The 144179-nt window shown below is 42.6% G+C and overlaps 3 protein-coding genes across 5 annotated transcripts; 1 reads left to right on the top strand and 2 right to left on the bottom strand.

Annotated features, from left to right (window-relative positions):
• The first annotated feature begins 48089 nt into the window (after window positions 1–48089).
• LOC112232897 (solute carrier family 66 member 3-like) lies at window positions 48090–54782 on the top strand. Of its 2 annotated transcripts, none has more exons than XM_042325351.1 (7): window positions 48090–48289; window positions 52901–52983; window positions 53312–53381; window positions 53489–53546; window positions 53797–53917; window positions 54103–54144; window positions 54267–54782. In XM_042325351.1, exons 1-7 carry the CDS (start codon window positions 48105–48107, stop codon window positions 54368–54370), a joined length of 663 nt encoding a protein of 220 aa, XP_042181285.1. In that variant the 5' UTR covers window positions 48090–48104; the 3' UTR covers window positions 54371–54782. The 2 variants fall into 2 exon arrangements, with proteins under 2 accessions (XP_042181285.1, XP_024255943.1); XM_024400175.2 differs by lacking the exon at window positions 48090–48289 and adding an exon at window positions 51573–51872.
• Window positions 54783–54925: 143 nt separating this feature from the next.
• Window positions 54926–107311, bottom strand: LOC112232894 (rho-associated protein kinase 2-like). Of its 2 annotated transcripts, none has more exons than XM_024415405.2 (32): window positions 106463–107310; window positions 81340–81421; window positions 81167–81267; window positions 80898–81035; window positions 69123–69383; window positions 68780–68924; window positions 68426–68564; window positions 68161–68252; window positions 67834–67993; window positions 67589–67652; window positions 67311–67322; window positions 67064–67152; window positions 66928–66976; window positions 66664–66799; window positions 66490–66581; window positions 66064–66310; window positions 65859–65965; window positions 65603–65759; window positions 65143–65488; window positions 64942–65011; window positions 64708–64811; window positions 64258–64444; window positions 62173–62266; window positions 61985–62079; window positions 61658–61849; window positions 61287–61455; window positions 59805–59875; window positions 59629–59717; window positions 59436–59514; window positions 59047–59311; window positions 57295–57508; window positions 54926–56375 (listed from the first exon to the last, which is right to left on the bottom strand). In XM_024415405.2, exons 1-32 carry the CDS (start codon window positions 106559–106561, stop codon window positions 56372–56374), a joined length of 4149 nt encoding a protein of 1382 aa, XP_024271173.1. In that variant the 5' UTR covers window positions 106562–107310; the 3' UTR covers window positions 54926–56371. The 2 variants fall into 2 exon arrangements, with proteins under 2 accessions (XP_024271173.1, XP_024271172.1); XM_024415404.2 differs by lacking the exon at window positions 54926–56375 and adding an exon at window positions 56515–56711 and having other exon boundaries at window positions 106463–107311.
• A 4691-nt stretch (window positions 107312–112002) lies between these two features.
• LOC112232892 (sine oculis-binding protein homolog A-like) lies at window positions 112003–137365 on the bottom strand. Its single transcript, XM_024400166.2, is given in 10 exon segments — window positions 112003–113715; window positions 114286–115878; window positions 115881–116331; window positions 120418–120513; window positions 125561–125584; window positions 126086–126237; window positions 128885–129097; window positions 130322–130454; window positions 131441–131512; window positions 137057–137365. Coding segments are annotated over 9 exon segments (2820 nt in total). The 5' UTR covers window positions 137153–137365; the 3' UTR covers window positions 112003–113715; window positions 114286–114295.
• Between the last annotated feature and the right edge of the window lie 6814 nt (window positions 137366–144179).

The raw sequence follows: 144179 nt of genomic DNA, 5'->3' as shown, positions 1-144179 counted from the left end.
CATGTCATCTGCTGCATTACATTGTGTTTTCACAAATAATTTGTTTATCCAACTGTTGTTTATTGTAACAGCAAGGATATGGAAGAAATGCAGCCTGTACAATTTAGTTAGCTTGCCAAAATGAAATTGCAAACACCAACACAGTTAACCAATCTAGCAACGAACTAAACTTGCCAGCAGAGTTCAGGGCGGACAATTTCAGTTAAAACTGGTCAGGGAGAGATTTGGGTTCTCCTCAAAATTAAATGTATTGACAGCTAAATCATAACTTGTACGATAATTTGTATAGATCTGCTGTTGTGCTAGTCTCTGTTCTGTCAACCCTGATTGCAGGTTGTGCAGCGCAGCACTGAAAGCTGTGTTGACATGACAACTGGGTCAGAATTCCGAACCTTCCTATAGATAATGTGGCAAAAGTGTTTGTTTTGATTGGCTCTTGCTTGCAACTATTTTCACACAGTTGAAAAGTTTCAACTGGATGCAACCAGGTTGCAGATGAGTTGCTTAATAGTTGCAGGTGTTTCACAAAGCAATCAAGAAGCAACTCTGTTCCAAGCAACTAAAATGGTGTGCAAGTTGCATCTTGTAACGGCAGCCTAACATGTATTGACTCAGGGGATTGATTACTTATCTAATCAAGATATGAGTGTTTATTTTTAATTATTTTTTAAACAAATTTTGACATTAAATTGTATTTTGTGTAGATTCTTGACAAAAAAATGACAATTCAATCTATTCGAATCCCACTTTGTAACACAACAAAATGTGGAAAAATTAAAAAGGTGTGAATACTTTCTAATGGCGCTGTACATCCCACTGACAAGACATTACTACATCTGTCAACCACATTGATTAGATGTTTTGATTAACAGAAAGGTTAACTACTCATATGCCAATTCTAAACTACCGCAAAGGTTACATTCCCTGCTTTTGGTTCCATGTTTGAAGTTGTCCAACAATTGTCCCGTGTCAAACAATATTAGAATAATTTAAAACAGGCCTCCCGCGTGGCGCAGTGTTCTAAGGCAGCGCTCCCCAAACTTTTTTGCCCCACAGACTGGTCATTACATGACCGGAATATCGATTAGTCCTATAAATTCCAGTTTGGCTTTGAATGCAGCCAATTTATCTGCCAATTTAAAGACAGTTGTCATTCTCCTCTAAAGTCTGTTTCTGAAGACAGATTGAGTTCGTTGAGCGGGTTGAATATGTCGCGCAGGTAAACGAGTTTTGCAACCCATTCCTCGTCATTGAAATGTGCTGCCAGTGGTGACTTTTTTTCTGAAAGAAATCGCTGCAGCTTCTCTCGTAACTCAAACACTGGCAAGCAATCTCCCCCTGGATAGCCATCTTACTTCTGTGTATAAGAGAAGGTGTTTGTGCTCTGCGTCCATTTCCTCACAAAGCTGCCCAAACAGACGCGAGTTAAGGGCGTGTGCTTTGATGTGATTGATAACTTTAATAACATCATTCAATGACGTTAAATTCAGGTGAATTGTTTAAAAATCTCCTAAGAGTTCACGCAAATGTCCTTAGCAGCAGGTAGAATCAACTTGCCAATAGTGAAAGGCTTCTATACCAATACAGCTAGCCACTAAGTATGATGCTCTCAGTGCAGCCACATTTGTTGATGCGTTGGCTTTCATGACTTGCTTCTGTCCTTCTTGTTCACGTTTTCTTCGCTCAAAGAATTCAACAGGTTTGTCTTTAAGTGCAGGGTGCTTGGATTTGATGTGCTGAAGCAGTTTTGAGGGCTTCATTGCCTCGTTAGATAGCCTATCTCCACATACCATGCAAGTCACCTGTCGCGATAAAGCCATATTTTAGGTAGGACTCATCATATATTTTAGGTAGACTCATTAGGTAGAACTCATCATATTTTCAATTTTTTGCCGTCCGGGCTGTCTCTGCATTATCGACATTGTCATTGGGCTTTTATCTCCCTTTCCCCTTCCGAAGAAGCTCTCCTGTGACGTTTGTTTTTATTCATGTCAGCTAACGTAGCTAGCTAGTACAAAGTTGGCAGGCAATACAGCTCACGCAGACCGCGATGAACTCGTGGCGTTACTCAAGTTCAAAATCTGTAAACTGTTGTGGGCATGACAGAGATATTGAGAAAAGGACCAACAGACTGCACCAAGTTCAATGTAATTATTGCACAAATAGCCTATAATTGTATATAATTATCATTTTATTTTACAGATAAGCCCGGTAGCGAATGTGCCGGTCCGCAGCCCGGAAGTTGGAGACCGCTGGTCTAAGGCACTGCATCACAGTGATAGCAGAGATCCTGGTTTGAGTCCAGGCTCTGCCGCGACCGGGAGACCCATGGGGCGGCGCAAAATTGTCCCAGCGTCATCCGGGTTAGGGAGGGTTTGGCTGGCAGGGATGTTCTTATCCCATTGCACTCTAGCGACTTCTGTGGCGGGCTGGGCGCAATGCACGCTTACACGGTAGCCAGGTGTACGGTGTTTCCTCAGTCACATTGATGCGGCTGGCTTCCGGGTTAAGTGGGCATTGTGTCAAGAAGCAGTGCGGCTCGGCTGGGTTGTGTTTCGGGGGACGAACGGCTCTCGACCTTCGCCTCTCCCGAGTCCGTATGGGAGTTCCTGCGGTGGGACAAGACTGTTACTACCAATTGGATACCACAAAATTGGGGAGAAAAAGGGGTAAAAAAACAACAAAAAACATGTACAAATATCAACGTGCTATTACCATCAGATAGCACCAGTTTTCTCGTGGTTTGCTAGAGGGTTGTGAATTTCCGTAGCGCAACGTCTAAGCAGTATGCTCCAACTCCGACGAGCATCATGAGTTTGCGCCCAGTGTTGGGCAATTGTTTTTATTTTTTTCATGAGCACTGAGGAAGGTATATAGCGACGTACTCAGGACCTTTTCAAATGTCCAAAATCACTGCCTATTTCTAGTAACCCCTCTCTCTCTCTCTCTCTCTCTCTCTCTCTCTCTCTCTTCTATGTTGACTGAATGACAGATAATGAGGGCCCCAGGGTCATGGAATATCTGGGTAACAGTGGAATTATCTGGGAAATCAAACAATTGTACTAAATGCTGAGACAGTATGCTAAAGGCCAGAGTGAAGGGCAACATGATAGATAATCACCCCAAATAATGAAATATATATCGTTTTTGCCAACAGGCTTGGGAGGCAAAGGTCGAGTCATGTGTCCTCTGAAACATTACCTGCCTAATTGTGCTTCTTAACGCAGGTGCCAGCCGCAGCAATGTGTCGGAGGGAACTCTGACACATTGGAGACCGAGGTCCGCCTGTAAATTAAATACAAATTAATCACATATTTAGCAGATGTTATTGCGGGTGTAACTAAATGCTGTTGTTCCTAGCTCCAACAGTACACATTGATTTGCCGAAGGGAGGGTGGGGGAGGGCCTTGTAGGCATTTCAAAAAGTTGAGTAGCAGTGGTTCAGTGTTTTCCCAGTGTGAGTACTACAGTCAATGTGTTGGTATAACTTTGGTAGCGTTTTCCTCAGATTTGCTTTGTTGAAATTCCCAGCTACAATAAATGCGGTCTCAGGATATGTGGTTTCCAGTTTGAATAAAGTCAAAGTTCTTTAAGGGTTGTCTTGGTATCGGCTTGAGGGGGAATATACATGGCTGTGACTACAACCAAAGAAAATTCTCTTGGGAGGTAATACGGTTGGCATTTGATTGTAAGGTATTCTAGGTCTGGTGAACAAAAGGACTTGAGTTTCTGTATGTTATCACAATCACACCATGAGTAGTTAATCACGAAACATACACTCCACCTTTCTTCCTGGAGAGTTCTTTATTCCTGTCTGCGTGATGTACTGAGAACCCAGCTGGCTATATGGACGGGGACAGTATATCCTAAGAGAGCCATGTTTCCGTGAAACAGAGCATGTTACAATCCCTGATGTCTCTCTGGAAGGAGATCCTCACCCTGAGCTCGTCTACTTTATTATCCAGAGACTGAACATTACCAAGTAATATACTCGGAAGCGGTGGATGGTGTGCACGCCTCCTGAGTCAGACTAGAAGTCAACTGCAAATACCTCTTCTCCGCCGGCGGTGTTTTGGAGCAGCCTTTGGAATAAGTTAAATTGTCGGATGTATTTAATAACACAACCAATTTTCTGGGCAAATAATGTAAGAACTAACACATAAAAAACTAAATACTGTAAAGTTTCTTAAGAGCTAGAAGCAGAGCTGCCATATATGTCGGCGCCATCTCCTTGTGGCACCCATCCCACCACAAGGAGTCTCTAGAGTGTGATGACCCAAGTAAAGCACCCCCAGCCAAACCCTTCCCTAACCTGGACGATGCTGGGCCAATTGTGTGCCGCCCTATGGGAGTCCCGAGCATGACCCGCGTGAAGCAGCCTGGGATTGAACCCGGGTCTGTAGTGATGCCTCTAGCACTACGATACAGTGCCTTATACCGCTGCACAACTCGGGAGCCCCCCCAACTAATTAGTTCTAAAGGGAAATAAATACATAAATACAAGTTGTCAAGGGGATGAGCGGTGCCCTGTTTTCTCCAGACGTGACGCTTGGCATTCAGGCCAAAGAGTTCAATCTTGGTTTCATGAGACCAGAGAATCTTGTTTCACATGGTCTGAGAGTTTTACGGTACCTTTTGGTAAACTCCAAGTGGGCTGTCAGGTGCCTTTTACTGAGGAGTGGCTTCCGTCTGGCCACTCTTCCATAATGTCCTGATTGGTGGAGTGCTGCAGAAATGGTTGTCCTTCTGGAAGGTTCCCCCATCTCCACAGAGGAACTCTAGAGCTCTGTCAGAGTGACCAAAAGGTTCTTGGTCACCTCCCTGACCAAGGCCCCTCTCCCCCGATTGCTCAGTTTGGCCGGGTGGCAAGCTCTACGACGAGAGGTTCCAAACCTCTTCCATAGAAGGATGATGGAAGCCACTGTGTTCTTGGGGACCTCCAATACTGCAGAAATGTTTTGGTACACTTCCCCAGATCTGTGCCTCGACACAATCCTGTCTTGGAGCTCTACGGACAATTTCTTCAACCTCGTGGCTTGCTTTTTCCTCTGACATGCACTGTCAACTGTGTGACTTTCCAAATAATGTCCAATCAATTGAATTTAGCACAGGTTGACTCCAATCAAGTTGTAGAAACATCTCAAGGATGATCAATGGAAACAGGATGCACCTGAGCTCAATTTATAATCTCTCAGCAAAGGGTCTGAATACTTATGTAAATAAGGTATTTCTGTTTTTATTTTTAATACATTAGCAAAAATGTCTAAAAACCTGTTTTTGCTTTGTCATTATGGGGTATTGTGTGTAGATTGATGAGGAAAAGGCTGTAACAAAATGTGAAAAGAGTGAAGGGGTCTGAATACTTTCTGAATGCACTATACAGTGGGGCAAAAAAGTATTTAGTCAGCCACCAATTGTGCAAGTTGTCCCACTTAAAAGGTGAGAGAGGCCTGTAATTTTCATCATAGGTACACTTCAACTATGACAGACAAAATGAGAAGAAAACAAATCCAGAAAATCACATTGTAGGATTTTTAATGAATTTATTTGCAAATTATGGTGGAAAATAAGTATTTGGTCACCTACAAACAAGCAAGATTTCTGGCTCTCACAGACCTGTAACTTCTTCTTTAAGAGGCTCCTCTGTCCTCCACTCGTTAGATGACGTTATTACGCAAACCTTGTAACGTGAAGAGTTTTCCTAGTAGATGTTTGATGTTTATACATTGTACGTTGTATGGAAAATATCCAGATCAAAGAGAATGTTTTGGGAAAGATGAAATGTTAAGTTAGACAACTAACTTAATAAAATCTAGACCTTGCCTCATTAACTTGGTACGCCCAGAGAATTGCCCTTAAGGCGGTTACGCCCACTTCTGACCCAAGGGTATAAAACCTGTGAGTATAGAATTTACAGAGAAGACTACGTGACCCAAGCTGCAGCCATGGTCTAAAAAGTCAACAAACCCAGAACGCAACGCAAGTTTGAAGACAAAATAAATCCTTTTCTACCCAAGCTACGTATGAGTAGCTGTGTCTAAGCGGGTGAATTCAAGTCGAACCACCTAGCCTCCATCTCCCATCGAATCGTGGTATCTAAAGGGTTTCATTCCTATGCTGTGAGCTCTGAGCTACAGAGCTGTCAGTCCTCAGAAGACCCCTTCCAGAGCAAAGGGTGAGGGAACAGACTCCTAAGCCAAAAGGACACTGACATTGGGAGGACGGTCAGAGAGGTGCGCCGGAGTAGTGCGTCATCGAGCAGCCTGAACGGTCCACGCAGAGAATCCTCGGAGATCATCCCCACGTAATTACATCTTTATATTCTGACCCATAAGAGCGGCAGTTAGGGGCAAGGCTAGGGTTAGAATAAGCATAGCTGACAAATTCACCCAAATGTATATTTCTCTCGTGTACTTTCTTTTTCTCTCTCTCTTTGAAATCCCCATTTTGGGTAACACGCGCCATAGTGTGTTGACCCGTTATGCTAAGTTATAATCAATAGCCTATAATGTGTTTTGTCTATGTTTATCTTTTATCATCATTTTAGCTTTTTAGTAAATAAATATTCAACTAAGATTGGTGTGGTACGAACTCATTGGTGAGACCCGGGTCCGTGCAGATTCACGGGCTATACGACGTTCAGAACGAGATTGGTAGAGGTAACTGGTTAATTGGCAGCTGTTGTAAAATCGATATTCTGAAATTCTTTGAGTTAATTTGGGAAATAGAAACTCAATAAAAACTAGTTTTCCCATGGTGCCCCAGGTTAATGAGTTAATAATTGCTTGATTCAGTTAATCACGCAATTAGAAACATGTAATCATTTGATGAGCAGCAGTCGTCACATTAACTAATACAACGTCACAACACCAGTAACACGTCAAAGTGATACAAAGGCTTTGTTTACACAGGCAGCCCAATTCTAATCCTTTGCCTAATTATTAGTTGCTTGTGTAAATGCACCCTAAGAACTTTTACAGATACATTTTCTCTGATCCATTAATTTTGGTCTGAAGTTTTTGAATGTCAATTTCTGTCAATTACACAGCTACAGCCAAGTCTCTGGGATGTCAGATGAGCTTCCTTTATCTGGACAGAAAAAGAGAAAGGAGTTGTGGAGCAGACAGTCCAAACTGAAGAAAGACAGGTGGCTGCAGTCCAAGGTTTTAATTGGCTAATTACTTGGACCAGAGATGGCTACCATATTTCTCCCCATTGATGTGTTTATGTATGCCTGTTGTTGCCTAGATTGGTTGTCAATTAGAGGCAGCTGTTCATCGTTGTCTCTGATTGGGAACCATATTTAGACAGCCATCTTCTTTGGGTATTTTGTGGGTTATTGTCTGTCTAGTTGCCTGTGTCTGCACTGTTTATATATTGCGTCACGTTCGTTTGTTGTTTTGTAAGTTTGTTTTAGTGTTCTTTCTTCATTAAATATAGAACAAGAGAGGCAGCCCGAGAGGCAGCCCCAAACATTTCTTGGGGGGGACACTTGGAGCAGTCGGCGAAGTTGAGGGTTGAGTCTGAGATTGTCGAGGAGTTATTGAACAGATTAGAGGACAGTGAACGGAGGGGAGATTATGAGACAATCGAGTAGTTGTTGACGAAATTGGAGGAGAGTGAAGAGAGAGAGAGCTGTTGGTTTGGCGTAGGATGCACGGCATTCGCCCTGAGGAGCGTGTTAGCTGTCCAATGCCACCTGTGTCAGTTCCTCGTACTCAGCCTGAAACTTGTGTTAAAGTTCCGGAAGATTTGATGCCGGCTATACACACCAGGTCTCCAGTACACCTTCACAACCCAGTGTGTCCTGTTCCTTCTCCCCGCACTCGCCCTGAGGTGCGTGTCCTCGGCCCAGTACCACCAGTGCCAACACCACGCACCAGGCTTCCTGTGTGTCTCCAGAGCCCTGTATGTCCTGTTCCTCCTCCCCGCACTCACCCTGAGGTGCGTGTCTCCAGCCTGGTATCACCAGTGCTGGCACCACGCACCAAGGCAGCAGTGAGCCTCCAGTGTCCAGTACTCCCTGTTCCTGCTCCTCGCACTCGCCCTGAGGTGCGTCCCACCAGCCCGGTACCACCAGTTCCGGCACCATGCACCAGGCCTATAGTGCGCCTCGGCAGTCCAGAGCGTCCGGCGACAGTACCCAGTCTAGAGCGTCCGGCTACAGTACCCACTCCAGAGCGTCCGGCTACAGTACCCAGTCCAGAGCGTCCGGCTACAGTACCCAGTCCAGAGCGTCCGGCTACAGTACCTAGTCCAGAGCGTCCGGCAACAGTACCCAGTCCAGAGCGTCCGGCAACAGTACCCAGTCCAGAGCGTCCAGCAACAGTACCCAGTCCGGAACCTCCTACGACGGGTCGCAGTCCGGGAACCTACAACGACGGGTCGCAGTCCGGAACCTACCACGACGGGTCGCAGTCCGGGACCTACCAGTCCGGATCCGCCAGAGTCTCCTTCCAGTCCGGATCCGCCAGAGTCTCCCTCCAGTCCGGATCCGCCAGAGTCTCCCGTCTGTCCTGAGCCGCCAGCCAGCCAGGAGCCGCCAGAGCCGCCAGCCATCCAGGAGCCGCCAGAGCCGTCAACCAGCCAGGAGCCGTGAGAGTCGTCAGCCAACCAGGAGCTGCCAGAGCCGTCTGTCATGCCGGCGATACTAGAATCTCCCTCCTGTTCGGAGCTGCCAGAGCTGCTCCTCAGTCCAGAGGCTCCTTTCCATCCAGTGGCGCTCTCTACGATGATCTTCAGTCTGGGGCCCGCTGCGAGGGTCCCCGCTCCAGAGGCGTCACCTAAGTGGGCCAAGACTGAGGTAGAGCGGGGTCCACGTCTCGCACCCGAGCCGCCGCCGGCGGCCCACCCGGACCCTCCCCTTCTGAGTCCGCACCTTTGTGGGGGGGTACTGTCACGCCCTGACCTGAGTATTTGTTTTCTTTATATATTTTGGTTAGGTCAGGGTGTGACATGGGAGATGTATGTGTTTTTGTACTGTCTAGAGGTTTTTGTAGGTTTATGGGGTTGGTTACCATCTAGGTGTTTATGTATGTCTGTGGTTGCCTAGATTGGTTCTCAATTAGAGGTAGCTGTTCATCTTTGTCTCTGATAGGGAACCATATTTAGGCAGCCATCTTCTTTGGGTATTTCGTGGGTTATTGTCTATGTCTAGTTGCCTGTGTCTGCACTGTTTATATATAGCGGTTTGTAAGTTTGTTTTAGTGTTCTTTCTTCATTAAATATAGACCATGTATTCATATCACGCTGCGCCTTGGTCTCCTCCATTCGACGAACGTGACACCCTGAGAACCTACATTTTTGTTTTTTTACTGTCCATCCTGTTTTATATGTGACACATATCAGATTTGCACATTCACTCTGACAGTGTTTACGTAGGCAGTCCAATTATGATATTTTGCCCAATTATTGGCAAAAGAGCTGATTCGATTGATGAAAAGATCAATTCATATCTGGAAAAAACAGAATTGGGCTGCAAGTCTAAATGCAGCCACTGATCTAGCCACTGAAGTAGCACACACATACAATGCTCATTTTCTGGCACTGATCCTTTACTTTTTGGGTTAGTTGTCGTGGTAATGACAGATCATCTAATAATATAATAATAATAGATTTAATTTATATTGCGCATTTCATTATACAGATCATCTCAAAGACACAAAATAATGTGTTTTTTGGGCTGGAAAATGGTCTACTACTTCAGAGCAAAAAAAAACCTAATCTGAGCGTTCAGACTGAGAACATGATATGGAGCATCTGAATATTATCAGGAGGGAGATCCACATATGAATGTGGTATAAATCTGAACTCAAAAGATTTGATTCCATGTGATTTGTCTTTACTGTTTACACATTAGGAAAAAGATCAGATAGGTATCAGATATGCCAAACAATTGGCAAAATATATGTAGTAGTCTTTTACTGTGAATTTCAGCTGTGCTTGAATTGAGCCTTGTGTCACCGAGTCACATACTACTTGCATTCTTACAATACCACTATATTTGCGCACACACTCAAATAATTGCCATATGTGTACACACTCTCCACCACACAATTGCTTGACTGATCAGGCTAACAAAAAAGCTGGATCTGTTAAGAAGGTTTGACTCTGAGCATCTCTTTTCTGGCCTTGTTCAACTAAAAGCACACATCAACATTATGGATTGCTCCCAAGAATTACCTTTGGTGACAAGCACATAAATATTCTGCTTCCCACAGTGTTCATTTGTTGGTCACCAATGGCACAATTCAGAGAGCAGATCTTTATCCAATAGTTTTATTTGAGGGACAGAGATAAATCATGTTATGTCCAAATGAATGTAATTGAGCTAGAAATAACTCATAAGGAGGAAAGACACGAGTAGAGAACTACCTCTTTACACAGACATTTTGTTACGGATTTACAGTACCAGTCAAAAGTTTGGACACACCTACTCATTCAAAGGGTTTTCTTTTTTTTAAACTATTTTCTAAATTGTAGAATAATAGTGAAGACATCAAAACTATAAAATAACACATATGGAATCATGTAGCAACCAAAAAAGTGTTAAACAAAACAAAATATATTAGATATTTGAGATTCTTCAAAGTAGCCACCCTTTGCCTTGATGGCAGCTTTGCACACTCTTGGAATTCTCTCAACCAGCTTCATGAGGTAGTCACCCTGAATACATTTCAATTAACAGGTGTGCATTGTTAAAAGTTAATTCATGGAATTTCTTTCCTTCTTAATGCGTTTGAGCCAATCAGTTGTGTTGTGAAAAGGTAGGCGTGATATACAGAAGATACCCCTTTTTGGTAAAAGACCAAGTCCATATTATGGCAAGAACAGCTCAAATAAGCAAAGAGAAATGACATCATTACCTTAAGAGATGAAAGTCAGTCAATATTAAAAATGTCAAGAACTTCATTCAAGTAACAGACACATCTCAACATCAGCTGTTCAGAGGAGACTGCGTGAATCATGCCTTCATGGTCAAATTGCTGAAAAGAAACAACTACTAAAGGACACCAATAAGAAGAAGAGACTTGCTTGGGCCAAGAAACATGAGCATTGGACATTAGTCTGGTGGAAATCTGTCCTTTGGTCTGATGAGTCTAAATGTGAGAATTTTGCTTCCAACCTCTGTGTCTTTGTGAGACACAGAGTAGGTGAACGGATAATCTCCGCTTGTGTGGTTCCCACCGTGAACTTTGGAGGAGGAGGTGTGATGGTGTGGGTGTGCTTTGCTGATGGCACTGTCTGTGATTTATTTAGAATTCAAACCACACTTAACCAGCATGGCTACCACAGCATTCTGCAGGGATACGCCATTCCATCTGGTTGCACTTAGTGGTTGTATTGTTTGTTTTTCAACAGGACAATGACCCAACACACCTCCAGGCTGGCCAGGTCGCAGTTGTAAATGAGAACTTGTTCTCAACTAGCCTACCTGGTTAAATAAAGGTGAAATAAAAAAATAAATAAAAAAAGGGCTATTTGACCAAGCCAAGAAGGAGTGCTGCATCAGATGACCTGGCATCCACAATCACCCAACCTCAACCCAATTGAGATGGTTTGGGATGAGTTGGACTGTAGAGCGAAAGAAAAGCAGCCAACAAGTGCTCAGCATATGAGGGAACTCTTTCAAGCCTGTTGGAAAAGCATTCCAGGTGAAGCTGGTTGAGAGAATGCCAAGAGTGTGCAAAACTGTCATGCATCATATGTTTAACACTTTTTTGGTTACTACATGATTCCATATGTGTTATTTCGTTGTTTTGATGTCTTCACTATTACTCTACAATGTAGAAAATAGTAAAAATAAAGAAAAACCCTTGAATGAGTAGGTGTGTCCAAACGTTTGACTGTATGTCTCTTTAAGCTGCAACCTTTACTGCTCTATTCACCTACCTTACCTCTATGTCAAGGACTAGGGCATATTTTAATACAAAGACTATTTTCACGGATGTCCTTCAAAAAGCAAAGCACAGGTTATTTGTCCATTTCCTAGTGTTCCTAATCCATAATGTATTGAATTAGTGGACATTGTCTGCCACATAGCTAAGAGAGAATGGCCAAGACAGTCAATATGGAGTGAGGTTGGTGTATGCTGGGTGTAGACAGAAACAATGGCTTGAATATGCAAGTGCACATCTTTCTCCACAGCATATGGAATGAGGTTATTTCTGTTTCAATGGAGAATGTACTATAACTTCTGGTTATACTGAAAATCAATCAAATATAATCATGATGACCTTATTAAAGGATGTAAGCCCAGGGGCTTAATTTATTAAATATTCCTAAACACAGATCAGATTGTAAGTACTTTGAAACGACGCCAATATAAACATTGAACTTGGTTATCCTGCAGCAACGATAAATGTTATTATGTGGATTATAATGAATGGACATTTTTGCAGGGGTTGATTTATTTTTCATAAGGGGAAATCAAGTCATAAATCTCAAAGTGGAAATTGAAAACTTCTGAAGCCTACTAGCTCACTGACTCATTTGAAGAAATCAACACACTATGGGGTCTGTTTCTAGCTACAGCTTCAAATACAGTACAAAGTTTGAAGTACAGAGTCGTCTAGAATGTCATTGTTTGCTGTAGCGTTAAGATTTCCATTCACTGGAACTAAGGGGCTGTCACGACCGTGTGTAGAGAAGAACCAAGGCGCAGCGGAGGTTGAGTTCCACATCTTTATTTCTAAGTGAAACTTAAGCAAAACAAGAAAGAAAGACCAAAACGTGACTAAGTGGTGCACATGCACCAACACAAAACAATATCCCACAAACACAGCTTGGAAAAACAGTTACTTAAATATGATCCCCAGCTGCCTCTAATTGGAAATTATACAAATCACCAACATAGAAAATTAACCTAGAACCCCACATAGAAATAAATAAACTAGATCACCCCCAGTCACGCCCTGACCTACTTCACCATAGAGAAACAATGGCTCTCTATGGTCAAGGCGTGACAGGGGCCTAGCCCGAACAATGACAAACAGCCCCAGACTATTACTCCTCCTCCACCAAACTTTACAGTTGGCACTATTCATTGGGGCAGGTAGCGTTCTCCTGGTATCCGCCAAACCCAGAATCGTCTGTCAGACTGCCATATGGTGAAGCGTGATTTATCACACCAGAGAACATGTTTCCAGTGCAACGGGTGTGGCTGACATATCCGAATCCACTAATTTGAAGGGGTGTCCACATACTTTTGTAATTGTAGTGTATTTGTTTACTGCGGCAGTTCGTTTGGAGAGAAAAAAATGCCGTCTTAAAAACAAAAAGGCGCTAGTCAGTTATCCTTATAGTTATTGTATTGGTGTTAAGATATTTACTGCACATAAATGGATTGGAATAACATTCTATGCGGTGCACAGCAACTCTTCAACTGTTGAACTTTAAAGAAATATCAAATCATTGCCAAAAATTATATACAGTGACACACTGGCATACAAACTCACACACCAACACACATTCTCTCACTCTCTCTGCCAGGTGCCACATCTCTCCCGTGAAGCATTAAGTGAGGGACCAAGAAAGAGAAAGGTAATATAGAGGGAGGGAGCAAGAGAGTGTAAGAGGGAGTGAGAGAGAGTGTAAGAGGGAATGAGAGAGAGTGTAAGAGGGAGCGAGAGAGAGGCAGAAAAGGGAAATGAATAGAGATGAGAGGGAGAGCGACCATCAGCTAACATACCGAAACTCTATGTAGCTGCGACATTAAACATGGTTTTAATTAGAGCAAACAAGCCTGTGGCTGCGTTTACACTGCGTTTATTTTTGACCAATCACATCATATTTTTTCACATCAGATCTTTTTCAAAGCTGATCTGATTGGTCAAAATATAAATGAGTGAAAAAGAGATCAGAATTCGGCTGCATGTCTGGGTCCAGAACATGTATTAATAGCCCAGAGGCCTGAGCTGTGCAGGAAAGGGGATGATGTGTGTAATTATCAGGGATGAGTATAGGATCTAAGCGAACTTCCTGCATATTAGACCGTGGCAGTGAATGTTTCATGCCCTTTTTCCATCTTTTAAATAAAATACCCTTCTGAAATATTTAAGGGGAGGATTTACTGTAGGAGGAATCTCTTCATAGTACGGAGGTTAGTGATGTCTTAACATCGTCAAGGACAGGAACAAGTGGAAGGTAGCCTTATGTCCCAAAGTGGATGAGGAGGATTAAATAAAGGAGTAACAGAGGTGATGTGTCATTTAATGTGAGGTGATATGTGATCCATATAATGTAATGTTCCTTCTACCTATTTGCTACTGTACGTTTTGTAGAATGTCAGTTCTTGACCGAATTGCCATAACATTATTTGTAACTTGTGGTGTATTGAATACGTTAATATACTGCTGGAATCCCTTGCATTGCACAGAGATTTCAGTCAAGCTTAAGGAAATATTGCAACTCTGGCACAACACTGCCATTGGGTCATAAAGTTACAGTAGCAACTTTAGTATGGTTCCACCGAATTGTAAATATTTATTGTAAAATCTTGAAAGTGAACACACAGTACGATTGCTTCACTTTGTCGCTCACATGCCTGCATGCACAATGATGCACCCTACACATCAATATGAAAGCACACAGGTAAAATGCATGTGTTGCAATTGTATAAGCCTACGTAATGCCTCTGCAGTTTGTGAACCCTAATGCCAAAGTGTGTAATCATGTCAGATTCTTTGCTATTTGATCCATGGTTTCAGCTGAGGAAGCTGTGGACCTTTGCTCTGTGCAATAAGCATTGTCTAACATGTCTTAAAGATGTTTTATTTTGTAAATGCCACATAAGAGAATTAACAATAGTATGGCCAGGTCAGTCAGCCTTTTAATAATTTAGATGATAATGGGAGCTAAAACCTCTGGAAGGCAGATGGGAGAATCTCCATGAAGTCAATAGACAGGCCCCAACAGGCTCAGGCAGTAAATGTTCAAGGCTTTGATCTCTTCAGGCACACTTTGAACTCCATGGTAACATTACTTCATTCAAAAGTATGTGTTGTGTTTGGGTATGTCAGTCTAAATCTGTCAGTGTTAGTAGTTGAAAGAACCCAGAAATGGTCTAAAATGTGACAGGGGGTAATGCTAGTCTTGTCTCACAACTTTTCCAGCTGTGATCTTCTCTTTTCCGGTAGGATGTGGAAGCAGATGCACAATATGTATTGGTGTGTTAAAAATGACCCTAACATCACACTTACAGAACATGTGTTGAATAACGTGGCTGTCATAGAGCGCTATAGTACTCCCATCAAAAGGACAAAATCAAAGGGACTCAGTGCAGAGGGAGGCAGACTGATCAAGATATGATGGCCATCTGAGTCTCATGAGATACTGTTCTGTGCTGAACTTGAACACACACAGAAATCTGGCCAAAAACGGAAAGCTAATGTAGCTTGTTTAACATTGTTAATATTGTAAACAGTTTAGCCCACAAATCCAAGCTTGTATTATTGTGGTGTGAAGAGAATAATATTGTTTTATTCATCCCCAAAAATGGGTCACAGTGATTGAACAGGCCTCTGATATAAAGCTAGCTCTGTTTCAGAAAAAAAGAGGTGCAGTATGTGTTTCGTACAGAGGAATGGCTAATGTTGCATTGCAGCCAAGGTGTGTGTGAAACAGATGCTCCTTTCTCTGTTGTCATGGTTATTAAAACACAGACTGACAGGCACACATTTGGATCCACAATTAAGTATACACTTATGTAACGGTACTGTTCTCTCTAGAAGCAAATCATCATGCTTTCCTTTATTCTGGGATTTTAAACATGTTCTAAAAAGAAAAGTATCCTTGCCTACAGTTTCTTTTGCACACTCCCAGACATAATCATTCTAATTCTCCCTCTTCCTCTCGCTCTCTCTCCTTATAGACTCTACTCCCCTCTTCTAGCAACCAGAAGCAGTGGTCTGTTGTCATGACTTCAGTCTTTAAATAAGATTCTCCCCCTCATTATTCCACCTCATTAGAGCCTTTCTTTTGGAGATTGGTTCTTTTGGTTCCTATGATGATGAAAGCACTTCCTGTACTGTTCATGGTCAGAAAACAAAGAGCAGTTGCTTTTCCCTAACATACTCTGTGAGATTTTTTGATCACACTTTTGTTGCTGAGAATTGCAAACTTCTAGTCTATTTGAGTAAAAAGACATCTGAAGTTTGTAATTCCCACTTTGAAATGTGATTTGCCCTAATGAAAAATGTCTCAACCCCTACAGAAATGGTCATGAATTATAATCCACATTTCCGGTTTCTGCAGGATTGTTTAAAAAAGCTTTCATAGATAGGAAAAACCTTTTGAGATTGGGAATGGAGAGTGATAAAATAAACCTATTTATGCGTACAGAAATTACATTTCAAACATCTGTTGCGCACAATGAACCTTTTTCTACTCTCCCTCTTATGCCGTTTTCATGTACATCTCCATGAAAAAGTATCTACCTCACTGTAGAATTGTCAAGTTCGGTGACCACTATCAAGTTCAAGTTATCAAGTTCATGTAAGCTCTCATCTTGGCAGTGGATTGACAAGAGCAGATGCTGCATGGAAATTCAGTTGGTGCTTGGCTTTTGAGAATTTATTTAGAAGCCCAATATATGAGAGAGGAGGGAAGAGAGCCAGAGAGGAGAGCTGTGGGCATCATTTCATGACCATCTGACTCCCCTCATACGATCCTCTAATTTATTAATGCAGCGTCTGTGAAGCAATGACTCAAGGGGAGCAGAGAAGATATGGTGAGTCTGCCTGGGGAAGATATAAAGATGCCATGGTGATGGTGTCTTCTGACATGTTGATTGTCTATGTGCATGTGTCACATAAGAAGCAATTGCTTCACATCACAGGATAATAAGTGGAACTGTTTACGTAAGGCCAGCTCTACATTGTGTTTGTCTGTGGGTGGAGGTAACCAGGAAATAGATACTGGATGAGATCAAAGTTGATTCTTTGTTGGTTTATTGACCTCAGGCTTACCCCAAAGGGACAGGTAGTAGGAGGAGGCCAAGTGTATGAACATAGACACACTATTCTATACAGTCCAGGGGAGAGTATACTATACATACACAAAGACTAATTCTAACCAGTGGTGGAAAAAGTACTCAATTGTCATACTTCAGGAAAAGTAAAGATTCCTTAATAGAAAATGACTCAAGTAAGTCACCCAGTAAAATACTACTTGAGTAAAAGTCTTAAAGTTATTGATTTTAAATATACTTAAGTATCAAAAGTAAATGGAATTACTATGTACTTAAGTATCAAAAGTAAAAGTATAAACCCTTTCTAATTCCTTAAATTAAGCAAAGGAGACGGCACCATTTTCTTGTTTTTTATTATTAACAGATAGCCAGGGGCACACTCCAACACTCAGACATAATTTGCAAACAAAGCATTTGTGTTTAGTGAGTCCGCCAGATCAGAGGCAGTAGAGATGACCAGGGAAGTTCTCTTGATAAGGGTGTGAATTGGACCATTTTCCTGTCAAAATGTAACAAGTACTTTTGGATGTCAGGGAAAATGTATGAAGTAATAAGTACATTATTTTCTTTAGGAATATGGTGACGTAAAAAAAAGTTGGGATGGCAGGTAGCCTAGTGGTTAGAGTAGCCTAGTGTTTAGAGTGTTGGGCCAGTAACCAAAAGGTTGCTGGATGAAATCCCCAAGCTGACAAGGCAGTTAACCCACTGTTCCCCAGTAGGCTGTCATTGTAAATATGAATTTGTTCTTGTTCCTAGTTAAATAAAAGGTTTTAAAAAATTATAAAATAAACAATTAAAAATGAAAAAAATAATATATACTATGAATAGTAAAGTACAGATGCCCCAAAAAATGACCTAAGTAAATATACTTTAAAGTAAATCTGTTGCACATTTTAAAATGTGCAGCATGTTAATGCATTTAAAATGAACTAATTCACTTGTGAGACTTCATTCCCTTAAAACTAGTGACAAAAAACACAGAAATCACTTTGCAGTAGTCACTGGGGAGTTCTGAGTTAGAAGCGTTTCCAAAGCCTCACAGGAGATATCAGATATCAGATGGATCCCCACTGAGGAGACTCAACCATCCTCAAGGATATTTTTGGCATTGTGTCCAAATCTGGAAGGAGTGATAGTTATGCATGTAGGCTACTGAAAGCAAATGTTTTTTGTATACCAGTATACATTTCTTTCTACCTAGCCAGGTTTCCATTCATTTAGTGACAGAGTGTCATTTCAATATGCTAAAATCTGCATAAAGAAAATATTTGCATTTTCCCACCAGTTATGTTTCCACCAAACTGACTTTTGCCTGCAAAAAATCAGTGTGGTGACAGTGCACACAAAATGTACTTTTTATCTAAATCTAAAGTTTAATGTGTTTCCATTGCATTTTCAAACCTACCGATTTGTTGTTGCATTAAAGTTGAAATATGTAACTTTTAAAATTCACATAGAAATGTGAGATCTGTAATTCTTATTAAAATCAAGTCTAAGAAGCTGTAGATCTGTTGTATGTGCAGTGCATCTGTTGTTCTGTACAGTGCATCTTTAAATAGCAAATGTGCCAATTTTGGTCTTGGCACATGCGCTCTAGCCAACAGCTCGCAGATACTGAATGGGTAGGCTGTGCAGGTAGGCTAGTGTACATGATGAGATTATGGATAAGAGCAAGAATATTTGTATTTGTCAAAAGGCAGTCAAGTATTGATCATCATGTCACCAGAATAACACTCTCAATATCTATTGGAAAGGAGCATCAAGCTGATCACCGTGCACGTTAAGCACCCTGGGAAATGTATTTAATTTGTAGCCTAACAAACTGCATGGTTTCATAGTGGAAGGACCACACACACACACACACACACACACACACAATATCATCAGGGTGATTCCTAGTTTACTTCGATATGATGGTTAATAGTGTATGTCAACATTTGTGCATAAAGGTGTTTCCACCACCATTTATGCATGATGCATTTTAACAACACAAAAATATCCCACCATGTTGAATGAACAAATGACCTGTTGGCATTTATAAAATTGCACTGAAATGTCCTGTTTCCATCACAGCTGTCATGATATTTTTTGATTTGCCTATGGTATGACTTTACTTGCATAAAAACTGGATGGAAACGTGGTTAAAGCTGTAGAATGAAAAAAGCACCAGACAAAACACATTTGAGTAATTTGGTAATGAAACTGTTGTTCAATATATCAAATTATAAAAATAAAAAAAGCCATATTTTGTTAAACATTGAGAGATATAGTCGGACCAGAAAGCTTATCACTCAGGTATTTCTGAATATATCAGCAGGTGGAAATGTGTGGGGTCAAATAACAGAGCCAGTAGCGGTGCGTGGGTAAAATCACTGTGGAAGCCAAGCTAGCAACCCCTGTCCAGCGAAGTCCACTAAGCATATTGCATGTACAGTTACAGACAGTTACATGACCTACAGCATGGTCAAGCAAGTTAATGTTTCAGACATTTTTGGACCACTAAACAACTATTGATTTAGAACCATAGAGATGTACCGCAAACACAATACACCATAATGAAAAAGCAAAAACAGTAAAAAATAAAAAATGTTAGCAAATGTATTAAATATAAAAAATGGAAATATCACATTTACTTAAGTATTCAGACCCTTTACTCAGTACTTTGTTGAAGCACCTTTGGCAGCAATTACAACCTTGAGTCTTCTTTGGTATGATGCCACAAGCTTGGCACACCTGTATTTGGGGAGTTTCTCCCATTCTTCTCTGCAGATCCTCTCAAGCTCTGTCAGGATGGATGGGGAGGGTCGCTGTACAGCTATTTTCAGGTCTCTCCAGAGATGTTCGATCGCGTTCAAGTCCGGGCTCTGGCTGGGCCATTCATGGACATTCAGAGACTTGTCTCGAAGCTACTTCTGCATTGTCTTGTCTGTGTGCTTAGGGTTGTTGTCCTGTTGAAAGGTGAACCTTAAACCCAGTCAAAGGTCCTGAGAGCTCTGGAGCAAGTTTTCATCAAGGATCTCACGGTACTTTGCGCCATTCATAATTCCCTCAATCCTTACTAGTCTCCCAGTTCCTGTCACTGAAAAACATCCTGACACCATGATGCTGCCACCACCATGCTTCACCATAGGGATGGTGCCAGGTTTCCTCAAGCTGTGACAATTGGCATTCACGCCAAAGAGTTCAATATTCTATATTGGTTTCATCAGACCAGAGAATCTTGTTTCTCATGGTCTGAGAGTCCTTTAGGTGAATTTTGGCAAGCTCCAAGGCTGTCATGTGCCTTTTACTGAGGAGTAGCTTCTGTCTGGCCACTCTACCATAAAGGCCTGGTTGGTAGAGTGCTGCAGAGATGGTTGTCCTTCTGGAAGGTTCTCCCATCTCCAGAGAAGAACTCTAGAGCTCTGTCAGAGTGACCATCCCCAGATTGCTCAGTTTGACCTGGCAACCAGCTCTAGGAAGAGTCTTGGTGGTTCCAAACTTCTTCCATTTAAGAATGATGGAGGCCACTGTGTTCTTGGGGACCTTCAATGCTGCAGAAATGTTTTGGTACCCTTCCCCAGATCTGTGCCTCGACACAATCCTGTCTCGGAGCTCTATGGACAAGTCCTTCGACCTCATGGCTTGGATTTTGCTCTAACATGCACTGTCAACTGTGGGATGTTATATAGACAGGTGTTTGCTTTCTAAATCATGTCCAATCAATTGAATTTACCACAGGTGGACTCCAATCAAGTTGTAGAAACATCTCAAGAATGATCAATGGTAACAGGAGGCACCTGAGCTCAATTTCGAATCTCATAGCAAAGGGTCTGAATACTTTTGTAAATAAGGTATCTGTTTTTTATCTTCAATACATTTGCAAAAATGTCAAAAAATCTATTTTAACTTTGTCATTAGTGTTATTGTGTGTAGATTGATGAGGAAAAACATTGAATCAATTTTAGAATAAGGCTGTAACGTAACAAAATGTGCAAAAAGGGGTTTGAATACTTTCCAAATTCAGCCTATTGTGCATTGAAGGGAAATAATGAACACAGGGGGACGAAATTGGTTAATTTTTGGGGTAAACTTGGCTTCCCTTGGCATCCATGAATACACGCCACTGCAAAAATCCAATAGTTGCAGTCAATCAGGCTAGACTCCCTATTGTAAACTGAGCTTTTGAGAATCCTTTCTTGAGTTCGGGGACTTTCAGCAAGCACTCAACCTTGCAGTTGCATGAATGGATTTTCTTTCCCTCTTTCTTTATTGCGCCCACTCCCTCACAGTTGATCATCTCGTCTATTGGCATTTCAGATGGCCCTGCTGAGCTTTTCAGGTTGGAAGATGTTTTTCACTTCGGAAAATGTATTTTTTGACGGGGAGATTTAAGTTTCATTTTGTTTCATATTTTTGGGAGGAGAAAGAGCTTTATAATCAATAATACATGTGTTGTGAAAAGGGCGCCTGCCAGTTGGAGATGTTACAGGTTGTTGACTTGAAACACGGACTGAAACACCACATTTCCAACCACAGTTTTTATGTGAGAAAAGTCATACCATTTAAAAAACAAACTCAAGACAGCTGTGATGGAAACAGGAAGTTTCGGTACAATTTTCTACATGCCAACATGGGATCTTTTTGTGTTGGTAACATTAATTATGTGAGAAATGGCGGTAAAAAGCCTTTATGCACAAATATTGATATAATAACCATCATACCTAAGTAAACTTGGAGTCACGAGATGCTATGGTGTGTGTTCCTCCCATTATGATTCGGTAAACCATGCAGTTTATTAGGATACAGATGAAATAACTTATGAACTTCACAGGGTGGTGAAATTGTATGCTGATCTTGATGCTCCTTTCCAATAAATATCGAGGGTCTTTTTCTAGTGACATGATAATCTATGCTTGACTTTTATTTGACAAATACACTCACTCTTATCCATAATAATCTCATCATGTATAATAGTGAACAGAAATATAAACCCAACATGTAAAGTGTTGGTCTCATGTTTCATGAGCTAATAGAAAAGATCACGAAGCGTTTCATATGCACACAAAACTTATTTCTCTCAAATTATGTGCACACATTTGTTTAGACCCTTGTTAGTGGGCATTTATGCACAGATAATTCATTCACCTGACAGGTGTGTCATATTAAGAAGTATCATCACACAGGTGCACCTTGTGCTGGGGACAATAAAAGGCAACTCTAAAATGTGCAGTTTTGTCACAAAACACAATGGCACACGTTTTGAGGGGGTGTGCAATTGGCATGGTGACTGCAGGAATGTCCACCAAAGCTGTTGCCAAATAATTGTATTACATTTTCATTTCTCTATCATAAGTGGCCTCTAACGTCGTTTTAGAAAATTTGGCAGTACGTCCAACCAGACTCTCAACCGCAGACCATGTGTAACCACACCATCCCAGGACCTCCACATCCTGCTTCTTCACCTGCAGGATTGTCTGAGACCAGCCACCCAGACTGCTGATGAAACTATGGGTTTGTACAACAGAAGAATTTCTGTACAAACTCTTAGAATCCATCTCACGGAAGCTCATCTGCGTGCTCGTCATCCTAACTAGGGTCTTGACCTGACTGCATTTTGGTGTTGTAACTGACTTCAGTGGGCAAATGCTCACCTTCGATGGCCATTTGCACACTGGAGAAGTGTGCTCTTCACAGATTAATCCCGGTTTCAACTGTACCGGGCAGATGGCAAACAGCGTGTATGGCGTCGTGTTGGAGAATGGTTTGCTGATTTCATTGTTGTGGCCAGAGTACCCTATGGTGGTGGTGGTGTTACGGTATGGGCTGGCATAGGCTACAGACAATGAACACAATTGCATTTTGTTGATGGCAATTTGAATGCACAATGATACCGTGATGAGATCCTGAAGTCCATTGTGAAACTGAAAGCGCGAACCACTGCTTTTAATCAGGGCAAGGTGACTGGTAACATGACCGAATACAAACAGTGCAGCTATTCCCTCCGCAAGGCTATCAAACAAGCTAAGCGTCAGTACAGAGACAAAGTAGAATCTCAATTCAACGGCTCAGACACAAGAGGTATGTGGCAGGGTCTACAGTCAATCACGGACTACAAGAAGAAAACCAGCCCAGTCACGGACCAGGATGTCTTGCTCCCAGGCAGACTCTAAATAACTTTTTTGCCCGCTTTGAGGACAATACAGTGCCACTGACACGGCCTGCAACGAAAACATGCGGACTCTCCTTCACTGCAGCCGAGGTGAGTAAGACATTTAAACGTGTTAACCCTCGCAAGGCTGCAGGCCCAGACGGCATCCCCAGCCGCGCCCTCAGAGCATGCGCAGACCAGCTGGCCGGTGTGTTTACGGACATATTCAATCAATCCCTATACCAGTCTGCTGTTCCCACATGCTTCAGGAGGGCCACCATTGTTCCTGTTCCCAAGAAAGCTAAGGTAACTGAGCTAAACGACTACCGCCCCGTAGCACTCACTTCCGTCATCATGAAGTGCTTTGAGAGACTAGTCAAGGACCATATCACCTCCACCCTACCTGACACCCTAGACCCACTCCAATTTGCTTACCGCCCAAATAGGTCCACAGACGATGCAATCTCAACCACACTGCACACTGCCCTAACCCATCTGGACAAGAGGAATACCTATGTGAGAATGCTGAGGATGCTGAACCTCAGGAGGCTGAAGAAATTCGGCTTGTCACCAAAAGCACTCACAAACTTCTACAGATGCACAATCGAGAGCATCCTGGCGGGCTGCATCACCGCCTGGTACGGCAACTGCTCCGCCCACAACCGTAAGGCTCTCCAGAGGGTAGTGAGGTCTGCACAACGCATCACCGGGGGCAAACTACCTGCCCTCCAGGACACCTACACCACCCGATGTTACAGGAAGACCATAAAGATCATCAAGGACAACAACCACCCGAGCCACTGCCTGTTCACCCCGCTATCATCCAGAAGGCGAGGTCAGTACAGGTGCATCAAAGCTGGGACCGAGAGACTGAAAAACAGCTTCTATCTCAAGGCCATCAGACTGTTAACTTGTTTGGGACTTGGTCCCTGTGGCGGGATCAAATCAGCGTAAATTTTAGAGCGCCACCTATAGTTTTCGATAAAACTCAAACTTTCATTAAAACACACATGCAAGGTACTGAATTAAAGCTACACTCGTTGTGAATCTAGCCACCAAGTCAGATTTGTAAAATGCTTTTCAGGCGAAAGCATGAGAAGCTATTATCTGATAGCATGCACCACCCAGAATACCAGACCGTCAACAAAACAACAGATTTTGCGGTAGCCGGTGCTACCCAAAACGCAGAAATAAAATATAAAACATTCATTACCTTTGACGAGCTTCTTTCTTGGCACTCCTATATGTCACATAAACATCACAATTGGGTCTTTTTCCCGATTAAATCCGTCATTGTATACCCAAAATGTGATTTGCTGAAGACCGGTCTGATCCAGAAAAATGCCCCTTTACAAGACGCAACGTCACTTTTTAAAATTACAAAAGTTTCCTATAAACTTTTACAAATCACTTCAAACTACGTTTCTAAACCAACTTTAGGTATTAATAAACGTTAATAATCTATCAAATTGATCACGGGGCGATCTGTATTCGATAGCAGCAAGTCTTGAAATCATACTCCATGTTTTCACTTTCATAACATCCTGCGGTGAGCCCCAAGAAAGGAAGTGCCTATACGTCATCAAACCAAGGATAAAGCAGCCAAAAAATGCCAGTACTGGCGACATCGTGTGGAAGCTGTAGGCGTTTACAGGGGATCCTAATGTATTTTTTTTAGCCTTAGACAATACATTGACTGGCGGATGAATATTATTTTTGTGTTTTTGGTGAACAGTTTTTCGAAGGATTTTTACTCCTAAACACGTTATGTTATAGCCACAGACACGATTTAACCAGTTTTAGAGACTTCAGAGTGTTTTCTATACACACACACTTATCATATGCATATACTATATTCCTGGCATGAGTAGCAGGACGCTGAAATGTTGCGCGATTTTTAACAAAAAGCTGCGAAAATTCGCAGCCTCCTTTAAACAGCCACCACTAACATTGAGTGGCTGCTGCCAACACACTGACACTGACTCAACTCCAGCCACTTTAATAATGGGAATTGATGGGAAATTATGTAAAATATATCACTAGCCACTTTAAACAATGCTACCTAATATAATGTTACATACCCTACATTATTCATCTCATATGCATACGTATATACTGTACTCTATATCATCTACTGCATCCTTATGTAATACATGTATCACTAGCCACTTTAACTATGCCACTTTGTTTACATACTCATCTCATATGTATATACTGTACTCGATACCATCTACTATATCTTGCCTATGCTGCTCTGTACCATCACTCATTCATATATCTTTATGTACATATTCTTTATCCCCTTACACTGTGTATAAGACAGTAGTTTTGGAATTGTTAGTTAGATTACTTGTTGGTTATTACTGCATTGTCGGAACTAGAAGCACAAGCATTTCGCTACACTCACATTAACATCTGCTAACCATGTGTATGTGACAAATAAAATTTGATTTGATTGATTTGACTGTATCTGTGAGCTGTTGGCTAGAACACACGTGCCAAGACCAGAGTAGGTACATTTTCTATTTATCGCAAAAGTGTTTCTGACAAAACTATCGGTAAAGTTGAAAATGTGATGGAAACACATTGAACTTAGATTTTTAATCGATACATGAAAACTTGTGCGAAAAAGTAGATTTTGTTTGCACTACATCATCAAGCAGTGGCAATTTTAGCATGTAAATCTTGGTGGGGCAAACCAGAGAATGTTTTATGCATGCCAGCAAAGCCACTACACAACACTAAACAATACATTAATTGTACTATAATGGTGACTGTACACCAAGTCAGAACCGTAGGATAAATAAAGTGGGCATATAAGCAGGCAATGAAAGCTCTTACAATATTAAATTATGACATTTCTCTAAAACAGGCTATAGGCTATATGTGCACAACCAAGTCAGAATAGTAGGCTAAGTTGAGGGGAAAAGGGACCAAATTTTTAGGGTGAGGCACATGGGATACTAACAGCTTACTACACAACATACACTTAGTATTACTTTCTTAGCTACGGTATATATACACACCTGTAACGAACACAATGGGAGACAGAGAGCTGGTTTCAACCACAGGGCGCAGCAGGTGTTTATTGGTAAAGGACCACAGGAGGAGGCAGGTAGCTGGGTCCAAGGGGAGGCAGAAGGTCATACACAGGGGGTCCAAAAAATGAACATTAAAGGCAGGGAAAAGGCTAGTAACATCGTCCGGGAGATCAATCAATAGGTTGTTAACAGGAAATCCGATAGGCTAAAGTACAGGCAGGGAATAGGCAAAAGGCGTCATTAGAGAGGCAGACCAGGATTAAATTACGGGAAAAACAGAGCTCCGAATAGAAGTGTGTCACAAAACAAACAATACGTCACAATGATGTGGTGCAAAGAACTGAACAAAATAGTGTGCGATAATGACATACAGGTGTGTGAATAGGTGATCAGAATTCAGGTGATTGGGATCTGGAGAATGAGCTGTGTTCAGGGGATCTACAGTGGGGAGAACAAGTATTTGATACACTGCCGATTTTGCAGGTTTTCCAACTTACAAAGCATGTAGAGGTCTGTAATTGTTATCACAGGTACACTTCAACTGTGAGAGACGGAATCTAAAACAAAAATCCAGAAAATCACATTGTATGATTTTTAAGTAATTCGTTTGCATTTTATTGCATGACATAAGTATTGGATCACCTACCCACCAGTAAGAATTCCAGCTTTCACAGACCTGTTAGTTTTTCTTTAAAAAGCCCTCCTGTTCTCCACTCATTACCTGTATTAACTGCACCTGTTTGAACTCGTTACCTGTATAGAATTCACCTGTCCACACACCTAATCAAACAGACTCCAACCTCTCCACAATGGCCAGACCAGAGAGCTGTAAGGACATCAGGGATAAAATTGTAGACCTGCACAAGGCTGGGATGGGCTACAGGACAATAGGAAAGCAGCTTGGTGAGAAGGCAACAACTGTTGGCGCAATTATTAGAAAATGGAAGAAGTTCAAGATGATGGTCAATCACCCTCGGTCTGGGGCTCCATGCAAGATCTCACCTCGTGGGGCATCAATGATCATGAGGAAGGTGAGGGATCAGCCCAGAACTACACGGCAGGACCTTGTCAATGACCTGAAGAGAGCTGGGACCACAGTCTCAAAGAAAACCATTAGTAACACACTACGCCATCATGGATTAAAATCCTGCAGCGCACGCAAGGTCCCCTTGCTCAAGCCAGCGCATGTCCAGGCCCGTCTGAAGTTTGCCAATGACCATCTGGATGATCCAGAGGAGGAATGGGAGAAGGTCATGTGGTCTGGTGAGACAAAAATAGAGCTTTTTGGTCTAAACTCCACTCGCCGTGTTTGGAGGAAGAAGAAGGATGAGTACAACCCCAAGAACACCATCCCAACCGTGAAGTATGGAGGTGGAAACATCATTCTTTGGGGATGCTTTTCTGCAAAGGGGACTGGACGACTGCACCGTATTGAGGGGAGGATGGATGGGGCCATGTATCGTGAGATCTTGGCCAACAACCTCCTTCCCTCAGTAAGAGCATTGAAGATGGGTCGTGGCTGGTTCTTCCAGCATGACAACGACCCGAAACACACAGCCAGGGCAACTAAGGAGTGGCTCCGTAAGAAGCATCTCAAGGTCCTGGAGTGGCCTAGCCAGTCTCCAGACCTGAACCCAATAGAAAATCTTTGGAGGGAGCTGAAAGTCCGTATTGCCCAGCGACAGCCCTGAAACCTGAAGGATCTGGAGAAGGTCTGTATGGAGGAGTGGGCCAAAATCCCTGCTGCAGTGTGTGCAAACCTGGTCAAGAACTACAGGAAACGTATGATCTCTGTAATTGCAAACAAAGGTTTCTGTACCAAATATTAAGTTCAGCTTTTCTGATGTATCAAATACTTATGTCATGCAATAAAATGCAAATGAATTACTTAAAAATCATACAATGTAATTTTCTGGATTTTTGTTTTAGATTCCGTCTCTCACAGTTGAAGTGTACCTATGATAAAAATTACAGACCTCTCCGTGCTTTGTAAGTAGGACAACCTGCAAAATCAGCAATGTATCAAATACTTGTTCTCCCCACTGTATGTGTTTGAGAGTGTGAGTTGGAAGCAGATGTTACACTACCTGGCATATTACATCATTTATACAACAGTATACAATACATGGTCCTTCGTGGGTAAATTTTGTCATCATACTTTGTCATTAAAGTCTGGCATTATCTGGATTTATGGTGCTTTCAAGACAACTGGGAACTCTGAAAAAAACACGGTTAAATCATGACATCAGTGATCTTCAGGTCGGAGCTATGGAAATAGGCCCGAGTTCTTGACTTGGAATTCTGAGTTGGATGACCGTTCAAAACGTATTTTTTCAGAGTTCCCAGTTGTCTTGAACTAACTTAAGTCTGAGATTTCCCAGTTCCGAGTTTCCAGTTGTTTTGAACACGGCAGAAGTCATGCTGGATTGACAGCATGGCCAATATTGAATGTTTATCATTTTAAGCTTGGAAAATAGACCCTTAAACCCAGACTTGGACCACACAACCACTCCACAGCAGGCTAGTGATTGCTTTGTAATGCTTGCAGTTAGCTACTGATTCCTTCCAAACCACTCATTGTTGAATTTGCGATTTCCAACTTGTTTTGTAATGTTTATGTCCAATGGCCAATGAGAACAGATCCGTTTTATCTATAAATTCTCTTCATAATTTCTCTTCATATGTCAAGGAGTGAAAAAGGACTTGCCAGTAGATTGTCGACTTGATTCATGATGATGACTGCTAGCTTGCTATCTAAGATTTTGAAAGTATCAGCCCAATCAAAGCTACGGTAGAGGTACGGTACGTAATTCTATCTGTTGCCAATGACCTAGAGACTTCTTAATGCCAGAATAGCATGCAAAACAGGCACAGGCTATGCCCCACCTCACCACTGTCACCAAACACTGATATCACCAACAAGTCCATTTGGTGGAAACACCACTGATGGGAAAAGGCGCATATTTTCTCTATGCAGATTTTTAAAAATCTGTTGCAAATTGGATGGAAACCTAGCTACTGTCTCTAACCAAGTTTCCATCAAACTTTTTTATGCAAGTAAAGTAGGCTACATGTCAAATAAAAAAATGTCAAGACAAGCCTGATGTAAACAGCAAAGTTGTCTGTAAACTTTGTCAAATGTCAACAAAACAAAATATGCTAGACAAGGTGAGGTGGGATCTTTTTACGTTGGTAAAATGAATTATGTGAGAAATGGCGGTGGAAACGCCTTTATCTGCACATACTGATATAATAACCATCATATCGAAGCAAACGTGGAGTCACGGATTACATGTTGTGTGGTCCTCCCACTATGACTCGGGAAAGCATGCAGTTTATTATGCTACAGTTGTGGACCACCCATAGTGGTGAAGGTGCACGGTGATGAGCTTGATGCACCTTTTCAATAAATATCAAATGTCTTATTCTGATGACATGATGATTGATGCTTGGCTGCCTTTTGACAAGTAAAAATAATCTCTCTCTTTTGTCCATGTTAATCTCATCATGTATGCTATACCCACACTGTATCTGCAAGCCAAGACCAGAGTGAGCACATAGCCTATAATGCACAATTTCTTGTGACAAAACCGTTAATAGAGTTGATAATGGGATGGAAAGCCATTTAACTTGTACTTTCTATTCAGGAATTTATCCACAAAAGGTATTTTTATGTGCACTTTTATGTCATCACACACAGCCTTTTATCAACAACAAGTCCATTTGATGGAAACACATCTCAGGTGAAAAAAGTCACGTTATTTTGATGCAGATTTTAGAATATTCATATGAAAATCGGTCCTGAATATATATTTTTTTACAAAATAAAACAACTCTTGCCATGTTTTAACAAATTACACATTCAATGGTGATCAAATAATGTGCATATTCTATGTGAATTGCCCTCAAATATTTACCTGGTCCTTTTCTGAAATTTCTGCAATCATTGGGCTCCATTCAAACCTGTATTGCAGCATTTATGCTGTTTTCTGTGGTCAAATAAAATCATAGACAAGTGCAAAAGTACCAAGAGCAGTCTCCTCACAGACGCTTCTATTCTTAGAATAAATAATAAAATACTTGTATGCCCTGACTCTAGTACGGGCAGGTTGTATAAATTAAGGATACTGCATAAACATTGCTAAGGCAGATGTGACTGAATCTGCCACCTAGTCTCCATGGGTACTAACTCAAAAAAAGGCGCTTTAACAAGTAGCAGAAGAATCCGAATAAAATCCTATTCCTATCTCATTTTCATCATGTCTAGATGGTAATTACCACAAACCAGGAGGTGATCACTCTTATGTGGACATGACCTTTCGATTGCTCAGCAAATACCTGTGCGGTAACAAATTAGTAGGCTATTGTGGCCTAATCACTGGCAATGGCCTGTTAAACAAAGTCTTACATTCTTACAGCCCAACTTTGTACCATTGTATTGGGCAAAAACTTGTTGAATCAATGTGGTTTCCAAGTCATTTCATATATTTTTTTAATGTGATGACATTGAATCAACTTGTTTGTATTTGCTAAAATTGTATTTGCTAAAAGTCATAAATGTAAGGGAATATAGTCTTTTTTCACCTAAATCCAATGACATGATACATGTTTTTGTTGATTCACATTGAATTGACATTGATTGACAACTCAAAATGTAAATTCAAATTAGACGTGCCCAGTGGGATGTGTTGTGTGGAGGAAATGGGAAGACAGTGATACAACAGTATCATGTGTGAGTTCCATTTTCCCGTTCCATTTCTCACAGTCTAACTCCTCTTTAATGTCACTGACTGCAGAACTGTTTCCTCTATACCAACTGCTTGAGGGTAAGAGGAGGGGGAGAAGAGAAGTGCTTGGCCATGCTCATAATGCGTTGAATGAGTATTCAGCAGCACAGGTATTATTCGAGACATGTTATGTGAATGTGGAGTTAATATGGCCATCCGTGAGGCTTGACATTTGCAGCCATTTTTTTATCGAATGTTCAGCAGTCTAATAATGAATGACGAGGACAGATATAAATTATTCACATCCCCACTACAGTACCTTTTCATTAATCTATGAGGACTCTTCCAGCGCTTCACCTTCGTCCTAGCTATTAATAGCTCCTTACAAGAAACGGGGTGGTGGTACAAAGGTCATGAAGAGAATGTATTTTACAGGGGAGGTTTTGGTTTCCCTGAGTCTGTGGAGACTGTTCAACCTTGATAAGAGACTTCTGTTGAGAGTCCATTTGATTTGCACAACAGTATACCACAGAGGGATCGAGCTGACACTTGACTTAAGTCGTCCTGATGTGACCCATTCTTCAGTATCGTTACACTTACTCCTGAAGTTTGGAAGTGCTTACTCACTATCAAAGGTATAACTGAAAGCATTTACAAAAGGCAAATGGACTTCTTGTAATTAGGCATAAAATGTGCTTTATTAAAAGAAGCAAATATTTGTGATTGAAGCATTAAATGTTTTTAACATGTCCGTTATCAGCATAATTGGTCTTTTGTTACTAACACCAGAATGGCAATGAAGAACCAAAATATAAAAAACACAAATGAATGCATCACATTATGTGCAGTTTGGTGATTACTTATGCAAATTAGACTTCAGTGAACTGAGCAAACAGGCATAGCCAATCATGCTTGTGAACTGTGGGTAGACTAGATACAGTCCCTTAAATACTGTCCCTTACTGATGTGATATGGATTGTTTACAGCTGAACAATGAAGGAATCATGGTACTGCCAGGGACCCAGGTGCTTAGACCTCTGTATTTGGTGCTGGTGACGAGGTGATGGTGGAGTGGAAGCGCTTTTTTGGCATGTTACCGTTGAAGTTTGTTCATGTCAGTTATAATTAATGTTCTGTCAACACATCATTTAAAAAGGCCCGAGGCCCCCCTCTCCTGTAAGATATATCATTTAAGGTTTGGGCTGGATTACTTTGCTGCTCTGCTTCTTTCATAACTACGCATTTCTTTGTTCTTTCGTTTTCTGAGCTGGTCAGAGCTCCCTCTTGGTTCGGGAGCTCTTCTCTAGGTTGACACTGTCCCTGGTGAAGGAGTGATAACACCATAAGGATTAACTTCAGAGAAACACGAGAGGAGAATTGAGTGAGAACACATTCTCATTTACAGCAACAACCTGGGGAATAGTTACAGGGGAGAGAAGGTGGGATGAATGAGCCAATTGTAAGCTGTGGGTGATTAGGTGGCCATGAAGATATGAGGGCTAGATTGGGAATTTAGCCAGGACACCAGGGTTAACACCCCTACTCTTACGATAAGTTCCATTGAATCTTTAGTGACCACTGATAGTCAGGACACCCGTTTAACATCCCATCTGAAAGACGGCACCCTAGACACTGCAATTTCCCCAATCACTGCCCTCTGACATTGAGATACACAGTGCCTTCGGAAAGTATTCAGACCCCTTGACTTCTTCCTCATTTTGCTACATTACAGACTTATTCTAAAATTGATAAAATAAAAAGATTTCCTCACCAAACTACACACAATACCAGATAATGACAAAGTGAAAACAAGTTTTTATAAATGTTTGCAAATTAAAAAATTAGAAATACGTTATATACATAAGTATTCAAACCCTTTGCTATGAGACTCTAAATTTGAGAAGATGTGCATCCTGTTTCCATTTATCATCCTTGAGATGTATCTACAACTTGATTGGAGTCCATCTGTGGTAAATTCAATTGATTGGACATGATTTGGCACACACGTCAATAAAAAAAAAACTTTATTTAACTAGGCAAGTCAGTAAAGAACAAATTGTTATTTATAATGACGGCTTACCCCGGCCAAACCTGGACGACGCTGGGCCAATTGTGCGCCATCCTATGGGACTCCCAATCACGGCCGACTGTCATACAGCCTGAATTCGAACCAGGGACTGAAGTGCCGCCTATTGCATTGAGATGCAGTGCCTTAGACTGCTGCGCCACTCGGGAGCCTAAAACGCCCAAGGTCCCACAGTTGACAGTGTATGTCAGAGCAAAAACCAAGCCATGAGGTCGAAGGAATTGTCCGTAGAGCTCCGAGGCAGGACTGCGTCGAGGCACAGATCTGGTGCAGGGTACCAAAAAATGTCTGCAGCATTGAAGGTTTCAAGAACACAGTGGCCTCCATAATTTTTAAATGGAACCACCAAGACTCTTCCTAGAGCTGGCTGCCAGGCCAAACTGAGCAATCGGGGGAGAAGGGCCTTGGTCAGGGAGGTGACCAAGAACCCGATGATCACGCTGACAGAGCTCTAGAGTTCCTCTGTTGAGATGGGAGAACCTTCCAGAAGGACAACCATCTCTGCAACACTCCATCAATCAGGCCTTTATGGTAGAGAGGCCAGATGGAAGCAACTCCTCAGGAAAAAGGCACATGACAGCACCGCTTGGAATTTGCCATACCGAATCTCGTACCATAAGACAGATGCTTCAATTGTTTAGGCATATGTTGCAGAATAGTGATAGCGCATTCCTTTTTGCGATATTGACAAAAAAATTATCTTAAAGGAAAACTACATTTTGAAAGAATAATGGTACTGCCAGGGACCCAGGTGCTTAGACCTCTGTATTTGGTGCTGGTGACGAGGTGATGGTGGAGTGGGAGGAGGGACATGCTTGACAACAGCAGCGCTTTTTTTGCATGTTACCGTTGAAGTTTGTTCAAGTCAGTTATAATTAATGTTCTGTCAACACATCGTTTAAAAAGGCCCGAGGCCCCCCTCTCCTGTAAGATATATCTTTTGAGATTTAGGATAGATTACTTTGCTGCTCTGCTTCTTTCATAACCACGCATTTCTTTGTTCTTTCGTTTTCTGAGCTGGCTAGAGCTCCCTCTTGGTTCGGGAGCTCTTCTCTAGGTTGACACTGTCCCTTGCGAAGGAGTGATAACCCCCTAATGATTAACTTCAGAGAAACACGTGAGGAGAATTGAGTGAGAACACATTCTCATTTACAGCAACAACCTGTGGAATAGTTACAGGGGAGAAAAGGTGGGATGAATGAGCCAATTGGAAGCTGTGGATGATTAGGTGGCCATGATGGTATGAGGGCCAGATTGGGAATTTAGCCAGGACACCAGGGTTAACACCCCTACTCTTACAGTAAGTGCCATGGAAGGCACCTCTACCATACCGACTCTCATACCATAAGTAACAAGATTCTCTGGTGTGATGAAACCACTATTGAACTCTTTGGCCTGAATAGTAAGCGTCACATCTGGAGGAAACCTGGCACCATCCCTAAGGTGAAGAATGGTGGTGGCAGCATCATGCTGTAGGGATGTTTTTCAGAGGCAGGGTCTGAGAGACTAGTCAGCATCAAGGCAAAGATTAACGGAGCAAAGTACAGAGATCCTTGATGAAAACCTGCTACAGAGAGCTGAGGACCTCAGACTGGGGCGAAGGTTCACCTTCTAACAGGACAACGACCCTAAGCACACAGCGAAGACAACGCAGGAGTGGCTTTATATATCATATGATGCAAACTGCTCATAAATGCATCATGATGCAAAATGCATCTTACCGGCTATATTTCTGTATTTTGAAAGTTAATAATATTGAAAGAATTTGGAAAATTCCAAAAACAAATTCCTGTAAATGTACATTTTAAGCTCAAATAATGCAACAAAATAATACAAATAAAGTTTCCCTGCCGGAAAAGGATTGTTCCAACTTTCAAGAATCCCTGAGCTAATTTCCTGCTATTCTATACATTTTTTTCCCATGAGGCTGAGAGAAAAGGTTGCCGTTTTCAAGCTAATTTCCTGTAATTAAAAAAAGAAAATCCATGGCTTATGACATGTTCATATGCTATCTGGGGTCCCGACCTCTGGTGAACAGTGCTGTCTGAGGTGCTGAAAATGAAGTACAATACCAATAAAAAGGAAAGATCAGAGAAAGTATGGTTCTGTGAATATGATTTCCGGCAGTTATTATGCAGTCCCTCAGATTTTGTATTGGTCCAATTGATGTCTCCTAATTTCAGCACTTGGATAATGTGATGCTTGCTGTCTGGTGTCCGTGTTGCCTGGAGATAGCTAAAGCATGGGACAAAAATGTCATACGTATACAACGAAAAGGGATCTCAACAAGGCCTCCTGAGTGGCATGGTGCTCTAAGGCACTGCATCGCAGTGCTAGCTGTGCCACTAGAGATTCTGGGTTCGAGTCCAGGCCCTGTCGCAGCTGGCTGTGACCGGGAGACCCATGGGGCGGCACACAATTGGCCCAGTGTCGTCCGGGTTAGAGAAGGGTTTGGCCGGCAGGGATGTCCTTGTCCCATCGCGCAATAGCAACTCCTGTGGCGGGCCAGGCACAGTGCAAGCTGACATGATCACCAGGTGTACAATGTTTCCTCTGTCACATTGGTGCGGCTGGCTTCCAGGTTAAGTGGGCATTGTGTCAAGAAGCAGTGCGGCTTTGTTGGGTTGTGATTCGGAGGACGCACAGCTCTCGACCTTCGCCTCTCCTGAGTCCGTACGGGAGTTGGATGAGACTGTAACTACCAATTGGGGAAAAAAGGGGGTAAAAAAAGAAAAGAAAAAAGATGAGACAAGCAATGTGACAAGACTGTAACTACCAATTGGATACCATGAAATTGGGAGAAAAATGGGTAAAGAAAAGGGACCTCAACCAATGACATAATCTCTTTATTACATTTGTATTTTACTACTTTTTAAAGCAGATCCATAGCGACTTACATTTACAACATACTGGTTGTACATAATGGTATATTCCTTGCATTCTATTCTGTCTCTTTAAATAGGGTGTTTAATTAACACTTGTAACTCCACTAACAAAGCCAGAAAGCACAAAACAAATAGAGGGGATCTACTGTATAACCATGAGATGCTACTTGGCATTACACGTGTAAATGTATTGTCTCTCACCAACAGACTAAACACGCACATAGAGATTTAGAGAATACTGGGTTCTGAGGACCAAAGGGGGAAAGTGATCCTGAATAGCCTGCCATATGAGGTAACAATGTCAAGACAGTCAGGGCTTTAAATACCTCTCTTCAATCGCTGTGTCATGCAAGGATAATTACCATCATCATCCCCACCATTTAAGAGGAGAAGAACAGACAAGAAAAAATACTGATTACATAAGTCTGCTGTTAACTGCGGCCATATTGATATAGCACGCAGTGAAAGGTATGCTGCTTGTTAGTAGGCAGACATTTGTGACATAAATGTTCATAGAAATTATTCTCCATAATGTGTCATCTCCTCTTGGCTAGCACAATTAATTGTCCTATTTTGGACAGAGATGAGGAGGCATGAGCCATCACAGACATATTCATCAGCCTGTCAGTCAAAAGGAGATTTCCCTAAATGAATCCAATGCAGCCATCTTATCTCAATATCATATACTGTCTGGGTAACAATTGAGTACCTTAAAGTGATTGTTTTCAATTAAAATGGTAATAAAAAAAATAGTAGAGCAAGCAATCATTTTTCAGAGAGGTTTGGAACTCTCATTCTTATTGGGTCTATTAACTCATTTATAGCATGATCACCAAAACAGGCTGAAATTTCAAGCGGTCTTTTCAAACAGCTGTTACACTAAAAGGGCATTATCATAATGTTCACAATTTCACAGTATTATTCCAACTTTATGGTGTGGAAATATATATAAAAGACATGAAAATTATGTTTTTGACTGCACTGGGTCTAGTCCCTTGGCACATACAACTGTCGACGGGGCTGCAGGTTGCCTAGCACTTACAAGTATTGGGCCAGTAACCAACCGGTTGCTGGTTCGAATCCCTGAGCCAGCAAGGTGGGAAAATCTGCTGTTCTGCACTAGAGCAAGGCAGTTAACCCCCAACAACAACTGCTCCCTGGGCGCCGTGGATGTCAATTAAGGCATTCCTCCACACCTCTGTGCAGAAGACACATTTCGGTTGAACATATTCATTTAAAGAGTATACATATGTAAAATGTATACTCTTTAAATGTGTCTTTATATGATAGTATTTCTGAGTATCACATTTAGCAGTGCACAATTGTTACAATTCTCCAGGTTTCGGATGTAATATTTCCGTTTTCACTGAATAGTCTATTTTGATTTCTCCCTGTCTACGCTGTGTTATCCAAAAGGACACATGCTGTGCCATGGGGTGACACAGCAGTCAGATATTATATCACAGTGTGATTCATCAACCTGACCTAGGAGTGTGAGATAGGCCCTAAGGGCACCGTAGCCATACTAAGCTCAGTGAAGTGAGCACATCTGTCTATAAGCAACTCTGCTCTGTTTTATGCAATGGTTTCTCTCTCTCTCTCACACACACACACACACACACACACACACACACACACACACACACACACACACACACACACACACAGAGAGAGAGAGAAGTTTTCTGCTAACTGTTGTCTCCAGACCTGAACAACCTGTCCATCAAAAATGCTTAATTTAGAACCAGAGATGACAATATAGGGATGATCCACAGCCAGTTCAAATGCCCACACAAGTGACCTAAAGTTACACTATGGTGCCATCTGGTGGATGTATTTTCCAATGCTCAATTCACACATGGGCAGTTATACAGGCCTTTTTGGCCCTGTATGGAGTGGCTGTGGATCCAACTTCTCTGGAACCCTCTTCCTGACAGCAAAGATACAAGGTTCTGCACATGTGTGGGATGCTCTACTGTTCACACAGGATGAATCTCAATTGCATACTCCTCGTGTCCTGGCTCCTCACCTTCTTCCCAAAATCAATTGGAGGAGAAGGCCAAAGGGGAGGGATCTGTGGCTTTCTCGTCCAATGGGTTTTGAGAAGAAGGCGTGGAGAGAGGAGTAGGCAATTGAGATTCTTTCACAGTCTCTGATCTAGCCTACTGTTGGGCTGCCAAGAGAACAGGCTACTCTGACAAATGTTGCTTGTTTAATAAAGTTAGATCAAAGCTGAATCAATGTCAATGATAGTCTCCTACATACTGTAAAAGCGCCTCGGCCTAAGGTCTGTACACGTGTCAGCAATTTCCTTATCCTGCAATCCTGGCTGATATCCTATTGAGTACAATGGATATTTTTGTAGGAATTTTTATCCTGTGTTAACGTTCTCAAAATCTACAGGCCTACTATTCTACTGATATAATGCCATGATAATTTATTAAAGCTTTAGTGCAACAATCTTGCGTTGAAGATATCTTCCCAGTACACAACACAGGCCTAAATTGTTGCATTGACAGCATGGATTGATTATTGCTGTGCAAATACATAAATTATTTTCTTTATCTCAGAAAATCGGGTTTGAATAGGCATCTGTAGGTACTACGCCTTGTCTTCTGTCCAGTAGAGACTGCTCTGGTACAGTTGTGAAAAGCATGCAACCTGGACTCAGGGGTAGACTTAACATAGTTAACAAAAATCCAGGACATTCAAATTAGTATTATATGTTACATTTGGTATGGTATGTATTCATTTTGGGATGTCCATCATCCATTTCATATGATACACTATATATACAAACGTATGTGGATCCCCCTTTGAATTAGTGGATTCAGCTTTTTCAGCCATACCCGTTGCTCCAGCCATGCAATCTCTATAGGCCAAACATTGGCAGTAGAATGGCCTTACTGAAGAGCTTAGTGACTTTCAACATGGCACCATCATAGGATGCCACCTTTCCAACAAGTCAGTTTGTCAAATTTCTGCCGTGCAAGAGCTGCCCCGGTCAACTGTAAGTGTTGTTATTGTAAAGTGCAAATGTCTAGGAGCAACAACTGCTCAAACACAAAGTGGTAGGCAACACAAGCTCACAAAACAGGACTGCCGAGTGCTGAAGAGTGTAGCGTGTAAAAATCGTCTGTCCTTGGTTGCGACACTCACTGCCAAATTCCAAACTGCCTCTGGAAGCAACATCAGCACAAGAACTGTTCGTTGGGAGCTTCAAGAAATGGGTTTCCATGGCCAAGCAGCTGCACACAAGCCTAAGATTACTATGCGCAATGCCAAGCGTCGGCTGGAGTGGTGTATTGCTCGCCACCATTGGACCCTGGAGCAGTGGAAGCGCGTTCTCTGGAGTGATGAATCACCCTTCACCATCTGGCAGTCTGACGGACGAAGCTGGATTTGGCAGATACCAGGAGAATGCTACCTGCCCGAATGCATAGTGGCAACTGTAAAGTTTGGTGGAGGAGTAATAATGGTCTGGGGCTGTTTTTCATGGTTTTGGCTAAGTCCCATAGTTCCAATGAAGGAAATCTTAAAGCTACAGCATACAATGATATTCTAGATAATTATGTGCTTCCAACTTTGTGGCAACAGTTTGAGGAAGGCCCTTTCCTGTTTTAGCATGACAATGCCCCCGTGCACAAAGCGATGTCCATACAGAGATGGTTTGTCGAGTTCGGTTTGGAAGAACTTGACTGGCCTGCACAGAGCCCTGACCTCAACCCCATCGAACACCTTTGGGATGAATTGGAAAGCCAGGCCTATCGCCCAACATCCGTGCCCGACCTCGCTAATGCTCTTGTGGCTGAATGGAAGGAAGTCCACGCAGCAATGTTCCAACACTCTAATGGACTGCATTCCCAGAAGAGTGGAGGCTGTTATAGCAGCAAAGGGGGAATCAACTCTATATTAATGCCCATAATTGTGGAATGAGATGTTCGACAAGCGGTTGTCCACATACTTTAGGTCATGTATTGTATGTTACGAATTACAATCCATATGATAAGTTACGAATTGCAATTCATACAATATGTTACGAATTTGTAATATGTTGGATATTTCTTGTGGCTAATGTTAACTAGCTGGTTTGGCGGATAACGCTAATGTTAGCTAGGTGGCTAACATTAGTTAGAATAGGGGTTAAGGTTTGGGTTCAAGTTGGGGTAAGGTTAGGGGAAGAGTTAGCTAGCATGTTAAGTAGTTGTAAAGTAGCTCAAAAGTAGTAAGTAGTTGCTAATTAGCTAAAATGCTAAAGTTGTCCGTGATGAGATTTAAACACACAATCTTTGGGTTGCTACCTGTTTGTGTTATACACAGTCCTTCCATTTTTGCCTTAATAACCTTCTGTCTTATATAACCATACCACTTCACTGTTGTTTAATGGGCATTTAATTTCTATTCATGATACTGCCCATTTATATTTATTCTTCAGGAATGAAACACAAGCATGCAAAGTCGCAGACAAAGCTATTTGCTACTCGTGCTACAACTGCATTTTATGAGTAGGCCTAGACAAACATCATTGTGTTTTGATCCACAGGCAGAAGAATTTGAGTATTCTCAAGAACTATGATCATCAGCTGGTAAATTATTAGCCAATTTGTTATCTGTTAAATAGTCAACTGTTTTATTTTAACACAATCTCTTATTGATATCAATGCTGCGTTATTTCATGATGTGACCCTAGCACTTTGTGCCCACTTGTCCTCACAAGGTAACCTCAGGGCAGAGAGCCCTTTCCCAACCTATGTGCCAGTGTTCTCTGACCATCTCTCCAATACCACCAACCAAATGTTTGGTTCTGGGCAGGGAGCTGTTGGGAATGGATTGGCTCTTAACTAGAAGCTATGGTAAGTGCAAGCAGGGTACAGATAGGCAGCCTTGCTAGCATCAGCAGGACGTAAGACTTTCCCAATATAGTATCAGTCACACCTTCCTAAAAAGTGCATATCAGATGGCTATGTTCCTTGAATTGAGGTTTTACTCATATTCTTTGGATCCTTGCTTGACAGTAGGAGCACAACTTTTATTAATTTCTTCAATAAATCAATTCTAACTGATAAATGTGTTTCACCAGTGAATAGTTTCCAAATTGCCAAGAGATTTATTATAGACTCTATGTTGCTCAGAAAAGTATGTCATTTTTGTAACATTTCTGTTATATTTCTAAATAAAGAAATACAGTGTATTGTACTATGTATATTATTGCGTGCACTAAATGAAGCATAGCCTATTCAACGATACATAAAAAAAGCTGTCTTTTCATAGTGAATACTTTCGCCTCAGAAGTTGACCACAGAAGTTATCATAGTGAGTCATTGTCATTTGCCATATGTTGTGTAGATCAACCAGCCATATGCCTCAACCTCGAAATAATGTATAGGCAATATTTGTAATGAAATTAGATGATGCTATTTTCCACATTCATTTGGGATTGAGGCATACCTGGAGCTACACAACAGATGATGAACTGAATTATCAATGGGCTTGTAAATGATGAACACATCAAAGCTATGTGAACGTGATGAACTATCTTGAGCAGCCATCTTCAGATACAGTAGAACATGGGTGTCAAACTCTGGCCCGTGGGCCAAATTTGGCCCGCGGGGTAATTATATTTGGCCCGCGAGACAATACCAAATTACTACTAGAGCTGGCCCGCCGGTATTATACAGCGCATTCACCACTAATACTACGAATCCCATAATGCTCTGCTGTTTTCGTGCGCCAATCAGGACAGGACCCAGAAACGCTCTCTCCTCTGTGACAGTAGTCATAGCAACATAGACGCTACAACTGTCAGTGAGCTAACCCTTCCCAAAAATGGCGAAAAGAAAGGCAGAAAACAGGAGCTTTCTGGACAAGTGGGAGGCAGAATATCTGTTTACATATGTAAAAGACAAACCTGTTTGTCTTGTTTGTGGAGTCAACGTGGCTGTAAGTAAGGAGTACAGCATTAGACGACACTATGAAACGAAACACCATGACAAATACAAGGACCTGGACATGACTCAAAGGAGCCAGAAAGTAGAGGAGATGAAAAGAAGTTTGGTTTCACAACAGAATATGTTTAAAAAAGCCACATCACAAAGCGAGGCTGCTGTAAAGGCTAGTTATATAGTGGCAGCAGAGATCGCAAAATCAGCCCGGCCCTTTAATGAGGGAGAGTTCATGATAAAGTGCATGATGAAGGTTTGTGACCTCGTATGCCCAGAGAAAAAAACAAGCATTTTCAAACGTGAGCCTGAGCAGGAACAGAGTAGCTGATCGCACATGTGATCTTGCCACCAATCTGTATGACCAGCTGATGGAAAAGGGAAAAGATTTTGTTGCGTTCTCCCTCGCTGTGGATGAGAGCTGCGACGCATCTGATACTGCTCAGCTGTCAGTCTTCATCCGTGGAGTGGACTCAAATCTGTGTGTTACGGAGGAGCTATTAGGATTCAAATCAATGCATGGCACAACCACAGGAAAGGAAATCTTTGAGGAGGTTTCCAAATGTGTAACTGAAATAAAGCTGCCGTGGGATAAACTCGTTGGATTAACGACAGATGGTGCGCCAGCGATGTGCGGTAAAAAGAGTGGACTGGTGGGCATGGTTCGGGAGAAGATGCGGGAAGAGAACTGTGCAGGTGAGCTAACTGTTTACCACTGCATCATACATCAGGAAGCACTGTGTGCCAAAGCCCTAAAGATGGAACATGTTATGACCACAGTAACACAGGTAGTTAACTTTATAAGAGCCAAAGGTCTAAATCACCGCCAGTTTAAATCTTTTCTGGAGGAGTGTGGTTCGGAATACGCAGACGTGCCGTATCACACAGAGGTGAGATGGCTAAGCAGAGGAAAAGTACTGAACAGATGTTTCGAGCTGCGTGAGGAAATATGTCAATTCCTGGAAACCAAAGGGAAGGATACAGCAGAGCTCCGGGAGCAAAAGTTCCTGTGTGAGCTGGCCTTTCTCTGTGACATCTCGAGCCATCTCGATGCGCTGAACCTGCAGCTTCAGGGGCGCATCATCACAGACATGTACGCTGCAGTGAGGGCCTTCAAAACTAAACTGTGCCTGTGGGAGAATCAGATGCTGCAAGGAAACCCTTGCCATTTTCCCTGCTGCCAATCCATAAAAGCGCAGATCTCTACCGCCGTGTTCCCATGCGCACAGTTTGCTGAAAAACTCAGTGTTCTCGCCGCTGAGTTTAGCCGGCGATTTGCCGACTTCGATGCCCAGAAATGCAAGTTTGAACTGCTTAGTAATCCCTTCGCAGTTGATGTGGAAAATGCACCAACCAACATCCAAATGGAGCTGATTGAACTCCAGTGCAACGACACGCTGAAGTCAAAGTATGATGCTGTGGGCGCCGCACAGTTTCCACGGTTCATCCCTGACACAATGCCTCAGCTCCGCACCCAAGCTGCTCAGATGCTCTCCATGTTCGGCAGCACTTATCTATGCGAGCAACTTTTCTCCTCGATGAAGATGACCAAAACAACTCACAGGAGACGTCTGACTGATGAACATCTTCGCTCGATACTGAGGATTTCTTCAGCTCAGAGCTTGAGCCCAGACATTGATGAACTAGCATCCAAGAAGAGATGCCAGGTATCTGGCTTGGGCACATCAGATTAGACCAGTGTGCAATAATTAACGTTTTCTTTATGCACTTTTTCTTGCTACAAGGCATGGGTTTGAATGGTTGATTGATTTATTATCATTTTATTTGTAAAATTATTAGCCAGTGGAAAAAGTTTATTTTGGTATTTAAATCAGAAGGCTGCAAATAGAAAAGAGGCATACAATTTTTATTTAAATTTTATTTATTTAATAAATGAATGCCATTGATGTGTTTTTTCATTTGAAATTCGATTTTGCATGTCTCCACTATTAAATTATATATTGTATGGTAATAAGCGATGCTTGTTCCATATTCAATGTTAAAGCAAAACTTGTTTGGGTCCATATTAAAAGGTTAATTTGTTCAATGTTGGCCCGTGACTTTGTTCAGGTTTTACATTTTGGCCCACTGGGTATTTGAGTTTGACACCCCTGCAGTAGAACATACTTTGTGGACTCATCTGACACTGCCTGGAGATAGCGGTCTGCAACTCAATAAACTGCCCCTGCATGTTGTTCAGCTGCCCCTGCATGTGGGTCATCACCTGCTTTAAATTGTTCAGCAGGACCTGAATCTCCGGCCTAGAGTAAATCAGGTGGCTCAACAGATTTAGATGAAGAGAGGCTTAATGCCCATTTGACCATCTTTAGAATTCTTTCTCACTTTCTCACCAATCAATAATCTGGTGCCTCTGGCTGAGAGTTCAGGTCTGGAAGCACGGTTTGGACTGCTCCTACAGTTTTGCTTCAGTACTGCATTTTAACTGACTTCCAGGCCCAGAAAGACAATTTCCATAGACGGCCACATAGAGAAGTCAGATTAGAAAATTCCAAATAAGAATCTTTAGTGGGGCCTCCCGGGTGGCGCTGTACTGCAGCGCCAGCTGTGCCATCAGAGTCCCTGGGTTCGCGCCCAGGCTCTGTCGCAACCGGCTGCGACCGGGAGGTCCGTGGGCGACGCACAATTGGCCTAGCGTCGTCCGGGTTAGGGAGGGCTTGGCCGGTAGGGAAATCCTTGTCTCATCGCGCACCAGCGACTCCTGTGGCGGGCCGGGCGCAGTGCGCGCCAACCAAGGTTGCCAGGTGCACGGTGTACCCTCCGACACATTGGTGCGGCTGTGTTAAGAAGCAGTACGGCTGGTTGGGTTGTGTATCGGAGGACGCATGACTTTCAACCTTCGTCTCTCCCGAGCCAGTACGGGAGTTGTAGCGATGAGACAAGATAGTAGCTACTACAACAATTGGATACCACGAATTTGGGGAGAAAAAGGGGTAAAAATTAAAAATAAATTTAAAAAATAATCTTTAGTCAACACTTTTATGCACAAAACATTCATTTAATTATTCAAATAATCATCGCTGAGGCCGATTTTCTCCATCACACACCCGAAAATATTAAGATTTTATATTCACCCAATGTCTGACATGTTTTTGGATGACGCAATGATGTAATAGCTGCTAGCGCTGCTGCCTATGTGCAGCACTGAGTGCTAGTGCGCATGTGATGTTGGTCCATATAAACCCGATGCAACCGGAAATTAATCAGTGTATGCGAACATAAATAGATTACCTTGAAAACAACGGTCGGACATCTTGGACCCAGTCTCCAGTTCTTATCATATTGTACCTCAGGGGAATCACCGCTTGAGTACTCACAGGAAAGGTATCCATGATTCCATGATGTTCAGTCAATGAGCATTATGGGTAATGTAGTCAGATTCATGGCAAATGCTGATTTTGGACTGAGACCCAGCCAGGGTTTATGCCAGGATGAGTCAAATAGATTATGCATAAACGCATTTCATCAATTAGTGTCTGTGTAAATATCCATCTCCGTGGTGCGAGACCAGTCAGGCCACCTATCCAGGTCTGAATATAACATTGCAATTATGGTAAACTCAAGTTCACTGAATTGATTAATTACAGAGTTCGATTTTAGTGTTCCGAACTAAAAGCAAAAGTAGGCTATGGTTTGTCTTGACAAATCCCACTGGGCACAGACATCAGTTCAACTTTAGTTTTGATTGACATTTGGTTGAGTTGTCAGCTGACTTGAATTCAACGTGAAATCAACAAAAAAAATTCACTATGTCAATGGATTTAGGTTAAAAGTTGGGTGAAAAAAAGACAAAATACCCTTATGTTGATTACTTTTTTGCAAATCCAATCAGTTCTCCATGTTCATTCAACGTCCTCACATAGTTTTTCTTGGTTGAAATGGCGTGGAAACAACTATGATTCAACCAGATTTTGCCCAGTGGAATGCTTGAGTCGAATTTCGAACACTTAAGTGTCATCTTGATTAAAAGGAAAGATACCTTAATAGAAAATTACTCAAGTAAAAGTGAAAGTCACCCAGCAAAATACTACTTGAGTGAAAGTTTAAATGTAATTAAGTACAGGGGTGGAAAATCACCAATTGTCATACTTGATTTTTTTGTCTTTTAACCCCTATTTTGTGATATCCAATTACGATCTAGTCTCATCGCTGTAACTCCCCATTGAGCTCTGGAGAGGCAAAAGTCGAGTCATGCGTCCTCCGAAACATAACCCGCCAATCTGCGCTTATTTACACCCGCCCGCATAACTAGCTGCCGGAGGAAACACCGTTCAACTGATGACCAAGGTCAGCCTGCAGGCGCCCAGGACACCACAAGGAGTCGCTAGAGCGCGATGAGCCTTGTCAAGCCCCCCAGCCAAACCAGCCCCTAACCACACTGGGCCAATTGTGCACCGCCCTATGGGACTCCCGCTCATGGCCGGTTGTCACATAAAATACACAGGACTAAAACTGTCCGGAAAAATAGCGATCACACTAATACACCAACACCAAATAAACAGAGAACAAGCCCACACAATACCCAGTGGGCCTAGTGCCCTTAAATAGCCTATAAACAAAACTAACTCAAAACAGGTGTACCCAATTAGACCCAATTAACAGAAACAAAAGGAAAGGGAATCGATGGCAGCTAATAGGCCGGCGACGACGACCACCGAGCGCCGCCCGAAAAGGAAGAGGCACCATCTTCGGCGGGATTCGTGACAGTATCCCCCCCCCCTGACGCGCGGCTCCCGCAGCGCGCCGACCACGGCCTCGAGGGCGACCCAGAGGACGAGGCGCGGGGCGATCCGGGTGGAGGCGGTGGAAATCCCTCAAAAGGGAACAATCTAAAATGTCCCTCCCCGGGACCCAGCACCTCTCCTCCGGACCATACCCCTCCCAGTCCACGAGGTACTGCAGGCCCCTCACCCGGCATCTCGAGTCCAGAATAGCTCGTACTGTGTACGCCGGGGACCCCTCGATGTCCAGAGGGGGCGGAGGGCCCTCCGGTACCTCACCTTCTTGTAGAGGACCAGCTACCACCGGCCTGAAGAGAGACACATGAAACGAGGGGTTAATGAGATAGTAAGAGGGAAGTTGCAATCTATAACACACCTCGTTTATTCTCCTCAGGACTTTAAATGGCCCCACACACTGCGGCCCCAGCTTCCGGGCAGGGCCGGAACCTGGCAATACGACCTCAGAAACCTACCCACTTCCGGGTTTACTCTCTCCACCTGCCCATTACTTTCGGGGTGATAACCAGAGGTAAGGCTGACCCCAGACGCTCCATAAACGCCCTCCAAACCCGGGACGTGAACTGGGGACCTCGATCAGATACGATGTCCTCTGGAACCCTGTAGTGCCGGAAGACATGGGTAAATAGAGCCTCAGCAGTCTATAGGGCCGTAGGGAGACCAGGCAATGGGAGGAGACGGCAGGACTTAGAGAACCGATCCACAACGACCAGAACGGTAGTGTTCCCCTGAGATGGGGGAAGATCAGTAAGGAAATCTACCGAGAGATGAGACCATGGCCGTTGTGGAACCGGAAGGGGTTGTAACTTCCCTCTAGGCAGATGCCTAGGAGCCTTACTCTGAGCGCATACCGAACAGGAAGAGACATAGAGCTTCACATCCTTAGCCAAGGTGGGCCACCAGTATTTCCCCCTAAGACCCCGCACTGTCCTATCAATCCCCGGATGACCCGAAGAAGGTAGTGTGTGAGCCCACCGAATCAATTTATCACGGACACCAAGCGGCACAGGTTCAGCCCTCAACGCCCGCTCGATGTCCGCGTCCACCTCCCATACCACCAGGGCCATTGCCATTGAAGGATGGGAGTGGGATCGATGGACCGGTCCTCGGTGTCATAGAGACGGCCTTAGTGTTAAGGGAACCTGGTCTGTAAGAAATCGTAAATCTAAAGCGTGTAAAGAACATGGCCCACCTAGCCTGACGCGGATTCAGTCTCCTCGCTGCTCGAATATACTCCAGGATGCGCCAACACGGGAGCTTCAGTAAACAGCGCCTTCAACTGGTTGAAGGCTCCATCAGCCTCGGCCGACCACCGTAGACGCACCGGCCCCCCCTTCAGCAGTGAGGTAATGGGCGCCGCTACTTGGCCAAAACCCCGGATAAACCTCCGGTAGTAATTCGCAAACCCTAAAAACCGCTTCACCTCCTTTACCGTGGTCGGAGTCAGCCAATTACGCACGGCGTTAACGTGGTTACACTCCATCACCACCCCTGAGCGGGAAATGCGATAACCCAGGAAGGAAACGGCTTGTTTGGAGAACACACATTTCTCAGCCTTGACGTATAGGTGATGCTCCAGCAGTCGCCTAAGGACCTTGCGCACCAGGGAAACATGCGCGGCGCGTGTGGCAGAATAAATCAAGATGTCATCAATATAGACTACCACACCCTGCCCGTGCAAGTCCCTGAGAATCTCATCTACAAAGGATTGGAAGACGGCTACTCTCTTGTCAAGTTTGACAATAGTATGATGTGGTAACGATCTAGCTTGTTAATTCTTTACAAATAAATTAGTGAATGTGCTAAATTAGTAATAAATTAGTGAATGTGCTAAAGCTAAACAGCTACCTAGCTAGGTAGTTGACTGCTGTGGCTAGATAAAAAGGACTCATTTTGAAAGTTGGATCATTTTATCCTTTTATGCTTTAAAAGTGTTTTTACACTATGATTTTGAACATTCACAGCAACTGGGAAATGTCCATGGCATGCATTGTTGTCAATTTAGCGTGCTACATAACTTCTGAGTGATAGGAAGCACCAACACCAATCAGCCTACACCACTGTACACATACCCTTTGTTACTATGACAACTAGGGGAGCCATGTAAGTAAATTACTGCTTTTTAAAATGTCTTTATTAATTATTTTCTCATTTTAAATTGGTATTTTTTAAATTTTTTAAATTTAATTTATTTATTTTTTTTGCAGAAAAACCAGTATACATACAAGGAGTATACAAACAGACAATGTTAACATATGCTAGGGGGTACAACAAATTACAGATTATACAAAGACCTTAAAAGACACACATATTGATTGTTTTAACAGCTTTCTTATGAGAAGAATGTATAATGGTGTTAATGTACTGCTCGAATTCCTTATAGAAAACACAGAAGAGTGTTTTTTTTGTGTGAATTTACATCTATGAAAATGACATTTTGCAATTAGCACAATTCGATTTACGAGGTAAAATTGTTTTTCTTTATTCTTATTATAGTAAAGGAAACCGAGCAGCACATTCTCCCTTAAAAAACAAAAGTCATCAAGAATATTAACAATAATAAAACTATGAATATCTTTCCATAATATCTTTACATGTAGACAATGCCAAAATAAACGCAATACTGTTTCTGGATGCTCAACACAAAAATGTATATTTTGAGTTTCTTCAGGTAATAATCCGCAGGGTAATACTTATGGATCATTCTGAAAGAGAGCTCTATGAACTTGTTAACAAGCAGGTATTTGTGTGGTAAAAAGAGGGTGGTGTCATCTGCAAGCTGATTTATGATAATATCTGTCAGCAATAGAGATCCCTTTTATATTGTTGGATTTAACAAAACTTGTAAGAAGTTGGTTTGCAAGCAGGAAGAGGTAAGGCGAAATTGGGAAACCTTGCCTAATTTCTCATTTAAAATCAAATATAGGAGAAGTGCCAAGCTTTAATTTGAATGGAACTGTTCCCATTCATATAAAGAGTTTTAATAGTACTACAAAATAATTAGCCAAAACCACATTTCTCAAGGGAAAGAAATAGAAACTCATGTTCCACTGTATCATAGGCTTTATAAAAGTCTTAAGAAAACAATAAAACTATCTTCGGAGTCTAGATCAGAAAGTCAATAATGTCTTACACCAGTCGGATATTATTAGATATACACCACCGTTCATACGTTTGGGGTCACTTAGAAATGTCCTTGTTTTGAAAGAAAAGCACATTTTTGTCCATTAAAATAACATCAAATTGATCAGAAATACAGTGTAGACATTGTTAATGTTGTAAAAGACTCTTGTAGCTGGAAACTGATTTTTTTTTTTTTTAAATGTTAAAGATCTGTCATTCTCATTGAAAGCAAGTCTAAGAAGCGATAGATCTGTTCTATGTTTGCTATTTCTATGCTTCCCATTCTTAAATTTAATTTTTGTGTCTTTTACTTTCGGTTTTGTACACCAGCTTCAAACAGCTGAAAATACAATATTTTTGGTTATTGAAAATATATTTCACAGATGGTTCAATGATGCTTGTTTTGTGACAATAACTGAAATTAGGCAAACAATTAGAATTTTAGCAACCAGGAAATGGCAGAGCGATTTTTGCTTATTGCACCTTTAATTTGTGCTCTCCATCATCCATTGTGTATGATATGTTGCAAATTACAATTTGCATGATATGTTACGAATTGCAATTCCTACAATATGTTACGAATTTGCAAAACGTATGATATGTTACCAATTCCTATTTCTTGTGGCTAACGTTAGCTAGGTGGCTAACACTAACGTAAGCTAGGTGGCTAACGTTAAGTAGGCTAGGGGTTAGGGTTGGGGTTAGGAGTTAGGTTAAAGGGTTAGGTGTTAGCTAACATGTAGTTGTCTGACGAGGTTACAGAAGACAAAAATGCCAAAACTGTTCAACTTTTTCTGAATTCACTCAAATAACAGTACTAATGACAGTACTACAAGAAAAAATTAACAGGATATAGTACTACAAGATCCTGAGTAAACTAAGTACAGGGGGTCCCTTAAGTAAACTGAATCTCTTTCCTCCATTGGAAACGCCTATAAAATTGTCCCATTTGATCTACTCCATGCTGTCCTACTTTAGCTAGCTAAGGTTGGTACAGTGGGACAACAAAAAATGACAATTACTAAATATAAACATAATATTGGCAACTGGTTTATGTGTTTTGATGCACCAGTACATAGTATGTACATTTACATCAAAATTTGGGACAGAGCATTATTTATGGCAGTTTTATAATCTTAAAATCAAAACAGAAAAAAAGCTATGCCACTGATCTTACTGTGAGCTTCCTGAAGTGATGTGGCTTTGAACATGGGGTTTCTCTGCAAAGGCTTAGTAACAATAGTTTTGATTTGTCAGATCAAAAAACAAATGGGTCAAAATGAAGCTGTCACTGTTTTATATGATGTCCCTCTCTTTTTGAATTCATCCTAGAGGTTTGATTGATGTGTGGTTGTATTCAACTCCCCACTCTGAAATCCATAAAAAGGCTTAAAGCCTATCACATGTTCCACATCAAATTGAATTGAGATGACATGTACTGCACCACTAAAACTACTGTATGTAGCTTACATTATCCTATGAGGCTCATATTTCCAATACCAGAATCATGGCAATGGAAAACACAATAAAACACTGAGTGTACAGTAGACTTTGAAATCCACTGCAACACAATAAAATGACTAATTAAAATGTATTGAATGAATCCCCTACATTAGGCTACAAATAAAAGTTTTTTTCTTTTTCGAAAGAGTGTAATTAAATTATAATTGTCTGTTTGAACGATGCTGTGTGAATGGCGTTTCAAGCCTCTCTGCCTCACACTAGAAAACAGTTAGGCTATTCTGATTGAAATATTAGTAAACATTTTGCGCAAAGTTAATAATATTGGAGAGAAAAAAATATTCTCCAAACTATCGATTTAAAATCACCGTCTACAATATTCCTATAGATTAAAATGATAGGTACCGGAATTAAAATGACTTTCAATTTCTACATTTGTTTTACTACGGATGGGACTTGGGGTAAAAAAAACAACAACATAGGGGTGGTGTAATGTGTGCGGAAGTGAAATCAAAACTCCGTGCAAGCCACTTCGATCCTATCATAGTTAGTAGTCGTTAGTGATCTACGAGCCAAAAGTCGATAGATCTTCATCTAATTGTGAAATCATGGAATCAGACAAGGTACTACATATCGCTAACTTTAGCACACTGTTTGTGTGCATGGTGCTAAAGTTTCCGCAAATATTTGTTTTGATGCGCGCGAAATCGACAACGGGTGTCAGCCTCAACAGTCTTCTGCTGGAGCTAACCGGGTATGTTTTACAAAGCAGTGCATGGTTATATTATACTCCGTCCTAATACCTGCCTTTTTAGGTTCTATGAATGTTTGGTTGTTGATTGATGTTTGCATGGTGGCTTAATTGTAGACTAGAAATCGAATTATATGTGACGATAATACATAATTGCAACGCTTGCGGATACAGTTTAGCCGACAACATCATGCATAAATTAAGTTACATTGTATCGAGTCAACCCATGATATGCAATACACTTCCTGCGTTCTATGGTTGACTCATGTAGGATGAAAGTAAATAGACATTCAGAAAAATTACATCAAACCATACGTTAAATCATGATGACTGTACAGACCATGTTGCAGTGTTGCTCTGAATTTAAATATCCTTGTTGCAGGGCAAGTATTTATCAGATTTGGTTCAGCATCAGATTAAAGATGGCCCAGGGAATTTGACCTCATCCACCCAGATGGCAGTCTGCCTATTTTGTGATTTAAAAAATCAGTGTGTTTGCTTGTTCTAATGGACATGGAGAAGCTCTATCTTTCTATCTTAGACAGTAAATATATAAATGTGAAGAATATCAGTTATCATCCTCCACAGCTCACTGGATCCTGACAGCATTACACTTGCTCTCAGGCAAGGAAGGAGTGGTAGGCATACAGCATGGGTATTTTACCGTCTGCTTGCTACTTTACATGACTCATCATGGTTTGTTGACGTTGCAGTCCCTAATCTCTCTGTTTAGCAACACATCATCCTTTCACTTCTCTCATATCCTGTTGGCTCGAAGCTCATTGCACCATATCACGATACACACCTAACTTTGTTATTGTTCTAAGAAACATTCTCTAATTTGGATCCTGAAGCATTATCGTATGAAAATGCCCTTAAATACAGCGAATGGTTGGGTCAGGTGTGAACATTCCATAACCAGGTTGCTCCCTTGCAGATCCACGGCTTGCTTGTTCACTTTGTGTTCCCTGTTGTTCCCACACGTAATTCTTTATCTTCCATAAAGTTAATATCACATTTCTTTGTTTTAGGTTCATTGTGTTTGTCACCTACCAGATGTACTATGACTACCCACCCCCAACCTACTTGGAGTACCCCATCCTCATTGCTCAAGGTGGGCCATCATTCTACCCTTTGGTGAAAGTTCCTGTTCATTCATTTAATGAAATAGTCCTATTTCCCAGGTAACAATACTCTCCAGACAATAATCCAACCACATTGTTAGCGGCCGACTTATCTTGCATCTCTTCAGGGTTGTTGCTAACCACAAATGGTAAAAAATTAAGATAATCTATTGTGGTTGTAACTCCGGGTATTCGTTCCCCAAACCTACAGTGGGTGACAATGCACTAGCCTTGCATACCTGATCTCTGTATAAGTGTATTACACAGTGAGTTACAGCTTGTTCTTTTAATCCTGTTGTGTGCCATTATTTGTCCCAGATGTCATCCTCCTGCTCTTGATTCTACATTACAATGGCAGCCTGAAGCAGAGTCTGATCTATGCAGTTGTGTATCCTTCTCTGCTCATGCAACAAAACAAAACACACACACACTCCTGATTTACATAATGCTAACATTTTGGAAATTGGTAGCAGATCCTTGACATGGCTTGATCAGGTTTGTGGTAGGCTGGCAACTACTCACTGTGCAGAAGTGGATAATTGATCTGGCCATGGTAAGTAGAAGACTGATGAGATGTGGAAAAGAGCAGTAGGTTATTCAGACAGTCAATGTCCACAATGTCAGAAAGCATATTGTATTATGAAGAACAGCTAGCAAAGGACTCTTATTAGAGTCACATTGATGAAATTGTTTCCACAGACCAATATAGATATAGCACCAGTCAATGATGAAGTAACATTGAAAGGTCCTTTGACATGATGCAAGTTATCTAAATCAATTGCTTACCTTTCCATCTCTCTCAGAGCCTGTGTACTTTCATCAGTGCTGGCAGTAAATTTGCCCAGCTCCAATGCCTGTGGCAGTCCAAGGACTCAGGGCAGGTTAGCGCCCTCTCCTGGGGTATGGCTACTTACACATGTTTTGGTGAGTGAACCATTCTAAACCACACACACACATAGCCCTTACAGATCTGTAAGGATATAAGTATGAGCAATACAGCAGCAAATTGGAGCTATGACCAAGTGCCTGCCTAGGTGATCTCGCAACCACAGCGATGAAGATAGTCATGGAATGTAATATTGTGATTTATGTTAACTGTCTTGTTTCAGCAAGGATTTACACCACCAGTGTGACAACTGGAGACATGCAGGGTAAGTCAGTCCTGTCACTGCAATTATCAAGTGTTGGCTGGAGAATGAAAATGTCTGTTATTACATTTTTGCGCAGCAGCATGTGTTTCTAACACCTCTGTTTTGTCTTCCGCTGTCCACAGTTCTGGTGCGATTTATTGTCATGGCACTTCTGAATTCATGGGTGCTAGCTACAGTCTTGTACTACAGGAAAAGGGCTGGGGAAGTACAGAAGAAGCAGGATTAAGTCTCCTGTCACACACAGTTATTACCTCCAATGTCTAAAACCGGACAATTTGTCTGCACTCCCTCTTCTTTCAGTGTTTAATTTCACCCAGACATGAAGCTGAGAACTGGACTGTGTGGGTGACAAATGGACAGGTGGCAACCCTTTTGGCAAACCAACCATTCTGATATCAAAAGGAGGGTTCTTTTTTCTAAAATGTTTGGGACCATTCTTTCAAACATTCCGTTTGACAACAGGTCAAGTTAGTACAAAAGATTCAAAAATGTGTTGAGCTAATATATTGGGTGCTATATTGGGTGTATTAATCCTTTCTGTTGAGATGCAGATGTTTCTCAGGATAAAACATTAAACAGCTGTAATTTTCAATGTATTTTCTAAAGATTTTAATCAATAAACCATACCACCTTTGAAATAGTGGCCTTGTTATTAGCGAATATCAGAAAGCATAATTGTTCTTCAGCATATCTATAAAACTATTTGACTAATATGCAGATATCACACAGGACAGTGGTGCATAACTTATTTTTGGTATAGAAAAGACAGCATACACATCAATGACCTAAACCAGAAGGCACATACATTTCTTTATTGTAGCAATATCAAACATGCATTCTGGATGAAGCGCCTTTAAATACAAAGTGGACAAGGCAGTATAAATAATACAATGTGCACTGTATGTCATGTAAAATATTGTATATTAATATGTATAAAACGTGCTTTTCAGAAGCTTGAATAAAGGAGAGCACACCAACACTCTCCACCTGAAATATGAGCCAGATGCACACCACGTGCTAAGGAATTCTTTACAAAAATATCGGAAACATTCAAAAAGCTTCCATTACAGGTTACTGTTCCATACTTTCAGCTTGTGAATGAATACATTTGTAGAGTCTTTTTCCATCTTTATTTAAACAAAGATAAGTAAACTTGATGTTCCCCTCTTCCATGGAGAAAAATAAAAATCTTACTACGGGTGGACTTCCAAAAGAAAGGCATGTAGGCAACAGCACACTGAAGAATGTAGGGGGGCCCTCCAAGTTAATTTTGAAGACTGTAGGGGGGCCCTCCAAGTTGATTTTGAAGACTGTAGGGGGGCCCTCCAAGTTGATTTTGAAGACTGTAGGGGGACCCTCCAAGTTGATTTTGAATAGAAAATAAACAGCATAACTTCTAAGTCATACAATACTCGTGCTTCATCTCTGGTTTGCTCAGATGTACAACCAAACAATGAAGGAGTCAAGCTATGGTATTAATGCTGCACTCCTTGCATTCAGCTGGTGCATTAAACATTTCCCTCTTATAAATTGTCATGCTGCATGGTGTAAGTACATTAAGGCAATGCCAGGGTGAAGTGCTATTAGGTAAGTGTTAGCATCTGAACTTCAACTCTATCCACCTACCAGTTTACAGTATAGTTCTCCTTGTGGGCGTAGTGTTCTGCACTAGATACTTACGATGGCTTGTAATCGTGAACTGTATTATATAAAGAATTGTCTTTGCCACGAACATTCAGGTTGGCAGATCACCTCAAACCTCATCTCTTGATCTCTGCTTTTTCCAATGTGGATTTCTTAAGTGTTGTCAAGGTAAGTCCCTCAGCCCTCTGCTCTCACATGCCGTTTAGCTTAATTGAGGCTGCTGTTCTGTGTTGAGTGAAAATCTGGATACAAAGTCCAAAGCCAAACCCCTTCCCATGGCCTCGACATCCCCTCGCCTCACCCCCTCCTTAAGGAACCTGGAGAGAAGTTGCTCTTCGTATGCACACAGACAACAAGTAGTTGTATTGGCACATTGTTCTTGGGAGACTAGCAGTTAAAGTGACTGGCAAAAAAGACAAGGCGGAAGTGGAATAGATAGAGAAGTCTTCTGGAAGAGTGAAGTGCAATCAAAGTTGTGCATGGAGGAAATGCCAAGTGGAACATTGTTTGTTATCAGTCTTTTGATTGCGTGTTAGGAGGAAACACCCACCACCTCGAACCAGCACCACATTCCCAAGTAAGGTTAACTGGAGAAAGAGAAAACAGAGGGGAAAAGTATTAGTTTCTCTAAAACCAACCCACAGCTCAGTGACATTGCCTGCATCACCACACACAGCATGCAGCTGTCACACATACAACCACCCATAGTCACACAACTTTGCAGAATGGATCTTTTGATTGCATGTTTTATTGCAAAACGTCAGTCATCGTAAATAAACATACAAACCATCATATTATAACACTCTTCTACATTAAAAAGACTAGTCAATCTGAAACACACAGAGAAGATGTAAATCATGATGTCTCAATGGCCACTTTTGGAGTCTTCTCGTTGCATCCTGGGGGCATCGGCTCTAGGGGGACTGAGGTCAAAGGGAAAAGGTCACACAGGGTTCAGTAGGAGGCTGATATAAGAAAAGGGATATCCAGAAAGGAAAGCGTTTTAAGGGTCCGATCACAGGAATCAGATCCAGTAGTGTGGTAGGGTTCCTGGAAACCTAAAAGTGTTTGTAATATTTCCTGACATTCAACTATGAAGACGAGAACACATGCACATTTAATTTCTTAAATTCAGGTACACGAACACCAGGCAATAGATTAGAGAAATATAAGAATAGACAATATTCAGCTGAGAATATCTGAGTTCTATTCCAATACAACCAAACTCACTGCACAACATGCCTTTCTGGGGATTTACCTAGGCTTTTACCCTATCTGCTCATCAGAAATCAAAAGCATCATCATCGATATCATCTAACTCCCAATGCCAGTCCTGTAGGCCAAAGTCGAGCAATCTGAAAGAGGAAAGTGGTGTTGAGCATGGCCCCCAACCACAGAGCACTAGTCACATCCTTCTCACATGAGTATTTAAAAGGTGTAAGGTTACCCGTTTTTCCGTCCACCAGAGTCCAAGCTTTACGGTTTATGTCTGGCCTTTGCTTTTACCTGTTCTTGCTGGGGGGCAGCTGTCTGCTGGGCCGCCTCATGGACTGGCTGGGCTGGACCTTCATGGAGACACGGGGCGAGGAGCGGGCAAAGTGGTCAGGGGCCGGCGGCTTCTTTGTGATCTTCTTGACCAGTCGTCCCACCCACTCTTGCTGCTCCTCCTGCGACACAGCCAGCAGCAGCAAGTTCTTGGCCATGGACACATCATAGTTCACTGCAGGGGAACAAAAGGGTTTATATTGTGTTTAAGACAAAGAACTGTGCAAACAAACTTACAAAACAGCGCTGCACACCTCAACCCCCATATATGCCCCTGACAATGTATTTTTATATGATTATACAGTACCTTCAGAAAGTATTGATACCCCTTGATTTATTCCACATTTTGTGTTACAGCCTGAATTAAATAATTATCTCACCCATCTCCACACACACAACCCCATAATGACAAAGTGAAAACATATTTTTAAAAATGTTTGCAATTTTTTTTCTAAATAAAATACAGAAAGCTCATTTACATAAGTATTCACAACCCTTTGCTATGACACTCCAAATTGAGCTCAGGTGCATACAATTTCCTTTGATCACCCATGAGATGTCACTGCAACTTGAACGAAGTCCATCTGTGGCCAATTAAATTGTTTTGAGAAACACCTGTCTAAAAAGGGCTTACAGTTGACAGTGCATGTCAGAGCAGTAACTATACCATGAAGTCCAAGGAACTGTCCATAGACCTCCGAGATAGAATTGTGATAAAGTGTAAATCTTGGGAAGGGTATAAAACTATTTGTAGAGTGTTGAAAGTTTCCAAGAGCACAGTGGTCTCCATCATTGGTAACTGGAAAAAATATGGAACTACCCAAGCTCTGAGATGGGAGATCCTGCCAGAAGGACAACGGTCTCTTCACCAATATGGGATTTATGGGACAGTGGCCAGACTGAAGCTACTACTGAGAAAAAGGCACATGACAGCACGGTTGGAGTTAGCAAAAAGGCATGTGAAAGACAGACCATAAGAGATTCTGACGGATAGACGGATAATGAGACGCCTGAATGCAAAGCGCTATGTCTGGAGAAAAAACAGGCACAGCTCATCATCCGTCTAACACCATCCCTACTTTGAAGCATGGTGGTGGCAGCATCATGCTATGGGGATGCTTTTCAGTAGCAGGAAGACAGGTAAGGATCAATGGGGAACAATAAAATGGAGCCAAATACAAGCAAATCCTTGATAAGTGCAAACAAACTTAGACTGGGAAGAAGATTTCACGTTCCAACATGACAATGACCCCAAGCATACAGGCAAAGCAACACTGGAATGGCTTCAGAACAAGAAGATGTGAAAGTCCTTGAGTGACCCAGACTTGAATCCCATTGAAAATCTGTGGAAAGACTTGAAGATTGCTGTTCACTGCCGTTCCCCAGCTAACTTAACAGAGCTTGCCAGGAAGAATGGGAGAAAATCCCCAACTCCAGATGCTTCTACAAAGTATTGACTCAGGGGTGTGTATACTTATGTACATGAGATATTTCTGCATTTCATTTTCAATACATTAGCAAAAGATTATAAAAACATGTTTTCATTTTGTCATTATGGGGTAGTGTGTGTAGATGGGTGAGATTAAAAAATACAATTTTGAATTCAGGCTAACACAACGTAGAATAAGTCGAGGGGTATGAATACTTTCTGAAGGCACTATGTTAACTTGCTCTGCAATAAGTAACGACACCACCCTCACGCCACACCCCTACCTTTGCAGGGTGCGATGATCTCTTCCTTCTTGTCCATGTGGTCCTTGTGACACTTGATGTGGCAGCGCCTGCACTCCAGGGCAGGAGGAGGCTTAAACATGTGCCACAGGGGCTTGGTGCACGCCTCACAGTTGGTAGGAAAGTGGTAGAGTGTAGGGATGAACTCATGGCCCTTGTGGCAGATGTAGCTGGACTTCTCTCCACTTGCCAGCTCCACTGGGAACTCAGGCTCCTTCTTACACTCTCCCTCGTTGGCATACAGAATCTGAGGAGAGAAGGAAGAGGCCATCACGGTCGATGTCAATCATTACCATCAACAGTATGAACTAGCCCCATCACATGAATCGTTAAATAAATGCATGAAGAAATAGCCATAAGAAGCAAGGGACCTGGAATATCCTGGGGATCTCTTTGGCGTCAGCACGGTAAACATCTGTTTGAGTGACAGGTCGCACATGGAAGAGTTTACTGAAAAGGGAATAGAACAAAACGTCAAGGTAATTTTTTTTTGACTACAGTTATCTGCATTAGCATGATCATTTAAATGTAAATAAAAGGAGCAGGTAGATAGTCATTACTCACTCGATATCCAGCACCATGTAGGGGTTGGATAGCTCTTTGTCCTGTTCGCTGTTATAGAACAGAATCTTCTTGCTGCTCACAACCACATACTAAAGAGAGACAAGAAAACATTTAACTGTAGAACATCAACAATATAAAACAATGTTTGATCAGTAAGCCAGTTTAAATCTTTTCACCTTTCTCTCCCATCCAAACTTCTTTGTGTTGTTCCTCACCGGCAGTGAGAGCCATCCCTCTAGTCTCATTTCTGAGAGTGAAAGAGGGGGAAACATTAAAACAGCAGGCTAATGTTGTGATAGATCTACATGCTTGAGTTTGTACATATTCCCAGGAAACACAACTTTTTCAATTTCAGTCCACAAAAATTATGTAAACAGCAGATGCAGAAAATGTCCACAGCAACTCTGCACACATTATGGATGGACTCAACTGCAAAACATGCAGGTTTAATAGCTGGTGTTTCCAGCTGCAGAGAAGTTTTCCTTCATAAATGGACAAAATATCAATCAATCAATGTATCAAATCACGCAAATCATCGGAGTCATTAGTAGCCTATTAAAGTGATCCTGTATACATACTGGCAACTGGACAGCACAAGTAAAAAACAATCACATGCCAAAGACAATAGGAAAGATATCTGGCACTCCAGGACAAGAAAGCTAGTCACACACCCCCCCCATGTTCAATAGAAAAAAAGGTGCAATCTTTCTTGTACTTAAAAAAGGGTGGTTACAGAAGAACTCTGAAGACAGCAGATTGGAAGGCCAAACCAGACTCCAAGTACTAAAACTGTTCAGAGAGATGGGGGGGAAAGGAAAGAAAGGATAAACAAATACAATAGAAAATGCAAGAGGTATAGAAACATTACTGTAAAAGGTAAGTGTCAAAATCATTGAGTGAATAAACTGTGAAGACAGAAGCTCAAGTGGTCTTAGTTCTTTATTAAGCAATAAGGCCCAAGGGGGTGTGGTATATGGCCAATATACCATGGCTATGGGCTGTTAGGTGCTCTAAGTTAGCCCAATTATTGTTTTCACTAATTGGTCTTTCGATCAATCAGATCAGCTCTGAAAAATATTTGATGTGATTGGTCAAAAGACCAATTAGTGGAAAAAAAGATGATTTAAACACAGCCTGTTTGCCTACATACATCAGTCAGACGAAGACAGCTTGGCTGTCGAAACGTTGGATATTCCATTTTTTTATCTGAGCTCCTAGAGTGTGCGGCTCTCCTTTATTTTCAAGTTTCTACTCCGCTAGCCAGCACCTCGTCTTAATAGGTGTGCGTTTCTTTTTCTTCTAGATTAGCCAGGCAACTGCCCCTAGGCACCACACAACGCGGACTGCCTGGATACAGCCCTTAGCCGTGGTATATTGGCCATAAACCCCTGAGGTACCTTATTGCTATTATAAACAGGTTACCAATGTAATTAGAACAGTAAACAAGTAATTGTGTCATACCCGTGGTATATTGTCTCATACCACGGCTTTCAGCCAATCAGCATCCAGGGCTCGAACGACAGTTTATAATTAGGCTTAGAGTTAAGAAAATAACTGAAAGTCAATTTAAACATACATGTGAGGTACAAGGCTATGTGAACAGGACTGCTTGTAAATTGGGTTTAGCACACATACAGTATAAAAGGGGTACTCTTTACCTGTGTAGGCGTCGTCCGCATCAAAGTCTGGTCCACTGTTGATACTGGCTGATTCCAGGGAGGAAACATTGGCGGAGCTGAGGAGGTTACGTAGCTGCTCTATGTCACTATCCTTACTGTCCAGGGCCATCTGCAGCTCAATGCGTACCTGACTCTCATCAGCTATTTGCTATTTGACACAAACAGGGGGAAAGGAAACATACATATGAAATGTCTGTATATTTTGAGGCCCCTGTTAGCTTAGTTGATCTCTCTTGGTGTGACTGACCACCTGCATGAGCTCTCGCTGGTAATTAATGAAGGTGTTATACAGGTGGTTGTGTAATGGTAATGTGACAATTAATATAATGTTGTGTTGCGCTTGGACTGACCGCCTGCATGTCGTTGATCTCTCTCTGGTACTTGATGATGGAAGAGTTGAGTTTCTCCTTCTCCGATCTCAGCTCCAGCTGCAGCTTCCTATTCTCCTTCTCCTTCCTGCGTACGTCAGTGTCGTTGCCGCGCCGACTGCCTGCCGCACGTACCTCCTTCCTGTTCATGATCTCCGCCAGCTTGTTCACAGCCTGATGCACACAAGATAAATCAATAGTCATGATGAACATTAAAACAATAGACAATAAAGACAAGTGTCTTCAACACGATTTCCTTGCTGTGCAACATTGTAAAACTTTGAAGAAATGACATTATATCTGCCTTACCTGGGTCTTCAGTGTTCTCTCTGACTGGAGGTGCTTCTCAAACATGAGCTTCATCTGGCTCATCTGCTGTTCGTCATCCTTGGACGTCTGCAGCTCTGAACACATGGCAAATAGAATAGAAATATAGTTAACGCTTTTTAACCAAACACATGCACACCCGCCCACACAGGCTGGATGCAGAAATTCACCTTCAAGCGTCTCCCTGAGTTTGTTGTTGAGCTCCTCCTTCTCATTGGCCAGGTTAGCCACGTCGCTGGTGAGGGTTCGGTTGGCCTCCTCCAGCTGGGCAGGAAAGAACAGACAAAAAGTGAGACCAATCCAATAGTATTTAGCTGCAGAAAGCATCCTCACGGCCCAGTAGGTTTCACTTCAGTCACACTCACAGATCTATTGGTCACAATGCTCAATTCCGTTGTTGTTTACTCCTGGTCCTGGCTATAGTCCCAGCCCAATACTATAGTAGCACACAAGCAAACCTGATTAAGCTTATCAAGGTCTTGATGATTATTCAATCAGTTGAATTCTGTGTTTTCTAAAGCACTCTACGCAGGGACAAAAGCCCAATCCCACTGCAGCCCTCCAGGAACAGGACACCAGGCAGGGTTCGTACAGACAGTGGCAAGTCAAATTCAAGGACTTTCAAGTACTTTTTCAAACGCTAATATTTATTTTCAAGGACTATCAATTTGTAAGTTTCGATTATGCAATTGTTATTAGTCACCAACAGATGGCAGCATATCTCCACAACCTCATGAAAAAAACAAAACAAAAAAAAACAAAGTGATGATGTTGATTGATTTCCTTATATGAACTGTAACTGAGTAACATCTTTGAAATTGTTGCATGTTGCATTTATTTTCTTGCTGAGTGTATATAATATTAAATTGACTTCATATTTAAATAGTCTTTATACTGTATTTCACTACATTTTAGGTCCCACAGGCTATCCCAACAGTGTAAAAGGCCTTGAGATTACCATAAAATGTTGTATTCTATACCCATTTGAAGAGAAATTAGTTATTAACGTGTTTGATTTAAAAAAACTCTCTCAGGGAACCCTATTTACATTTTAGGGGACCCCACATGGGTCCCAGACCCCAAGTTTGGTTACTACTAACCTCTCCCCCTGCTTGCTTCAATGCATCCTCTCTCTGTGCATCTCCTTTGCCTCCTTCATTACAGCCTGACTCAGCACTATCTGTCTCACTACTCTCTATAAAGGAAAGGTATTTTGTTAGGGTACTATAAGTTCTCATATCTTGTTTATAGCTAGCTTAATTTCAGTCAACTGCTCTTGCCGAGTTAGGCTCCATTCAACGTTAGCTTCTAACTTTATCCTTCTAGTCAGATAGTTATAGCTAGCTACCTGGCTAATAGCCAGAGCTCTTGAGCTACCTTAGCTAGCTAGATATCTGACTGACATATCAGCAACCAGTTGTACACTCATTCTCCAAGAGTCAGGGGGGGGGTTGTTTGGGCGATGTCTGTTGACAAAACAGGAGTCGAGGGATGTTAAAATAATGCCTAGTGTCAGTGGAGTCTCTGCTACTTGCCACTGTAGGTCTGGGCTGAGGTAGCTCGTTTCACCTCTCTGCTTATGTCGTGGGCTGAGTTTCCGTTGGAAAGTGGTGAATGAATGTGCTGCTAACAAGGCAAATCCGGGGGATCAGGTGAGCATACATGAATCATTCATGATTCCACTCGTTTGCAGAGGTAGACGCAATTACAACTCTGATCAAGATGCCTTCTGAGCGTTTATCAACGCTGAGAACACAATAAGTGGGTAAAAAATAATTAACAAAATAAAAAGGTGAATAAACGCTATTTCATAAATAAATAAATCCCTGGTTGGTCTGGCAAAACCCATTCATAAACATCAATATCCTGCCAGGCAGCATTGAATCTACATTTGCCTGCCATTTTACCTATGGATGTGACGTTCAGCAGCGCCTAATCAGTCACTTCTGTACCTGCCTGGCTAAGTATCAGTGTGGGTGGAATGAGCGAGCTCACCTGGCAACCAGAGAGCCAAACACGGGAGGAAATAAAACTTGGAGGTCTGCCTGGAAATTAATTCGCAAGACCAATACATTTTTCTAATAATTTTTCATATTAACATAGTGGATCTTTTTCTGTTCTCCTCCTCCTTTTCAAGTACCAACTTGAGAAAATGTCTTACTTTCAAGGTATTCCAGCATATGAATTTCAGAGTGCCAAATTCAAGTACCTTGTGCAAATCCTGATCAGAGGAACATGGACCACTGCTGACTCACCGAGCCGATTGTGATGTCCTTCTCGCCCAGCTCCTGCTTGTGTCGGGCCATCATCTCCTTGAGCTCCAGCTCCTTCATGATCTTCTCCTTCTCCAGGTCTGAGTACTGCTCCTCAGCGATGGAGCGAGCCAGCTGCTCCGAGTCTGCTTTGGTCAGAGTGATCTCCAGCTGCGCCGCCAGGGAGTCCCTGGGGGACGGGGTCAAATATGTCACATCATGGTGAATTGAACATGGGTGTTGGTTGTGTTCTTTTTTTGTGTCGTTTTGGAAATAAATCAATAACAATATTCATTACAAGAACTCCGTAAAGAGGAAGAAGGCTTAAACCAGACCCTAGAGAAGCCCATCCTCTTCTGGATATCTGGTCAGATGTTTATAAGTTCAGCAGGACTTGAGTTGTAGACTAATGTCAGTAAACAGTGTAGGGCAACGCCACTTCCTTGTACTCACCTCTCCTCTTGTAACTCCTGAAGTGACTGCTGTATGTCCTTGTAGAGTTTGCTCTTCTCTTCACATTCCTCCTTCAACTCCCGCACCTGGGTCTTATACAGCGTCTGGGCAACACAAAGAGATGACCATCTTCAAAACACAAATTCACACTTCAAGTGTGCAAGAATGCAAGTTCTCAAGTTAGGATTCCACTGTCCAAGCAACCATTAAGTGTTATAGCTGCAGCAGACTTACAGAAAAATACTGCTCAGCCTCTAGCTGGTCCTGAAGTTCCTTCATTTGGCCATCTGAGTCCTGCCTTTCTCTGTGGTCACAAACACAAATGAATCCTTCGAGTTTGTTTTATTGTTACGCCATTTTCTGTCTACATTATTATTTGCAAAAAAAAAGTAAAACATTAAAGGGAGTGAAAAGAAAGTCAGAATGTTGACTGACTTGCGTAGCTCCTGGTTCTGTTTCTCCAGGCTGCGTTTGATTTCCAGCAGGTGGTTGGCCTCCTGTTTCAGCTGCTTCTCAGAGGTCTTCAGGGCATTTAGCTGCTGGTTCTGGGCCTTCAGGTCGTTCTGGGTAAGACTGCGCTTCTGGGTCTCTTGCTCAATCTTCAGGGTCAGGTTCTTCACCTCCTCGGTGAGCCTCTCCTTGTGCCTGCGAAGCTCGTCTAGTTTCTGCAGGGACTGCTTGTAGTCACAGTCCAGCATGCTGCTATGTTTCTCCAGCTCCAACATCCTGTTCTCCACACGCAGCTTTGACGCCCTCTCCTCCTGCAGCTTCTGCTCCATATCTGGGGGAAGAGAGCAAGAGGAGTGATTTATTTAATTAGATTTCACCCTGCTAACCAGAGTCTAGTTTCTTTACAGAAGACTGATTCCTGTCCCGTTCTCAGGAATGGTCTTACCCTTCATGGCCTCAGATTTGGCGCCTTCGATCGACTCAATCTTGCTCTTGTCCGCGAGCCGTGCCTTGGTGGCTTTGTGTGATGCCTCCTCCTGCTCCAGCCCCTGTTGCAACACCTTCAGCTTGTACGTCATGTCTATTTCCTTGTTGTTCTTCTCCTACAGGAGTGAATATGAAAGAGGGTTAAAAAAAAAAGAGTTATAAAAGTACAGAAATGATAGATGTAGTGATATGAATTAGTGTGGATGTTTGTTTACCTTCTCCAGAGCAGTGAGTTTCTCCTGTAGTTGTCTCTTCTCAGTCTCTGCCTTGGAAAGGGCCTGTCTCACCTGCCAAACCTCATTCTCCAGCCCCGAGATTCGCCCTACAGAGAGAAAAATGTCACCAAAGGCCAAATCATGCTGCGAGAGATGTACATGTGAATACATGCAGTCTCTCCCATACAAACACAACCCCACTCACCCTGCATGTCTGTGATGGTCTCAGAGCCCTGGCTGTGTTCTCTCCTCTCAGCCTCCAGTGCTGCCTGCAGCCCGATGAACTCCTTCTCCAGCGTGAGCTTGGAGCGCTCCAGCAGGCAGCACTTGTCCTGCAGCTCTCTGCCCCCAGCCTCCAGAGCTTGCAGCTGCTTGCCTGTTTCCGTCTGGGCCTTCCTCAGCCTTGTGGCCACCTCCTGCTCCGCACGCAACAGAGCATTGGCCTCATCCAGCTGAAATATTACGGAGAACACGTCAGTTAGTCACTTTGTAATGTGCATTCCAATCACACACAAACACATGCACATAAACACTCAGCATACATACGTGGACATATGCACATTAACATATACAAACAGACAAGCACTTAAACACACACAAAGCCATTTTATCCTAAAGCAGAAACACATACCTGTCTTTGTAAGTGAATGTTTTTCTCGTTGGATATGTGTGAGTTCTGATTTCTCTTCTTCATTTCGTCCAGCTGGTCTCGTAGGCTGTTGACTGCAGACCACATCACAAGTTAGATATGAAAGTATACAGTGTGTGTGTGTGTGTGTGTGTGTTTTCAGCCAGCGATCCTCACCCTCGTTCTCCAGGCAGCGTTTCCTGTCTGCCTCACTCTCTGCCTTGCGATGGCTCTCCACAGTCTTGTGCTGCAGTAGAGCCTTCTCTCTCTCCAGCTGCCTCAGACTCGACTCCAGAGCCTTCCTGCTACTCACCTGTCAACGTACCACCACAAAGGAAAGTGTTGGAATGGAACAACTCGTATTCTTTCTTGGTTGCCATTTTTCTCAGTTTTGTGCTGTAGTTGAATGCTATATTGCTACTGTAGCTCCAAAGTTCTCACTTCTTCATCAAGATCTTTGGAGGTTTTCTCTAGACGACTGGTGGCAGTTCTGCAGGAAGAGAGTGCAGGTCAACTTCCTCTCCCACGATCATACATGTAACGCTAATGGTTTTTAGTAAGTGTGTATAATGACTACCTGCACTTGTGCTCCAGCTCATCTTTGGTCTGCATCTCATTATTGAGCTGCTCTTCCAGCTGGTGGAGTTTCTTCTGCAGCTTGGCTGACTGAGCAAGGAGGAAGAGGAGTAGGGAAGGGAAAGCACAACCGTTACGATACACTTCACCTGGACTCTGCTCTGACACTATAGCGTATCATTTTACCACAATTTGTTCAAAGCCAATTGATTTCAAAACAGAGATGAGTCAAGAAAGAGATTACTTACCATCACAATATCCTGCAGCAGATGAGAAATTAATTAAGTTAGTTCGGCAAAACAATTTCAGTCAGCATAGAAGTCAATGAGCGGACAGCCTTTCCAGGATTAGCTTGTTGTTTAGCTACTGGAGGAAAGCTCCTTAAAATGTTTCAGCATCGCTAAGAACCTGATTGATTGTGTACAACTCCTCAGCTCAACTACAGGAATTATACAATTATGACCAGTTATGACATTGTTATTATAGCTATGCATTAGATTAATAAGCACAAAATAGAAATACCCACCTCTCCTTTCAAGGCTGTTGAGTTCACAGTCACAACTGTTGAGTTATTTACACCGCTTAGTAACCTGGAGGAAACACATTGGTGTTTGATGAGGAAATAACAGCTCATACACACTTTCATACTCCTTAACACAATCAAAGCTTTGTGAAACTTAGTAACTCATGTGTAGTGGATGGCTGAGGTCAAAATATTGTCCATGATGAGGACGGGGGTGTGATAGGGAGACATGCAATTTCAAGTCTTACTGGTCCTCCTTGAAGTATGTGAAGCCGACGAAGGGAAGCTGGTTCCCCACAAAGGCCTTAGGAGTAGGGAAGGTCTCCACGTCACCCTTGTCATCTTCTATCTCATCAAAGTTACTGGTGTCAATGTCACTGCTCAATTCTGGAACCACAGGAGCGGCCGCTGAACAGTAGCAATGCGGGAGATGGGAGAGAAAAAAATATATATATATTTTTTGTGTTATTCATGTCATTTCTAGGTATCCATATGTAATATATTGTGTATTGTACCAGGATGATAACATTTGTATGATAAAATAATGAAATTAAATTGACTTGACAGACACCTACTGTTTCTAATGCTGTCAAAGTTCCATTGGTCATTCTTGAAAAAGGGGTGTCGCTTGATCTCCTCCACCCCGTTGCGGCCCAGTCGTACCTCCCTAAACGCCAAATAAAGGGCCATGGACTTCTGTTATGAGAGCTGGGACAGTTCCGTCTGAACACAGTGGATATTGGTTGGTTTATTAGGACTACTACAAACATTTGTTTGCAAACTGTAACTTAAAGTTTTTGTAACTGTGGTTACTTGATTTATGTTTTTTATCCTTGCTACCTGTCTGTCAAGAAGGCACAGATTAAGTTTTTGGCATCTTTGGAGATCTCTACGTCATCTGGAAAGTTGAGGGAATTCTTGTGGTCCATGATCTTACTGTAGGTTCCAACAAGGGAGTCGGCATAGAACGGTGTGTCACCTAATAGGAACAAACACAGAAATGAGGTGCAAAATAATGACAACTTGTAAGCAAATTGCTTAGAACATATCTAATACATCTTTATAGGCAGACTTTAAATATCTTAGTTCCAGATAAACCATCCAGTAAAAGACTTCAGTTAGTGGAAATGAAGATTGAGGCATAAAGAAAGAGTGGAAACATACACACCAAGAAGTTAGACAACACCAACTCACCGACTAGCATCTCGAAGATGAAGACCCCTACAGACCACCAGTCACACTCCCGTCCATAGTAACCATCTCCACCCTGCGACTTCAGAACCTCAGGAGAGATGTAGTCTGGAGTGCCAACCGCTGTGTCACAGTGCACCATCCCAGTCTGTAACCAGTCAATCCTTCAGTTAGATACACTAGCTCAAGCAAACCAGGTCTGAATCATCAAGTATATATACAGTTAAGATATAAGTGTTAACCTAAAGCACAGCGAGACACTAGAGATATTCTGCTGGAAGTATTGTGAGTAATGCTCTCTTCAGCACATTGCACAACTGGAACAAGGGGAAAATATTGCCCTTACCGAGTCCATCTTCATGCAGGTTCCGAAGTCGGCCAGTTTGAGGTGTCCGTGGCGGTCCAGGAGCATGTTGTCAGGCTTGACGTCGCGGTGGATGAAACCCAGGGAGTGGATGGCATCCAGTGCCATGACCACCTCGGCCGTATAGAACCGGGCCCACTTCTCAGGTACATCGTAGGTACTGGTGAGGTTCACCAGGTCCCCTCCAGGCATGTACTCCATCACCATGTAGAGGTAACGGTCATCTTGGAAGGCACAGCACAACTAGACATAGACCGGAAAGCAAAAACAATACAAGTTAAAGGGTCCTCTTACATCACACTTTTCTGGTTCGATATGGTTTGTGCTGATTGTTTTGATACATTTTTGTCTAATGTGATATATTATATAGTGTGTGTGTCATGTCTAGAGCTGTGGCAGTCACAACATTTCATCAACCTGTGATTGTCAAGCAAAAAACTGCCAGCCTCACGGTAATTAACAAACATGTTTTGTACTGATCTGACTATACCATATGGCTGTGGGCTACATTAGCTCATTCAGCGGACAAGATTTGCTTAGAATTCCGAGGCATTAGTTCAAGTATGAAGAATACAATTGAATAAAATAGGATATTTTCTCCAAACATTTTAAGGGAGTGAGCGCATGCAGCGATTTTGTGTTGAGCGGTTAACAAAGAAACAGGTATGCTTCATTTAGAGATATTAATGTAACTTTAGTTGTTCTGCAAACATTGGGCTATAGATTTAGATTTGTACTACATTGTAAGGCTGCATGATACAACTAATGATTTGAAAAAAGTTGCTTGAAAAGCATGATCTCTGCTTTGTTTTTGCGCAGGCTGTACATATGTCAGTCTCTCATTCACAATGTGACAAGCACTTGATATTGCCTAGAATTTCTACCCCCAAGCCATAAGACCCCTGAACATCTCATCAAATGGCTACCCGGACTATTTGCATTGCCCCCCCCTCCCCCACGCTGCTGCTACTCTGTTTATTATGTATGCATAGTCACTAACTCTACCAACATGTACAGATTACCTCAACTAACCTGTGTCCCCGCACACTGACTGTACCGGTAGACCCTTTACATAGCCTTGCTACTGTTATTTTACTGCTGCTCTTTAATTATTTATCTTTTTTTTTTTTTTTTTATTAACACATTTTTCTTAAAACTGCATTGTTGGTTTGGGCTTGTCAGTAAGCATTTCACTGGAAGGTTTACAGCTGTTGTATTCGGCGCATGTGACAAGTACAATTTGATGTGTGTGGCCATAATCACCCCCTAAATAAATCGGACTTTTGCAGCCAGTGGCCGTTGTGCCCTTAGGCTGAATATAAGCATTATAATTCCCCTCTCCCTGCATGCTCCGAAGCACTGCTCTCTGACATGGCTCTCCGTCACATGATCGGGTCCTTCTCACAGGCGTGAAACAGACACATCGGGGACTTAACTGCGTGCGTTCTTATTCAATTCTGAGGAGCATATTAAAAGATGTTGGAAGAACGGTCCATTTTTTACTTTTCGTCAGCCAACAATACGAGTAGGCCTAACAAACAGCAAAAGGATTAGCCTGTCAATCTACTATCCCCCATAACACAAAGTTGACCTATTCTAATCAATAAATATTCCAAACAGTCTGGGAGAGTTGTGGGATGCGATGGATCCCACATTAATACAACCACTAGCCTAAAAAAATGCTTTTAAGCAATGAGCCTGATGCAACAGATGAGAACGTTCAGCTTAAAATGTTGATAAACTATTAAGCCATTTCTTTACATTATAAGCTCAGTAATGCGCTCATGTAGGCAGTAGGCTATGCACAAATGTTCCATTATCAAGAAAACACCATTATCAAGTGACAAATGTGATTACTCTTGTAATGCTTTTATTATAAAAGGTGCATTTTTAATGGTGAAAATGATCTTCTCCAAACTTCAATTTCACGCGCTGCGTATGTATGCCAGTTAGGCTCTACACCCGTTGTAAAGTGGATTAATGTGCTTCATTTTAAGAAGTTATTTGGCCACTTTAGTTGTGATACAAACCTTATCAAAACATATAGGCCTATGGGCTAGGCTACATGTGGTGTGCGACTATGATTTGAGAAATAAAAAAGGTATGCAATGTTTCTTGCCTCAGGCTGGGCATCATTCACAAATGATGGGTGACAAAATTAGCCTATCAGACTATTCTTGATTTAATCTTGTCTACACATATACTAAATGAAATACGTGTCAAATTTGTTCTGGTTTAGAATGGAACATGTAATGCACCGGTCTTGAAATCGGGGCAGGGGAAAAAAATTACATGTCATCTATGTATAGGGATGTGTATCGTTAAGATTTTACATGTATTACTACTTATACCAATACTGCTCATCGATCCGGTACTTTAACAGTATTCTTAACGGTTCTTTTTGTTACTTTTTATGGGGAAAAAACAAAAAAAACAAATTAAGAACAGAATTAACATTGCTTTATTTTCTGAAATGTAAAATAAATAAAAACAATTATTTACAACAAAAGAAACAGCAATGTTTTGAACAAATCACTATTATAGACTAATGTTGTGATGATGGAAATGTAAGACAAATGAAATAAACAATATTTTCCTGCAAAATAAAAGACAGTGGTATAGAGCAACACGGGTGGGGCATGGAGGTAGGCTGTAAAAGACAATACAGTGGTATAGAGCAACACGGGTAGGGCCTGCAGGTAGGCTGTAAAAGACAATACAGTGGTATAGAGCAACACGGGTGGGGCATGGAGGTAGGCTGCAGAAGACAATACAGTGGTATAGAGCAACACGGGTGGGGCATGCAGGTAGGCTGCAGAAGACAATACAGTGGTATAGAGCAACACGGGTGGGGCCTGCAGGTAGGCTGCAGAAGACAATACAGTGGTATAGAGCAACACGGGTGGGGCCTGGGGTAGGCTGCATGTGGTATAGAGCAACACGGGTGGGGCCTGCAGGTAGGCTGCAGAAGACAATACAGTGGTATAGAGCAACACGGGTGGGGCATGGAGGTAGGCTGTACAGTGGTATAGAGACAATGCAGGTAGGCTGCAGTGGGTATAGAGCAACACGGGTGGGGCCTGCAGGACAATAGTGGTATAGAGCTGCAGAGGACTGCAATACAGTGGTATAGAGCAACACGGGTAGGGCAATACAGTGGTATAGAGCAGGTAGGCTGCAGAAGACAATACAGTGGTATAGAGCAACACGGGTGGGGCCTGCAGGTAGGCTGCAGAAGACAATACAGTGGTATAGAGCAACACGGGTGGGGCATGGAGGTAGGCTGCAGAAGACAATACAGTGGTATAGAGCAACACGGGTGGGGCCTGCAGGTAGGCTGCAGAAGACAATACAGTGGTATAGAGCAACACGGGTGGGGCCTGCAAAGACAATAGGCTGCAGAAGACAATACAGTGGTATAGAGCAACACGGGTGGGGGGGAGGTAGGCCTGTGGTATAGAGCAGGTAGGCTGCAGAAGACAATACAGTGGTATAGAGCAACATGGAGGTAGGCTGCAGAAGACAATACGGGTGGGGCATGGAGGACAATAGTGGTATAGAGCTGGGGCAGAAGACAATACAGTGGTATAGAGCAACACGGGTGGGGCCTGCATGGCTGCAGAGGTGGTATAGGCTGGGGCATGAAGACAATACAGTGGTATAGAGCAACACCTGGGTGGGGCATGGGTAGGTAGGCTGCAGAAGACAATACAGTGGTATAGAGCAACACGGGTAGGGCCTGCAGGTAGGCTGCAGAAGACAATACAGTGGTATAGAGCAACACGGGTGGGGCATGAAGGTAGGCTGCAAAAAGACAGTTCTTCTGGAAAACAAACAAACTCAACAAAAAAAGTAATGTCCTCTAAATGTCAACTGCATTTATTTTCAGCAAAATTAACATGTGTAAATATTTGTATGAACATAAAAAGATTCAGAAGACATGAACTGAAAAAATGAAATGGAATAATATGTCCCTGAACGAGGGGGGCAAAATCAAAAGTAACAGTCAGTATCTGGTGTGGTCACCAGCTGCATTAAGTACTGCAGTGCATCTCCGCCTCATGGACTGCACCAGATTTGCCAGTTCTTGCTGTGAGATGTTACCCCACTCTTCCACCAAGGCACCTGCAAGTTCCCAAACATTTCTGGGTGGAATGGCCCTAGCCCTCACCCTCCGATCCAACAGATCCCAGATGTGCTCAATGGGATTGAGATCCGTGCTCTTCGTTGGCCATGGCAGAACACTGACATTCCTGTCTTGCAGGAAATCACGCACAGAACGAGCAGTATGGCTGGCTGGTGGCATTGTCATGCTGGAGGGTCATGTCAGGATGAGCCTGCAGGAAGGATACCACATGAGGGAGGAGGATGTCTTCCCTGTAACGCACAGCATTGAGATTGCCTGCAATGACAACAAGCTCAGTCCGATGATGCTGTGAAACACCGCCCCAGACCATGACGGACCCTCCACCTCGATCCCGCTCCAGAGTACAGGCCTCGGTGTAACGCTCATTCCGTCGACGTTAAACGCGAATCCGACAATCACCCTTGGTGAGACAAAACCACGACTCGTCAGTGAAGAGCACTTTTTGCCAGTCCTGTCTGGTCCAGCGACGGTGGGTTTGTGCCCATAGGCAACATTGTCGCTGGTGAGGACCTGCCTTACAACAGGCCTACAAGCCCTCAGTCCAGCCTCTCTCAGCCTATTGCGGACAGTCTAAGCACTGATTGAGGGATTGTGCGTTCCTGGTGTAACTCGTGTGATGTTCAGATGTACCGATCCTGTGCAGGTGTCGTTACACGTGGTCTGCCACTGAGAGGAGGATCAGCTGTCTGTCCTGTCTCCCTGTAGGGCTGTCTTAAGCGTCTCACAGTACGAACATTGAAATTTATTGCCCTGGCCACATCTGCAGTCCTCATGCCTCCTTGCAGCATGCCTAAGGCACATTCACACACATGAGCAGGGACCCTGGGCATCTTTCTGTGTTTTTGAGAGTCAGTAGAAAGGCCTCTTTAGTGTCCTAAGTTTTCATAACTGTGACCTTAATTGTCTGCCGTCTGTCAGCTGTTAGTGTCTTAACGACCATTCCATAGGTGCATGTTCATGAATTGTTTATGGTTCATTTGGGATGGTTTATGGTTTACAGTGAAGATCTGTGAAGTTATTTGGATTTTTACAAAAGACAGGGTCCTGAAAATGGCTTTTTTTTGCGGAGTTTATTTGCCTTCGCTGGCAGAAGTTGGGACCTCTTTTGGCTTATTGTGTTGCCTGCAGTCAAAAATACCCTCTCGCTAGAGGTGGAGGAGGCTTGGGCAGAGGTAGCTTGTTGCAATGTTTGTGAGGGGCAGAGTAGCTCTCTTCTCGCACCACTACATCACAGGATCTTCAGCCATGGGGATGGGAGGCAGGCCTTTGTAGAGCTCGACCTCTAGGTCAACACGCTCGCTGAGGGTGAGGGACGAGGTGTCTTTTTGGATCGTCAACCTCAACTCCCTGTCCTCCAAGGCAATCCTTGTTTTGTACAATGGAGGGACTGTCTCCTCCATTTCCTCTCCTTCAGACTCCTCCTGTTGCTGGTGCTCTGTGTCTGTCTGCTCCGGCCCCTCTGACAGCCCTCGTGTTGCTCCTGTCACATCGGCCTCAACAGTTGCCGGCATCACTCACCGGCCTCCCTTTAAATCCGGGGTCCCATGCTGTGGCCTCATGCAGGAAGGCTTGAATGTCCTCATCCTGATAGCGCTCGGAGAGGTTCTCCCACACCTTCTCTTTGATGGTTGCCACAAACGTATCTGCATGCTTCACAGTGAAGTGCTCTTCCAGTTTTTGAGGATAGGTTTGATCTGTCCACAGGTGTCATTCTTTTCACATGACACAGTGTGGATGTATGGAGGATTCTCATGAACTGGACAAACTCCTCAGCCTTAAGGAAGTCCTTGTCCTTCAGACGGTCCAGGTTGTCCTTGGACATAGATTTTTGTAATCGTGGGTTCAACGCTGCTGCTTGGATCGCTGGATACTGCTCCATGAATCTCTCTATCATTAGATAGAGTTCCATCTGGTCTTGACATCAAGGATGAGTGAGTGTTGCAGAAGGCCTGAACAACAAAAAACATACATTTAATTACTGCATACTTGAATATTGAATTAAATTGTTAAAATGTGGGAATTTCAAAATAATACTTTAAAAGATTGAACTGGCTTCTTACCAAGGAGCTGCTGCTTTTCCTTCAAGACTGTTTTGGACATCGAGGATCTCTTGAACCACACAGCCACTGCTTTGATTCTGGCTGCCCATTTATCAATTGAAGAATTTTTGTAGATTCTCTGTGCTGCCAGATTCATTGTGTGTGCAAAGCATCCTATTTTTAGGATGTGTAGCCTCTTGATGGCAATATCCATATTCCTAGCATTATCAACAGTCACAGCTATAATCTTGCTCGGCTCTGTCTCAAACTCTTCCAGAATGTCTGAGATCTCCTCTGCCACTACTTCGCCAGTTTGCGATTTGTACACTGCCCTGGTGTGGAGGACCTTCTGTTTTACACTGCCCTGGCTTGTGTAGTGCACTTTAAGTGAGATAGTGGTCCTCACAGAGGCTGGGCCACCCGTCTGATGTGATGGCCAGCTTCGGCATGTCCTTCAGCTCAGCGATCACATTGGCCATTTCTACACCCTACCACGTAAGAATTAATGTGTCACTGAGGTAACTCCTAGAGGGAGGCGTATACAGTTGAAGTCGGAAGTTTACATACACCTTTGCCAAATACATTTAATCTCAGTTTCACAATTCCTGACATTTAATCCTAGTAAAAATGCCCCGTCTTAGGTCAGTTAGGTTCACCACTATTTTAAGAATGTGAAATGTCAGAATAATAGTAGAGAGAATGATTTCAGCTTTTATTTCTTTCATCACATTCCCAGTGGGTCAGAAGTTTACATTCACTCAATTAGTATTTGGTAGCATTGCCTTAATTGTTTAACTTGGGTCAAACGTTTTCGGGTAGCCTTCCACAAGCTTCCCACAATAAGTTGGGTGAATTTTGACCCATTCCTCCTGACAGAGCTGATGTAACTGAGTAAGGTTTGTAGGCCTCCTTGCTCGCACATGCTTTTTCAGTTCTGCCCACACAGTTTCTATAGGATTGAGGTCAGGGCTTTGTGATGGCCACTCCGATATCTTGACGTTGTTGTCCTTAAGCCAATTTGCCACAACTTTGGAAGTATGCTTGGGGTCATTGTCCAGTTGGAAGACCCATTTGCGACCAAGCTTTAACTTCTAGACTGATGTCTTGAGATGTTGCTTCAATATATCCACATAATTCTCCTACCCCATGATGCCACCTATTTTGTGAAGTGCACCAGTCCCTCCTGCAGCAAAGCACCCCCACAACATGATGCTGCCACCCTCGTGCTTCACGGTTGGGATGGTGTTCTTCGGCTTGCAAGCCTCCCCCTTTTTCCTCCAAACATAATGATGGTCATTATGGCCAAACAGTTCTATTTTTGTTTCATCAGACCAAAGGACATTTCACCAAAAAGTACGATCTTTGTCTCCATGTACAGTTGCAAACCGTAGTCTGGCTTTTTTTAATGGCGGTTTTAGAGCAGTGGCTTCTTCCTTGCTGAGCGGCCTTTCAGGTTATGTTGATATAGGACTCATTTTACTGTGGATGTAGATACTTTTGTACCTGTTTCCAGCATCTTCACAAGGTTGTTTGCTCTTCTGGGATTGATTTACACTTTTCGCACCAAAGTACGTTCATCTCTAGGAGACAGAAAGCATCTCCTTCCTGAGCGCTATGATGGCTGCGTGGTCCCATGGTGTTCATACTTGCATACTTTTGCTTGTAATCAAATCAAAATCAAATCAAATGTATTTGTCACATACACATGGTTAGCAGATGTTAATGCAGGTGTAGCGAAATGCTTGTGCTTCTAATTCCGACAATGCAGTAATAACCAACGAGTAATCTAACCTAACAATTCCAAAACTACTACCTTATACAAACACACACAAGTGTAAAGGGATAAAGAATATGTACATAAAGATGTATGAATGAGCGATGGTACAGAACGGCATAGGCAAGATGCAGTAGATGGTATCGAGTAAAGTATATACATATGAGATGAGTAATGTAGGGTATGTAAACAAAGTGCCATAGTTTAAAGTGGCTAGTGATACATGTATTACATAAAGATGCAGTAGATGATATAGGGTACAGTATATACAAATACATATGAGTAATGTAGGGTATGTAAACATTATATTAAGTAGCATTGTTTAAAGTGGCTAATAATATATCAATTTCCATCAATTCCCATTATTAAAATTGCTGGAGTTGAGTCAGTGTGTTGGCAGCAGCCACTCAATGTTAGTGATGGCTATTTAACAGTCTGATGGCCTTGAGATAGAAGCTGTTTTTCAGTCTCTCGGTCCCTGCTTTGATGCACCTGTACTGACCTCGCCTTCTGGATGATAGCAGGGTGAACAGGCAGTGGCTCGGGTGATTGTTGTCCTTGATGATCTTTATGGCCTTCCTGTGACATCGGGTGGTGTAGGTGTCCTGGAGGGCAGGGAGTTTGCCCCAGGTGATGCGTTGTGCAGACCTCACTACCCTCCGGAGAACCTTACGGTTGTGGGCGGAGCAGTTGCCGTACCAGGCGGTGATACAGCCCGACAGGATACTCTCGATTGTGCATCTGTAGAAGTTTGTGAGTGCTTTTGCTGACAAGCCAAATTTCTTCAGCCTCCTGAGGTTGAAGAGGCGCTGCTGCGCCTTCTTCACGAAGCTGTCTGTGTGGGTGGACCAATTCAGTTTGTCCGTGATGTGTACGCCGAGGAACTTAACTTACTACCCTCTCCACTACTGTCCCATCGATGTGGATAGGGGGGTGCTCTCTCTGCTGTTTCCTGAAGTCCACAATCATCTCTTTTGTTTTGTTGACGTTGAGTGTGAGGTTATTTTCCTGACACCACACTCCGTGGGCCCTCACCTCCTCCCTGTAGGCCATCTCGTCGTTGTTGGTCATCAAGCCTACCACTGTAGTGTCGTCAGCAAACTTGATGATTGAGTTGGAGGCGTGCGTGGCCACACAGTCATGGGTGAACAGGGAGTACAGGAGAGGGCTCAGAACGCACCCTTGTGGGGCCACAGTGTTGAGGATCAGCGGGGTGGGGATGTTACCTACCCTCACCACCTGGGGGCGGCCCGTCAGGAAGTCCAGTACCCAGTTGCACAGGGCGGGGTCGAGACCCAGGGTGCCGTCTGGGCCTGCAGCCTTGCGAGGGTTAACACGTTTAAATGTTTTCCTCACGACGGCTGCAGTGAAGGAGAGTCCGCAGGTTTTGGTTGCGGGCCGTGTCAGTGTCACTGTACTGTCCTCAAAGCGGGCAAAAAAGTTATTTTGTCTGCCTGGGAGCAAGACATCCTGGTCCGTGACGGGGCTGGTTTTCTTTTTGTAATCCGTGATTGACTGTAGACCCTGCCACATACCTCGTGTCTGAGCCGTTGAATTGCGACTCTACTTTGTCTCTATACTGACGCTTAGCTTGTTTGATTGCCTTGCGGAGGGAATAGCTACACTGTTTGTATTCAGTCATGTTTCCGGTCACCTTTCGCTAGTTAAAAGCAGTGGTTCGCGCTTTGTTTCACACGAATGCTGCCATCAATCCACAGTTTCTGGTTTGCGAATGTTTTAATCGTTGCTATGGGAACGACATCATCAATGCACTTTCTAAGGAACTTGCTCACCGAATCAGCGTATTCGTCAATGTTGTTGTTGGACGCAATGCGGAACATATCCTAATCCACGTGATCGAAGCAGTCTTGTACAGATGTATGTGGTACCTTCAGGCGTTTGGAAATTGCAGGTGTAGATGAACCAGACTTGTTGAGGTTTACAATTTTTTTTTCTGAGGTCTTGGCTGATTTCTTTTGATTTTCCCATGATGTCAAGCAAAGAGGCACTGAGTTTGAAGGTAGGCCTTGAAATACATACACAGGTACACCTCCAATTGACTCAAATGATGTCAATTAGCCTATCAGAAGCTTCTTAAGCCATGACATAATTTCTGGAATTTTCCAAGCTGTTTAAAGGCACAGTCAACTTAGCGTATGCAAACTTCTGACCCACTGGAATTGTGATGCAGTGAATTATAAGTGAAATAATCTGTCTGTAAACAATTGTTGGAAAAATTACATGTGGCATGCACAAAGTAGATGTCCTAACCGACTTGCCAAAACTATAGTTTGTTAACAAGAAATTTGTGGAGTGGTTGAAAAACGAGAATGAATTCAACTTCGACTTCATCTGTATTTGGGGTTGAGTGCCTTGCTCATCTCCCTACAGTAAAGAAAAATATTTTAATGTGTTGAATTATCATTATTGAATTGTTGTGTTGTGTATTGTGGATATACTACTATATCCCCAAAAATGAATACAACTCAATATATACTGACAGACTGTTACTTAAAGCCCTTGGACTCCACTGTTGCAAAGGGGTGTCGGCCTTTCACTATGAACTTGGTCACCCTTTCCTCAGTCATCCTCCCACTGGCTGCCGGCGTGAAGGGGCTTTGGGCTTTTGGCTTGGACCAGCGGTATTGGAGGGGGGAGTGGGTTGGTTCATTGTAGCTGCAACTAACAAAAAAGTAGCAAAATCTTTAAATGGGTGATTGAATTTCTGAACGCAAAAATAGCTAAATAATCAGCTGGCTAATGGTTACTTTTGATCAGGAACCCATGTTTGCATAATTGAGTTAACTCTGTGTGTGGGCTCTAGGCTGCTAGCATACATACCTAATGTAGATCAGGCAACGAGAGATGAACTACAAGCTGGGCAGTCAAACTGTTTCTCTGCCTGTACATGATGCACTTTCCATAGATGTTTGGACAGATTGCTTGTAAGGGAGGAAGCACGAGCAAAAGTCTTGTTGCACTTGTGGCAACAAGCATCGAATCTGGTGAAGTGTAACCACACTGTTGAACGTTTAGTTCTCTCAGCCATGGTCACTAATTAAGAGCAGGGGGCTGTGTGTGCTGTAGTGTCAGCGAGATCTCTTCTGGATTGGGAATAGCGAAAATGCATCAGATTAATGTCTTAATCTTACTGCAAATTAGAAACGGTTGGTGAGATAAAATGTGCAAGATAACATTTATGTAGCAATAATAAATAGGAAATGTATTTTCTTAATTTCTCCAGTACCGAAAGCAGAACCGATAACATTGGATCTTAACCATACTACAGTCTTTCATAATTTAGCCCCGGGCCCCGTTTAATACTGGGTTTCGGTACCCATCCCTATCGATCTATGTACTTAAATATCGAATGGGGGTCGCTTTTCCTGTGGCTCATTTTCATGCCAGCCAGGTAGGCTGTACTCCTGTTGTATAGAGAAGCAATGTGCTTAATATTAGCAAAGTTGATAAATCTAGTAGGCCTAGCCTATAGAAAGCTGATGGGATCCTCCTCTTTTTAATAGAGGTCATCACTCTGTCTTCTCACAAAATTGCATACCCTATAGAAATGTTTGATTAGATTTGCATTGATGTTAGAGTGATTAGAGAGACAATAGTGCTGAATAACAGGCTTTTAGCAAGCTTGGTAGGCTACTAATGACCATCAGCAGCATCGGAGCTTGGAGAAGCCTAATTATCATGACTAAACAGTCACGTGGAATTTGACTGCTTTCATGACTCGTGACTGCCAGTGCGGCGGTAATATGGTCACCGTAACAGCCCTAGTCATGCCTTACTTGTACAACCCAGGGACTGTTGGCGAAGGCCATAATATCCCTCTCCTCCCAGAAGAAGGCAGAGTCAGATCGTTTGATCATCTCAAACTTGCTCAGCAACTTCATGGCATACACTTTCTGAGAGGCTTTGTGTCGAACCTGGGGAAAACAAAGGAATTAAAGTGTCAGAAAGAGAGACGGGAAGACAAAGACATAGGGGTAGAGTCAAAACTAAGTGGCGTAGTGAATACGCAGGTCCTTAACATCTCTATGAAATACAAAAATCTCACCAGCTGAACCTCACCAAACGCCCCTCTGCCGATCACTTTCACCCTGTCAAAGTCCTCAGACCTCATCTGAAAGTCCCGTATGTGCCCCATCACCTTCTCATCTGCGTGGAGGAGAGAGGATTCAGTCATCCATTACACACATTCACATGACATATTATCAAATGTATACTTACATCTGTTTAAAAAGGTTTCTATGTTTTTGTTTTTCCGTAGGGCAGGGTAGTCCAGATCTAGAACGAAGGCATTGATAGAATCCTGTAAGATAGAAAGAAAACGAACTCATTGGAAAAGAGAAACCAACATAAAACATGCGATCAAGCAAATATAAAGTGACAGCGTTATTTTTAGGGTGCAATTAGACTTTGTACCCAAAACAATTGGGACATTTAAGTGCCACATTGGATAACATGTTTGTCCGTTTCAGTAAATGTCATTCAGGAATTGGGCATATAATATGATCAAATAATGAATTCCAGAACTTTGATTTGGTGAAGTGAAATTGACACAACTCATAACAGGCTTAAAACACAGAATGCAGGGCAATGGATTTGTCAACGGTCATTCTCTGACACCAACAGATCTGTGTCAACCTCTGTTGAGGTTTGTAGTTTGTTCCAAGAATAACATTACAACAAACCTTACTATAACCTCTCTGATCCTGTGTGTCTGTTCTTCCCCCTCTACTCTGCAGAAGTCAGTGTACACTGTACAGCTTGCTGCCAGCGGTTTCATCATCTCTACTCCACTTCCTAATAAAGGACGTACCTCACACAGAACTACTATTTAAGGAGAAAAAGCACATGCAGACATGCTCACACCCACACACAATCTCCCTTAGAGCACAGCAATTCAGGACATGGTCCACCCCGCCCAGTACTCTGAAGATAATGTCATTGTGTCATGAAGACAGTCCCTCAGTGTGCAATTCATTTCCGCTTTAGAGAGACAACTCTACGTAGCCCGGCTATGAGCCATGAGGGAAAAAAAGTAGTTAGGCTACACTTTTTAAATAGTGGACTGTAGAAGTTATATTAGTTGGCATTTAGAAACATCACGGTAAAATGGCCGGTTGTGGTAATGACCAATCACTTCATTGAAAAATGTAAAGGTGCAATTACACAAAGCACCTGCATGCCTATGAAGTAGTCTACAGGTACCAGGAAGAGCTGCATTTACTTCATAGACATCAACATAAGATTCCATTATTACCACATTTCCTATGAAATACCAGTTAAAACAGGACTGTAAACACTAAGTATCATCCTTTCTGGGGGGGAAAAAAGCGACCTACTTCTCAGGTGCAAAGCTGACTGCTCACTCAACATGTCAATCATACATAACTGGAAATGCATTGGACAAGAGCCATCCATGCCCCTCCCCCATTGCAAAAACTGGAAATACTTTGAGTGTGAATGTCCATTCCATGCGTGTTTGTGGGCAACACCTGGGGAGGTTCAGAACCCTTCTTTCAGACTAGTGTGTGTTCAGTGTCTGTGTGTGAGTCCAGAGGTTATTGGGGGCTGAGAGGACTGAAACCTTACAGAGCATAAAAAAAGAAAAGAAAAAAAGAGCCATGACCCAAACATTAAAAACAGGGTAGAAACAAAAATAGGACCCTAACGTAAACATCTAGTACTTTATATACGCAAGTAACAATCTGCATTTCTTCATAACTCCTAGAGATAGTGTATTAAACTATAGAGACACAAATAGATTAACTCTCAGGAATAGGTTAATGTTATTATGAACAGGTATGAACTCTTCAGACAGTGATGCTAAGGCAGGGACACTGACTGACTCACTGCTGCTATCTTATCAGTTCTTTATCGGTCTGAACCATATCTGAACTACAGTGAAAAAACACTGCTGCTTGGGAGCACACTGCAAACCTGCCAACGTATTGGGTTGCATGGCAACGTCTTAGAAACATGATTCAGTGGGTGACGCAGTGAGAACAAAGTTGGTGACAAGCGACAAGTCAATATCTACTAAAACACATTTATCAATCCTATCATCTAACAAAATGTATGCACACCAGCTTGTAGAAGAATACAATGCGCATGCCAAACTTGAACATTGGAAGGAGGAGCTGAGAGAAAAGGATGAAAAGAATAAAAACAGGTTTGTTGGTAGCAGCTGCACACCAGTCAGCAATAGCCTACTGTATTTCCAAGTTTTCATTTTGTTGTTGGTTGATTTCCTTGGGACTTTCCTGTTTGGCAACACAAAAATAAAACATTGAAGGGGAGAAAAAAATTAAGAACAAAGAAACATTTTCATTCAGCTACATGGCCTATTCCCAAACAATGCCGTCGGGGGTACGCCAAATAAAAATGTGATTCACATTTTCAAAATGGGGCTATACATTTGCGAAATGTTTTTTTCCCTTGCGGGAGTAGCCTCGTTTGACTGCCAAAAATAAAATTAAACTATATTGTGTTCAGCGAAATAACAACAATGTCAAATACAGGTAGCCTAATCAAATAATTAACATCCAATTACATTAACCATTACTCTCTCGTGGGAATTCCACTAACGGTCTGTATTTAGCCAAGCGTAGCTGCTGCTCATTCCGTTTGCACGAATATTGATAAATGCTTAAAAGAAAGTTAGGCCCGTGTCCATAGAGACACATACCAGCTCAACTGGTAGTATTGCTACTACCAGCAGTACTACACCTGCACCTGTCAACGACAAGTTGTTCTGCTTCCACGAGCACATCCAATGCTAGCATCATTAATTCTACATTTGTTGCTATCCCAGCTAGCAAGGACACTAACAGTTGTGAATCTGATGCAGCCAAAGAGCTACTGCCCCCTTACCCAGGAAAGCACCGAACAGACAGGGACGTTGAACCATCGAAGAGGCGTAAATATGATGAGAACTACATTGATTTCCGGGTTCACTTATATTGGGAGTAGTGCCTTTCCTCAGCCACAGTTTGTTATGTGCAAAAGTACTCACCATTCTATGAAACTGTCACTCTTCTGCAGACATTTAGAAACAAAACATGCCAATTTGAAAAATCAACCACAGTTTGAGTGAGAATTAAGACAACTTTCGAGTAGTAAGATATGTATAAAAGCAACAGATACCATTAATAAGAAGGGTCTAGAAGCATCTTATATGGTGAGCTACCGAGTGGCTACGACAGACAAGCTCCATACTATGTGGAGGACTTAATTCTTCCTGCTGCCGCAGATATGGCTGGGACAATGCTGTGGGAAAAGGCCCCCCAAAAAACTACACAGACAATGCCTTCATCAAACAACAGTTTCAAGACGCATCAGTGACATGCCAGGAGATGTTTTGAAACAATTACTGCTTCGCATACAAGCCGGTGAATTCTATGCGTTACAGCTGGATGAGTCAACAGACATACCAGGAGCTGTGCCAGGCCCGCCACATGTCTGTTACATTTATTGGGGGATCAATTAAGGAAGACATCCTTTTCTGCAAACCACTGGAAACCAGGACAACAGGAGAGGATTTAAGTACTGGATAGCTTTGTGACATCAAATGGGGTCAAGATGTGCTAGTATCTGTACTGATGGTGCAAAAGCTATGACAGGGAGACATAGTGGAGTGGTAACGTGCGTGCAAGCAGTTTCTCCTGACACCACTTGAGTACACTGCAGCATCCACAGAGAGGCTCTTGCTGCCAAGGGAATACCTGACAACTTGAAAGACGTATTGGACACTACAGTGAAAATGGTTAACTTTGTTAAATCAAGGCCCCTGAACTCTCGTGTATTTTCTGCATTACGCAAAGATATGGCAGCGACCATGTAACACTTTTACAACATACACAGGTGCGCTGGTTATCAAGGGGCAAAGTATTGACACTTTTTTTTTTATTGAGAGACGAGCTTAAAGTTCTTTACTGACCCCAATTTTGACTTGTCTGACCGCTTGCATGATTGAGTTTCACACAACTGGCCTATCTGGGTGATGATTTTTCTCACCTGAATGATTGGAGTCTAGGATTACAGGGACTCCACGCAACTAAACTCAGCAAAAAAAGAAACAGCAACTGCGTTTATTTTCAGCAAACTTAACATGTGTAAATATTTGTATGAACATAACGAGATTCAAAAACTGAGACAAACTGAACAAGTTCCACAGACACATGACTAACAAATGGAATAATGTGTCCCTGAACAAAGGGGGGTCAAAATCAAAAGTAACAGTCAATGCAGCTGGTGGCCACACCAGATACTAAGTACTGCAGTGCATCTCCGCCTCATGGACTGCACCAGATTTGCCAGTTCTTGCTTTGAGATGGTGGAAGAGTGGGGTAACAAGGGGGGGGAATGGCCCTAGCCCTCACCCTCCAATCCAACAGGTCCCAGACGTGCTCAATGGGATTGAGATCCGGGCTCTTCGCTGGCCATTGCAGAACACTGACATTCCTGTCTTGCAGGAAATCACGCACAGAATGAGCAGTATGGCTGGTGGCATTGTCATGCTGGAAGGTCATGTCAGGATGAGCCTGCAGGAAGGATACCACATGAGGGAGAAGGATGTCTTCCCTGTAACGCACAGCATTGAGATTGCGTGCAATAACAAGCTCAGTCCAATGATGCTGTGATACACCGCCCCAGACCATGACGGACTCTCCACATCGATCCCACTCCAGAGTACAGGCCTCGGTGTAGCGCTCATTCCTTCGACGATAAACGCGAATCCGACCATCACCCATGGTGAGACAAAACGACAACTCGTCAGTGAAGAGCACTTTTTGCCAGTCCTTTCTGGTCGAGCGACGGTGGGTTTGTGCCCATAGGCGACGTGGTTGCCGGTGATATATCGCAGTCTCACCAGACAACAGCCCTACAAGCCCTTAGTCCTGCCTCTCTCAGCCCATTGCGGACAGTCTGAGCACTGATGGAGGGATTGTGCGTTCCTGGTGTAACTCAGGCAGTTGTTGTTGCCATCCTGTACCTGTCCCGCAGGTGTGATGTTCCTGTGCAGGTGTTGTTACATGTGGTCTGCCACCGCAAGGATGATCAGCTCTCCGTCCTGTCTCCCTGTAGCGCTGTCTTAGGCGTCTCACAGCACGGACATGGCAATTTATTGCCCTGGCCACATCTGCAGTCCTCATGCCTCCTTGCAGCATGCCTAAGGCACGTTCATGCAGATGAGCAGTGACCCTGGGCATCTTCCTTGTGGTGTTTTTCAGAGTTAGTGTCCTAAGTTGTCATAACTGTGACCTTAATTGTCTACCGTCTGTCAGCTGTTAAGTGTCTTAACGACCGTTCCACAGGTGCATGTTCATGAATTGTTTACGATTCATTGAACAAGCATGGGAAACAGTGTTTAAACCCTTTACAATGAAGATCTGTGAAGTTATCCTTTAAAGACGGTCATGAAAAAGGGACGTTTATTTTTTTGTTGAGTTTATATTCGATGTGCAGGACAAAATTGAGGCTAAGTTGGAGCTCCTCTGTCTGCATTAACAAAGACAACACACAGGTCTTTCCATCATTGTATGATTTTTTGTGTGCAAATGAACTCAAGCTTACAGACAATGTATAATGTGATGTAGCGAATCACCTGAGTTAGCTGGGTGCGCAATTATGTGGGTACTTTCCCGAAACAGACGACACAAACTGGATTCGTTATCCCTTTCATGCCCTGCCTCCAGTCCACTTACCAATATCTGAACAAGAGACCCTCATCAAAATATCAACAAGCGTTTCTGTGAAAATTTAATTTAAAACCAGAAGCCACTGCCCTTTGCAATACAGGCACAGACTGTCTGTGAAAAATAATATAAGACCGACTCTCTCCAATACAACATTGCAGTTATGTGCATCCTTTCAAGTACACCCATCTCATTAACCTATGGTGAATAACCACCATTTTGATGAACAAATATGGTTTTATATGCAAGATGGCCATGCGCAAAATGATTATTATATTATTTGTGCCCTGGTCCTATAAGAGCTCTTTTGTCACATCCCACGAGATAGGGTTGTGACAAACTCACTCATTCTTATGTTTAATAAATGCATTGTGTAGTGTGTGTCAGGCTTAAAAAAAATTGAGTGTGCTGACCCTGGTGCTAGAGGGGGTATTCAGCTGAAGGTTGAATGTTTGAAGGGGTGCGGGACTAGAAAAGGTTTGAGAACCACTGAACTACGCGAACACACCTAAGACATGGGGTGATGCAGTTTATTAATATGATCCGTTTCATTTGAAACCTTTTCTTCGTCGGGGATGTTAATTATAACCACTTCTTGTTAGTTAAAGCAATAGATCTGACAGGGACCATTCCATCTCAATCTCCCAAACCATCCTGTCCGATCCCATCTCCAGGCATGTGGAACAGAAAACAGCCTCTGGACTTTAAAAGGCTTGAGTAGAAAGCAAATGTTTGGTCAAATTCCAGATGTTTAAAAATAGTTGTTGGGAGAAGCAGAGCCAGAGCCTAGGCGGAGTGAGGGGTATGCCAGGCTGAGCACATAACTCTGGAGTACTGGAACAGTCAGAGCCATAGTCTCAAATAGCAAGGCCTCATACTGTGACCCACGGAGGGAAACAGATGAGCACCACGTCTGTATTTTGTCTAACTGCTGATGGATGTCATGCCTGATATGTTTTGTTATTTAAAACTTATGTTGGACGTCAGAGAAATTAAACAGATACATTGTTGACTTATTATTCATCACGTATATTATGTACACTGAACTAAAATATAAAAACGCAACAATTTCAAAGATATTAATGAGTTACAGTTCATGTAAGGAAATCAGTTAATTGAAATAAATTCATTTGGGCCCTAATCTATGGATTTCACATGACTGGAAACAGATATGCATCGGTTGGTCACCGATACCGTAAAAAAAATATATATATAATTTTTATTTTTTTAAAGTAGGGGCGTGGATCAGAAAACCAGTCAGTGTCTGGTGTGACCACCATTTGCCTCATGCAGCGCAACATCCTCCTTTGCTTAGAGTTGATCAGGCTGTTGACTGTGGCATGTTGTCCCACTCCTCTTCAATGGCTGTGCGAATTTGCTGGATATTGGCGGGAACTGGAACACCCTGTCGGCTACGTTGATCCAAAGCATTCTAAACTTCCTCAATGGGTGACATATCTGGTGAGTATGCAGGCCATGGAAGAACTGGGACATTTTCAGCTTCCAGGAATTGTGTACAGATCCTTGCGACATGGAGACGCACATTATCATGCAGAAACATGGTGATGGCGTCGGATGAATGGCATGACAATGGGCCTCAGGATCTCGTCACGGTATCTCCGAATTCAAATTGCCATCGATAAAATGCAATTGTGTTAGTTGTCCGTAGCTTATGCCTGCCCATACCTTAACCTCACCTCAACCATGGGGCACTATGTTGACAATGTTGACGTCAGCAAACCGTTCGCCCACATGACGATATACTGCCATACAGATCGCTGTCTGCCATATCCCCCCCCGTACAGTCGAAACCGCGATTCAGCCGTGAAGAGCACACTTCTCCAGCATACCAGTGGCCATCGAAGGTGTGCATTTGCCCACTGAAGTTGGTTACAACGACGAACTGCAGTCAGATCAACACCCTGGCGAGGACGACGAGCACGCCAATGAGCCTCCCTGAGACAGTTTCCGACCATTTGTGCAGAAATTCTTCAGTTGTGCAAACCCACAGTTGTCAGCTGTCTGGTCTCAGACAATCCCGCAGGTAAAGAAGCTGGATGTGGAGGTCCTGGGCTGGTGTGGTTAGACGTGGTCTGTGACTGTGAGGCCGGGTAAAAGTCCTGCCAAATTATCCAAAATGACGCTTATGGTAGAGAAAGGAACATTCCATTTTCTGGCAACAGCTCTGGTTGACATTCCTGCAGTTGGCAGGCCAATTGCACTGCCCCTCAACTTGAGACATCTGTGGCATTCTGTTGTGTAACAAAACTGCACATTTTAGAGTGGCCTTTTATTGTTCCCAGCACAAGGTGCACCTGTGTAAATGATGTTTAATCAGCTTCTTGATATGTCACACCTGTCAGGTGGATGGTTAATCTTGGCAAAGGAGAAATGCTCAGCGTGTGCATACACAGCGTTTGTGTGTTTATACGGGAAGCTTTCTTTTCCCAGGAAGTGGTCGTGAAGTTGTGATGCTAAAGGCAGATTAATAGAATGGTACACGAGTAGGCGGAACGCTTCGCCAAAGTCCTTTTTCCTCCCATCCCTGACATGTCTTCATGCCTAAAAATAAAGTCTGACTCTTCTCCCCCACAAGAATCCGTGCTTTTAATCGCAATATGTTTTCCCTTCTTCTCCCTCAGATGCCACAAGCCGTGCTCATGCCCCCTATAAAGGCTACACCAAAAAAGGCAAAAAATACATTAAGACTAACTATCTTCAGTCGTAAGGCTTAGCCCCTTGACCAACTATTACAGCATACACTGCACTACATTTGCATGACCAGCAGTGTAAACTAGCTAACAACGTTCTCACAATGTTAGAACTGCATTCTGCACAGGAGCTGGGATTTCCGCGGCTAACGGAGAATGGAGGAGAAGGAATAGGGGAGGAGAATGAGAGGCTGTCTCAAGAGAGGAGGTGTGCATGCCTGTTTTGCTAAACTTGGCCCTGGCCACCATCACACCACCATATATGGAGTGTTTCTCCCCACTGGTACAAAGCAGCCAATGCAGCTAGCGAGCGGTCACACTTAGAGACAAATTTAACAGAAATTCAGCCTCTGAGGAGTCAGAGCAGAGCAGCAAGTCCATGTAACACTGGATTTCCCCCACGACTGAAGACAGGAGGAGCGAGAGGAAGAGAGGGGGACAGGACATAGGGAGAACGAGAGAAAGGAGAGTCAAAAGATAAATGAATGTGGAAACAAATGCAATTATTTATTTTACACTACTTATAGGCAAGTACAGAAGTTTAACTACATTTTAGCAATCTGCTGGGGTAAAGGCCTCTAACTTCTGCGCTTTGCAACAGCTTCACGGTGTTTGTCTGCCCTGGATAACACCTACCATTCATCTTGGACAAAGTACAAACTTGAACAGATCAATTCAAACAATGTCTCCTATCCACAGAAACATCCTAATGATCAAATCAGTCAAGTCCTCGTTAGCACTAGAGTGACTCCTTACGAAACCAGGACAAAACAAATACCATGATTGTGGGGATTTTCACTAAATTGAATCCATAGATAGAATGGTCCTTTGGCGAAAGGATTGTTGACATACTGTACACTCGGTGTACAAAACATGAACACCTGCTCTTTCCATGACATAGATTGACCAGATGAAGAATCCTAGTGAAATGATCCCCTATTGATAATGATTTTTAAGCCTAGAGTAAAAGTAAATACATTTATGAATATTGGAAACACACAGATTTTGGATATGGCAAAATGTTTAATATATTGAACAGAAGACGCTCTACAGGCATATGAAAGGTCCAGAGTGGGATCTCCGCTACTTTAGGACTTATGATCCAATTTGTAAGCATTACCAACGGAGTGAATGTGAAAATGGTTTCAAAATGGTCACCCCCTGCTGGTAATTTGCAGGATGTGGAATGATACAAGTAAAATGCTGGCTGTGATTGGTACCATCGCCTACCATTAGGGACATCGAATGTTCAGACTGCTGCACAGACATGACGGTGGCTCATCTAGAGCGTTCAGTTAAATTGTGTTTGAGAGCATTTTAAAACTCTAAAATGGTTAAATGAGTGAGAAATAGGTGTAATTGTTGCATTAGCTTGTGAGTGAGCAACGTATATTATTACCCTAAATTGACATGACTTATTTTTCCATATTAAATTATTGGCCGTGGCTGCAAATACTGAGTTGTTGCTCATGGTCAAACCCCTCCCCGCCCCTCCAGAAAACGCGTTCTCAAAGCTAAGGAACCGGATCACGTTCTGCACATGTTATTTTACACACACACACACACACACACACACACACACACACACACACACACACACACACACACACACACACGTTCCCTTTAGGGTTCTCTTTATTCACCCTCTTCTGCATCATGATGATGCAGCCTCTGTCTGCCTCATATTTCTTTAACAGCTCAAATAAAAAACCCTGTGGCGATCTAAACAAACAATCCAAAAAATATTTATTGAAGGCTATAAAACCTTGTCTGTTGTAATGGATATTGCATTTGCACAAGCAGGACGTAGTCCCTTCACATTGCATTGGAGCAAAAACAATTAACGTTGTGTGTGATGTAGGCAAACCTTTATAGTTGCTGCCATACAGCGCGCGCCATTATTCCTAACGTTGTTTGTCAAGTACTGCTTTAGACTGCCTACTATTTGTGATGATAATCTTCATAGTTATGCTGCCATATCGTAATAAGAGTAGTTGAAAAAAGAACTAGCCAATGTTTACAATCATAATTCATCGCTGTTTTGACTATATGTGTCTTGCTTTGTTTGACATGCTTGCTTAAATATACACAAATCCGCATAAATCTCAGTATCAATAGCCATGGCAGGTCGGGTTCGAACAGCAGCTACTCCGTAAATAATTGTGTATTGCACTAATTTCCCTAATGTGGACAGTTTGTGTTACTACCGTACACGAGCTTGTATTTTCACCACAAATTAAGTGGAATTACAAATCCTTTTCACCTTAAAATAAAAGTTTGTAGTCATCAAGATGATACGAAATCGATTGCTTTAAAACAGATAAATAGCTTTGGTTTGGCACCGTTGATTTTATCATATGTGCCTGTCCATAGCATTTTCAATCTCAAATGGAAAGGACAAAATCTGGGCGGGGTCTTCAGAAAAGTCACTGGCCACAAACAAATACACAGATTTGCCAGTCAAGCTATCACTCAAAATGAAAGCCAACGAGTCACTATGTAGAACTATATCTGTGAGGTGATTATTCAAATGATCCAGTCAAAGTGTTGCATTAACTTTTTTGTATTGGCCATCTACCATAAACATTGTGGCACTACAGGTTCTCATCTATCGATAGGTACAGTATATTCAACGTCGATGTGGTTAGTCTTTTAGAAGAGCACAAACTGTACATGTTCCCGCGGTTATTGTCCCAGTTCCATTGATTTCTATACAATATCGATGTGAGTGATTCATTTGTGCACGCTATTGAAAACAGTAGAACAAGCTAATCAATTCCAGTTTAGAGTGGCCGATTGGTAAATGTTGGTGTGTGTGCCGTTTAAAAAAGGTAGCTACTAATTTAGGAAAATATAAGTAATCTAAACACGCGTGTGACACATGTATGTGTAGCAGAGGAGGCTGGAGGTAGGATGGGCTCATTGTAGTGGCTGGAATGGAGTCAAACGTGTAGTTTCCTTAATGCTTGATACCATTCCATGAATTCCATTTCAGCAATAACAATGACCTATCCTGCTATAGCTCCTCCCACCAGCCTCTGATGTGAAGGGAGTATTTTTTGGTCTTCAAAATATTACAACCAATTTCAGCAGATTGATTATGAATTTGAACATTTAAAACTGGTGTTTTGAGACTGGGCTATTTAAAAAAAATCCATAACAGGAAGCAGCAACAGTATAATTTAAAAAACTTGTTTTAGGAATATAAATTATACTTCTTATGTGATTAATGTTAGAACTACTGAATAAGCCAAATAACATGCTATGATTTATTGAAATTGTGAAAATGTGTTTGTCAATGGCAATTTCTCTGTGGTCAGCCTATAAAGTTTCACATGACACCAATTGTTGTCTTGTAGCACCTACAAATGGATGCCTGTGTAAGGCTAAAATGCAATAAATATGCCAACTTTGGTCAATTATTTCTCTACTCTGCTTTTAGATACAAATGTCAAATACATGTCAACAATCTCTCGTCCTAAGCACCAATCTATGGATTACATTGTGAAAATCACCCAAATCATGGTCTTTTTGTCCTGATTTCATACGGAATCTCTCACTACCAATAACATGGCACAACATCAGAAGGGAGAATGGCAGTCTGCTACTAAACATACACACCAATTTATTCCTCAATACCCAAACAAAGCTCATTGAAGATAATACTTCCTCCAGATGGCACCGCCTATCCCAGCCTATGCCAAGCTCACACCATACAGAGTACAGACCCAGAAATCAACACCGCCATTCTCACGGGTGTGTGGTTCCATTCAAATGAACCCACAGACATAATCAAAACAAGCAGGCAACTAATACTAAACACAGAGGTAGTGGCACTAGCAGTGTTAGTGAATACATAGAAACAGTATATGGACTTTCTGGGGCATCAGCATGATTTGACAAGAACTAGATGAAACCTCCAACGGACATTTAAAGTGCCAATCAGACTCACAGCACCAGAGAGAAGCTTAATAGACTAGAGCAGGGCTCTCCATGCCTGTTCCTAGAGAGCTACCATCCTGTAGGGTCACTCCAACCAGATTTGTAATGTGATTCAGCTCATCAATCAGCTAATTATTAAATTCAGGTGCGCTAGATTAGGGTTGGCATGAAAGCCAACAGGACCATAGCTCTCCAGGAACAGGGTTGCAAGCGCTGGACTAGAGTAACCAATACACCAATATTCTCTCGCAAGACTCCGCAAGCGACACAGAGACTGAGAAGACTAATCATTTATAGAATTCCATAATTTGAATGTTCTCACTCACAGTGGAAGTTGAAACTTTAAGCTAGGTGCCGAGTCCGGCTATCACATTTGAGACTTGTGAGCGGCAGGGTAGCCTAGTGGTTAGAGCATTGGACTAGTAATCAGAAGGTTGCAAGTTCAAACCCCCGAGCTGACAAGGTACAAATCTGTCGTTCTGCCCCTGAACAGACAGTTAACCCACTAGGCCATCATTGAAAATAAGAATTTGTTCTTAACTGACTTGCTTAGTTAAATAAAGGTAAAACATTTTTTTTTTTAAAGTTCCATGTCTATTGTGGATGCGATCATGTCCAAAGGGTTAAGTAACAGTTGTGTAGGTGCATGTGGGCAATTCCATGCAAACATAGTGATGCTGAGACTAAGATCTTTCATTTTAAAATGTATGTCAAACCAAAATTCAATGATTCTAAGTTAAACAAAAACCATACAACTCTATGCACAAGGACTACTTAACAATTTCCACTGAACATATTACAAAAACACATTTACTTGAACAGTGCAGATGCAAAGTTTGTGCTGTTTGTGCCGTCATTGCTACCAAACTAACTGCACTTCAAGCAAGTGTTTTAAAATGCTCAGTGGAAATTGTTCAAAGTAGTCATTGTGCATAGAGTTTTGTTAAACTTGCAATAGTTTTTGGGGGTTTGATATACATTTTAAAAGGTTAAAAACAGTCAACATCGCTCGGTTACAGTGGAATTGCCCATATCTCCAGCAACACACAAATGAAATAAACATTGAGAAGAATGAAACTCTGCAGTTAGATCTAAGTCACTGGTGTTGATCTAACTTTGAAAATCAAATACTCCGTTTGAACCGGTGAGAGAGAGAGAGAAGGGAAGCAGTTAAATTAAGAGAAAAGTGAAAGGGGAAAGAGCAGCAATTCAGAGGGACTTTCAGCCCCATATATAGCTCCAACTATTTATTCAATGAGGTCATTTCCTTGAGGACAGCAAAAAGGCTGCTCATGCAACTGAATCAAGTAGTTAGGCCTACCTAGAGAAATGCCATCTCTTTAATGCTGCTATCCCAGAGGGGCTGTTTGAGTCAGTATAACTTCTGCCTGACGCTGGAGACTGAAAAAAAGTACCCAGTCAGCAATGGTGCTCTGCCAACTAAATGGGATCAGTGGGGCTGGGGCCTGGGGGAAAATACTGCCATCATTGATGTTTTGCTTCAAGCTTTGATGATACAGTGTGTCTAATGTGCCTAAACTGAGCACTACTGAAATTAAAAAGGGCGTGTTCTGGGATGTTATTAACAGTATACAGTGCATTCGGAAAGTATTCAGACCTTCACTTTTTCCATATTGTTACGTTACAGCCTTATTCTAAAATGGATTCAATTGTGTGTTCAGAGCTTTGTTGAAGCACCTTAAGCAGCGATTACAGCCTTTAGTCTTCTTGAGTATGACGCTACAACCTTGGCACACCTGTATTTGGGGAGTTTCTCCCATTCTTCTCTGCAGATCCGCTCAAGCTCTGTCAGGTTGGATGGGGAGTGTCGCTGCACAGCTATTTTCAGGTCTCTCCAGAGATGTTCGATCAGGTTCAAGTCCAGGCTCTGGCTAGGCCACTCAAGGACATTGAGCCTTGTCCCCGAAGCCACTCCTGTTTTGTCTTCACTGTGTGCCTAGGGTTGTTGTCCTGTTTAATCTAAACCTTTTCCCCAGTCGGAGGTCCTGAGCACTCTGGAGTAGGTTTTCGTCAAGATCTCTCTGTACTTTGACCCATTCATCTTTCCCTCGATCCTGATTGGTCTCCCGGTCCCTGACACTGAAAAACTTCCCCACAGCGTGATGCTGCCACCACCATGCTTCACCGTAGGGATGGTGCCAGGTTTCCTCATGAAGTGACGCTTGGCATTCAGGCCAAAGAGTTAGTCAGACACATCCAGCCTTTTTTAAAAAGACAGATTTATTTATTTACTAGCAAGCAATGAAAACGTGCATTGTATTAAAAAAAGTCCACTTTTTTTTGTTTTGTACATAAGTGCCAAAGCTTATTGCACTCTACACCCCCCACCAGCGACTAGCTCCTTGAGCATCAAAGGAAAGTTGGTAGAGTTTATAGATACTAAGTTAACAAACCAATTGCTTAATCATTAGGAAACACTCCCACTATTAGGTAGAGTTTATTTACATGAAAATAAAGTTAATAATATTTGACAAAAATCTAAATAATGTCGGCCTATTTAAAACGGTTTTGACGGTTATTTTATTTACATGTCCGTCTTCATCCATAACCGTCAGTTACACGGTTATTCAATTACCATCACTGCCCTATCCCTGAACAATATCTATATGTTTAAAGCAGACCAGTCCCTGTGCCCAAGAACACCAAGGCAACCTGTCTAAATGACAAGCTCCCCGTAGCACTCACATCTGTAGTGATGAAACGCTTTTAAAAGGCTGGTCATGGCTCACAGCCACACCATCATCCCAGACACCCTGAACCCACTCAAATTTGCATGCTGCCCCAACAGATCCACAGACAATGGCGCCGGAGGTGATGGCTGCCGTTTTACGGGCTCCTAACCAACGGTGCTATTTTGTGTTTTTTTTCCCATTGTGTGAAACGTATTTTGTACATAATGTTGCTGCTACCGTCACTTATGACAGAAAAGAGCTTCTGGGTATCAGAACAGCAATTACTCACATCGAACTAGATGAAGATTTTTTCTTTAGTGAGTTTGACGCAAAGGATATACTGTTTTCCCGAGACAAGGACAAAATCCCAGCCATTCACGTGAAGAAAAGACAGATGTACAAGGAGCGGAAATCGGGGTGGCTTGTGAGAATTTGTTGTCAAGTGTGTAACCCGCCTCAACCATCTGTTCTATTGGTCAACATGCAATCACTGGAGAATAAACTGGATAAGCTCCGTTTGCAACTATCCCAGCAACGGGACATTAAAAACTGTAATATCTTATGGTTCACCAAGTCGTGGCTGAACAACAACACGGATAATATACAGTTGGCTGGGTTTTCAGTGCATTGGCAGGGCAGAACAGCTATGCCCGGCAAGACAAGGGGTGGTGGTGTGTGTATTTGTCAATAACAGCTGGAGCGTGATGTCTAATATTAAGGAAGTCTCGAGGTATTTCTCACCTGAGGTAAAGGTACCTCATGATAAGCTGTAGACCACACTATCCATTTACCACTAAGACCACACTCAACGAGCTGTATAAAGTCATAATCAAACAAGAACATGTCCATCCGGAAGCAGCGCTCCTAGTGGCCGGGGACTTTAATGCAGAAAACTTCAATCCGTTTTACCAGCATGTCGCGTGCAACCAGAGGAAGTAAAACTCTAGAAAACATTTGCTCCACACACAGACACACATACAAAGCTCTCCCTCGCCCTGCATTTGGCAAATCTGACCAAAATTCTATCCTCCTGATTCCTGCTTACAAGCAAAAACTAAAGCAAGAAGTACCAGTGACTCACTCAATACGGAAGTGGGCAGATGATCCAGATGCTACGCTACAGGACTGTTGTACTAGCAGACTGGAATATGTTCCAGGATTCATCCAATGGCATTCAGGAGTATACCACCTCAGTCACCGGCTTCATCAATAAGTGCATTGACCCCCCCAGTGATCGTACGTACATACAGTGCCTTGCGAAAGTATTCGGCCCCCTTGAACTTTGCGACCTTTTGCCACATTTCAGGCTTCAAACATAAAGATATAAAGCTGTATTTTTTTGTGAAGAATCAACAACAAGTGGGACACAATCATGAAGTGGAACAACATTTATTGGATATTTCAAACTTTTTTAACAAATCAAAAACTGAAAAATTGGGCGTGCAAAATTATTCAGCCCCCTTAAGTTAATACTTTGTAGCGCCACCTTTTGCTGCGATTACAGCTGTAAGTCGCTTGGGGTATGTCTCTATCAGTTTTGCACATCGAGAGACTGAAATTTTTTCCCATTCCTCCTTGCAAAACAGCTCGAGCTCAGTGAGGTTGGATGGAGAGCATTTGTGAACAGCAGTTTTCAGTTCTTTCCACAGATTCTCGATTGGATTCAGGTCTGGACTTTGACTTGGCCATTCTAACACCTGGATATGTTTATTTTTGAACCATTCCATTGTAGATTTTGCTTTATGTTTTGGATCATTGTCTTGTTGGAAGACAAATCTCCGTCCCAGTCTCAGGTCTTTTGCAGACTCCATCAGGTTTTCTTCCAGAATGGTCCTGTATTTGGCTCCACCCATCTTCCCATCAATTTTAACCATCTTCCCTGTCCCTGCTGAAGAAAAGCAGGCCCAAACCATGATGCTGCCACCACCATGTTTGACAGTGGGGATGGTGTGTTCAGGGTGATGAGCTGTGTTGCTTTTACGCCAAACATAACGTTTTGCATTGTTGCCAAAAAGTTCAATTTTGGTTTCATCTGACCAGAGCACCTTCTTCCACATGTTTGGTGTGTCTCCCAGGTGGCTTGTGGCAAACTTTAAACAACACTTTTTATGGATATCTTTAAGAAATGGCTTTCTTCTTGCCACTCTTCCATAAAGGCCAGATTTGTGCAATACACGACTGATTGTTGTCCTATGGACAGAGTCTCCCACCTCAGCTGTAGATCTCTGCAGTTCATCCAGAGTGATCATGGGCCTCTTGGCTGCATCTCTGATCAGTCTTCTCCTTGTATGAGCTGAAAGTTTAGAGGGATGGCCAGGTCTTGGTAGATTTGCAGTGGTCTGATACTCCTTCCATTTCAATATTATCGCTTGCACAGTGCTCCTTGGGATGTTTAAAGCTTGGGAAATCTTTTTGTATCCAAATCCGGCTTTAAACTTCTTCACAACAGTATCTCGGACCTGCCTGGTGTGTTCCTTGTTCTTCATGATGCTCTCTGCGCTTTTAACGGACCTCTGAGACTATCACAGTGCAGGTGCATTTATACGGAGACTTGATTACACACAGGTGGATTGTATTTATCATCATTAGTCATTTAGGTCAACATTGGATCATTCAGAGATCCTCACTGAACTTCTGGAGAGAGTTTGCTGCACTGAAAGTAAAGGGGCTGAATAATTTTGCACGCCCAATTTTTCAGTTTTTGATGTTAAAAAAGTTTGAAATATCCAATAAATGTCGTTCCACTTCATGATTGTGTCCCACTTGTTGTTGATTCTTCACAAAAAAATACAGTTTTATATCTTTATGTTTGAAGCCTGAAATGTGGCAAAAGGTCGCAAAGTTCAAGGGGGCCGAATACTTTCGCAAGGCACTGTATCACAACCAGAAGCCATGGATTACAGGCAACATCCACACCGAGCTAAAGGCTAGAGCTACAACTTTCAAGGAGTGGGACACTAATCCGGATGCTTATAAGAAATTCTGCTATGCCCTCAGACGAACCATCAAACAGGTTTAGAGACAATACAGGACTAAGATTGAATCCTTCTACACCGGCTCTGACGCTCGTCGGATGTGGCAGCACTTGCAAACTATTGCGGACTACAAAGGGAATCTCAGCCACGAGACGGGCTAAATGCCTTTTATGTTTGCTTCGAGGCAAGCAATACTGAAGCATGCATGAGAGCACCAGCTGTTCCGTACAACTGTGTGATCACACTCTCTGTAGCCAAATGTGAGCAAGACCTTTAAACAAGTCAACATTCACAAGGCCATGGGACTAGACGGATTACCAGGACGTGTACTCAAAGCATGCGCGGACCAACTGGCAAGTGTCTTGACACTGACATTTTCAACCTCTCCCTGACGAAGACTATAATACCCATGTTTCAAGCAGACCACCATAGTCCCTGTGCCCAAGAAATTGAACGGAACCTGCCTAAATGACTACCGCCCTGTAGCACTCACCTTGGTAGCATGAAGTGCTTTGAAAGGCTGGTCATGGCTCATAACATCATCCCGGAATCCCCATTCCTACTTCAATTAGCATACCACCCCAACAGATCCATAGATGACGCAATCTTAATCCACACTGCCCTTCCCAACCTGGACAAAAGGAACACCTATGTGAGAATGCTGTTCATTGACTACACCTCAGTGTTCATCACCATAGTGCCCACAAAGCTCATTACTAAGCTAATGACCCTGGGTCTAAAACACCTCCCTTCGCAACTGGATCCTGGACTTCCTGACGGGCCTACCCAGGTGGTGAGGTCAGGCCACAACACATCTGCCACGCTGACCCTCAAGACGGGGACCCCTCAGGGGTGTGTGTTTAGCCCCCTCCTGTGGTCACACATGACTCCAACACCATCATTTAGTTTGCTGATTACACTACGGTGGTTGGCCTGATCTCCAGCAACGATGAGACAGCCTAGAGGGAGGTGGTCAGAGACCTGTCAGTGTAGTGCCAGGAAAACAACCTATCCCTGGCACTACAAGGGTCCAAGCATGGTCCAAGCATACCAACAGTCGCGAAGAGGCCACGACAACGGCTTTGGCCCTCAGATCCTCAAAACCTTCAATAGCTGCACCATCAAGAACACTGACTGGCTGCATCACCACTTTGTATGGCAACTGCTTGGCATTTCACCGCAAGGTGCCTCAGAGCGTAGTGCGTAAGTCCCAGTAATTCACTGGGCCGAGCTCCCTGCAATCCAGGACCTTTATACCAGGCAGTGTCAGAGGAAGGCCCAAAATATTATGAAAGACTACAGCCACCCAAACCACAGACTTATCTCTGCTACCACATGGCAATGCTGCAAGTCTGGAACCTGAACAGCTTCTACACCCAAGCCATCATACTTCTAAACAATACTGCTAAATAGCTAATCAAATGGCTACCCGGACTACCTGCATTGGATGTTTTTTTCCACCAACTCCTGCACACACACTGGACTCTACCCACACACTGGACTCTACCCACACACAAAAGTATGTGGACACCCATTCAAATTAGTGGACTCTGCTATTTCAGCCACACGTCTATAAAATCAAGCACACAGCCATGCAATCGCTAAAGACAAACATTAGCAGCGAATGGCCTCACTATTTAACAGCACGTGGGGATCTCTCTCTTGAATTGTTGTAGCAGTTAAGAGTTTTTTATGGCTGTGTGCAATGATCATGAAGTGTGCATCAAGTTGGCTACTTGCAGAGGATATCATATAGCTTCAAGTTGAGCCTAATAGAATATTTGATATTGGATTTAACATCTGGTCTCCCAGCAGCGTTTGAACCTCTTGATGGGTTGCCACATCATTTTCCACCACTATACTAGAAAGGCTAATGCTTCCTGATGTTTCGCCCTGTGGTCAGCCAGGGGTAAAAAGACTGCTGCAACCTGATTGGCTAAACGCAGGGTGCACCATCAGGAAGTAGCATTCCTAGGCTTTAGCCACTCTGGCATGATGGTGGAAAATGGTGTTTCATAAAGAAAGTATGCATATTTTCCTGTTTATTCCCCAGACGTTATTGAATCTAGTTAAGAAGGAGGGGAGGACCGCTCATAATAATTTCTGGAATGGAGCTAATGAAAAACCATGTGTTTGATGCCATTCTACTAATTCCGCTCCAGCCATTACCACAAACCCGTCCCCAATTAAAGTGCCACCAACCTCCTGTGGTGGAGATCCTTAAAGTCCATTAGCAGCTGCCCAGGCTAGCAGTAGACATATGGTGTTGCTTCATGAAACAGGTTTCCCTGGCCAAACAGCCGCACACAAGCCTAAAGATCACCATGCACAATGCCAAGCGTCAGCTGGAGTGGTGTAAAGCTCACAGCCATTGGACTCTGGAGCAGTGGAAGCGCGTTCTCTGGAGTGATGAATCACGCTTCACCATCTGGCAGTCCAACGGACAATGCGTGGTGCCAACTGTAAAGTTTGGTGAGGAGGAATAATGGTCTGGGGCTGTTTTTCATGGTTCGGGCTCAGCCCCTTAGTTACAGTGAAGGGAAATCTTAACGCTACAGCATACAATGACATTCTAGATGATTCTGTGCTTCAACATTTGTGGCAACAGGTTGGGGAAGGCTCTTTCCTGTTCCAGCATGACAATGCACCCTGTGCACAAAGCAAAAATCCATTCAGAAATGGTTTGTTGAGATTGGTGTGAAAGAACTTGACTGGCCTGCACAGAGCCCTGACCTCAACCCCATCGAACACCTTTGGGATGAAAAGGGAACGCGAGCCAGGCCTAATTCCTCAACATCAGTGCCGACCTCACTAATTCTTTGTGGCTTAATGGAAGCAAGTCCCCGCAGCAATGTTCCAACATCTAGTGGAATGCCTTCCTAGAAGAGTAGAGGCTGTTATAGCAGCAAAAGAGGGACCAACTCCATATTCATGCCCATGATTTTGGAATGAGATGTTCGATGTGCAGGTGTCCACATACTTCTGGTCATGTAGTGTACTTACCCAGACACCCCCCCAACACACACACACACACTTTTGTTATTATCTATCGTGTTGCCTAGTCACTTTAACCCTACCGATAAGTACAGAACATAGTTAAATTACCTCGTACCCCTGCACATAGACTTGGTACTGGTACATCCTGTATATAGCCATGTTATTTTCTACTCCCTACACAAAACATTAGGAACACCTTCCTAATATTGAGTTGCACCCCCTTTTACCCTCAGAACAGTCTCAATTAGTCAGGACATGGACTCTACCAGGTGTCAAAAGCATTCCACAGGGATGCTGGCCCATGTTGACTCCAATGCGTTCCACAGTTGATTCAAGTTGGCTGGATGTCCTTTGGGTGATGGACCATTCTTGATTCACATGGGAAATTGTTGAGCGTGAAACTCAGCAGCGTTGCAGTTCTTGACACACAAACTGGTGTGCCAGGCATCTACTACCATACCCCGTTCAAAAGGCACTGAAATATTTTGTCTTTCCCATCCACCTTCTGAATGACACACATACACAACATGTCTCAATTGTCTCAAGGCTTCAAAATCCTTTAAACCAGTCTCCTCCCTTGTATCTACACTGATTGAAGTGGATATAACATCATTAAGGGATGATGGACTGACCAGGTGAAAGCTGTGTCATGGAAAGAGCAGGTGTTCCTTATGTTTTGTGCACTCAGTATATAGCAATGTAATTCTTACTCTCTTTTTTGTTATTCAGTGTATTTATTTCTCGTGTCACTATTTCAATTGTTTTATTTGATCTTCTCTTTAACTCTGCATTGTTGAAAAATGACCCTTAAGCATTTTACAGTTAGTCTATGAAGCATGAGACAAATAAAAACATTATTTTAACACCAAATTATAGAATTCATCATGGAATAATGGTGCTATATCCCTCCAATAGAATTCCAGACAATTGTAAAATATATGCCAAGATACATTGAAGCTGTTCAGGCCAAACACCCTATTAAAACACTTTATGATGGAATTTCCTTTATTTTGCCAATTACCTGTACATAGAGTGCAAATCAAGAAGAGTACAGGTTGAAAAACATTTACAGTAAGGACATAAAAATGGCCCAGGCATTGTTCTGCTGAGGCAATTAGTCTTATCCAGGATAATTACAGTGCATTCAGAAAGTATTTAGACCCCTTCCCTTTTTCCACATTTTGTTATGTTCAATCCTTATTCTAAAATGGATTCATATATATCCCTCAATCTACACAACATCCAATAATGACAAAGCAAAAACAGGTTTAGACATGTTTAAATGTACTGAAAATAAAAAACAGAAATACCTTATTTACATAAGTATACAGACCCTTTAATATGAGACTCGAGCTCAGGTGAATCCTGTTTCCAATGATCATCCTTGAGATATTTCTAAAACTTGATTGCAGTCCACTTGTGGTATATTCAATTGATTGGACATGATTTGGAAAGGCACACACCTGTCTATATAAAAGGTCCCGCAGTTGACAGTGCATGTCAGAGCAAAAACAAAGCCATGAGGTCGAAGGAATTGTCCGTAGAGCTCAGAGACAGGATTGTGTCGAGGCAGAGGTCTGGGGAAGGGTACACAAACATTATGCTGCATTGAAGGTCCCCAACACAGTGGCCTTCATCATTCTTAAATGGAAGAAGTTTGGAACCACCAAGACTCTTCCTAGAGCTGGCCGCCTGGCCAAACTGAGCAATGGGGGGAGAAGGGCCTTGGTCAGGGAGGTGACCAAGAACCCGATGGTCACTCTGAAAGACCTCCAGAGTTCCTCTGTGGAGATGGGAAAACTTTCCAGAAGGACAATCATCTCTGCAGCAGTCTAGCAGGCCTGTATGGTAGAGTGGTCAGATGGAAGCCACTCCTCAGTAAAAAGCACTTGACAGCCCACTTGGAGTTTGCCAAAAGGCACCTAAAGGACTCTCTGACCATGAGAAACAAGATTCTCTGCTCTGATGAAACCAAGATTGAACTCTTCGGCCTGAATACCAAGCGTCACGTCTGGAGGAACCCAGGCACAGCTCATTACCTGGGCAATACCATCCCCACGGTGAAGCATGGTGGTGGCAGCATCACGCTGTGGGGATGTTTTTCAGTGGCAGGGACTGCGAGACTAGTCAGGATTGGGGGAAAGATGAATGGAGCAAAATATATAGAGATCCTTGATGAAGTCCTGAGCGCTCTGGAGCAGGTTCTCAGACTGGGGTCAAGGTTCACCTTCCAACAGGACAACGACCCTAAGCACACAGCTCAGACAATGCAGGAGTGGCCTCGGGACAAGTATCTGAATGTCCTTGAGTGGACCAGCTAGAGCCCGGACTTGAACCAGATCGAACATCTCTGAGACCTGCAAATAGCTGTGCAGCGACACTTCCCATCCAACCTGACCGCGCTTGAGGATCTGCAGAGAAGAAATGGGAGAAACTCTCCAAATACAGGTGTGCCAAACTAGCGTCATACCCAAGAAGACTCGCTGCCAAAGGTGCTTCAACAAAGTACTGAGTAAACATTCTAAATACTTATGTAAATGTGATCAGTTTATTTTTAATACATTTGCAAAAATGTCAAACTTGTTTTTGCTTTTCATTATGGGGTGTTGTGTGTAGATTGACAAGGGAAAAAACAATTGAATCGATTTTAGAATAAGGCTAATGTAACAATGTCAAAAAAGTGAAGGGGTCTGAATACTTTTAGAATGCACTGTATATGTAAGAAGCTTTTATAGGTGTTAATGGATGTCGACGACTGTGTTCATAATTTACCATTAGGCAAAGATTTTATAGGGAAAAATGGAGGGTATGCCGGGGGTCTGAATGTGTGCTGCTGGTCAGAACATGTAGAAACAGGTCTGAATATGTGCTGCTGGTCAGAGCATGTAGAAACAGTCTGAATATGTGCTGCTGGTCAGAGCATGTAGAAACAGTCTGACTGCATCAATGCAATGCCTGATGCTTGTCCTCTCTGCCTTCTTCATAGCAAGCAATAACAGAGAGCGAGGCACTAAAAATGGCTTGGGAGGCGAGAGGGCTAGAGGATCCAGCCTGTTCAAACCCACGCACTCTTCCCACTCAACTTCAGTCTAGAACAGTCATCTAGCTCTGATATCCATCTCCTACTCATTCCCAGGAAATAAACAGCTGAGGATTCAGTTACTGCATATAAACTATATTCATTCTGCACTTTTAAAAAGATTTTAACTGGCACTGTAGAAGTTTAATTCCATTTCAGAAACTGCTTAACATAGCATCTATGGTAACTGCAGGAAAATCACTGCTAGGCCTTCAATTCAGTTTTGAAATGTGTCTGGGGGAGATTCGATGGAAATACATACATTTGTAAAATGAGTGTTTAGGATGTAGGTGTGGCTATTTCAGTCTGGAACAACTATTATCACAATAAGTTTATGCGGAATGTTTTCAGGCCTATTAACAGATGACAGTCCTCTCGACATTCCACAGCAGTGACTATGCCTGTCTGGGTAAATGCTCCTCAATCGTTTACTTGTTATTATCCTCTTAAACAGTTGGCTGAGGTCTACAACCCAGTCCTCTCGTTGGCAGCTACTACAACGCATCTGTCTGTATAAGAGAGAAGCGCGCATGTGGCATGCCGTTGGTAGTGGTACCCGTCTGGTGCATATCCCATATAGTGGGCCAATCCCTTGCCAAGTGGAAGATCGCTCAAGGATTTGAAGGGAAGAAATGCTTCCATAGAAGTAACCTACAACGATATACACATTTTCCACTATTCCCCATAATCTTCAAAACAGACAGTTAAAGACTACGGCTATAGTTAAAGTATGTTGTCTGCTGCATCAAATGCTCTCATGTCTCAATAGAAAACTAAGGGCGCAATTATTTTCTATGACTGTCCTTATACCCTTACATAGGCGTATGTAGCCACTATAAATCGTAACTTTACCGGGAGCAATTCATTATAGGCCTCGTCTGCATGTCATCTGAATAGCCGGTCAATTACTATTAGCATGTAGGCTCGGCTACACATTGTCATAGAAGGATACACATGGTGCGGTTATCGGTGCTAAAATGTAGGCTAACGATAATGTGCAAATACAGTTTGTTAATCTAAAAAAATAGTGCAATAGGCCTATAATTTCTCAAGTGAATGTCGTTGACCTGCATCAAAGGCTTTGTGGAAATTCGGTTACAATGTATTATCTGAACATAAAAATGTATACATATCTTGGTTAAAAGGCGTAAGAAGTCTACTTATTACTATGTATTTTTTCGGTTGCTTCAAAATGCGAAAGGGGAAAACATGGGACCTATTAATAATTAATAAAATATTTAAGTAGACTTACCAGTAAACTTTCTAAGTTTATCGCAGATCTTGGATCTTTGATCATGGCCTCCAGCTTTTTCAACCGGTTTTCCATCCTTCTCTCTGCACCAAGCGACATCTTTGCGATTGATTAATGCCCGTTTCGTTTACATATAAGACGAGCCTTATGAGAAGTCTTAAGAGTTTACATGAGAAAAAAATATTTTAGTTCTTGAGCAATCGCCGTGGGCCTTAGCAGCCTCCGACTCACCGCCCTCTGAAATCGCTTCGGGATTACAGTGTCCACAATGAAGGGGAAAACATAATCCACCGTGAAGGGAGAAGCGCCGCTCCTCAAATTTGCCAATTAGTTAGGAGATGTCGTTAAACGCAAATTAAGGTAAAAACTTATGGTAACATATTCAATATAAATGTTCTCTAAGGTCCACACGGCGATTAAGTTAACATTTTTAGAAGATTCAGCAACAGGGCGTTTTCTTTGACCCCCCTCCCCTTCTCTTTTTGGGCGCTCCGAAATGCTTTGCTTCAATTTCAAAAATGTGTTTCTAAAACAGTCCGCAGTGTTTAAAATCCAACTTTAGAAACTCTCAAATTACATGGATTTTGTGACTGCCTCACAGTCGTAGGCAAATGTACAGGGTAAGAATGGCGTTCTCCAAAATAGCTTGCGTGATGAATCGTTAAACTTTCTATGATCAGTTCTTCTCCCATGCACTACGTGGGTATTTATCCCTGCATGCCCAAAAACAAAGGTTAGTCGGAATGGCTAACTACAGTTAGCCACCATGGAGTCCTCGTACACTACATACTCCACTTCCAGAGCTAGATCTCTCTCCTCCCTCTTCTGATATCAACATGCAAACACAGTCGTCTCATTTACCCATAAGCCTCCTCTTGTCTATATAGCCTGCTGTCCAACGTGGGAAGCTGCATGAGGAACCATAGGAAGGCCTATGTGATGAAAGCTCTCCTAAAGTTTTACAAATACGTTCTTCACACTGAGAAATGATTCATCTGATTGATACATTATTTCCACTATTTAACAGCACATAGGTATCTATCTCTTGATATTGTTGGGACTTGAACCTGCGACCCTACAACTGTCCATGTGACTATCACGCTATCATCTTGTTACAACAATAGGTTTGAACCTCTTGATGGGTTGCCACATCGCTTCCCACCACTATGCTATAATGGGTAATGCCTAGGAATGCTATACTTCCTGTGTTTCGCCCCGTGTTCAGCCAGGGGTAAACAACAGACTGCTGCAACCTGATTGGCTGAACGCAGGGCGCAACATCAGGAAGTAGCATAGGCTTTATCCACTCTAGCCTAGTAGTGGAAAATTGTGTGTTCATTAAGAAAGTATGCATATTTTCCCCGTTTTTTTCAGCCTTCTCTTTAAATCTAGTTAAAGAGGAAATCGAAGCCTTTGCAGCCTGAATGGAGAATGTTTCATGTACGAACCAGTCGCTGGGGGACTTCAGTGTATTACCAGCTGTGCACATCAAGCCCAGACCCTAGTGGAGATCACAGGAGGCTGCTGAGAGGAGGACGGCACATAATAATATCTGGAAAGGAGTTAATGGAATGGCATCAAACACCTGGAAACCATGTGTTTGATGTATTTGATACCATTCTACTAATTCCGCTCCAGCCATTACCACAAACCCGTCCTCCCCAATTAAGGTGACACCAACCTCCTGTGGTGGAGATCCATAAAGTCTATTAGCAGCTGCCCAGGCTAGCAGTAGACATACTGTATGGCTGTCCTTCGATGTCGATGATATTGCTCCCAGTAATTATAAGCCATTTGTGGTGTTGTTTTGATGTATTGATACCTACAGTAGAACTACATACTGTACCTTCAGTAGAGTATCAGTATGTCACTGTGGGTGCACCAGTCTCTCCTTTGTTCATTATGCTGTATCGGCTGGTGCAGACTTTTTGCTAATTGCCACCCCAAGTGTTCTGTGATGCGCCAGAGAAGAATAAGACACAATGTGTCCAAATAATATTTGAGTGTTTTGCGCCATGGTAAGAGAAGGGGAAATAACGTGTGTGAGCGCGTGTCTGCAGTTTACATGAACAGATATTGACAAAGATGAAACAAGTTGGTGTGTGCCTCTATTTATTAGTCTCCATAAGCAATTCACTGAATAAAGCAAATACTGTTACAGAACAACATTATTATTTTCAAAGCAATCTTGGCAACAAGTTATAGTAACAACTTCATAATAAAAAGACAAGGGTTATTTCCATTTCTTGCAGTTTTTTTCACTTTAATTATAAAAGAAACAAATGACTCTTCACCAAGCATTGACATGTAAATAAAATGCCCAGTCCAAATAATGTAATTTTGTCAATAATAAATAATACTATAAAATGTACACAAAAAGGTTGAGAATTCACCATAAGATAAAATATAGAAGGGGTAGGGGGATGCGTGGGACAAGTAGCAGTTGTTGGTGCTGTAGGAAGAAGGGTCTTTTAGCAAAATGTGAGGGTTGGGTTTACAAGTCACAAAAAAAGTTGATCAGCTATACATCAACACAACAAAGTTGTTTTTTTGTCTATTTTCTTTTGTACAAAGTAGGGAGTCTTACTAGCGACCATCATCGTATGCACTGTGGAGTAGTACACAAGCGAGAGTTAAGGCAGCTTTTCTTTTCACGTTTGAAAACTGACATGAAAAATGTCATGTTTTTGTTTTGTATTTCTACTCTTTCATAAAGATTTTGAATATGAAGTTGTCATTGCATATCTTAGGCTGTTGACCTAGCCTATTTAATTTCATTACATGGGTGCTGAATGTTCTCTTTTATTCTTAATCTCTCCGCCATAAAATAGGCAGATGACTTTAACCAAATACAATTGGCTTTCCACTTCATTCCTGTAAAGCATTAGCAAGACTGATGATGCTGGCACTGGAGGGTTGAATTGTCTTTTCGGTCACAACGATGAAGGTGATATTAAGGTGTGTGTGTGTTGTTGCCGATGTGTTACAACGGGTGAGTAGGTCTATGCGTCAGGGCCACTCAAAGGTATGTGGAAGTGTTAGAAGGGGGCTCTGCTAAAAAAATATCATGGTTGTATTTTCAGGCCCACTGTGTTGGCAGCAAAGAATATCTACCCTGACACCTAGTGGTAATTCTAAGCATTACATATGTTTCTTTTTTAACTGAGATGCACCCAGACAAAGACAGCAATGGTCAGATGATATAAATTCAACACGTGCATGCACACAGACCGGAAAACTCATTTCTGCAATCAGACAGAAACCCGACTTGTTTCATTGTCTCAGTTTCAACTGTCTCCCACATCTGTCAAGAACCGTAGACACTACACGTTTCCAGTTTCAAGGCTATATTTTGTCGAAGTATCTCTGGTTCACATTACATTGGTGGTGAAAGTGAATGAAGAAATGGAAATGATTCCTCAGAATTTCTGTTTCTTATGTGATCTCTGATTTTGGTTGGAATCATTGAGAATTAGTCTGTACAAAATTGAATTGTTTGAAAATTAATTGCTACTCTTGGAGTGTGCACTATAATGACTACAAAGGCTAGGTGGCCGAGTCTGGAAATATAAGACACATTAAAAATATATATATAAAAAAATAATAATAAGCGAGAGACTGAAATTCAAGGCAATGATTACTGTGACACAGAATCTCAGTCTTGGCACGGGACAGGCAATGCCTAAATGCCTGACTATCAACACATGGCAGATTGTGTTGCAGTGCATACTCAGAGTCAACCGACTCTAATATGAACATTGGCAAACACTACTGTCATCAGGAAGGGAGTCAAGAGAGAGGAGTTAGAACAATACATGGATGGAAAGAGAATGAATATCTAAACTTCATTGTAGTTAGTGTATGTGCGTGTGAAAGAGAGAGTACATCATAGAGCGTGGTGAGTTGTTGCTTTTGACACCTCTGTGTGTGTGTGTGTGTGTGTGTGTGTGTGTGTGTGTGTGTGTGTGTGTGTGTGTGTGTGTGTAAATGCACGCATGTGTGTGTGTTTGTGTGTAACTCTCCTATTTCTGTAATAAAACATGCAACCCATAGCTCTGGAGTGGGTGTGACATGACATTTCCCATTGGTGTTCAGTGGAAGAGAAAAAAGGTTCAGACTCAAAGGGAAATGGAGAGATGGAAAAAGAAGTTGGCAAGAAGGTGGAGGTTTTGGCAGGAAAGATTGCACATGAAAATCGAAAAAGCTAATTTGATGTTGAAAGAAGTCTATGGGGGAGAAATCGTTTAATCTTTGCACCAAAAGATTTGAAGACATACTAGATATACAAGATAATTGAGCAAACAATTCCTCCATGAAGCCATAGAAAACTTAATGACACCAAAACATAGTAAATAAATAGATGGCAAAAATGTTAGTGTCTACCGGCAGCATAAACTCTGATGAAGCAAAATAAACTGACAAAATGTTAGTGTCTACCGGCAGCATAAACTCTGATGAAGCAAAATAAACTGACAAAATGTTAGTGTCTACCGGCAGCATAAACTCTGATGAAGCAAAATAAACTGACAAAATGTTAGTGTCTACCGGCAGCATAAACTCTGATGAAGCAAAATAAACTGACAAAATGTTAGTGTCTACCGGCAGCATAAACTCTGATGAAGCAAAATAAACTGACAAAATGTTAGTGTCTACCGGCAGCATAAACTCTGATGAAGCAAAATAAACTGACAAAATGTTAGTGTCTACCGGCAGAAGCATAAACTCTGATGAAGCAAAATAAACTGACAAAATGTTAGTGTCTACCGGCAGCATAAACTCTGATGAAGCAAAATAAACTGACAAAATGTTATGAAGCATAAACTCTGATGAAGCAAAATAAACTGACAAAATGTTAGTGTCTACCTCTGATGAAGCAAAATAAACTGATAAACTAAACTGATGAAGCAAAATAAACTGACAAAATGTTAGTGTCTACCGGCAGCATAAACTCTGATGAAGCAAAATAAACTGACAAAATGTTAGTGTCTACCGGCAGCATAAACTCTGATGAAGCAAAATAAACTGACAAAATGTTAGTGTCTACCGGCAGCATAAACTCTGATGAAGCAAAATAAACTGAAAAATGTTAGTGTCTGACAAAACTGTTATGAAGCAAAATGTGACAAAATGTTAGTGTCTACCGGCAGCATAAACTCTGATGAAGCAAAATAAACTGACAAAATGTTAGTGTCTACCGGCAGCATAAACTCTGATGAAGCAAAATAAACTGACAAAATGTTAGTGTCTACCGGCAGCATAAACTCTGATGAAGCAAAATAAACTGACAAAATGTTAGTGTCTACCGGCAGCATAAACTCTGATGAAGCAAAATAAACTGACAAAATGTTAGTGTCTACCGGCAGCATAAACTCTGATGAAGCAAAATAAACTGACAAAATGTTAGTGTCTACCGGCAGCATAAACTCTGATGAAGCAAAATAAACTGACAAAATGTTAGTGTCTACCGGCAGCATAAACTCTGATGAAGCAAAATAAACTGACAAAATGTTAGTGTTAGTGTCAAAATAAACTGACAAAATGTTAGTGTCTACCGGCAGCATAAACTCTGATGAAGCAAAATAAACTGACAAAATGTTAGTGTCTACCGGCAGCATAAACTCTGATGAAGCAAAATAAACTGACAAAATGTTAGTGTCTACCGGCAGCATAAACTCTGATGAAGCAAAATAAACTGACAAAATGTTATAATCCAGACAGATTAACACTGGAAAATTACAAAATGTAGAACAGGATGAAGGACAGGGAAGTGAGATGATTCCCCATATCATAATAAAAGTCCAGGCTGCATCACATCCGGCTGTGATTGGGAGTCCCATAGGGTGCACAATTGGCCCAACGTCGTCCAGGTTTTGCCGGGGTAGGCCGTCATTGTAAATAAGAATTAGTTCTTAACTGGCTTGCCTAGTTAAATAAAATATTAAATAACTGTTGAAACAATTTTTTTAGAATGTAAATATGACTATCTATGACAACATGTGTGACTGATTAAAGAATTGTTACATTTTTTTCAGTAGTTTGGCTTGACAAATAGTTTGGACCATTGTTTCCAGAAAATTAGCCAAGAATGACAAGCAAATTTGATTGTAAGAGAGTCGGCATCACTTGTCAATGGTAAATCCTAGTGCAGCATTACAACCCTGAACACTAGTGATGAAACAATGCTAATGGGTGTGGTCTCAACTCCTGATTGACGCAATCCCTTAGCGGTGTGATGAGCAGCAGTCCTGTTTTTGCTTCCATGATGGAAGTCACTCCATTACCATAACATCAGAGATGTGGCAGAAAAAACAGTACATCATTATCATCAATAGCATTAGGATGTGAAAAATGTAAATATATAAATTATGATAAGAATTAGAATTACACATCTGATCCGGTCTGACCAGGGTCTTGCAGAGATGCAAAATGGCCTCCACGATGGCAGAGATTGCACATAGTCCACAGTTGCCCACCATCATTTGCTGGTGAGATTGCTACCCTGTTGTCCACAAATCAGTGAGTAAGGATATACATGAAAATCCTTGTCTTTTATGACCATGACACTCACTGAAGAGGAGCAGATCAATAGTGCCAAGGTCTCCTTTTATTGTGGAGATATCCCCATTGCTCTACTAGAGAAAGGCTCTGTGGTGGCAGGGGGCCTTGGTATCTCCAGGGATAGAGAGCGCAACAGTCAGAACACAAGGATTTCACCGCTTTTTCCTTCTTATTCCTGAACCAATGAGGCTCAGAAAATCTCCTTCTGATTGTTACCTTCCATCATGAGATGTCTCTTTTTGGTTACCAGTTAAAAACAAAAGTCCTGTTACTGTCAATGGTGGGATGGGGGTTGGAGGTTAGCATTTTGTACTGGTTGTGATCATGCAAATGGGGGTGGGGTGGGGTGACTTTAGCCTGAATTTCTTGCCAAAAGAAAACTCCCCCTTTCACTGTGGGACAGACTGGCTAAAAATGCTACCGTATGACTCTTCCAGTGAACATAAAACTGCTGGTAAACCTATTGGGTTAGCATTGTGGCTTCTCCGGTCGGAGAGCAGAGATCTGACAGAGCATTTGCTCTGGAAGGGAGACGGGCAGTGTGGGTGGTCTGAGTGGTCAAGATTAGGGTTACATGGCTGGTTGGCTGGGAGAGAGGTTCGTGGAGTTGAGGAGCGGATGGTTGAAGGCTAGTGTAGTCAACAGCTTCAAAAGCGTCCCTCATTCTGTTGGGGAAATACTGCCTCCTTTCTGAGCTGAAATGTGAAACAAGAAAGAGGATCCAGAATTAGACATATTAGATCAGACGAAGGGAATCCCCATTCTACAGGTCTATTTTTCAACCAGACACATCTCTCGCTCAGATCCAGTTGATTTTACTGCTGTATGCTTGACTAAAATAGCATTAGCTTTTTATCAACCCTGACTTCAGAGTATATCTTCCCTGATGCTGGTACATTTCTGTCAGCACCCCTCTCAGATCAGGTCGAAAGCTACAGCGAGGGCAGTAGTGAGAGGGAAACTTTGCAATACATCTATGCAGACAAAAAAGGTCAGTTTATGCTTGATGAGGAAACTTTTATATATATTTAAACAATATGATCAAACATCAGTGCAATTATATACATCATCATATGCTGCAAAGCAGCACAAACACCCTCCACATAGTTAAATCAGACATCTTAATGTTATGAAGACCTTTTTGTGTGACATTTACACAAAAAAGCTGTCATTTCCACACCACCTGTAGTAGGGATAGGTACAAGGCAGAGATTATGATAGGGGGACCTCTTTGGATCCTCAGTAGGGGGCTCCATGAGACCAACCTTTTCTGCCTCATTTGTTCTGATTGCGTATTCGCAGGCACCTCCTCTTTAACGGCGGCTCCAGCTCGGGGCTCCCTGCCGCCAGAGGAGCGCTGATGCTATAGGACACAATGGCTGTCTTGTCGCTGGGCTTTGGCCCGGGCTGGATAACACAGCCAGCCTTGGGCAGCAGCAGTGCATAGGCGTGGTCGTCATCATCGTCTAGATCCATAAGGTCGCAGAAAGCTTCTAGCTTGCCTTCATCAGTGCCCCCCTGTGCTGCCTCGTCACTCGGGCCTCTCTTACCTGGTTCCCATTCCGCCACTGCACAGCTGTTCTCCTTCAGGGCATCCCGCTCCAGCTCGCAGTTGGCTGGTTCGCCACCTCCTCCTCTCCGACCAGGGTCAGGCTGAGGTGTGGGTAGCGTGCTCCTGCCGGGACTGTCTGTGGATTGACTGCTGCCGTTTACTATGACATTAAAGGGGGCAGCGAGGTTGCAGGGCTGGGTCTGTGTGGTGCCAGGGTGGTTTGTGAGCTGGGTGAGGTAGGAGTTTTCGTTTGGCTGGGGGGATGGTGATGTGGCCTGGCAACAAGATAGAGAGTTTGGCTTCAGAGAGACACTAATGGCCTCCCTGACCTCCTGGCTCATGTCCTCTAGGCTGCTGTCCCCCTTCCCAGATACATCAAGAGAGGATGGTCCAGAGAGTGGGGGGCTGGATGAGTCCCCTTCCGGTTCCACCTTCACCTGGACACTGGGCACCACCCGCTGGGTGACCTGCTGCAGCCGCGACCGCTGGCCCAGAGTCAGGTCGATCACTCCCTCGGAGAGGGAGGCTGCGGGGCCACCAGAGAGCGAGAGTCCCAAGGTGGTGGCACTCTCCGGACTCTCAGTCTTCACGGTCAGGTCCACCACACCAATCCTACTTCTCTCAGAGCCAAAGCGGTCCAGAGTATAGCCAGAAAAGCCCAAGGAGTGCACCCCAGAACTGGAGGGCCCCAACTTCAGTTCCCCTCTGGAGGAACCAGAGTAGAAAGGCTTGGGCTCCGTCAGATCAGTGTTCTCCCCCGACGCACTCGGAATGGGGTTGTTGTTGCTGCTGGGGTTGTCCTTGGAGGTCTTGGGGTTGAAGGGGAAGGGTATGGGTATAGGGATGGGCACGGGCAGGGGCACGATGACAGGGTAAGGGACCAGCAGGGTTGGTGGGGGCACCAGGGGGGCAAGGGAAGGTATACCGAAGTTCATCATGTGCGGCATATGCATGGGCCCATTTGGCATCATGTTGGAGGTGAAAGGAAAACCAGGTATGTGTAGGCCTGGATAGGGTGGCATCATCCCTGGAGGGTTCCCTCCAAGGTTGGGTTTGTTGGGGGGGTGGTGGTGGGGTGAGAACTGGGGCCTGTGCATAGGGCTGGATGGTGGAGCCAGGTTTCTGGGTGGTGGGGGTGGTGGCCCGATGCCAGGGATCATTGGGTTGGACAGAGGGCTGTTGGGGCCTGGGCGGTGGGGAGGTGGGCGGAGGAACGAAGGGCGCATCTGCTGCATCATCTGATGCTCCATGAAGAAGGGCAGGGGCACGGGCCCCCGGGGCGTCATCACCATTGGGGGCTGCCCGAGGGGACTCCCATGGGAGGGTGCAGAGAGGGGTGTGGGGGAGGTGGTAAGGTGGGACTCTCGTGGGGTCTGGGTGTGGAGTTTTTGGCGGACGAGAAAGAAGGAGAGCAGACAGTGCCTGTCTCAGAGGGAGAGGCAGCGGTGGAGCTGTTGGGGACTGGCACAGAGGGGTTTGCCCCAGGAGAAGGGGCTTTGCGACGTAAGTCACCCAAAGGTGTGCCCCAGGAATCGGGTGTTAAAAGCTGCAACCCAGTGCTGCTCTCTGACTTGCCCTCCACAGGGCCGTGTCCTGGGTTACACAGGCCCCCTGGCAGCGCCGCCTGAGTCTCTTTGTAGAAGATGTCCATCTTGTACTGGTTCAGGCATTTGGCACTGCAGAACTGCAACCTCCGTTCACCGGCACCAAAGTCCAGGTACTCCTTGGTGTGGCGGATGTGTTTGCACCAGTCACACACCTGTAACACACAAAAAAACACAAGACTAAAGACATCATCAGGTACAATGCACTACAGACACCACACATAAGCAGTTAAAAAGTCAGAAACATTATACACTGAGTGTACAAAACATTAGGAACACCTGCTCTTTCCATGACAGACTGACCAGGTGGCTCTAGGTGAAAGCTATGATCCCTTATTGATGTCACTTGTTAAATAAACTTCAATCAGTGTAGATGAAGGGAAGGAGAAAGATTAACGAGGGAATTTTTAAGCCTTGAGAGAATTGAGACATGCATTGCGTAATTGTGCCATTCAGATGGTGAATGGGCAAGACAAAAGATTTAAGTGCCTATAAACAGGGTATGGTAATTTCTCCAGGCGCACAGGTTTGAGTGTGTCAAGAGCTGCAACGCTGCTGGGTTTTCACGCTCAACAGTTTCCTGTGTGTACTGTATCAAGAATGGTCCACCACCCATTTGAAATTTAGCCAAATTCGACACAACTGTGGGACGCATTGGAGTCAACATGGGCCAGCATCCCTGTGGAACACCTTTCGACACCTTGTAGAGTCCATCCCCGACTAATTGAGGCTGTTCTGAGGGCAAAAGGGGGGTGGAGCTCAATATTAGAAAGGTGTTTGCCCTTTTGCCATGTTGTTACTCTATAACAGGGATGGGCAACTGGTGGCCAGTGGGCTCATGCCCCCTTTTGTATGTCCACGGACCAATTAGATTAAATTAAAATTCAATACAAAATTGGGGGTGGCATTGATCATCAGTTATCATATTAAAAATTGCAAACATTTGCCTCCACCCTATGTTAAAATGTGTAGATTTGCTTTAAAAAAAATATTTAAATCTTCGCTGTCATGAGGGGGGACCAATTAAATGTTTTGCTCGTAAGGTGAGGGGGTATGGATACGCAGAGTTCAGTTTTGGATCGTAATGAAATTACTTGGTCAAATTCTGTTTCGTTACACCAAGTAAATAAAAGTCCATCTGCACTGCACCTGTGCATGTTTGTATCCTCGTTAGGAAAACCCATCTGTATCTTTGTGCAAACCCTTCTATATTTTTGTGCAAACCCATCTGTATTTTTCTTCCACTGCATAACGCTGCATACTCTACCCAAAACACCCAAAATATGATCGAGTGTGTGTGAGTGAGACAGAGATTTTCATAGCAACTTCATACTGCTATGACCCTTGCGGTGCAAATACTGTCCTACACATGGTAACACCTTGATAAATACAACCTGAGGAAAATCCAGCTTTAAACTGGCTTAAGTGAGTGCAAATCTGGATGGGTGTACGTAAAAGCTTTCAAAAGGACAACACTTTCTCCAGACATGTAATTCCCATTTGCACTTGCCATGGGGTTGTCACCTCTTAAACCTCCTCCATAAGGAGGAACCACTCAGATACACATTTAGCCACTGAGCCGCGTGTGACAGTGGCCACAGGCACAGCACATACCAGCCTCAAGTAAAAGGTTTTCCCCAAGGTATGATCATGAGTGGGGGTACGTGATTGTGGTGGGTGAGATGGACAGACTGAGACAGTGAACAAGCTGCCAGTAGGGGGCACAGAAGAGAGACTGACAGCTGGGCGGAGTTCTACATGTTCAGTTGGCTGCTGATCACCACCTAGGAAGGTGCTATAATGCGTCGCTATTCACTACAGATGTGCAACTTTAGTATGAGTGTTTGGTATATTTTCATTACATAAAAAAGCCTATGTGATTCATGAATTGACAGCATTAAAATATAATTGACAGCATTAAAGTGGAATTGACAGCATTCAAATGGAATGGGATCATCCAACCCTACCGCGGGGCCATTACACACATTGGGCAGTGCAGGGGAGCAACCTAGCACAACATTTCAATACTCTGTGGGATGTCAGGATATTTTTTATTGGCTACAAACATTTCCAAAATCCTCAAAAACACTGAACGTCCAATCATCACGTGGCCGTTCTCATTAGAGTACCTGAAATAATGAATGTGACCCTGGTGAGTGGAAGGCAATGGGTGGGCCAGGGAGATGGGGCACACAACTCACTCTGCCAGCTCAGAGGGACGTGGCAGCGACTCACTGGAGATAATTAAGGCATTAATCAGCTGTCAGACCCCTCAACGACGTCCATCCATCACACACACCCTAATCCCCTTTGCTGAATGCTAATACGTTGTGGGATGCTACTGGAAGACGACTATGATCCTACGCATTCAATCTTTCAGAGATTCACGTATATGCCTGCTGCACTTGAGTCACATGTTGATTAGAACACGCACACAAGCACGCAGACACACGCACGTCATGACAACTTCAGACTTGGAATGGTCATGAAATCTACCCAAAATCAACATCAGCTTTGGAAACCCCCATCATTTGGCTTTCACAGTAACGTGGCACTCGTGTGTCATCCTCCGCTGAACCCTGGCCTGTTTCATTGATTTGTTCTTCATTTGTCACTCAGTAGTTTAAGACCTACTGACGTACCGACTCAGATCTCTGTTGATAGGATGCCCTGATTCATTCACTCTCCTCTTTTATCTCTCTTTTCCATGGACACATCAGTCAATAACAATCTTGTCCATAATGGAATTTTAATGTTAAACAGAGATCTCCTCCATCAGCAGATGTCAGTCAAACGGCCACTGTGGGAGAGGCTGTCATGATGTAGATATGACGATCAGACCATCTCTGCAATGCTCTGTTATAGTGGCCAGCATTACAGGGTTAATGTTTCATGTACTGTGTTGATACTGTTACAGGTGAGTGATCCATAGTCACCTTTCAGCGAGCGTTGATATCTGTGGTCTTCTTTTTAAAACTGTCTATTCGATCCCACTGGAACGCAATGAGCCACAGCAAAAAAAAGTCTGAAAAGTGCTCTGAGAGTTGGGTTCAATGATTGTAAGCCCGGATATTTTAAATTATAAGTGTTGAAATTTTCCTGGGCTAAAAAAGAAGACAGATGGAGAGCACTTAACGAGTTTCTGCACCGTGAGTGAAATTTCACTGTGCATTACCCTGATGGAGTTATTTCTCTCTCTCTCTAGTCTCTCCCTCTACCGCACACAGATGTTTGCAGTTGAATATAATTATGGTCATTTATTTCAACCGTGGCCATCGTAATAGCGGTCGCTCCGGCTCCGTTTAACCATTTGCATTGCTGTAGGCATTTACCTACCTACCAAGTACACACGGACATCATGGGGCCATTTATTCCTTGATTATCTTTCAAGGACCTGTTACACGATTTCACAGTCTTGTTTCTAGTGCTCTTGAACTGGAATTTACAATTATTAATAATATGGTGTGATTAATTAAAGAGTAATTAATAGATCATTATTATGTTGTAATCACTTTGACATGACATTGTTTAAAGTACTTGTAATACTGATTTCTCATTTGTCTAATGAATTTAGTTTTGAAAATCCATCCATCTCGCAAACCGTCTGGTTAAACACTAAGCAAACTGATCAGCAAGGGAACAGAGTGTGATACTGTGTGTGATAGTACGCATTGGAGGAACAATATCTGATGGGAGGACAGTGTTATCCTGGACAGTATATTATGGGGGAACAATTTTGATCATGATGAGCTTATGAAGCCTGCAAAAAAAAGCATGAGTCTATTCCATCACAAATCACTTAAATTAATGAATTGAACCAGATACAATTCAAATATAAAATGGCCATTATTGTAGAGCTAATATTTACATGCGAATCGTATGTCCAATTCAGTTACTGGATTGAAATGTATTGATGTCACCAAGCCCAAAATGGTCATGATCAAATTGGCAGAAAATTCCCTAAAATTTTCTTTGGCATGAACATAACATCTGAATCTAACACAGTGCAGAATGAAAATGAGAAAATAAAACTATTTGAATGAAAAAAAGTATGTTATTCACATTAAATCAATAATTGAAAAAAAAAAATTGAAAAAAATTGACTTAACAGCACATTCTCTAAAAACAAACATCTCTACATTATTCAACATATCAAACAGTCATGAATATCAAAATATGCCATTACATTTCTACAGTTAGCCATCAAAAACTATCTTGTTGTTAAATGTTTTAGTCCTTACAAGCACATCGCTGTTTGTTTTGAAGACAAGCCTGGGCGTATCCTTAGAATAGCTGTGCTGGGGTAATTTCTCACCATGGCCGTCTTCGTCTCTCGCCTGAGGGGAGAAATAACGGCCTCTTTTTACGAACTGACAAAATAAACAGGTGGACAGAAAAGAAAGGAAAACAACATCAAACGTATGAATGGAAAGACACCGACAAAGGTGAAAAGGTGAGCATGCTTTGGGTTGCTGAATCATAAGCAAGTTCTCATTATCATAAATGAAAGCCATGTGGAAAAGTGTGTGTGTGTGTGTGTGTGTGTGTGACTATGGTTAAATGTTCACATTGACAGCTGAAGAGATGTTATATTGGCCTTATCATTATGAACTGTGAAAGAGGGGAATTCTAATCTAATGTAACCAGGGAGGCTGGTTAAAAGGCTACATTAATCAGATTTAAAGACTTCCATGGAGAAACAATTATTTAACAATGTCACAAAAATCAAGGTTAAAGGAAACAGGATAAGGGATTTAAAATCCACCAGCACTATTTCGGCACCGTGTAGATACACATTGATAATAATTTAAATGTACCCCCCCACACACACACCATTGTGTCATTACCCAGTCTCCATTTTGTGCTGTGACCCTCTGGCCCTGTGCCAATTCATTTACATATAGTGCTAATGAGGTGCTGGCACAGTGGATGAGGCATGAGGGTTACACACACACAAACAGAGAGAGTGAGACAGCAAGGGAGAGAGAGAGAGAGAGCGAGGGAGGGATAGAGAGAGACAGCAAGGGAGAGAGAGTGAGAGACAGCAAGGGAGAGAGAGTGAGAGACAGCAAGGGAGAGAGAGTGAGAGACAGCAAGGGAGAGAGAGTGAGAGACAGCAAGGGAGAGAGAAATTACCCAGCATGAAAGTTCAGTCATACAATGGGGACACCATGTCTTTTACTGTGAATCAGGCCCACCACTGTTGTATGAAGAGACTGAGAGCATGAAGGAAAACAGACTACCTGGAGACAAACACAGACATGGGCTAAGAAAGTATCTACCCGCCATGGGTTAAAAATGAGTCCTCCGGAGATCTCAATCCACCTTTTGAAACAACTTCCCATCCAAAAATAATTTTCTAACCATCAGTTACTGTTGCAGGGATTATGGGAGATGTCCCACTCTCCACTTTCAAAAGTTACTCTTCCTCAAATTACTTCTTGGCTATTAGACATTTACTTTACGCAAATATTACCACAGTTGGTTCCTCTGAAATATTCAGTGACATGTCTTATTGATGGCCACACCATGTCAGCTAAATACAGCCGCAGTCTGGCTAAATGGTCTGGTGTAAACATGGCATCACAGTTCCACGCCACTGGTATGTGTGCTCACTGGTGACTCCAATGCCCAGAAGGAGTGGTACAACAGCTGTCACTGTGAAAAGCTCCATCTGGGCATCTGTGCCTGCCCAGGTGTGTGTGCGTTTCACCTGCCAAGAGGTGTTTTACAAAAGATACTGACGGGTATACCCTCACAATTGTACACACACATACCCACAACAAGAAACAGACATTCACGGAGATGTCCCATTGCACAAATCCTCACACACATCTAACACAAATGGAACATTTTTCACCCACCTGGGACAACACACATCTTTGGGCCAGCCCCCTCCTTCTGTCCTCTCATTAGATTACCCAGCTAACAGGAAATGTTCCTTGAACATTCTCTTCTTGTTCCCATTTGGTTGTGGGATAACAAGCTTGTTTACGATAGTCAAGTAACTTATGTACTGTAATGCCATTCTAAAAGGGGTCTTCATATCATAGTACAATGTTCCTCGGAAGTCAGTGTTTATTAAGCTGGCTAACAGATAAATAATGAAAATTGCTGATTGTTCCGTCCAACCCGCGATTTGTAAGGATCATCCACCTTTACTCTAGCTGGGCTAGTTAGACTTTCAGAAGGAGAAAGAGCATGACATGACCATCTCAGTGTAATGCAAGTTCAAGCTCCAGTTTCTTTCTAGAAAAACTCCTCTCAAAGTTACCCTTTCCCTTTATTTGTATTAAATCACTGTCAGCTATGAAATAATCCCCTCCCTCACTAGGTTCTCCTGCTGCGACAAGGGGGCCTAGACTGAGTCACAATGCTGACAGTTTACACACACACCTCTATTATCCAGTGTGTCTTCTTTGACACTGGATCCAGAAGCTAAAATAAATTGCAGAGTGTGTCAGAGCAGTGCAGGCAACCGCTAGCCGGTGTGTAAAGATTTGTGTCTGTTTGAAGTGATGTGACAATACTGTGGTGACGTAAAGAAGCACTCTGCCCCCTCTTGCCTGGAGGGACCTCAGAGAGAAAGACACAAAGTCTCTTGAGGTGTATGGAAAGATTCCTGAGCCATGAAAAAAAGAGGCGTATTGCAGCGGAAATGAGATGTAAATTACAAGCTAGGGTCTCTTCACTTGGACTTTACCCTCCCTCTCTAGTGCTTTTACATGATGTGAGTGTGTGTGTGTGTGTGTAAAACATTTTTCACAACATCAGTTTTATTATTCTGTATTCTTGAACGTCTATGTGAAATAAACCAGACTAGTCATTAGCTGAGCTCAAAACTGGATCAAAACTCTTCTACCCCAAGCCACCCTATCATATGTCTAAATGTTGGTATTATTCCTGGTGCACTGGATGGATGGTGTTGTGCAGTGGCAATGGTAGAAACTGAATCCTCCCCACCCGCTCGCCATAAGAGGAGATTGGGTTACGCGGACGAGGCAGCTGTAGATATTTAGCGAAACTCAATGCGTCTCCACTGCCCACCCCTTTGCCATCCTACTGTCCTAGCTCCCCTTTCAGACACACACAGACACAAGACTCTTTGCCATCCTACTGTCCTAGCTCCCCTTTCAGACACACACAGACACAAGACACATTTTCAGCCATGCAATTTTTTGTTGTTGGAAAAACTGGAGGGTTTGTTGTTGTGGCCAACCTTGTGGGTGCATGAAAAAGCAAACATGTGGATATCACTTACACAAATGGCCTGCATGAATGTGAGAGTGTGAGACGTAATATAGAATCTGCACCTCCTCAGCAGACAAGGACTTTCTGTGCTCTAGCCATGTCTGTTTTCCTAATGTGGGAATTCTTGTCCCTGGATAACACTTGACTTTGTTCCTTACTCACTGAAATATAATATCTCTTCTGTTGTGCTTTTGTTTATATATACATACAGTGCCTTGCGAAAGTATTCGGCCCCCTTGAACTTTGCGACCTTTTGCCACATTTCAAGCTTCAAACATAAAGATATAAAACTGTATTTTTTTGTGAAGAATCAACAACAAGTGGGACACAATCATGAAGTGGAACGACATTTATTGGATATTTCAAACTTTTTTAACAAATCAAAAACTGAAAAATTGGGCGTGCAAAATTATTCAGCCCCCTTAAGTTAATACTTTGTAGCGCCACCTTTTGCTGCGATTACAGCTGTAAGTCGCTTGGGGTATGTCTCTATCAGTTTTGCACATCGAGAGACTGACATTTTTTCCCATTCCTCCTTGCAAAACAGCTCGAGCTCAGTGAGGTTGGATGGAGAGCATTTGTGAACAGCAGTTTTCAGTTCTTTCCACAGATTCTCGATTGGATTCAGGTCTGGACTTTGACTTGGCCATTCTAACACCTGGATATGCTTATTTTTGAACCATTCCATTGTAGATTTTGCTTTATGTTTTGGATCATTGTCTTGTTGGAAGACAAATCTCCGTCCCAGTCTCAGGTCTTTTGCAGACTCCATCTGGTTTTCTTCCAGAATGGTCCTGTATTTGGCTCCATCCATCTTCCCATCAATTTTAACCATCTTCCCTGTCCCTGCTGAAGAAAAGCAGGCCCAAACCATGATGCTGCCACCACCATGTTTGACAGTGGGGATGGTGTGTTCAGGGTGATCAGCTGTGTTGCTTTTACGCCAAACATAACGTTTTGCATTGTTGCCAAAAAGTTCAATTTTGGTTTCATCTGACCAGAGCACCTTCTTCCACATGTTTGGTGTGTCTCCCAGGTGGCTTGTGGCAAACTTTAAACGACACATTTTTTGGATATCTTTAAGAAATGGTTTTCTTCTTGCCACTCTTCCATAAAGGCCAGATTTGTGCAATATATGACTGATTGTTGTCCTATGGACAGAGTCTCCCACCTCAGCTGTAGATCTCTGCAGTTCATCCAGAGTGATCATGGGCCTCTTGGCTGCATCTCTGATCAGTCTTCTCCTTGTATGAGCTGAAAGTTTAGAGGGACGGCCAGGTCTTGGTAGATTTGCAGTGGTCTGATACTCCTTCCATTTCAATATAATTGCTTGCACAGTGCTCCTTGGGATGTTTAAAGCTTGGGAAATGTTTTTGTATCCAAATCCGGCTTTAAACTTCTTCACAACAGTATCTCGGACCTGCCTGGTGTGTTCCTTGTTCTTCATGATGCTCTCTGCGCTTTTAACGGACCTCTGAGACTATCACAGTGCAGGTGCATTTATACGGAGACTTGATTACACACAGGTGGATTGTATTTATCATCATTAGTCATTTAGGTCAACATTGGATCATTCAGAGATCCTCACTGAACTTCTGGAGAGAGTTTGCTGCACTGAAAGTAAAGGGGCTGAATAATTTTGCACGCCCAATTTTTCAGTTTTTGGTTTGTTAAAAAAGTTTGAAATATCCAATAAATGTCGTTCCACGTCATGATTGTGTCCCACTTGTTGTTGATTCTTCACAAAAAAATACAGTTTTATATCTTTATGTTTGAAGCCTGAAATGTGGCAAAAGGTCGCAAAGTTCAAGGGGGCCGAATACTTTCGCAAGGCACTGTACATAAAGTAGTGAGTAAGGAACTTAGATTTTTAGAGTGAACTATCACTTTAAGACTAGCAATGCTTAGCAAACGTGTGACGAAGCACAGCAGGCACAAGGCAACTCATGCTGTGAAAATAGATCGTTTGAACAGGAAAAAAATGGGTTCACGTATCTTGAAAACATTATCATACATATGTGTACTTCCATTTCAACAGCTAGCAGCATACAGAGCTATGCTAAGTGATTATGTTTGGGTGAAAAATGTCCTTTAGACAAACAAGGGAAAAGAATAAAGACATATCATACTTACCCTGTAATTCCTTAAATATCCAAGCTTAGGTATAAGAAAGAAAGCAGAATGTTTAACTTCAGGAATCAGGACAAACACTATTTAACTTAATGACTGTCTGTCTTTGGAAAGACAATATATACTGATCATTGGAACCAATGCATGTTTGAAGGTAAACTGATCTGCATAGGCCATGAGGGTTTAAATGACTGAAACTGTGTTTCTGGATATCCAATGATGAAACCACAGGCCAAGGCTGGATATTGGTACTCAGAAGCGAAAGGTCAAAAACTCAGGAGTGAAATATCCAAAGAACCTAAACTTGTGGGCACCTTACCCAGCCAACTACTATACAAAGCTGAAAGTTGGTCACTACAATTCCTAAGGTTTGACAAGTGTCTTACAGTGTCTTAATCTGAGATATCAGGAAGAGTGGATGTAGGGAGGAAGTGATGTATGTCAGTACACATGTATTTATCACATGGTCTTGTGTGCACTTTCATAATTGGTTAAGTAATAAGGCAGGAGTGTTGAGAAGGAGCTTACCTTGTTTCTCTTGAAGTAGGCTCTGCGGCAGGCGGCAAAGCACTTCTCACTGCAGAAGCTCTTTAGCTCAGTGCCCATGTTGAGGGAGTAGCGTTTGACGCCAACCTTCTGACACCATGCGCACATGATCTGGACGTTAGACACATCCTCGTCTGGGGGACCACAAACACATGACCTGGACGTTAGACACATCCTCGTCTGGGGGACCACAAACACATGATCTGGACGTTAGACACATCCTCATCTGGGGGACCACAAACACATGATCTGGACGTTAGACACATCCTCGTCTGGGGGACCACAAACACATGATCTGGACGTTAGACACATCCTCGTCTGGGGGACCACAAACACATGATCTGGACGTTAGACACATCCTCGTCTGGGGGACCACAAACACATGATCTGAACGTTAGACACATCCTCGTCTGGGGGACCACAAACACATGATCTGGACGTTAGACACATCCTCGTCTGGGGGACCACAAACACATGATCTGGACGTTAGACACATCCTCGTCTGGGGGACCACAAACACATGATCTGAACGTTAGACACATCCTCGTCTGGGGGACCACAAACACATGATCTGGACGTTAGACACATCCTCGTCTGGGGGACCACAAACACATGATCTGGACGTTAGACACATCCTCGTCTGGGGACCACAAACACATGATCTGAACGTTAGACACATCCTCGTCTGGGGACCACAAACACATGATCTGGACGTTAGACACATCCTCGTCTGGGGGACCACAAACACATGATCTGGACGTTAGACACATCCTCGTCTGGGGGACCACAAACACATGATCTGAACGTTAGACACATCCTCGTCTGGGGGACCACAAACACATGATCTGGACGTTAGACACATCCTCGTCTGGGGGACCACAAACACATGATCTGGACGTTAGACACATCCTCGTCTGGGGGACCACAAACACATGATCTGAACGTTAGACACATCCTCGTCTGGGGGACCACAAACACATGATCTGGACGTTAGACACATCCTCGTCTGGGGGACCACAAACACATGATCTGGACGTTAGACACATCCTCGTCTGGGGGACCACAAACACATGATCTGGACGTTAGACACATCCTCGTCTGGGGGACCACAAACACATGATCCACAAATTTGCTGGAACTGGGACAAAGCATAATGATAGTCCAACCGTTGGCCCCCACCCCATAAACTCCGCCTCCTCCCCCTTCCCCAACCCCCCCAACAATCTGACAGCCACCTGTCAAATCTCATCTTGTGAATGATCCCACCAACAATGCATCCTAACCGTATTCCCCTTCCAGGCAAAATAGGACAGTGCTTCCTACCCCAAGGGGTTTTTGCTGCAGTCATGAAGGCAGTACGAGACATTCTAACCAGACAGAGATACCCGAAAGTATGTCTGTGGACAGAAATTGGTTGCCGATTTTACGAAAATGTTTTAGCTGAAGTTTACCTAATTAAATTGCAGAGGGCTTCATTGGAAATTCATTAGAAAATGGAAACTAAACACTATTCAGCCCTCCATGACATCAAATGGGTCTGTCATCTTAAACAACGGCTGCTGGGTAATTGCCATTGGTTTTTAGCCACTTACTGTAGTACTGTGTGGAGAGAGTTCTTCCTGTGAGACTTCCAATAACTTACAATTATCACATTATGACTATGTGTGTGCAAAGGTGAAAAACAATGTGGCCATTAGTGTTTCACCTTCGCTCACCCTTTTATCACACTGTGTTGGGTACTGGAAAGGCTTTTTCCCTTTTGTTAAAGCTTAATGGATCTATAGTGCAAATCCTTTTCAAAGTAAAGACTAATTATCAATTAAGGGGAATAGCTCCCAGGAGGCCCAATGTTAGCACCATAGCCACAGCATGCATATTATATGCTCCTGCTGCATGGTTAATCTTTTCCAGTGAAAAAAAAATAGATTTTTTCCTTTCAAGCAAATATTCCTAGGGAAGATCATTTTAGAAAATCTATGTTAAAGAGTCCAATCGCAACCTTGCAGTATTGAAATAAAATGTATGGCAACAACACACAAGTTGAAGTGTTCATTTGGAAGTATCTCATTATTTCATACAAAAAGGTCACTTGAGGTGGTTTGTTTGCATTCAGATTTTTCTGGCCTTTTTCTCATCTCTCGTTATGCGTTCTCTCAAACAGCTCACGTCTGCTGGGAGAGAGCCTGGTACTGTAATTATGCAGCGCCCATATTAAATACCTCCATCATCCAGTGTACCTGCACCTCAAAGGCCCCTCTGTTGCTCTAGCAGGGCATATGAATAATTCAAAAGGGGTACAAGTCGGGTGTTGAGCTGTTAAAAAGGGACTATACCATCTGTTTTTCCCGCTGTGCATTGCGAGGTTGTGCGAAGCTGTGGGAACTCCTCTAGAGTGATGCCAAGTCACTCTCCTCTCCCTATGCAGGCTGATGAGCCTCTGGAGTCTCACGGCACACTTGTGGTTCAATGAAGCCCTCTCTCTGGCCAGCAGGCCATGTACATTTCCACTGAGAGTTGACTGGGTGATACTGACACTTAAACAGCTGGAGGAGGGGAAGCAGGTTTGTGTGTGCAAGTCTTTATGGAACGTGGGCCCTCATCAGGTGATTGTAAAACTGACCAAGGATTTGAGCACTGAAATGGAAGTGATTTGTTAAATTTGTATAACACCGTTTTGTATATTTTGTACCAGATTGTTGGTTACATTCAATTGGTCCTTAAAGTGCAAGCTTAAACACATGTCTTATTGTTAGGTGTGTGTGTGTGTGAGAGGTGTTTTACCTGCTGGTGGCTTGATCATGGAGGGTGGGATCAGTGGGACTATGATCGGCATGTTCCCATGCTCCCTGGTGCTGGGTGTGGAGGTGGATGGGGTGGTGGAGGACTCTGTCACTCCATTCCTTGATGTTGATGTAGAGTGGGAGCTATTGACTTGGTTTGGGGAGACATCGCTGTTCTCCCCCGATCCTCCTGGGATTTTTGGCAAAGAGTTTTCTGAGGGAGACAAAAGTCAGTGCGTTGGTCTTTCTTGACTTATTGTATGTAAAGCAATGTAAATGGACATCATTGTTCACTCCAGCAGTACAGCTCTGGAAGATCTGCAGAATAGTTTGTTTCAAACTGTAAACATTGTTTTGGTGTGTACATGAATCCAAACAAATATGCTTTTAACGCAAGATGGGTATCCTTTTTGTTACCCTGGAAACCAGGTTAGCAGCTTTGATTGGATAAGGCCCTATGTTTGTTCAATTACTGACGTGAATCTTTCAAATGTTATCCAGCATTACAATCAGGAGTCACCATGGAGAGATTCCAGAAACATCTGTCTAATCATCAATAGAAAAGCAAAGTGCAGTTTCCTGCTGAAAACAACTACACCATAATGACTGGATGAAACATCTAGAACATGTTTTAATCTGGATAGCCTGACTGAATTGCCTCATCAATCCTGGTGAACTACTGCCAACCCACTGGAACAAACTGGTTGAATCTGTCACGCCCTGGCTATAGAGAGGCTTTTATTCTCTATTTTGGGTAGGCCAGGGTGTGACTAGGGTGGGCATTCTAGTTTCTTTATTTCTATGTTTTCTGTTTCTATGTTTTGGCCAGGTATGTTTCCCAATCAGAAACAGCTGTCTATCGTTGTTTCTGATTTGGAATCATACTTAGGCAGCCTTTTTGCCTTTTGTGGGTAGTTATCTTTATTAGTGGCACTATAGCGCTAGTAAGCTTCACGGTCGTTTCTTTGTTTCTTGGTTTGTTGGCGACATTTACATAATAAAGGAAAATGTACGCTCACCACGCTGCTCCTTGGTCCGGTCATTTCCACCATGACGCCCGTGACAGAATCAATGTTTCCATGTCATTTCAACAAAAAAATGTATGTGATGACATTGAATCAACATGGAAAGCTTGGATTTGCAAAAAGTAATCTGCGTAAGGGAATTTCTGATTTTTTTTCACCCAACTTTCACCTAAATCCAATGACATTTCACGATGGATTCACGTTAGTTGACAACTCAACCAAATGTAAATCAAAACTAGACCTTGAAATTATATCTTTGCCCAGTGGGAAGTTGCAGCAGTATCTTCCTCAGCCTTTTCATCACAACATCATTTGTATTACCACTTGTGAAACTTTCTTTTTTTTAGCCTCTTCAAAGAATCAACAACTGCAATGTCCAGATAATAACATATTTATCTCATGGTTATGCTCACCTCTCAGGACAGAGATGTGTTGTACCTCTCCATCTGGGTAGTTCCGTATGTCAATGTTGTCCTGGTCTCTCAGGTCTACCTTGTCATAGCCGTACCAGCCCAGCAGCTCGTTCATCGTGTTCTCTGCAAAACTCTGCAGGACAAGAGACACCATATTGGCCATTAGGATTAACAAGCATGAACCCTGTTTCACTATTATGTCACAGTGTTATGAGGGGGGCAATAAGGGATAAAAGGGTTTGGTAGCATATGATTATATGAAAATCCCCCCCCCCCGCAACACACAAAGGAAATGCAGTATTATATGTTTGCTATATGAAACCAAGCTGCATGTTTTTTTTTAAATGGGTCTGCCCAATTTCCTGAACCATAATGCAATAATGTGTAATATGTTCACAGCAGCAAAAGATTCACTAGTGGCAGAACCCTTACCAGAGATATGTGCACACGTATCAGGACTACTTGACAGTTGACTTATCCCAGACTGGTTTGATCAAGGCCTCAGTGAATTATGTTTTTACCAGCACATAATCTAAGTTTTCTTTCATAGCTTCTTACAGTTCATTTCCAAAAGCAATCCACATGAGTTGCATGTAACTTTCCACAAATAGTCTATACTGATCACATTACAAAAATTCCACATTGTCTTATACAGAATTCCCAACCCATCAAACCAGGAGAACTACCATAGATGTATTTTTACTGCACTTCCACTGCAAATCTACACAAGCAGTAACATCCAACCAACCCCACCTCACCCCCTTACATGTAAGGTGCACAATAATGTTCTTCTATTGAGACAAAACTATCTGCCTATCATTGATTAAACCTGAAAATCTCAGTAGCAGCAGAATCATATGTAAGAGAGAAATTTGGTCATCTTTGGAGGTGCTACTGTATGTTCATGTTGTAATTCTAACAGTACAATTAGCTGTCTGTGTTTCAAATTCACAAGATTATATGCTATTAGTGAATGTTAGGCTGTAAAGGAAACATTAACATGGCTGCCATAGAATTTTGTGATGTTATGTAAATGGAATAAATACAGATGTTTGGCTGAAATCTCTCTATATATGGCTCAGAGTAGCACTATTGTCTCACACGGACAAAGGGGCTCACCATGGAGTAGGGTGGGTTGCCATGGAGATCACCCGCCATGCCTGCCCATGGGCGGGCCCGCTCAGCCCGAACCTGATGAGACATTAGTCATTTCATTACATTCTGGCATTGAACTGTCAATCAAATAATACTCAATCAAGCATTTAATTGTCAATTACGGGTTGCCCTGTCAATACCATTGTATCGGGGAAGTAATTTCATTACATGAAAGCATAATCAACATTAGTTATAACATCAGCTCTGAATCAAGAACTGCAGACATGGAATCAGAAGGCATGAGATACAAGTACAATTCAGAAACAGGAAAAAGGCAATCTTTAAGAAACACAAACACTAATATACTTATATCTTAAACCAAGACAAGACTGAAACAATACTAGGCTACCTGCTACACTGCTGTTCATGTACTGTATACCTAATTTATACAAAGTTTATAGTCACAACTATTGTCTAGGGTGGATTCTGCCGCACTGCTTCATTCAACAACTGCTGGGGTTTTGACATGTTACAGAAGAACATTGACTCAATCAGTAAATGCTTGCTTGACTCAGATGTGACTGCATCCCATTACTCAAACAAAATGAAAAGGTGTGAAGCCAGCAACAGTCATCTGTCTCTATCTTCAAGAACGTTTGCCCTCGTCTTTGCTCCCTGTTCCCTCTGTCACCCTGCCACTTCCAGAAAGAGGGAGTGGTAAAGAGAGTGGAACCCAATCTGTATGGCAGGTCATGAAAGCAGCACACAGGCTTGACTCGGGGTGAGGTGGGAGGCAGCGCTATGGTGCAGTCTTGGAGCAGAGTGTCAACTGTCCACTGCAGATGTGCAAACTCTCTGGACTGGACTAAATCTCCTCTATGGTTATCCAATTTATAATTTATCAGGGTGTGTAGGATTTTGTTTCTTCTGCCCAAGACTAATACACCCGATTCAACGAATCATCAACAGAGATCAAAAGTTACCAAGGTATGAGAAAACTCTATTTATACAAAATACCACCATTCAAACCTAATATCAGCTCTGCAAAACACCAACTTGCTGCCACTGTTCAACCCTGGAACTGTCTAAACTTTAGCAGTTTAGAATAATCATATTATTTTGATAGATTAAATCAAAAGCAGTAGTTCCCTTATTTCCTTCAGTTAGCAAGAGGTGCTGCTGGTAAGGGTGAGCAGGGGGAATCCGATACCTTGTGTGCAGAAACCAGAGTAGGTCACAGTACACCATGATAAAATTCCCTAATCCGCATGCCAAGTTTCCTTGAGTGGGCCCTCCTTCAGACTCTCCTGGCCCACACTTTTCCATTCCCTTGTTCATGCTCTCCTCTCTCTCCCACTGCTCCGCTTCCATTTCCTCTACCTTCCTTGACATCTGATCCTGTGCAGACGCTCAGGTTTCAGTTTTTACAGCTTAGGCAGCCTATTGCTGTATACATTCCTTTCTCCCCTGCTCTTAACCTCCACTATCCCCTATCCCACCAAGTACAGCCCCCCCCTCCTCGATTACTTACTGTGGCTTATTTTACCATGGTGCACATTAAAGCGGCACAAGATGAAGGAAACATTGTCAGACTGTTTGGTTTTTCTGAGGTATGATCTCTCACAAGGGCACATTGTGTGGTGGGTTTGTTTGACTGCTTTTTCGAACAGACAAAGGAGAAAATAAATAAATAAAAGTATCAAACGGTTTAAAGTAGCGAACAGGCCTTCAGTCTCTGGTTTAGGGAGAGCGTTATACTGTAGCATGTTTGGCAGAGAATGTTGAAGATAGTGGGTTTTGATATAAATACTGTATCTGTATACTGTATCTTAATCTGAACATTAAACTAGGACTACTTTGTCATCTGTATCCGCTAGTCTTATTGGTCTTTGTTCAAGCAGTAACAATTTTGTCACACTGACATAAATGGGATACCTACATAATAAATCAGTGTTCATCAAATCCATGAACACATTCAGGGCCAGATGTGATTTAGTACCAGGTGCAAAGTTTGAACCTTGTTTTTCTAGGGGGAAATTACTGCATCAGACAAATAAAGTCAATTGTAATTGTGTGCCCATATGAGTCTTGTTTTAGAACAGTTTGTTGACACGACAGCACATTCTATGGCCACAAACTGTTTAGGAACGCTACTAGTCTCTAATACCATTACCACCTCCTTCATAATCACTTATCTGGATAGGCTGACATAGAACTTGAACTCACAGAAGTCATTGAAAGATATACATTGTGTTTAATGTAGAAGAAAGCACCTGTATGCCTGGGTGTATACAGTTGAAGTCGGAAGTTTACATACACTTAGGTTGGAGTCATTAAAACTCGTTTTTCAACCTCTTCACAAATTTCTTGTTAACAGTTTTGGCAAGTCGGTTAGGACATCTACTTTGTGCATACCACAAGTAATTTTTCCAACAGTTGTTTACAGACAGATTATTTCACTTATAGTGCACTATATCACAACTCCAGTGGGTCAGACGTTTACATACACTAAGTTGACAGTGCCTTTAAACAGCTTGGAAGATTCCAGAAAATCATGGCTTTAGAAGCTTCTGATAGGCTAATTGACATCATTTGAGTCAATTGGAGGTGTACCCGTGGATGTATATCAAGGCCTACCTTCAAACTCAGTGCCTCATTGCTTGACATCATGGGAAAATCTAAAGAAATCAGCCAAGACCTCAGAAAAAAATTGTAGACCTCCACAAGTCTCGTTCATCCTCGGGAGACATTTCCAAATGCCTCAAGGTACCACGTTCATCTGTACAAACAATAGTACGCAAGTATAAACACCACGGAACCACGCAGCCGTCATACCGCTCAGGAAGGAGACGCGTTCTGTCTCCTAGAGATGAACCTATTTTGGTGCGAAAAGGGCAAATCAATCCCAAAACAAGAGCAAAGGACCTTGTGAAGATGCTGGAGGAAACAGGTACAAAAGTATCTATATCCACAGTAAAAGTCCTATATCAACATAACCTGAAAGGCCACTTAGCAAGGAAGAAGTCACCGCTCCAAAACTGCCAGAAAAAAGCCAGACTACGGTTTGTACATGGAGACAAAGATTGTACTTTTTGGAGAAGTCTGATGAAAAAAAATCCTAATGTTTGGCTGAAATGACCATCGTTATGTTTGGAAGAAAAAGGGGGAGGCTTGCAAGCCAAAGAACACCATCCCAACCGTGAAGCACGGGGGTGGCAGCATCATGTTGTGGGGGTGCTTTGCTGCAGGAGGGACAGGCGCACTTCACAAAATAGATAGCATCATGAGGAATTATGTGGATATATTGAAGCAACATCTCAAGACATCAGTCAGGAAGTTAAAGCTTGGTCGCAAATGGGTCTTTCAAATGGACAATGACTCCAAGCATACTTCCAAAGTTGTGGCAAAATAGCTTAAGAACAACAAAGTCAAGGTATTGGAGTGGCCATCACAAAGCCCTGACCTCACACCTATAGAAAATGTGTGGGCAGAACTGAAAAAGCATGTGCAAGCAAGGAAGCAAAGTAAAGCAAAGAAGCAAAGCAAAGAAGCAAAGCAAAGAAGCCTACAAACGTGACTCAGTTACACCATCTCTGTCAGAAGGAATGGGCCAAAATTCACCCAACTTATTGTGGGAAGCTTGTGGAAGGCTACCTGAAATGTTTGATCCAAGTTATACAATTTAAAGGCAATGCTACCAAATACTAATTGAGTGTATGTAAACTTCTGACCCACCTGGAATGTGATGAAAGAAATAAAAGCTGAAATAAATCTCTACTATCATTTCACATTCATAAAAATTGGGTGATCCTAACTGACCAAAGACAGGGGATTTTTACTAGGATTAAAAGTCAGGAATTGTGAAAAACTGAGTTTAAATGTATTTGGCTAAGGTGTATGTAAACATCCGACTTCAACTGTAGCAGCACCTCTGACTTTTGCTGTTGTCTGGCTGCCAACAGATCTAAATTGGAGCTGTGTTCTTCAATGTTGAAGATGAATCATATTGGTTGTACAGGAGACATCCAGGATGCTCTACATATGGTGATAATTATAGATGTGTAACCTTCCACATTTTAAACTAAGCTCATTAACAAGGAGATGGAGCAGAAGATTTGGCAGCTTCAGAGAATGAAAATAATGATTGAGTCATTTTCCAAACAGTGCAGAAAACTTTTGTCTGTCTGTCTGACACATAATTTGATTGATGGAGACAACGAAACAAAATTACATACACAGAATACCATTATGTGCTAGTCAAAATAATTCCCAATTCAAATGCTTTTTGTCCATAGTATAGCCTGTGTTCTTTCAATTTTAAATAACTGCTGTTTATCTTTATTTTGCACATGCAACTGCCTACAGATATGCCACTAATTTTTAACAAATGCAAATAAACCAATAAATAAATGGCATGCATTAGGGCTGAATGTAGCACAATGTGACCATCTGTCCCCTTTATGGGTCCCAATGCAACGATATAAAATGTTAAAATGCTAATATTTAGCATTCCTCAAGATATTTTTTTTTGTTTATTTGAAACCCAAGGCCAGTACACACACCTCTTGGACGAGAAGAGACATGAGGCACACACACGGTCTTCTGAAGGCTTTCCTGAATATATTTGTTCATAATTCCTCTGAATGAATACATCAAAATAAAAACCAAGCTCTAATAACAGGACCATATATGACTTTGCTCTGGTAATTATTCTGTATTGGGAATTATTTTTCTCAACCCAGGCATATAATGTGTACAAACAGTGAACACGTGATGAAACCCCGAGACAAAGCAGCGATATCGTTAGGTTCCCTGCATGCCATACCCTCTTTTCTCCACAATTTATTCCAACACAGCTGGAAAATATATTTATCGCTGCAAAATATTTATATTAATACATGACATGCATGGTTGTACCATCGGGTACGCCGTTACGCTTATACAGAACAGTACAACGCACGATAAATGGGCTCTTATCCGGCACCTGTAGACACATCTGGAGTACACGTTTCGGTTCGTCCACAGCAGGACAATACACATCGTTTGGCTTACGTTAAGAATTTGAATTAAGTTTATTTCCTTTCATATATCTAAACAGCCTCCCCATGCGATTTTATTTTAATTGCGTCGCCTACGGTCAGTGTTGTTTCAGCGGGAGCAGAGGTAGTAATAGTAGTAGTGGCACTGTTGACGCCTTGACTGATGCACTGGATTTTCCATTTAGCTTACTCCAATGGAATAATCTAAAGAAAACTCCACAAATTACAGTAAATGGGGTCCTAATTATCGATAATATGTTTCCCCATTCATTGACAAAAAGTACATGTAGCCTACTGGTATGTGGAACAACAAAGACGGTGTAGCCTATAGGCTATAACGTATAACGCATGGCAAGACCCTATCGATTTGTATTCAAAATGCGGTGGACATGGGACTAGGTTATGAGTGGGTTTAAGTCATTGCCAAAAATGAATATGACAATTGAACTTGTTGGCTATTCATCCAACAAATTGCAGTTCAATTAATCCACATTTTTAAAGAGGATGCGCGCTTTACGCATCCACAGAAAATCACGCGCTTTAATGAACGTTCTGTTTCCATGCGTAATCCTAGGCAAGTGGTCTAATATCGATCACTTACCTTCATTTCTTCGTTGATTTCCCTTTTCACGGGGTGAGCCGGTTTTCTGCTTCTTTTATTTTCGGGGGGTCTGCCCTCTTTTTCCATCTCTGCCATTGTTTATAATAGCTCTGTCAATATTTGCGGTGGTGGATGGCTGGATAAGGCGGGGCTGATTTAAAGTTGCCTAACCGCGAATGTCAAGCTTGGGAACAGCCCGGGTGATGTTGATGATGCTGTTGAGGGCTCGCGATGCCCGGTAAAGTCAGCCATCTTCTGCCCCTTTTTTTCCACGGTCTGTGCGCAAATTGGTGTGTGACTGCCTCTGAGTCAAATGAGAGGTTGAGTGAAAAAAAAGATCTAGACAGGGGGAGGAGCGTCCACTGTACATAATATGACGTTGCTGATCAGAGGCTGGCTATTGCCATGTTCACGTGCTAGTCGGAATTAGAAAACTCGGAAATGTCCGACTTGCTAATAGGTTGTAGTTCAACCTGGTCTCAGAGCATTTCGTATTATTCTGTATGTAAATTCGAGACAATCCATTTAGTATAATATGTTACCTTTCGTATGGTAGCCTATGTGTTCATTTGTGGATGACCATCATTCATTTCGTATGATATGTTACTAATTACAATTCACATGATATGTCATGAATTTGCTAAATGTACAATATGTAATCAATTTGCTAAACGTATGGTATGTTATGAATTCTAATTTGTTGTGGCTAACATTCGCTAGGTGGCTAAGGCTTACAATAGCTAGCTCGCTAACGTTAGCTAGGCTAGGGGTTAGGGTTACGGTTAGGAGTTAGGTTAATGGGTTAATGTTAGGGGAAGGAGAAGGGTTAGGGGAAGGGTTAGCTAACTTGCTAAGTAGTTGCAAAGTAGCAAGTAGTTGAAAAGTTGCTAATTAGCTAAAATGCTAATGTTGTCCGTGATGATATTCAAACACACAGCGTTTGGGTTGCTAGATGTTCATGTCATACACCCATTCAACCAAATCAAACAACCAACCACCCGCCTTTCCTTTTCCTTCTGTCTTATGTAACCATATCAAATGTAACATATGGTATTCATTTGAGTGCCCTGGATTTACGTTTACTATGTAACCTCTAGTGTATGAGACCAAGCTGCGTAGTTTTACACATGCTGCATTCAACCTACAAAGTCGGAGTTTCCTAGCTCTGACTTGCACTTGAATGCAGAATATTAACTCTCGATTTTCCACAACATTTTCACTTTGGGCCCTCCTCACCTCACCTCTGGTGTTGAACGCTGAGCTGTATTCAATGAAGAGCATTCTCACACAGGTGTCTAGGTGGGAGAGGGCAGTGTGGCGTGCAATAGAGATTGCATCGTCTGTGGATCTGTTGGGGCGGTATGCAAATTGGAGTGGGTCCAAGGTGTCTGGGATGATGGTGTTGATGTGAGCCATGACCAGCCTTTAAAAGCAATTCATGGCTAGAGATTTGAGTGCTATGGGACATAGTCATTTAGACAGGTTACCTTGGTGTTCTTGGGCACAGGGACTATGGTGGTTTGCTTGAAATAGGTCGGTATTACAGACTGAGTCAGGGAGAGGTTAAAAATGTCAATGAAGACACTTGCCCCTTGGTCCATCTGGCCCGGGGCCTTGTAAATGTTAACCTGTTTAAAGGTCTTACTCACATCGGTGAGCGAGAGCGAGATCACAGTCGTCCGGAACAGCTGGTGCTTTCATTCATGGTTCAGTGTTGCTTGCCTCGAAGCGAGCATAGAAGGCATTTAGCTCATTTTGCAGGCTTGCGTCACTCTGCAGCTCGCAGCTGGGTTTCCCTTTGTAATTTGTGATAGTTTGCCAGCCCTGCCATAGCATGGAGGTATCATGGAGGTATTTGTGCCCCATCCTGTCTGCCACTGCTGGACAGATGTTTCTTATCTGTTGCCATTACAGATTTACAATATAAATTGTGCACGCCTCTGACAGATGAGGTGGTCCCAGTCAAGTTATTGAGCTCTTCAGTATGATAGAATCAAGGAGTTTGGGTAGAACTCAGTTACAGCACTGGCAAAGTCCTAACACACTTGCATGCTCACCATGATCTTTCTATGGTAAGACGAGGCCAATCCCCTCCTATTTCACTTATTAGCTACATGACTTTCCACTTGGTGTATCTACTGTAAGGTGGCTGACTTCTCCTCCAGTAGGCTATAATTTATTTTACTATCCTCAATGCAGATGAAGAAAAGGAGAAGCATCATCATCAATCCACAGAGGAGTCCCAAAAAGGGGAGCTCCTTGTTCTAAATAAATGTTCTTGAAATATTCTCTCTCTCTCACACACACACACACACAGCTGGCAGTTGAATATTGTTCCTTTGTAACATGTTACATTAACTGAAACAAAATAATTTAAAACTTGTTTTTACTGTAGAATAGTCCAAACCAAATGTTATGTAGCACATCTCTTTCCACTCCACCAGATCCTCCAGATATCTGCAATTGGTTATACCACAATGTTAGTGTAATTACACAGCTATACCAGCAACTTTTTATTTTTTCTTAAAAATGCATTGTTAGTTAAGGGCTTGGGAGTGCATGTGACCAATACATTTGATTTGATTTGAAATGTCTAATGAACATGAACACATATTTTATGAACTCATGGCTATCCGTCATTTTCAATGGATAGATTGTTTGTAAATCCATAGATTCACTGCTCAATTATGTGCAAAGTACTTTGAAAAACAGTGTACTTACAAATGTGCCCCATCGTGAAGATCCCACTCTGGAAATATTATGTGCTTATAAGTTCACTTTTAACTAGCAATGGTGCTCCCAACAAATGTAGGAGCACCAAACAATATTTAGGAGCACCAGAAAAAGAGATTAGTCCTATATGAATCTTACCCTTGAAGCACATCTCCTGGAGGTATCCAGGAGTGCCTTTCCTTTGCCATCTAAAACCATATTGGCCAATTCCCAGAGTTTTAGCCAGCTACAGTAGGTAACATGACTGGACAAGGTTGTTTTTTTATCACACAAAAAAAGAGCAGAACTGCATTGGTTTTAGTTTAACAATAAATAAGAACTTTCATCAACTTCCACTGTTCTCCAAGATTTGCTGCATTCCCTCTTCACTCTCACAGGTGAGGTGAAATGATACAATGTATCGACTTTGCGCTGCTGATACAAATGTAACAACAGCCCGAATTTGAATGCAAGGTTTTTGAATTTGTAATGCACAAATTGAATCATTGAATTCATAAATGTAACTTGTATTTATTTAAAGATTTGAAACTAAATTGAATGAATATTGCATTCAGTTTAAAAATTAAATGTACATTTAATGGAATATTCAAATTCAATATGTATATTCCGTTTTAATATAGTAGATATTGCATTCATTGTCTGTGAATCAAGTTAATAAACTATAATTTCCAGCTTATTAAAGTAAAAAAAAATCAACTTATTAAAGTTTTAAAATATTCATAATGTGTGGAAAGGCTATCCTTAGAAGGGCTATGACAGTGCAATTCAACTATATTCTTATAGGGGGCAAATTGCAGTTTTTATCACACTCTTAACTTGTCCTGTGTGGCCTGTGATCATCATAGAGGGGAATAGAAGGGACGTCCATGTTCCAGAGTCTTAGCTTTTAGGAATGGGGTCATAATAGCTTATAGCCCAAACGGTTCAAATGCTAGAGCCAAATTCATAGGAAGAAAATACATTCAACATACCACATTGGCTTCAGAAACTGCCAGAAACTTGTCTACCACAGAGAGCGTTCGATTGTATCTGTATCCTCAATCTTTCCTGGCTGGAAAAGTACCAGGATGTTGTCTCTGGTTAAGAACCTCAATTTGGAGAACTGAATTTGAAAACTGAATCTGAATGCATCTGAGAAGTTGAAAATTTAAAACTTGGATAAACTTGAAATTATAGTTTGTAAACTTGATTCACAGACAATTGAATGCAATATCTACCATATTAAAACGGAATATTTAAATATTGAATTTTAATATTCAATTACATTTTAATTGTATTTTAAAACCGAATGCAATATTCATTGAATTTAGTTTCAAATAATTAAATACAAGTTAAATTTATGAATTGAATGATTCAATTTGTGCATTGCAATTTCAAAAGTATTACATTTATATATATAATTTAAATTCTAAATTATGTAATTCAAATACAATTTCCGTTGGCACTGAAATCACTCCATATGTGACACCCATATGTGACACTGATGGTTTATCAGATGGTTTCTACAGTTGTGGATAGATGGAAAATTGACTTGGCAGATTAGGACAATTAACGTAGTGTGTTAGGATAATTCAAGTAGCAGGTTAGGATATTTAACATAGCTGGTTAGGAGAATTAGGTTAGGAAAAGAGTTAGGGTTAGGGCTCCTAAGTGGCGCAGCGGTCTAAGGCACTGCATCTCAGTGCAAGAGATGTCACTTCAGTCCCTGGTTTGAATCCAGGCTGTGTCACATCTGGCCGTGATTGGGAGTCCCATAGGGTGGCGCACAATTGGCCTAGCGTTGTCCGGGTTTGGCCGTCATTGTAAAAAATAATTAGTTATTGAAAAAATATCATAATAATTTAATTATTGAATATTCGAAACATACAATATACTTGCAGTGAAGCCGCTCAACAACTACATCATACCAGTCATCCAACAGATTCCCATTCAGAGCGACACACAGAAGCATCCAGTGTCAATGCTCTGTTCAAGGGCACGTTGACCGATCTACCACCAGGCCAAAAAACGTGAACCCGAACCCTCCAAGATCCCCCCACATTTCCCCAATAGCTGTCCCTCAACCATTCAAGACCCCACAGTCCCCCACCAAGAAGAAAAAAAAATACAATTAATTCCATTCCCCACCCCCAAGAACCCCCCAATGCACCAACAACCAAGAGAATGAACTAAAGAGAAAAAAGGAAAAGACAGAAGAAAACAGCAAACAACAATGCAATAATAATAATAAAACAAAATAATAAATTTACAACAAAGGACATCAAGGACAACTAAAATCATAACAGCAATGTCAACTGTATATGTTTGTGTGCATGTCTGGCACTATCACATGTATGTGTGTGTTCTTGTATGTGTTTATTTGAATGAGAGTGTGTGTATATATATGCATGTGTACAAACACCTGCAGGGCATCAGCCTCAGGCAAACCGGCATTAGTTGTAAAAACACTGCCCCTCAGTGTCATTCAAATGTACTTTTTATTATGTTTTATTTTGACTTAAACATAAAAAAAAAAAACTTTTATCTTTGACCATTATTCTATCTCCCACACGACGAACCATCAAACAGGCAAAGCGTCAAATCAGGGCTAAGATTGAATCATACTACACCGGCTCCGACGTTCATATTATGTTTCAGGGCTTGCAAACTATTACAGACTACAAAGGGAAGCACAGCCGCGAGCTGCCCAGTGACACGAGCCTACCAGATGAGCTAAATCACTTCTATGATCGCTTCGAGGCAAGCAACACTGAGGCATGCATGAGAGCATAGTGCTGTTCCGGACGACAGTGTGATCACGCTCTCCGTAGCCGACGTGGGTAAGACCTTAAAACAGGTCAACATACACAAGGCTGCGGGGCCAGACAGATTACCAGGACGTGTGCTCCGGGCATGTGCTGACCAACTGGCAGGTGTCTTCACTGACATTTTCAACATGTCCCAGATTGAGTCTGTAATACCAACATGTTTCAAGCAGACCACCAAAGTCCCTGTGCCCAAGAACAAAAAGGCAACCTGCCTAAATGACTACAGACCCGTAGCACTCACATCCGTAGCCATGAAGTGCTTTGAAAGGCTGGTAATGGCTCACATCAACACCATTATCCTAGAAACCCTAGACCCACTCTATTTGCATACCGCCCAAACAGATCCACAGATGATGCCATCTCTATTGCACTTTCCCACCTGGACAGAAGGAACACTTATGTGAGAATGCTATTCATTGACTGCAGCTCAGCGTTCAACACCATAGAACCCTCAAAGCTCATTACTAAGCTAAGGATCCTGGGACTAAACACCTCCCTCTGTAACTGGATCCTGGACTTCCTGACGGGCCGCCCCCAGGTGGTGAGGTTAAGTAACAACACATCTGCCACGCTGATCCTCAACACTGGAGCTCCCCAGGGGTGCGTGCTCAGTCCCCCCCTGTACTCCCTGTTCACCCACGACTGCATGGCCAGGCACGACTCCAACACCATCATTAAGTTTGCAGATGACACAACAGTGTAGGCCTGATCACCGAAAACGACGAGACAGCCTATAGGGAGGAGGTCAGAGACCTGGCCGGGTGGTGCCAGAATAACAACCTATCCCTCAACGTAACCAAGACTAAGGAGATGATTGTGGACTACAGGAAAAAGAGGACCGAGCACACCCCCATTCTCATCGACGGGGCTGCAGTGGAGCAGGTTGAGAGCTTCAAGTTTCTTGGAGTCCACATCAACAACTAACTAGAATGGTCCAAACACACCAAGGCAGTTGTGAAGAGGGCACGACAAAGCCTATTCCTCCTCAGGAAACTAAAAAGATTTGGTATGGGTCCTGAGATCCTCAAGAGGTTCTACAGCTGCATCATCGAGAGCATTCTGACTGGTTGCATCACTGCCTGGTACGGCAATTGCTCGGCCTCTGACCACAAGGCACTACAGAGGGTAGTGCGTACGGCCCAGTACATCGCTGGGGCTAAGCTGCCTGCCATCCAGAACCTCTACACCAGGCGGTGTCAGAGGAAGGCCCTAAAAATTGTCAAAGACCCCAGCCACCCCAGTCATAGACTGTTCTCTGTACTACCGCATGACAAGCGGTACCGGAGTGCCAAGTCTAGGACAAAAAGGCTTCTCAACAGTTTTTACCCCCAAGCCATAAGACTCCTGAACAGGTAATCAAATGGCTACCCGGACTATTTGCATTGTGTGCCCCCCCCAACCCCCCTTTTTTTACGCGGCTGCTACTCTCTATTTATCATATATGCATAGTCACTTTAACTATACATTCATGTACATTCTACCTCAATTGGGCCGACCAACCAGTGCTCCTGCACATTGGCCAACCGGGCTATCTGCATTGTGTCCCACCCACCACCCGCCAACCCCTCTTTTACTCTACTGCT

This window comes from Oncorhynchus tshawytscha, linkage group LG08 (assembly GCF_018296145.1).
Source record: "Oncorhynchus tshawytscha isolate Ot180627B linkage group LG08, Otsh_v2.0, whole genome shotgun sequence".
NCBI classification, from domain to species: domain Eukaryota; kingdom Metazoa; phylum Chordata; class Actinopteri; order Salmoniformes; family Salmonidae; genus Oncorhynchus; species Oncorhynchus tshawytscha.
The sequence above is the reverse complement of the archived record's forward strand: the minus strand, read 5'-3'. Positions and strand labels throughout refer to the sequence as shown.

Bases quoted from the DNA above. Each gene is read 5' to 3' on its own strand.
- LOC112232897 (XM_042325351.1), top strand. From the start codon at position 48,105: ATGCTCCAGCAGTCGCCTAAGGACCTTGCGCACCAGGGAAACATGCGC. The intron at 48,290-52,900 runs GTAACGATCTAG...TCTTTGTTTTAG, and splicing joins TTTGACAATAGTATGATGTG to GTTCATTGTGTTTGTCACCT. The intron at 53,382-53,488 runs GTATCCTTCTCT...TGGCTTGATCAG, and splicing joins AGTCTGATCTATGCAGTTGT to GTTTGTGGTAGGCTGGCAAC.
- LOC112232894 (XM_024415404.2), bottom strand. From the start codon at position 106,561: ATGTCGCTTGGTGCAGAGAGAAGGATGGAAAACCGGTTGAAAAAGCTG. The intron at 81,036-81,166 runs GTGAGATTTTTG...TGTTTTCCCCAG, and splicing joins CGTTTGGTGAGGTTCAGCTG to GTTCGACACAAAGCCTCTCA. The intron at 65,966-66,063 runs GTGAGTGGGGTT...TTCTCTCTGTAG, and splicing joins GACCATCACAGACATGCAGG to GGCGAATCTCGGGGCTGGAG.